The following is a 100,997-nucleotide window of genomic DNA, read 5'->3' on the forward strand; positions in this document are numbered from 1 at the left end:
TGAAGCAGCAATATTTGCAATGTGTTGAAACATGACTTAAACTCTATCATTATTTTAAAACTATGTATGATTCTTCATAAAACCATGATAAACAATTTTTGCTAAAGAGGGTAATTTTGCTTCTCAATATGATATTGATGGCTTCAAATGGTTCCTGATTTCATAAAAAATTATAATTGCACTATTTAAAGATAATCAGGCAGTAAGACTTGATCTTTATTATCCTGAATGGCTGTAACTATTTATTTTGCAGTAACTAAGCTTCATGTACTGCTTTGATTTTATCAAAAACTTATTCCAAGGTTAAGTGGCTGGACCAACCTAATAGAGAAAAGTGAAAAGCAAAAATAGCACAAACGAGCTGTATTTAATCACAAAGCAGGCGAGGCCCACTGCTTCTCTAGAGCTTTTATTATTTCTCTGGAATAAGAGAAATAAAATATAATAATAGTAATTAAGAGGGAAAAAAAGCCACAACCAAAACCCAAGAAGAAAAGAAAAAAAAACCACTAAAACCCAAACAAACTACAACCAAGTGATGTACAATACAATTGCTCAGCACTTGCTGACCAATGCCTGAGCAGCGATCCAGCCCTCCTGGCTATCTCTCAGTTTCTGTACTGGGCATGATGTTCTGTGGTCTGGAATAGCCCTTTGGCTAGTTTGGGTCAGCCATCCTGGCCCACGCTCCCTCCTTTGTGCAGGCGTTGCCTTTGTGTGTTGTTATCCCCCACCCACGCAGCTCACTCACTGGAGGGCAGGGTGAGAAGCTGAAACAGCCTTTTTGCTGTGCAAGGACTGGTCAGCAATAACCAAATCATCCTTGTGTTATCAACATTCTCTCCAGCCTAAACACAGCACCTGTAGCAGTTACTGGAAGGAAATTTAACTCTGTGACAGCCAAAACAAGGGCTTACTTTCTGCCCTAGACCAAGAAAACCTTATATATTATTTGATTACCTACCAAGCAGATTTCTGGACCCTTGGTTACATGTCCTAGATTTAAATGGCTCAAAGTTTTAGCAAGCATACAGAGATAGTATACAGTCACAAAAAATTGTTCCCTCCTCTTTGGGAGTGCTTCTCTTGTCTCTCTCGTGATTGTTGGCACTGATCAGTTTTGACAACACAAAAAATATTTCAGTTATAAGTAACAAAGTACATTGACACATCCTTCCCAAACACACGTGCTAAACCAGAGAACTATTCTGGGAAGCCAAGACTTCATATGGGAGAAAAGCAGCTATGAGATGAGTTCACATCCAACTTGTCCAACAGCCACACAAAGTGCCAGTAGTGATTTGTTTTCAATGTTGTAAGCAAAGAGCTTTTCTGATACCTGAAAAAATATTCCCTTTCTGGTCATTTCTACTTTTATCTGTCTAAAACCTATATGCATTTTACACTATATCACAATCTTATGGCATGAGAAGGGTGTGGTGTTACTGTCATTAACAATTGCTATAATTTCCTCTGGAGAAGAAAAATCTGTAAAACAAGACCATATGCGTGAAGGATTTTGGTGATGCCAAACTTTTAGACTCTCCCTAGCATGGCTTGATGTAGTGTCCCAAATTTCAATTCTCCAGAATCAGAGGGATGCTTCCTGTAATTGTCACATCAATTGTGTCTTAAATTTCTCAGATCTTGACAGCCCTGACTTATGAATATGTCTGCACAGAAACTGAAAGCATTTTGTAAACTCATGTTCAGTTAACAAGGTATTCTGTACTGGTAATATTAGCAAAAGGAGAATGAGAACAATTATATTCAGATACAAGGAAGGAGCATCAGGTCAGGCTATGGAAGGAAGAGCGGAAGACTTAATGAGATAGAGAAGCAAAAGGAAACAGAGAGATTGAATGTAGTAGGAAATTACATGAGAGAAATGAAAAGTCAAAGATGATGAAGCTGCCTGTGTCCATCAGGCCAGGCCAAGAAGACTATATGAACTGAGTCTGCAGATGGTGACAGACTGACAGTTAAAGGGCTGAAAAAATACTGCAGCATCAGTGGTTCTCCAGGTGAAAATTAACAACTTTGAGCTGCTTCTCCTTTTATGCAGCTACATATGAAATGGAAAAAGAGCAAAGTGAAAAGGTACCATAGAAAATGTTGGTTGTTGTAGCTAGTCAAGTTTAAGTCTGGTAATAGGTTCAAGCCATGTTTTTCACAGCTTCTCACAGAATCACTGAACTGTGTTTCCTCTAAGTGTGAAATATATCCTTGTAGTGGAAGACAGAGAAATATCATCTTTTAAGGAGACATAATGTGGGCTCTGGTCAAGCCTTTGAAGCCTTTCATTTCCTGGGACTACTGAGTGCATGCTATGGGTATCATCTGCAACCAGAACAAAGTGGCTAGTATTTTCCCCTTTCTTTTCTTCTGGTTGAGTTTTGCCATAGGAAACGATTTCAGAACAAGTGATGCTTGTAAAGCCACTAAGGAGTTAAAAATGTTCTATGACAAAGATTTTTAGTTGTGGATTTCGGTTTTTTTTTGGTTGGTTGGTTTGGTTTTGGGGGAGTTTTGGTGTTGGGAGATCTTTTTCCTTAAAGTGAATAATGTAAAAGAACTAACACTGTATGAATACTCATAAGTAAATGAAGCAAGAGAATTAATGCAAACTTTGTTTTTTCAGAAGCTAGTGTCTGAGAGCTTTGAAAATAACTTTAGTTCAGAAAACATGGACTATATTAATCATTAGAAAAAGTTGGTCTGAAAACATCAAAGAAGTAGGAGAGGAAAGAATTAAATGCTCTCCCTAGTTTGCAGACCAAAGCATTAAGCCAGCACTGCTGCTACCACCATCAACAGAGAAGGGGAAAAGAAGGTTCTCGAGTGAACATGTATTCTACAGCTCATAAAGTGAAGGAGGACCAGCATAGCAAGCTGTCCCATGGTGCCTAACATGTGAGTACCAATATAGTTCTGCTAGTGCGCACCCAATAGCTGTACCTCTGGTAAAATATTGGTGTTCCCAGTAATGACTGATAGAAGGTGTATCTCCTTCAGACATTCTACTGTTTAGTTCATCTGCATGCTCAATTCAATAGGGGTAAGAAGATCAAACTGTATGTTTCTCAACAGTATTGGTATCACAGCACTGATGCAACCTCATTTTGAAAGAGCGGCAAACAAGTCAAATGTTGAGATATAGCACTCAACCCGTTGTGTCCTCTCAGTTAGGATGACTTGTCTTCATTGTGGCTTCTAATGCATCAAAACAAAATGCAAGTGTCAAACAGTGGTGTTTGGCATACTGAAAAATTCCCTGCAGACCTTAGCTTCAGAGCCTCAAACCATTGATCTGCAAACTCCTGTTCAAAGGTGCAGAAGCCTAGCCTGTGACTGAAATCTTTTTTCCTGAGATTGCCATTAGTCAATGGCTAAAGACAGACATAAATCTCTTCATAATTAAGTAAGCAGATAGAGGGAGAATAGTTCCAGGGACAAGAGACACAAGCTTGCTCTTTTTAGCTTACCTTTGTTAGATTTGATTATTGTGTAAACAAAGGACAGAGAATGTTGGTTAGACTTAGCACCACCACCTTAGAAACTGCCTAATGTGAACTCAACTCCTCAGTTCCAGCTCCATTGCCCTATCCTTCTTTCCTGTATTGCTGTGCTCCTGTGAGTCATGAACCCTGTGCTGCCAAAGTCTTTATCACCACAGACCTCTCCAGACAAGCATAGTCCCATGAGTCTCCCAGCATCCCTTGGCAGAGTGTATGCTCTTTTAGAGCCATTCACATGTTCACATATCTAGCCAGCAAAAACATAAAAAATTAAAAATAGTCTGTTTAATCTTCAGTGATTTAATCTAATCTTCAGATCTGTTCCTGCTAGAGGCACAGCAATTCTGAAGACAGAGGTGCTAATCAAGTACAGCGATCTAAACTATCAGTTCTAAAACAAGAACTGTATGACATACATATTTATGTACTGGTGATTGAAACTAGAAAAGAGGAGGGGAGGTTCTTTTTATGCTAGGAAAGCAAATGAACACACGGGGGGGGGGGATTTGTTTGTTTGTTTTTAACACCATGCAAGCCAAGGATTAAGTTGCACTGCAAAACTAAAGCACTTGGATTGCTTCTTTCTTGATGCTCACAGAGACAACTTAATTGACAAAATCCAAAATCCCCATGTAAAAACTTAGCATCTTAGGGTGATGGTGGTAAACAGATTGATTTAATCAACACACTTCCTATTTTCAGTGCATACTGGAGTGCAGCACAGAAACTGCTGCAGCAGCGTCAGCTCTAGATACCATGTGCATGTACAACAACCCATTATTATATCTTATTTACCTCTGCCTAGAAGTAGTATATTTGTATTTGCTTGTGTCATGGTTTAACCCCAGTAGGCAACTAAGCACCACATAGGCACTGACTCACTTCCCCCAAGTGGGATGGGAGAGAGAATCAGAAGACTAAAAGTAAGAAAACCTGTTGGCTGAGATAAAGACAGTTCAATACATAAAGCAAAGGCTGCACACAGAAGCAAAGCTAAACAAGGAATTAATTCCCCACTTCCCATGGGCACGCAGGTGTTCAGCCATCTCCAGGGAAGCAGGGCTCCATCACGGGTAGTGGTTACTTGGGAAGACAAATGCCATCACTCTGAATGTCTCCCCCTTCCTCCTCCTTTCCCCAGCTTTGGATGCTGAGCATGACATCATATGGTATGGAATATCCCTTTGGTAAGTCAGGATCAGCTGTCCCAGCTTTGGCCCAGGTTCTTGTGTCCCCACAGCTACTCACACAAAAGGCTTTGATCCTGTGTAAACCCTGCTTAGCAATAACCAAAATATTGCTGTGTTATCAACATGCTTTTCCAAGAGAAAAACGAAATGGCCTTGTAGCAGCTACTAAGGAGAAAATGAACTCTATCCCAGGCAAAAAACAGGACAGTATGGTACTGCAGGCCTAACACAAAATGGTTCATGGAGTCAAGCTGACTCACATGAAGCCTAATACAGGCAGTGTTGGAGCACAGAAGTAACGGTCATTACAGCCTAAATGCAAGTAATGGGTTATCTTTTGTGTTATCTTTTTCTAATATGGTTTGCCACATGCTGAAAAAGTTGTGAGCCACAGGCAAGCCTAAATAAAACATTAGTTCAAGAGAGGAATCAAGGCATCAATATGGACAGCTCTGGAGACTTTTCATACTTTACATTCAAAACCAGACTATCACAGAATTGTTTAGGTAGGAAAAGACCTTTAAGATCATAGTGTTCAACTGCTAACCCATATTGCCAAGCCCACCGCTAAACCATGTCCCTCAGTGCCACAGCTACATGGCTTTGGAATCCCTCCAGGCATTGGGACCCCGCCACCTCCCTGGGCAGCCTATGACAGGCCTTAACAACCCCTACAGTGAAAAAGAAAAAACCAAAAATCCTATTATCTAGTCTAAACCTCCTCTGGTGCAACTTGAGGCCATTTCCTCTTGTCTTGTAGTTTGGGATGAGAATCTGACCCCCACCTCGCTACAACCTCCTTTCCTCAGGTAGTTGTAGAGACCAACAAGGTCTTCCCTCAGCCTCCTTTTCTCAATTAAATAATCCCAGTTCCCTCAGCCACTCATAAGACTTGTTCTCTAGTCCCTTCACCAGCTTCCTTGCCTGTCTCTGGACACGCTCCAGCACCTCAATGTCTTTCTCGTAGTGAGGGGTCCAACACTGAATACAGTATTCAAGGTGCAGCCTCACCAGTTCCAAGTACAACGGGGTGATCTGCTAATAGACAGGATCGACACAAAAGACACAAGCAGCAGGTGAAAAGGAAGCAGGCTGATTTCCACGTACGTCTGAAGCACTAAGATAACAAGTGAAACTGCAGCAAATTTAGCAAAGCAGTAGAGAGAAGAAGGCAATGCACTTAACTATTACTACATAAAGTTAGTGATAGTAATTAAGAATACATCACCAATTGCCTTTATTATCACATTCCAAATCTGCAGCCACTGGGGAGCCCCTGTTGCAGTGAGGATTTGAAGAGCCTGTCCCAGCAATTGGGAAGATCCTATGCAGTGCATCCATGCATAGCTGAGGTTTCCCAAGGTGCTGCAAGAGAATCCAGCTTTCTATGTTACTGAATAAACAAGTTACATAACTGCTAATGCAGAACATTTGGTTTCTCACTCCATTGAGATACCACCCAGAGTTTGGCCAGAGCTCAGGGAGGAACCAAGGGAATTTCTTTATCTATTCAGCTTTGATCACGTATTTTCACACATGGCTAGACGACTGGTTTCACAGCCTTAACAGCCTGCCTCTGAACAAGCAGAGGAATACATTCTCATGGCATCTATCTTGACTAGCAACCATATTCTAAGCTACATCTTTCACGAATAATCACACATATTTCACTAATTTTATGTAACGTTTGGCTGGCAGGTTTATCTAGAGGTCAACTTTAGTTTGAGGCCTGTTGTTCAGACTTCAGCACTTCAGGGGGCAATCACTTCACTTAGTCCTGCTGGCCACAGTATTTCTGATACAGGCCAGAATGTCATTGGCCTTCTCGGCCACCTGGGCACACTGCTGGCTCATGTTCAGCCACCTGTTAACCAACACCCTTGGGTCCTTTTCTGCCAGGCACCTTTCCAGCTACTTTGCCCCAAGTCTCTGATGTTGCATGGGGTTGTTGTGACACAAAGGCAGGACCCAGCACTTGGCCTTGTTATACCTTACACAATTGGCTGTGGCTGATTGATACAGCCTGGCCAGGTCCAGAGCCTCATGTAGATCAACATTCCTGCGCAGCTTGGTGTTATCTGCAAACTTACTGAGGGTGCACTCAATCACCTCGCCCAGATCATTGATAAAGATGTTAAACAGAACAGGCCCCAGCACTGAGCCCTGGGGAACACAACTGGTGACTGGCCACCAACTGGATTTAATTCTGTTCAAGTTAGTCAAGCAGGACTTGCCCTTCATAAAACCATGCTGACTGGGCCAGATCACCTGGTTATCTCATATAGGCTGCATGATGACACTGAAGATGATCTATTCTATAACCTTCCCTGGCACTGAGGTCAGGCTGACAGGCCTGTAGTTCCCCAGATCCTCCTTCCTTCCTCTGATTTACCCAGAATGAGATTCACAGTACTGGAGAAGAAAAAATAAGAATGTTTCACATAAATCAATAGCATTCCTCACCTGGTTTCAGTGAACAGTACCAGTTACCTCATCTTTATAAGGAAATTAGAGTTTCCAATAGCTTGCACAGCAGTTCTCACAGCTCAGTAAGGAGGTACCCCAATGCCAAACACCTAGGTAATGCAATCTTTTGATTCCTAATACCACTTTCTTCTTCATACAGTTACAGATCATTTAGGCCATTGAAAGAATACTGATCCCATCACCTTTCCTTACCTTCATGCCCTAAAATCTGTACTGCTGCTACTACCAAACTGAGGTGGGGGGGTTGTCTGCTGGAGATAAGGGTGAAGTTAATTATTAAAATTATCGGCAGTCTGTTGGAGGGAGAAGTCGGGATGCGTTCTTCCCTGGCTGGGAAATCTTGGACCAGCTCTGAGCAAATAAATGCAGTCAGCTCAGCTATACTTTTGGGGTTAGATAGTATGGCGATGTGGAAGTCATCTGTCAATCTGAATTGAACTTGTGTACATGAACTGAGGAAAAGTCTAGAGTTTGTCTATAATAAGGCTGATATTTGTTGCAATCAAAGTTTTCTCTTTGCTGCAATATAGTTGCTTGCATTGAAAACTGTGTATTAAAAATTAATTTATTTAACAAGTGATTTTGCACCTGTACAGTCAGTTACAGAATTGCCGTATGATTCAGAAACTGAAGTGAGAGCACAGCTGGAATACATGTCTCAGTAAAGAGAACTGCAGTGTGCAGTCCGTCTAAAGTGTCATGGCCTGAAGTGCACCAACAGGCTTTAACTGGTCTGACCAGTCTCACCTGGGACTCCCACCCACATCCTCTGCCTAGGGCCTGAAAGTTCCATTTCACCTCCATTCGGGCCTCAGTAACATGACTTGTCTTCAGTTCTGACTCTGTGTCATTTCCTGGATGGCATCTGGACCTGGGTATTAGGTATGTTTTACTTTGGATGGATCCCTTGAGTGAATGCTGTGCCTTGTCTCCAGGCAGCTCTCTGTCCCTGGCTTCTGGATGCACCCTGGACTTATTTTGTAGCCTTGTTTCCAACCCTACCTCCTCCAGAGACCTTGGATCTGTGTTAGATTTTGTCTCCGCACCCCCCATCTCCACATCCCTGCTGCTCCTGGACTCCCTGGGTGGCCTCTGGACCTGGTTCACCACCTCACCTTGTCTGTAGTATTAATGAACCTTGCTAACAGCATGGACAGCAGCCCGCTTTCTCCTAAACCTGCAGCCCTGCTTTTCTAGGGGTGCGGGCATGCCCACGGTGGAGGTCCGCGGACGGGCCTGCCCAGGCTGCGGTCCCCGGCCGCCCCTGCCCCAGGGCCGGCGGCCGCCGAGGCCCCACCGGCGCCCCGGCGTGCAGCGCCGCGTCCCGCAGCATGCCACTGCCCCCTGCTGGAACAGCCCGCTTCCCACAGACTGCCCGCTTTCACAGACTGCCCGCTTCGGAAACCGAGCGCTGGGATGCCGCCAGCGCTTCTGAAATATTGTTGTCGGTCCACACTCATCCAGTAAATTAGTTCTACGTGTTCCTTTAGTTTGGTAATGTAAATGTCAGTCACCAGGCAGGCAGCACAAGTCACAAATCATTCTTGCACTCACGCAGGTGGGGTAAGGGAGGTGCAGTATCACCTCTGAACACTGCAGTAAATTACCCAAGACAACACGTCATTTCCTCTAGGAAAGGAGTCCTTCCTTATACCTGTATTTTTCCTGCAGTACCGTGTCGGGAAAAGAAAAGAAAAGGAAAAGAAAAGAAAAGGAAAAGAAAAGAAAAGAAAAGAAAAGAAAAGGAAAGGAAAGGAAAGGAAAGGAAAGGAAAGGAAAGGAAAGGAAAGGAAAGGAAAGGAAAGGAAAGGAAAGGAAAGGAAAGAAAAGAAAAGAAAAGAAAAGAAAAGAAAAGAAAAGAAAAGAAAAGAAAAGAAAAGAAAAGAAAAGAAAAGAAAAGAAAAGAATCTGGTCAACCGTGTTCAGGAAACTAACAAAGGCTGCAATAGGGACTGGTAGAGAAGAGAGTGCGACTGCTTTTACACACTAGTAAGAAATGTGAAGAGGTAGAGCCACTTCAACAGAATGTCATGTTTAGAAGTTCAGACGTGGTCATTGTGTAAACTTAATCACAAGCCACCATGTGCTAAACCTGCAGTTCAGAAAGATTAGCAGAACATGTCTTCCGTAAATGGATTAGGATCAGAGTCGAAGTAGATGAGTGCTCCTGATCAAACACAGACATTAAGTTCTCAAAACATTTTGTACAAAAGATAGCTGGAGCAAAACATCTAAGCAGCTTCAAAATGTGTATCAGTGTATGAAGGGAATTCTGCCTCCATGTTCATGATTGGGGACCATGGAAATGGGATTTAAATTATTCTTAAAATAGGATCTCTACAGCCAGAGATAGAAAGGGAAAAGTATTTTAGACATATAATTTAATTGTCTAGATTTTACAAGTGCCAAACAGTTCCCTCATGTGTTACTGTTGATGAAAGGTGTCATCAGTTACATCTGCTTTGTGAATTATGTTTATACTACTGCTCTTTGTTCTGTTGATTTCATTTTCCCTCCTTCATTCTGTGTAGAACTACCATCCTATTTTAATTCTCTTTATATAGATTGTTGCACACTTCTTTTTGATTTCCAGATATGTTTCTTTCTTAAAATAAAACTCCATTCAAAAAGTAGTAGCGAGATTATCTATTAACATGAATTTCACAGATTCTACTCTTTGCACTGTGAAATGCAAAACACATGCACCCTATAGCAAAAATGCTATAGCAGAAATTAACTGCAGTTGTAAAACACCAGTTTACTTTTCTGGCAGGAGTAATGGTTTGAGCACACTTAAAAGCAAAGCAAGCTTCTTCCAAGCTGTCTCAATGTAGCGGTTGTGTGACATCAGGTTAGTGCCCAGGACTACAAAGGAATGTATTTGCACCTGAATTTGGTCCTTGAAGGTTTTCGAAGTGATGCTATTGAGGTCATCTAACTTTGCAGAGAGGAAAGATACTTGTAACTTTAGTAGGCAAAAGCATAAAATCCTCAAGAGAGGGTAGGCAGATTCACTGTATTATTTTTAAAATGTTGTAAATAAACTGGGATCATGGAAAATAAGGACTCTGGGAAAACATTAATGCTGAATTACAGTAAGGAAAGCAGGAGAAACTCAGCCTCATAGCAAAAAGCTTTTGTGTAGCTTAGGGCATTAATGTTGTAACAGTGTTAGTGGTTACTGAATGTTTTGTTGCTCTGCTGGTTTTCACATATGTGAAGTCACATAGATACTCCTGACAAAAGGCATATTCTTTTCCATTTGATCTGGCAACATTTTTCTCATCTGTTCACAGTTATGGCTCTATATATAGTCAGTATTGTAATGTTCCACACAGCTGACTCTGTGAGGATTTATGTTTGTTTATGTCCTTGCGTATTTTTATAAGGCTCAAAAACTACCAGGCTCACCACAGAACTAGTAAAAGTTAGGGGTCACACAGAGCAAAGGTTATAGCTATTTCAGATTATACACAGATGAGAGTTGTGAGCACAAAGAAAAAGAAGGAATGAAGAAAGGCAGACTCATAACAACCTTACGTGACTACTCAATTAAGCTGTATGCGTCAAGTCAGTTCTGTTCAGACTCATTTCCTATTCCAGTGGGGCTAACTTACGCAAACGTGATTAATTTGCACCGCTGCTTACCTGGGCTGTGGATCAGCCATACAGCTTATACATGTATCTTACCACGTATGAACCAAGGCAAACACAAATCAGGCAACAGGCAACATCCCTATAGGCAATTTGCTACGCTAACAAAGAATAGTGCCCTCAGAACAGAGGTAGTAAAGCATACAGTAGCACCTAAAGCTGTTTCATGAAATACCACTGTATCATACCAATTAAAGCCTTTCAGCATGCAAAGCAGTCATTGATGCTATGAAGAGACGCTTTGCATCATGGTTACCAGAGCTGCTGGAAAACTTGCTGAGTTGAAAACAAAAGAGAAACTAAAATTAAAAAGACAAGGAGACAAAAAATCTCCAAGTTTATCAGCAGTCTGAGGGAAAAGGGAGAGTAGAAGCACATTACTGAGCAGGAAAGCGAGTGGATAATAGATGATGTATAATGAATTGATAGATACAGCACCCTTTCATTGTTTCGGTCGAACAAACAATATAGTTTAACAATGAAGATGAGTCATTTTAACAAGACATGAGCAGCACATGTACAATTTGAGTAAAAACCCTTAACAGGTGTGTTAAATTCTAAAGGGCCAGATGGAATTCATGCAAAAGTGGTTTTTCACAAAACCAAACAAACAAACAAAGGCAAGCAAACCATAAATAACAGCCTCAAGCAGTCACTGTTGAAAGTTATTTCTGAGAAGCCATGCCAAAAGAGAAACTTAAGAGGACTTTTGAAAGATAAACAGTCTCAACATTAAATGTAGGAAAAATGGGGCCCAAAATAATGACAAACCAACTAACCTAACTTCATTTTTAAAAAAGATTCTGAAATAAATTACAAAAAAAAATATTTTAAAATATCTAGAGGATTGGAAAGAGAGAACAATATAAATCGATTCTTTGATTTCCATTTTTGACAAGAGATTTTACTTGCTGATGACTGGGAAGAAGTAGATGTTGTATCATTTGACTCTGGTAAAATTTTTGACAGAGGTCAATTTTAAAGAATACTAAGGAAGTTGGGTGTCCTAAATGATACTACCCAGACTCCTGAATTATTAGACTTTTTGAAAATGCAGTTGTATAGTATATCCAAGCCTAGGCATGACACCTTTAGGAAGATGTAAATCAGTTGGAAGAAAAGACTGGGGAAGAAAAGACTGCCTATGAGAGAGGCCAAGAATTTGGATACAGTCTGAAAAACAGCAAAGGTATACTGAAAAATCCCCACATCCAACTCTTGCCCAGTCGTTACCAACTGATTACGAACAGTTGTTCTACTTTGATGAAGAAACAGCAGAGAAAATTATCATATGGGAAAGTAAATTTAGGCTGGCTATTGCAAAAGTCTTTAGTCTAAAGGAGGTCAACCCTGGGACACTGCAGCTACCTCAGCCCTCCACTCTGGCTCTAATTTGATGCTGAGTATCTGTAATTGTGGATTCTGATGCAGTTCAGTAATCAGAAGATCTTTTCCTGCGTTATCCTTTTGAGTAATCGCTCACAGTTCACCAGTCCCTCGACAAATTAACACTGTTTGCCGCAAACAGCTGTGCACCAATGCTCCACTCCTCCCTCCCTGTGATCCTGGTGGTGGCTGGCATTGGGTCGTCCTGCAAACGTGAGGAGATGCACTTCAGTACTTGTGCACACAGGCGGACAAGAACCTACTTTCTACATATGCATCTGAGAGAATGCTTATAAGGAGTAAAAACGTTCCCTTTCCAGACTGCAAAGGAAAGCCTTATAGTGAAAACTGCACGCCAGCACCGGTGAGGGGCACAGAGAACGTGTATCTTTCCCAGAGATGGCAGATCTTCAGGAGTGACCATGTGCGTTGAAACTGCGTTTGTGATGCGTTAGAACTGATGGCTGTAACGATGACTGCGGGTTCTGTCGGCGGGACCTCGCGGGGTGAGCCGCGGGACGGCCGCTTCCCCACACAACCCCGCGGCGCCACGCACAGCCCCGGCCCCGCCCGGCCCCTGACGTCACTCAGCCGGCGCTCCCACAGCACCGCTGCGTCGTGGCACGCACCCGCCTCTGGGCGCGTGACGGAGGCCCCGGAGGCCGCGCTGCCCTCTTCCGCCCTCACCCTGCTCGGCCTCTGACGGGAACCGAGACCGGCGGCGTCACTCCCACAACTACGCGTGCGCAGCTCGGCGGCGGACGCTGGGGCTGACGGGGGACGCTCCGTCCGGGCGAGCCCTGAGGGGCAGGTGGCGGCCGCCAATGAGCGGGCGGGCTGTGCGGAAGTCCTGCCCACAACGGGGAGGTATTGTTGTCGGTGACGTCACAGGCGGAGGATGCGGGCGCCCCATTGGCTCGGGCTCGGCGGCCGTGCGCTGGGATCTTAAAGGGCGACCGGAGCGCGGGCCGCGGCGGCCGGGCGGGGCCCATGGCCAGCACCAGCAGCCACCTGGTAAGTCCGGGCCGCCGGGCGAGCGCCGCGGCCGCCACTGGCGACCGCAGCTCCGCGGGGCGCCGGGGGAATGGGTAGGCCCAGGCGCCGGGGCTAGCCTGTGAGGAGGTGGCCGCCCGTGCCCTATACGATGCCGGGCGGCGACCTGGTGGAGTTTCGTGGTTGCCACTTGCCTCGCTCTTGGACGGAGAGTGCGGCCGGGCGAGCGTTGCCCTCCGCGATGCCGACCTCGGCTCTGGCGCTCCCGGTCCGCGTTCCGCTCTCCTAGGTCGCCGCGGGCCTCGCGGGAGGGCCCTGCCGGCCCCCGGGGCGGGAGCGGGGCCCTGAGGCGCACGGCGGGCGCGGTGGCGGGCGCCCCAATCCCGGCCCGTTGATGGGAGGAAGCGCGACCGAGGCGCCCCGCGGCTTCTCGCTGAGCTTCGCTCTCGGTTCCGGGTACGGGGCGTTGGCGTGTCTCTGCTGGGCCGTCTCCCACCGGGAGAGCCGGCGTGGTTGCCCCGCGGGAGCCACTTGTTGCTCTGTAATCGATTTCTTTAGTAGCGGAAGCAAAGGCGTGAGGAAGAGCATGAGGGTCGTCGTAGAGCGCAGTTTCGAACACAGCTGTTCGCATTAGTCTGACAGCGTAAAACTTTAACGTTTTGTGAGTTCAGACTAATATAAGATGGAGTTATAGCTGTTACAAAGAAGTGGCAACGGTAAAACTCAGCTTGCATTTACACGATTTAGTTAGTGTAGAAATCCCCCCAGGAAAAGAGTGTTCTTTACAAAAATAACTGCTAGCTTTCATCGATGTCAGCGTAACTCAGTGACAGTGATACGTTCCTCATCCTTCTGTGTGTGCTGCTCTGCTTTTGGCTCTCATCATCTTTCTGTTGGTTGCAAGCTGCCAAGCTTCACTCTACAGCGCTTAAAACTTTGTCACTGGGTGAAGTGGCTAAGGAGGGTCTTCAGTAGCTGTGTGGATTCCTGAAGTACTGTTTCAGTGTGCTCTCCTCTGTGTGCTCAGTGCTTTTTTTTCATCAGTGTTGTGCATTAATAGTATTTGTTGACTGAAAGTGAGGGTTATTTTGTGGAAGAACCATACAGGGGAGGATGTGAAATATTGCATTGAGAATTATGAAATAAAACAACGTTTGATTGTTGAAGGAATGAATTTTGCTTTCCTGCCTCTTGATAGAGCTGTATATGGCTGCTTCTCAGTATCACAGATGTCTTCTGTTTACTTGAACTCTTCAAAAACAAAGAATATACTTCACTTTGTGCCTCTGTCCTTGCTTGTTGCATGTCTTTTCAGGTTTTTATGTCCAAAATATTTTTATTCTTTTTGCTTTTCTATATGCAGTTTAGGTCTCTATCTGTAAAATACAGAGACAAAATGAAGAACAATGTTGACGGTAATTTTTGTTGAAACTAAAATACTTTTTCAGGGTAACTTTTTTAAAACTTCCTCTTCCATTCTGCCTAATGTTTCTCTGATAAGGTGAATGTACTGACTGGCATAGCAGATAGAAGTGACTTGATTCAGCTAACCTTTTTGTAATTCAGATGGTATCAAACATGAGAAATCTAGTAGTTCTGAGACTCTGAGCAAGTTCTTGTTACTGTCTGTGTGATGGTATTGATGAGTTCAGTCATTATTTTACTGTAAATGCAAAAAAAAAAACCTTGGGGGAGCATAGTTTTGAAAGGAATATTCCAGCATTCCTTTACCAAAATAGTTAATATTTGTGTATGTAGGGACAATTTCTAAAGCATTCTACTATTTTATGAAGATGTGATACCAAGATGAGAACTGCACTTTTAAGAAGGAAGCACCTTGAGTCCTGCTGTAGTTGCAGGTGTCAATATGGTCTTAAGTTATTTGCTGTTAATGCTGTTGTTATAAGTATATTTAGTCCCATTAAGAAGCGCTCTTCCTCTCAAAATTAAGACTCTGGAAGAACAGTTAATTCCATTGTGATTTTCACCAACATCTTAGTGAAAAGTTTAACTGCTGTAGTCATTAGATCCTACTAGTGTTTCAGACAAAGTATAGTCATGGGTTTGTCCAAACAAAACTGCTAGCTTTTTTCCCTCCCGTGCTGTGTAGCTGATATATTCTATACTTTTCAAAGAACCGAGTACTTAGAGTGAGTTCTATGTCTATGCTAGGAATTAGACTACGCTAATATTTGTAGTTATTTGTAGGTACAAAACTTTCAGACAGGCTTGAGAGTTTTTTCCTGCATACCTATCTACTTAATATTCACTTGGGCTTTTAGCATAAGGCTGTGACTAATTTTTATCACTCATGCATAGACTTTTAACTGGCCTGAGTTTTCTGTAAACCTCTTACCAAATCAGGCTGCAGGAATGAAAACAGTAAAAGATATAGATGTTGTAATAGTGTTCAAATGTGGAAAAATAGGAGACGCTTAAGAGGAGCAATTCTATATATGCATTTATATTTCTAACATAAGAAGTACTGGTAGATAGCGGAAAGGAGATGATCCAGAAAATAATCTGGATATAATAGCAGTGTTCAACTGAGCAATGAATCTACTGTTCTGGTAGGCTTTTTTAAAGCAAAATATTCTCTAATTTATTGGTCTGTTACTTACAGTGCTAATGTCTGTTTCATATATCTCTTGAAAAGCTGCAAGTACATTGCTGTATCTAGATGTTTTAAGACACCCTGCAGACTCTGGCTCATTTCGCTTCCTTAAAGCAGCTCAGTTGAGAGGCAACAGTGCAGAAAAAACTTGGAAAGTGATGCTGAGTATTGAAGTACATGCAGGAATTTTGGTATCTAGGACATGAAACCAGGGGTGCAGTCACTTGGTTAGACTGAAAAAAAGTAATAAACTGGTGAAGTAATAAAAATAGGTTTGATCTATGAAGGTGTGAGATATTTTAGTAATCCCTGTTTTTCTAACAATAAACTTTATTTATTTTTTTCCTAGAAGAGCTGTATGGATTGCTGTAGCACTAGCACATTTATGGCATCAGAAAATAGGCAAGTGAGAATTTCTTTTTTAATATGAAAAAAGGATATCTTCTATGATCTTTCAAGCATAGTGATTTCTGAATTAAGTTAAATTCCTTCTCCGAGTTCCTCATATTGGCTTCATATAAATTCTCCAAGGAGTTATTGTGTCTGGTATTTCAAATGGGAAAACTTTTTTTTGCAGGTAACCAAGTTAGTAAAGGAGCAAAAAAGGGGAAGGAGCAGATTTTTTTCTTCCCTCCTCACTTCCCTTTCTGACATTTTGTTTGCAGGTAAAGTTGTGAAAAGTTCCTAAAGTCTGGCTAAAGTGTGAGAAAGGACTGATCACAACAGGCACAAGGTCACCTGTTTGGTCTGGAACGTTATTTTCAATGCCTTACGGATTCTACTCAACAAGTGATGTAGGAAATAACTGGTTTATTGTATGGCTAAATGTTGAAGTTGTGACTTGGTTCCTGCTTTAAAAGGCAAGCTGTAAATACTTCACCTGGCGAACATTCTGTAATTCTCTATGGTGAAAAATTGCAAGGATTAGCTTGCTTAGCACATTCTTGTGAAAAGAAAGTATTAAATTTGATATTCAGTTCTTTAGTAATCCTGTAGGAATTCAATTTACAGTTCTTGACTATGCTGTCCAACTTTTGTACACTCCATCCACATACTGCTACCTCTGTGTGGCTGCTTCTCAGGTATTCACCAAAACTGTTCTCTTTGCCTATTGGAATTGCTAACAAGGAGCCTGGTATTGGAAGTCCTTTTGTGTTTGTTAGCATGAGCCCACATCTATGCTGCACAACACCTCTTAGTACTGGTGTGCTTCATGAGATAAGGGATGGTGTAGAATGTGATCTAGACTATTGCAATTACAGATGGCTTTTGTTTTCGTGTGAGCTGGCTTGGATCTGTTTGTGTGAAATGAATTCTGAATGGCTTGTTTACATAGATAGCTATTTGGGCCATGGGCTGACTTTAGGTTCTTAGAGATTTTTGTGGTTTCCTGTTTCTGATCTGTTTTGAGGCTTGGGGGTGGGGGTGGTGGAAGGAGGCTTTCTCTGCCTCTCCAGGTGTTTTTAACTTCAGTACTTTGCTTAGCAGTTGAGGAGCTTAGAGAGTAACTAGCTGATATGGAGGTTCTTACAAATCCTTTCATTAGCTGTAATCCCTACCTGAATTTGGATTTAGAATTATGGAAATCAGTGGCAGGAAGTTACACTGTATGTATATGCTTGTCACATTTAGAAAAAGGCATTTGCATTAACTAAAATGTTTGGGTCAATATTGCTCTGTGAATGAGAAATTCGTTTCTGTAGATACAAAATTAATCTTGTGGATTATATACCTCTATTCCTTAAATCAAGAGTCAAAACAATCTAGACCTTCTCCATACTTCCAAGTCTTTCAGCATGTTTTTACTGATATAACATGAGTCTGATTTCCTTGTTACTCAGTTATGGAGAAACCGTGCTATGGATTTACTGCAGAAAATAAGGAACTGGTGGTAGAGGATCAGCTATGAAGACAATAGCATGTCAGAGTGGAGTTTTGTTTCTGGTGTTTTCAGGTGGTTTTATACTAACAATACAGTGTGTCTCCCCAGACTCTAAAACACTTCTTTGTATGTCATCAACTTTGTGAGGATGCATATCCAGGAAGCTTAAGAATAAAAAGCAATTAATTTTGATTCTTCCTCAAAGTTATCTTCTTGATTGTGTTTCAAAGATAGGACTTGTTTCTTCTAAAATTGATTTCAAGCATGAGGCAAACAACTGCCAACTAGATACTTGAGTCCTTTTTTTTTTTTTAACAATCTACTTGTGCTTTACAGTAACACTAAGAAAAGTCCCTGAAAAAAACAAATTTTGCTAATCAAATTCTTATAGGTTATTAGAGCATGGCATTATGTCAGGCTTAGCCAAGGCTTTTATATAGTTATTTCAAGGAGATAAATATCTTACAATGATTTATTACAAATATTTTCAACATTGCCTTTGTATCACTGTATTTTTTTCTTTAAATTTAATCAGGGCTGTTAATGTATCAAGCAGACTACATCAACTTGAATTCTTTTTGTACTTCTGTTTGCCACTGTTGCAAAAAGTCTCAGCCAGTTTAGGTAGAACAGTGTCTTTAAAGAATTATCTGTTCCACACTTTTTTCTGTTAATACTTTAAAATCTTTAATCTTGAAATGCATTTTAAGGAAGCCCCCTTTTTTTTTTTTCGGGGGGGGGGGGAACAGTTTTATGCAGTGCTTCAGTGGCTGTATTCATCTAGTATTTGAGAGGTTTCAAATGATATTGCACGTGAAGGTGATCATAGTTACTTTGGTGGCTTAGAGCTTATATTTCTTCAATCAGTTAGCATACCAGTCCGTTAAAACAACAAAAGAATCCTCTTTTTCTACAACTGAGTGCTTTTGAAAATTGCATGGTTTATTCTTAAAATGGTCTATTAAGCAATAGATTTTTCATGTGGCAATTTCTGAGATCAAAAATATTCACTACAGATAGATATATGACTTCTGATTCTTTTGCAAACAAAGATGTGTTAAAATAGCTTTTATAATTGAAGTATGATATTTCAATCTGTTCTTTTAAGTGCTGTCATCAGTAATCGTTTATGGAACTTGATCAAAGTATAGATTTTGACAAATTATTTGGCTTCTGACTGTTTTGCTGGCTGTAATGTTTGGTTTCATCAAGACATACGGAGTTGATGAGTAATTTGTTGGATTATGAGCTAGATCTTAACTTCTTTCCAGTAATCTTTGCATACCATTTGATCATGAGGTTTGAAGGAGTGCTGATGCAGCTCTACACAACATAAATGCAAACCACTCAGCTACAGAAAATTAATGTTTAATGTTAACCATTTTAAAATGTCTACAAATAACTACAAACATCTACAAGTAATACTTGGAGTAGGAATTGTTTACTGTAGTTTGAAGAAAATCACTTGCTGTGATCTTCAAAGAACTTATTTGTAGAAAAACCAGCTTGTTGTCCCAGGAAAATCTTTGACAACTTTGTAACCTATCACAGTTTTTTGGAGAGGGGTGTTTGTTCTTAGAAATGGCTGTTGATTTTATTTGTTACAATTTTGTGTTAGACATTTGAATTATCTGCCTTCAGAAAGGTTGAACAAGAGCTGTTATTTCAATATAAACTTTACTTATCGTGGTATGTTGTAAATTAACAAACTTGTTTAAGTAACTCCCTTGTATAGTGTTGAAAACTCATTTTTTTAAAACAAAAAGCCTTAATAGCACCTCTTTTGATCAAATCCTTTTTAGTTCTCTAGATTTTTTTTTTTATGCTAGTTTGCACTCTACTGCACAGAGAGAAGTCATTTAAGTATGACTTAATGTTTTAATCCCAGAGAAGAATGGGTGTTTGCCAGTGTAGTATTCAGTTACAGGGATTTAAAAAAAAACACATATATTCCTTCTTTTCAATTAATGAATGTGTGGTTCTTTAAAGCCTGCAGTATTTTTTCCCCTCAGACTTCAACATCTAAAAGCATACTTCTAAGTCTGGTTTCCGTGCTGTTCCAGTCTAGTGATATTCCTTCCTGATTAGGGATATACATAATCTTCTATCAAGCTGAAAGTCTGATCAGAGTATGTTTTTTTAAGTATCTCCCAATTACTGTGGTGTGTTAGGTTTTTTTTAACATGACTGTATGTATTTAAGCGTCGGAGTTAACCTGTTAGGTGGACAGTCAGTTCACTAGTTTTGTAGTGCCTTCAAAAGTACTGCTGAGGCTTGACTCATGTCCATTACATGCTCATTTTCTGTTACATTGATGATACAGTCTGACAGCAGCATCTAGTGACATGAATGAATTTTCTCTCTTTTTCTTATGCAAATACTTTAATTCCTTAAAGGTTATAGTAATGTTGGCAAATAGATGTGTTATTCAACTCTTTAATTTTTCTGACAAACTTCTAAGCGTATGCACACATATACTGTTTAATAGGTATGTCTATATACACACATAACTTTAATAGGAAGGGGATGATGTTGGTCATTTAGCATAAAGTCTTGACAGTCTGTTTTTAGACAGAAGTCTAGAGAATGGATATGAATGTATAAGATGTGAGAATTGATATTTGCTGCAGATTCTGAAAGCACACCAAATACTATTGTTCTGGGTTGCCTTCATTCACGGCAGTCACTCTGATGTACCAGCATACAGAGCTTACAAAAGGAAAGCTGGTGTCGAATATTGATAGGGATCACATGATAATCTTTATGCTTCCTGCAAACTACTCCAGGATGGGACTAGTGTGTAATGGAAATTCCACCTGTATTGTTCTCTCTGTTCTGGAAGATGAGACTTAGCTGGATAGTGTTATTCGGAATCAGTGTTTCTTTGTATCTTAACTTGCTGTTTTATAATTGTAACTGCACTACCATGCTTTGCCTGCCTTCTCTTTTTAGGTACTATGAGAAACAGTTTAAGGACATAGATACTAAGTTGAGCCTGAATATTACTTGATGAGTTGTGGTTTTAATTTTGAGATATGCTGGAGCTTCCAGGGTGTGTTGCATTGTAGCCTTTGAAGTGAAGGCTATTACAAATAGGTATTGAAGAATCTGGAGAAGGTAAACATTTTCATTGTAGCATATGAGGAGGGAGGAAACCAGTGGGAAATCTGTGAATAATATCTATTAATTGCCCCTTCTTGTGCTTATGTGTCAGGATGTGTCAGATGCAATTGCTGCATCGTCAACCCTCTGAAATACCCGCATGCCGGGAAAAGAATATAGTAAATAAATCTCCCTAGCTATTCATTTTCCCTTAGTATTTTGCAGATAAATCCTTAGGAGTCCTCAAGTTGTCAATTGTTTAAATTATAAGCAAAAGGAAATAAATTTCAGGACTTTTAGCTTGTATGATAACATCACTGTAATTTACAAAACCTCTTAGGCCAAACTTATCAAGTCTTTATCATAATCTTAGTATTGATAAATAGTAGCAAGTCAGCTTTATCCCTAAAACTACAAAACACCTATCCAAAGAAAGAAATTCCCTTCTCTCGGTGTGAAATAGAGGCCTTTATTCTTCCATAATTGCACAGATAAATAGATGGGTTCCACGTTTTTACTTGAAGACAAGTATATTCATTTGGACATTGAATCAGGTTCGTGGATTCTGGAAGATCTTCCTGTTTCCCTATTAAAAGGCTGTATTTGGCAGAGTTATAAAAGCTGTGATTGGATGCTATGACAGTAAGGAGGGGATCTTATAGTGTGTCTTGTAATATCTGTTTTGAAAGGCTCTCAAATTCAATTTGCAAGTGAAAAGATTAATTTGTAGATATTCTAGAGTGCTGCTATATTGCTTTGAGTTCTATAATTTCTTAAGCAGACTTTGCTGATCACAGAATCTTAAGGGTTGGAAGGGACCTCAAAAGGCCATCTAGTCCAACTCCCCTGCCAGAGCAGGAGCACCTAGAGTAGGTCACACAGTAACTCATCCAAGTGGGTTTTGAATGTCTCTAGAGGAGGAGACTTATCAAGCCACCTGGGCAGCCTGTGCCAGTACTCTGTCACCATCACAGTGAAGAAATTTTTCCTTATGTTTCTTTAGAACCTCTTGTGTTCTGATGTAGGGCATACATGTTTGTATTGATTTATCTTCATGTTAGTCTGTGAACCTCTTATCCTAATTTAATCTAACACTTATGACATACACCACCCAGTAATTCTTGTATTCATTAAGACTTATCTTGAATTGCAGGTGATCCTAATTTTTTGAGTTCTGTGTTCTCTGATGCCACAAAACAGGCATATTCTTTAATAAACATGTCTTTCAGGAGATTGATCCAGTCAGATGATTAGATGTTTTTCCAGAAGTCTTGATTTTCTTCTGAAACTGATTTGTTTTGTTTTTATCCTTAATATTTGCACAGTATTAGTGGCAGTAGGACTGTGCTTCTGATAGATGATGCTTTCTAGTTCTATATATTCAGATATGGACTAGCTTAAGTTCATTATGTACTTGTTTCCCACTGTTATGCCTAAGTTTTTTGGGCCATATGTTATTTTGTATTAATGTTTTTGGTTGAAACAAAAGTAAGGCCTCATTGCTAAATTTACCAAAAGCTGTAGTGATTGCTTTAAGAGACACACTTTTCTCCACATGGTATGTGGTTTGGTTTCCCTCAGTCTTTAAATTTATGCAATTTTTCTTTTTCTCTCAAGCTTTTTGGTTTGAGAGGCAGTCCAGATGTGAACTTGAAGAGATTCTCATTTGGTGATGGCTATTAATTATGAGTTGTTTAAGAATTTAACAAGTTCTACTTAGACTATGTCCTGCATACCTCAATGGTATTCTGTATTTTGACGTTACGTAATGACAAGTCCAATGCTTTATGAATGTCTATCTGCATTGCTTCCGTTTAGTAGACTTGTAATAGTTTACCATAAAAATCATTCATGAAAGGGTTATGCCAATGTTCTAGCTTATAGACCCTCATTGGTGGTGTTTATAATCAAAGCAATGTACCAGTTGAAGTGTAGAGCTCATGTTGCTTTGTGTAAATAATACTTTCTGTTAGTGATCCGCTTCTGAAAAAAAGAAACCTTGTAGGTAAGTGATAGGTTAGGACCCTATTCACACATTCAATTCTTTGACAGAAGTGAGATCCTGCAAGTTCCGGTGGTAGCGGTAGTAGAGTTTGTCATCTTTAGGGTTCAAAGTTATCTCAGGATAGAAGTGCAATGTACTGGAAGCTTCAGAAGGCCAAGTCTCTACAATTATTTTTTACTGCTGTTGGTGCTAATAGAACTATATCAGCAAAGCAGTGTAGCAGATCTTGTGTTTGGGGGGAAAACGCTGGTAGAGATGCATTTGTGCTTCAGAGCAGTGTGATATGTTTGAAGCATACTGTGAGCTTAGGTACGTTAAAAGTTGTAGTGGTAGTGCTGTTGTCAAAATGCTGGGAGCTTTGCCTGTGACTGGATTTTCATTCAAAAGGGACAAGGAAAGTATAAAACGAGTTGTAATGTTTTTTTTCTTCCCATAGTGATACCTGGTGGGCTTTTGCATTGTCTCAGGTTTTATTCTCTGGAGCTTATTTCTACTGTTTACAGGGAAGAGAAGAAAAGAACGAATAAATACTTACTTCATGTGGCATGTAAATAAAAGGAAGTCTGTTTCTAGTGATTTAATGAAAACTAGTTAGTGAAGATTTTGATGTATCTGTTGATCTGTAACTCCATTTACCGTCAGCATATTTGCTATTTTCTTCCTTATTAAGTTTTTTGACTGGTATGTGTCACTAAGAAGGAAACAATTTCTGTATGGAAGTAAATTGGGAGCTATACCCTTAAGAGCCTGGGAAAGTACGTAGTGTTAGAGACTAGTTTTTAAAAGCAGAGAGAATTATTAGATCAGTGCTTATCAGTGTGGTCCTCGCATATGCAATAGGTAAGTCTGTTGTTGACAGTTGCTGGAAGGAGAGCATCCTCAAATGTCTGGGAATTGCAGATGATGTTTAGAAGGTTTTAAAATTATTTTGTGATTGATTTTGTATCTCACTAAAAAAAAAAATCTGTATTTAGCAGAAGCAGAATCTTAAATATTTTTGCGAAAGAGTGACTGTATAAGGTTAGACTGGGTAAGCCAGCCTGTATTTCCTCATCTGGCATATATGAAGACTTGTATGTAGAAACATATGTAGCCTCTGCAGACATGGGTTTTTTTAAATCTTTCAAAATAAAACTGAGAAGGTAAGTAATACAGGATGCAAAATACTAAAGTGTGGAGTGTGGAAAGACTAGTGTAGGAGTGCCGTTTTCTACAAATCTTAAAGTTCAGTATATCTAGTTTTATAGTTCTGTAATTTCTTAGGCAAATTATAAAATCTACGGCATTTTCCTCTGTCCTTTTTGTTCTTAATCTTGACTTTCCTTTGAGAAAGTCAGGGGACTAATTGACGTTATACCTTGGCTGGAAATAGCCCTCTATTTCTACAAAGTCCTTCACTCCTGATTTTTCTTCCCTTAGGACTTTTCTATACTTGATAGTCATTGTGACTTAGTTTCAGATACTGTATAAGGAAATATACTGCATCCAACACCTTTTCCTCTCTTTCTGTGCTGTCTAGTGCTGCTGTGGGATTTTTTTCCTTGTTTGTTTTTTCAAGGTGATCTTCCTAGCTGCAGCATCTAGTTACCTGTATTCTTATTTATCTGTATCTACCCTCAGTTGCTTTAGAGTAGGCTGATGGGAGCCAGTCCATCATTTAAACCCTAATACTTAGTCTGTGTGCAGGTGGTTTTTTCTTACTGTGTTTCAATGAATAGAATGTTTCTCATTGGCATCACTTCAGTTGTTGAGCGGTCATGCTTGTGTCAGCCTTGCTGCTGTTTTGATGGGAGGGGCTACAATCCAGTCCTAATCCTAGCTACTGTGCATCTTTAAACAGGCTGCTCATTGAATAGCTGTCTGAAGGAAAGTGGATTCAACAAGACCATGACAATGTTAGGAATGGTAACTAGTCTGGGGAAGTTGTCAGATAAAATATCTGCATGGAAGGCATAAAAAGAATTGTAACTTACAACACGTACTTTAATGTGTGATGTTTTCGTAATAACAGCATCAATATACTCCGAAGGTAAGAGTGCTGCATAACTGATTCTGAGTAGGGGCATATACTGCTCTCTGGGGAAGCTAGTGAACTTTTAAAGTAGAATTCTCCCATCTGTCTCCAAGTCTTCCCCCAGCCTTGCTGCACTTCTGACATCACAAAGGCTGTACAAAGTGTAACAAATAGCTAACATTATAGGCAGATTCCTCGTCAGTCTCTACTGTATCATAAAGCTTAGACAAAGGTCTGATAAAAAAGGCTGTTACTCATTCTTGGTATGCTGCCCTATCAGTGTAGTCATAGTTCTTGGAAAGAGCCCTAAGGAGGTGTAGAGATTCTGGAACAAGTAGACTGCACTCAGATTGGAAAGGGAATCTTCTCTTGTATTTCTTGGAATATATTGTTTATGGTAGTTGCTTAATAATAGTTAACATTCAGTCTTCTAGGAATGTATCTAGCAATTATGGAGACTGGAGAAAATGGAGACTTTTAGCTGTACTCTTTCTGACCTTGTTACCTTTGTCTCAATTTTGAAAGTGTATGTTTACATACCTAGAAATATGTTTGTGTCTCATTATTCTGTAGTGCCACTAAATGTGTAAGTAAAGTGTGTTTCTGAATTGTATACTATTTTAGCAGTAAGGAAAGGCTGCTTTTCTCTACTGCACAGAGCACAGACAAGGGTGTAGTTGTTGATTTGGGATTTATGTGCCTTAAGCTCATATGTATATTTGAATGCAAGTATGATTCCGTTCTAAAGTGGTTTGTGATAGAAATGCAGGAAATTGTTTTTAATCAAATTGAACATCATGAAATAAACATTACTTCTGACAAAAGCAAATTTTAATATCAACGTGAGGTACAACACAGAGTAGGTCAGGGTTGTATAATACATCTGTTTTGAGGTTAGGAGATTTTTACTAAGTCATAGTTTCATTCTGCTGATGTATGTTACAATACAAGAAAATATAAGAAAACAATGTTCAAACATGGTGTTAATTTTCTTAAATATTCATTTTTTGTATTATTTCAGTTTTTATTGTCAGTAGTAGTTCAACATCTCTCGTATGTGTTTTTCTGTCCAATTTTAAGTAAAATATTTGAGGCAGACATCTGACAGACTAATGGAGTTACGTTATGGACAGGGAGGGACAGCAACTTGTCAAGTTTCCTTGGTCTTTCTTGGGAAAAATTGATTAAAAGATACCAAAGGACGATTTGCTTTGTATATTGCAATAATCAATATTTGGAGTGTATCTTCCTGTACTTTCTGTTTTCTGGGCTATATCTGGTTCTTGGTGTTGGAACTGAGATGTCTTTATGTGACCATATGTACAATTTAACTAGTGTAATCTTCTTTATTTTAAAAGGTCACGGACCAGATCATTCTTCAAAAAAAGTGTTAAGATACTGCTGATTGTTAAAGCCTCCAGCCAACCTGCTTTTTGTATGTTTTTCTCTTTTCTTCCTGTCCTTTCCAACATATATTAAAGAGAAATAGTACTGGAGAAAGTGAGATTTGAAGTAAAAATATAGGCATGTATCCTTTGTCTCCATTAAAGCTTTCATGCTTTGCTTATTCATTTGCATTTTACAGTAACTTGGATCTCTAAACTAATGTTACTCATGAATACAGGTGGTCATTGCAGAAACAGAGAATTCATTCCATTTCAGGAAGGCTACTACTTGTTAAGATTGGATGGATGACTCTGTCTCTAAGCATGAAATAAAGTTTAAAGATCATGTTGTTTGTAGGAGAGTATACCGTGAAATATGATACCTTGGTGTTAGGAAACACTTTTTTCACTTTGAAAAAGCATTCTTGAATTAAAATGTTCATGCTTGTAACTTAAGGCTACATGTATGTAACCTAAACAGAGTTGCTTAACAAATTAAGAGCAGCCATTTCCAAGGTAAATACTAGACATTTTAATGATAACCCTTTCAAAAGGGACTTTATTTCCATATGAGCATCATGTAAAGTGCAGGTGTATGTGGTAATTATTTGAAGGTATAGTAACAACAGTTTCATTTCTCTTTTCAGTATGATGCTGTTCCAATTCAGTCCAGTGTGGTGTTATGCTCCTGTTCATCCCCATCAATGGTGAGGAACCAACCAGATTCCAGTGCTCCATCTGTCATTTCCACCTGTGGCAGCAGACAGGGATCTAACATGGAGAGCACTGCAGCTGAATCAAGATCTAGTTCAAACTCCTTGCAGCAACATACAGGACAGCAGCCTCCACAGCCTCGAAAGAAACGACCTGATGACTTCAAATTTGGGAAAATTCTGGGTGAAGGATCTTTTTCAACGGTAACTTCACTTTTTATAAGAGATTCTAGGTATCTTGGATAGACTTCAAAATTTGTTGTGCAAGTAATATAAGATTTAAGTTTGGGGAGAACGGCTTGAAGACTAAATGAGCAGGACATAGTGTTTTTAACTATTAAAATTAACTGTTGAACTAAATGTGGGTGCTGATTTTTTTTTTTCAAGTACCTGTTAAACTTCCCAGCAGTTCTATTGTATCTTCATGACCCAATGCTTGGATTTTTAGGAGGCATTGCTTTCTAATGTAAGTTTGATAGCATCATAGACTATGTTAAGATTTTTTCATATAAAGGATTGGAACTGGGGTAGGAGTTTGTCATGGTAAGAACTTCTATTCAATGTCCTATGTGTGGCCAGAGCTACTGCCAGATGCTTAGGGAACAAAGTAAGAACAGTGATACTTCTCCAGTGTTCTTTCTTAGCTTCTAGTGTCATGGCCCTCAAGGACTTTGAGCCACAGTTAATATCTTTGTATTCGGTAGCCTTAAATGAGTTGTTTCTCACTTCTCACATCCAGGGCATTGCATGAGAATGAATTACTGAAGTGTTACCTTAACCCCTGAAGCAATTGATACCTTCATTTGGTGTTTTTGTAGCTGTCTCATCATAAGACAATAAGTAATATTTCTGTATCTTTTCCACTTGTTGCATATACCTTTTGGTTATTGACCTCTATTGGATTTTTCTCATTCTTCCTATACAGTCTACTGTGGTGTTCAGGAAGCAGGGCTCTAGTAGTTATCAGGACTAATTGCACTTAAATACGTAGTTTGCAATTTGGAGGTTTCCCTAAAGTGTCCAACAGAGTTCCTGCGTACACCAGAACACACTACTTCAGTGAGAGACTTAATTTCTGCTTGTTGTCCCTGAAAGTTAACACTATGTTCCTTGTAAATATAGAAATTCACAGACCCTAGCCCAGACTCTGAATAAACTTGTATTCCAGCATTCTGCTGCCTGTTCACTGGTAGGTGTAGGGTTTTTTTGATCCAAGTGTAAGTAGCTGAAATGCTTTTAAGTGGGCAACAGGATGGAGACTGAATACCATGAAAATATTAATCCCTGTGTAGCCTTATTCTTCTGAGTTTTGCAAGCAGAATTTCATTACCATAATCATACAGGCCTTGGTGCTAGAGAGTGTGTATTCATGAACTAGTTCTTCCTGTCTGTCCACCTTTGTCAACCTTAGCAGTTTTGGTCTCTTATTGCAGTGCTATGACTTTAGAAACTGATCAATAGTTTCTGGAATGCCTTTCATGATGATCAGACTCCACAGAAGATGCTTGCTTATACTCTTTCCTTTGCCACTGAACAGGTTGTAAACTGTTGCTGGAGGAGACTTAACAGTACTTGCTTATTATTATGTTAAAAAAAGTATTGTCCAGTCCTGTCTTCAGAAACTGGCTTGAGGTTGCAAGAGACCTCTGGAGGTGACCTCGTCCAAGCCCCCTGCTCACACAGGACCACCTAGAGCCAGTTGCCAGGACTGTGTCTGGAAAACTTTAGACTACCTCTAGGAAAGGAAATTCTGTAACCTCTCTGGGCAACCTATGCCAGTACTTGGTCACCATCACAGTAAAAAAAAATTCCTGATGTTCCACTGCTGAAAAGAGCCTAACTCTATCATCTTTATGCTGCTTCTTTCTGTATTTGTATACATGGGTGAGATTTCTTCTCACTTTTAAGTTTTTTCTTCTCTAGGCTGAACAATCTCATTTCTCTTAGCCTTTCCTCAAATGAAAGATTTTTCCCCTGTTGATGATCTTAGTAATCTTTCTCAGCACTCTCTTGTAACTCCATGTCTGTTTTATTGAGGCCAGAACTGGACACAGTACTCCAGATGTGATCTTAACCAGTGCTGAACAGAGGGGAAGGATCACCTACATCAACATACTGGCAACATATCTCCTACTGCAGTCCAGGATACCATTCACCACCTTTGATCGGAGGCACATTGCTGGCCCATCTTTAGATTGGTGTCCTCCAGGACCACAGGGTCCTCTTCTGCAAAGTTGCTTTACAACCTGTCAGCCCCCAGCATATTCATGGGATTATTCTTTCATAGATAGAGCCTGAAGTTCAAAAAGGGAACTGCATGGGATTTCTGCCTACTCAGTTCTTTAATCTGTTGAGGTCCCTCTGGATGGTAGCATAACCCCCTGATGTATCCACACAAGAGCTCCTGATCTGTGGGACATGTATCTTTGTCCTGTGAAAACATCTTGAAAAGTGTACGCTTTCATCTTACAAAACATGGTTGTGGAATCAGAGATAATGATTATACTCCCCAGGTTCTTCACCACTATTCTGCCTGAAAAGTGTTGATCTCAAAAAGCAGGGGCCTTCACAGTACTATACCTCCAATAACAGCTTCAGATTAAAAATAAAATCATTTACTCAAGGTCATAGTGAATATATTCTGTGTTCTTGGGCTTCTATTAAGCTTCTCAAAACTCCACCTGGTGCCAGTGCTGTATTTCAAATTAAGCAGAGATGTACATGATCTGGCTTCAGGGAATTTTTCCTTAGTGTTCTGAAATTTTGTGGGACCTTCTTCTGCAGCTGTAATTGTTCTTGGACCTGTGCTTGATATTACAAATAGGCAAATGCAAAGACTAGAATTCTAATTTTGGCTCTGCTCTTTTAAACTATTTAAAATCTATGTGCTTTTTAGAGCTTCAAGCCTCTCTTGGAATAATATCAGTTATATGGTGGCAGAATTTTAATTCTCATGTTTGGGTAGTCATGTCATCCTGCTCACCTCCATCTCTACTGCTGGTACATATTAATACACCTCCGGCCTTGATTTTGCCTCCATCTATAAATTCGGCCTCTCTTAAAAAGAGGAGGAGTTCTAAGAAAGCATGAATGTCTGACCAAAAAGAGTTTAACAGACATGTAGGTGAACCTGCTTCTGCAGAGGGGTTGGACTGGATGATCTCTGAAGGTCCCTTCCAACCCTACCATTCTATGATTCTATGATCAGACTGAAGAATGCGTTCAGGTTTAAAGTTGGGCTTGGCCATGAGCACGATGTCTGCAATTATGTTGTCAATTATTTCTGCTTTGTAGCCTCTGTTGACGGTTCTCTGTTCCTCTTATCTCGCCTTCCTCCAATTTAAGATGTTTAACTGTTTCTTGCCTTGCTGTTGTCTGAATTTGCAACTTACACATTTACATGTTTTTTGTATGCTTTTGTTTTTGTGTTTGTTTCTTTGGTTTGGTTTTCTTTTTTAAGCTACCTGTCTAAAGTCTAATTCCTTTCTATAGAATTTACATTCCTTACTCATATTCCTTCTTCCCATAGGGTGGATAAGATTCAGGCCCCTGACAGCAGAGACATGGTATTTACATGCACCTCTGTGGGTTTTTCTTTCTTTTTCTTTCTTTTTTTTTTTTTTTTTGTGATTACTGTTTATGTGAATTATTAGTTGGGAGGAAATTAGGATGTATGATGTATTCAGATTTGGTCATTAAGGACTTGAGGGTACTCAAGTACTCTGTCCTGTGAGCTGCTCAATATGAAAGTAAGTATGTGAGTAATGATCTGAAATCTAATGGTAAAAATATTGATACCATGCAGGACTGGAGGAGAGTCAGTCTTTGGACCTACACAGCTTAATTCAATTTTGAGAGTCATTAGCCAGGATATATTTCACCTATGGCAGTTGATCACTTCTGCTTCTCACAGGCAAGATTGCCCATTGGATTTCTGTTTTACTGATAGCACTGAATTTTATGAAAATGTAAAAGTATCAGTTTTCAAAGTGCAGGAAGTTAGCACTGTGTATCTGTGGATATATTTAATAGCTGACTCTGAAAGTGATTTACTCTTGTCAGCTTTAATCAAGTAAGCCCACAATTAATCCTGGCAACAAAAATTAGAAAAGTTAAGAACATTCTTATTTGATTGCACAGCTGTAAATAATGTTACCTGTGTACACAGAAGGGTCTCAAATTCCTTATGCAGTGATGCAGCTTGTAGCAGACTGGTTGTTTCTAGTGGAAATTTTCATTGATCAAATACAGTGAGCTTCAATATGTTTATAGATAATGAATCTCTTTAAGACACATCTTTAATTTTCTGCTGCTGAACTGAGATTTCAGTTTCTTAATACTGAAAGAGTGCAACTGCATACACTTCTTTCACCTGAAAAGATGCCTTGGGTAGAAGCTCTTTTACCTAAATGCCCAGCATTTGGTATCATTATGTAACAATATTTTGGAGTACTCCATTGTAACTGATTTCACAAGGGGTTAGAATATAATGAGAAGTGAATTAGAAGCAAACCTGGTGCTGTGATTTTTTTTTTTTTTTTTTTTTAAAGTATAATGCTGAGATTCTGTCAAGGTATTGCAATGGATATAAACTTAAATTGAGAAAAATGAGAACTGTAGTCATCTACTATTACAAAGTTATTGCTCAGATTCCTGCAAGAGGACTTTTAGATTGTCTTAAAACTTAACTTTTATAGAAGCTCGTTCTTGAAGACAAACTTTAATTTGTGTTCCTCCAAAAGCCTTCTTAAAAAATGTAGAACTGCTTGCCTGAAACTCACTTGATTCTACTAAGTGGAAATCTCCCATTCCCTTTCTTGAAATCTTTTTCCTAACAAGCTGTAAATAGTTAAATGCTCTATCTCACTTCTTTTGATATTTCAGATAAAATTTATTTTTCAATCTTTACCATTTATGTTGAGTACTGTGACAGTGAGATTTTTATCAATGTTCCTCTGCACTTTTTGCCTTTTCTTTTCTCCTTTCAGAAGATTTGGCAATTTACTGTGGCTTATGTTACAATCCTCAGAATACTTCTGGAAAAAAAATGATGTAAATCAGTGATTACCCAGTCAAGTGTATGTATTTTGGCAAAACAAGTGCTGTTACACTGAACTGAAGTTCTGCAGAGGTCTTGCTGAAGCCGGCATAATATGAATGCATGCTTAAATATTTTCCTGATTACAGTTGTGATAGAATACTGATTGTCCAAAATAAGCTAAGTACCTACTGGAAGATGAAAATGGGTGTTAGCGTATTTCTTTAATGAATGGTTACAATATATTTTCTCTCCTCTGGTAACAGGTTGTCTTGGCTCGAGAACTGGCAAGTTCTAGAGAATATGCCAGTAAGTATTGACTCCTTCAACATGAACTTCTAAAAGATACGATATCAGTGTTGTTCTTGTAGAAAACTCCAGTTCAAAAGACAGTTAGTAGTTCTATGTTAATTTTATCTAACAAAGAAAAAAACCACCCAAAATAAAACCACCCCAATGAGTTACCTATGTGGACTTCATTTTGTTGAACCTCTTGCATTTTCACTCTTTCTTTCCTTAAGTTAAAATCCTAGAAAAACGTCATATCATAAAAGAAAACAAGGTGCCATATGTGACACGAGAGAGAGATGTAATGTCCCGCCTGGATCACCCTTTTTTTGTGAAGCTCTACTTCACCTTTCAGGATGATGAAAAGCTATGTATCCTTTGTATGTTAAAACCTGCAGTAATGTTGTCTTAAAAATAAGAATCCCCTGGTTTGGTTCCTTTGAAATGCTGTTCAGCGAGAATGATGAAAATGTTCTGAAATGTTTAAAATGTCTTAATACTTTAAAGTTTTTTGCAGTCATGCTTTTAATAGAAATCAAGCAAATAGAAAGAGTGTGCTCCCTTGAAGAGTGAGTGACGGGAGATGGGAGAGAGGAATAAAACAGTAACTTTTATTGCCCATATACTAAATGCTAAAGGGTAACTTACACTCCCTATTTTATTTTTAATACTTTAATCTTAAAACTGTTGTATGAGAAATGTTTTAGAAATGTTTTGTTTCTGATATATACAGTAAGCCACTGCAATTTCTCTGTTTCAAATAGGATTAGCAGCTATGTTTACTCCTGTTTCTTATTTCAGCTATTAGATCTATTATTTTTTTCTGCATATAAAAGTGCTTTCAGAATAATCTCAATAATAGAAAGCTGAAACTCTTCTATTTGGGCCACTTTCCCCCAAGTTATATCTCTAGCAGTAGTTGCAAAGTACAGTTTAATCTCAAACTCATTAGTTTGCAGTTGGCTGCTTTTTTTGTTTTGAAGAAAATGTTAGTCATGTGAATTTACTCCTAAAAGTCCTGCTTTAGGGGTAAAAAGATCCGTCTATTTCTGTTCTCAGTAAGTAGCTGTCTTCACAGAGGCTGCTAGCAATGCTAACAGCTTCTCTATCATCTATATACATATATGTATACGTACATGCATGCACTAACAGAACTTAGAGGGATTCTCTTTTAATGTGAATATTTGCTTATTGAACACTGGGCTGACTTTGGAACTTTCCAGATGATGGGGCAATTTTAAACTTAGATTGAATGCTCATTATGGCTGGAAGTAGTTTTTTGAGGGCACTTATTCATATAGTTTAAATTAATTTTTCAGATGACTGGGAAAAAACCCTACAAACCTAACCCTTTTTGTAGCCTTTACAACACTAAGAAATTGACCTGTGTCCTAGGTGGTTAATATAATAAAAACATTGTCTTAGATTGCTACCATTGAAGTTTCAAATTAACCAACTTTGCTTTTTCCCTTTTGTTTATGTGTTTTAAGTATAATTCTTTTCTTTGGAATGAAGTGTGGGGATCTTTGTCTTAGAATGGTTTAGTGATGGACCTTAACTATAATTACATTCAGATTTTGGGCTTAGCTATGCCAAAAACGGAGAGCTACTGAAGTATATACGCAAAATTGGCTCATTTGATGAGACCTGTACCAGGTTTTATACTGCTGAAATTGTATCAGCCTTGGAGTATTTGCATGGGAAAGGAATAATTCACAGGTAATACAAAGTGGAGACCAACATGCATTTGGTTATGCACGAGGTATTTTTTCTAGAAATGTTCTTTGTGAAGTCTAAAGCAAACATGGGTTTTGTGGAAAGCTAAGGATGTAATAGTATTTCATTTACATCAGTACTGTTGTTAACACAGGGATCTAAACAAAGGAAAATGTAGGAAGAGAGCCAGTTTCTGTTATTAGACCAACTGTTCTAGTCAGAAAAAGTGGGGAAAACGTTTTGGCCTAGAATTAACATTGCTCAAAGCTTGTATCTTTCAAGCTTGATGATTTGATCTAAAAGTAGGAACTGACTTTTTTGTTTAAGTAATTTTTTTTTTACCTATAGTGTTACGTACCAAAAATAACTAGATTTTTCCTGGTGTGTGATTTTTAGTGTGCAGTGTGCTTTCAAGAAGAGCAAAAGTAATGTATGTTAGCTTTTACTGAGTGAACAGTTTCCACTAGGCTGAAAAAGAACTAGGTGAAATTTAGAGAAGTTCTTAGTATAGGACCTTTGCAGTTGTTCTTCATCTAGTTATAGTGTCTGGATAATTACCTCTTTGATATTCATGTGAATTTAGCAAATTAAAGCTGTAAGTGTGAGAAATCTAAGCTGCAGAACTTTTTTTGGGGTAAAAAATCTACTGTAAATTCTCAAGCAGTTGCTATGGAATGTCAGTTGGCATAAAGATGGTTGATTATAATTCTGATAGTATTGATAGCATTATTACTACTTTCAGTTATATTTAAAAGGTCAAAATGTTTCCTTAATGCTTTTCTGTGAAATAGTTGAATAGAAGGAATCTAAAGGGACTGGATGTGGAGAGTACTATAAAGCATAAAACTTTCTACAGATTAGTTCTAAACTCCCAGATTCAGTTTGATTTATATAGTCCCTGTGTTAGACTGGGAGAATGCTTATAAAATGAATGTAGCGTGATTGTCAGGATTGCTAAGCCTATATAGAAAATCTTGTATTATAAAAGAACCTTGTATTTGTCTTTGTGAAAGCCACTATGAGAAGCTCAACAAAACACAGTGAAATTGTGCAGTTAGAAAACCTAGTATAAAATTTATTTAATCAAAATCCGTATCTCTAGTAGTGCTTGAAAACTCTGGATTTTCTACTGCCTAAAGAAATATAAGATGAGATAAAACCACTTTAAGATGCTAAGTTACTCTGGAAAAGTTACTACAGATATCTAGGTATCTGTAGTCACTAGATATCTACATTCTAGATCCATAATATAATATTAATATAGAATATAGATATATAAACTATGTATATATGTGTATAGAGTACAATGTCTATACATACATGTTAATGCTAAAAAGAAAACCTTATGTAGAACCATAAAAAAACTTTAATTCCGTTTCTGTACTTTCCACTTCTCTCAGAATAGTTACACAAAAATAAATAGAATGGTTATGACTTTTGTGTAATAATTGCTTCTTTCCAATTACTGTCTGTGCTAGTCCACAGTATTTAAAGTGTACCACAGCACAACCCATGCTTTTCAATAAGAGGGCTGTAATATGAGGAGAATAATGCTGCAGAGGAGTTGATGGATGCAGCTTTGAGTTTGCACTGATTTTTCTTAACAGTTAATAAAAACCATTCTCATGTTTCTAGATTTCTTAGAGCACCAAAAGGCACTTTTTAGGGGGGAAGTACGTAGTCTTTTCACCTGAGAAAATTTGGTGCAAAGTAAATAATGTAATGTTAGTTTAACCAAAGCTATTTTTTTATGTTATTGCTAATTAAACCTCTTGATATCTAACTATATTGCTGTATATTGTGCATGCGATACTGTGAGGTCTGGTTTTATTCAGAATTAGAGGCGCACACACACACAACAGTAGACATAAATCCACAGCTATATAGTGGTAAAAGTAAATATGCCATTCTTGAAGAGTGACGATAGTTTATAGTTCTTACCTGTTCTGGACATTTAGCCGGGTGCAGGGCTTGCCATTATTTGACCAACTCAGTATTGTGTGCTGTTTAAATATAAAAATCTGCCTTTTCCAGGGACCTTAAGCCAGAGAACATTTTGCTAAATGAGGATATGCACATTCAAATAACTGACTTTGGAACAGCAAAAGTATTATCTGCAGATAGCAGACAAGGTATGCCATTATGTAATTCATTATGTGACAGATAACTATACCAAGCAGTCCTTTGAAAATGTACATATATTGTAGTTACCAAATTGTAACCTTCAAATGTCATTACCTCTTATCTAACTTAGAGATCTTGAAACAGTTTTGGCTGTCACTGCTTTGATAGTAGAGGCAGTACTTGGTGTAGCCAGCTCGATCAATAAACACAGTGTGAAGATAAACTACTTCAAATTACTTTTTATTTAAAAGACAAGACTATAAATGAGTAGTTACTGTGGCTCAGCTGAAACAGTACATTTGTACTCATGTGTTTAACCCCAGTGACTAGCAGAGTTGCTCAAATGTGAAGGCTATAGAGTTATTGTCTCACTGATTTCTTAGTTTTAACCTGGGAGTCAATGATGCTGCATGCAATGTCTGAAAAAAAGCAACACGCTGAACTTAATCTGAGAAACTTAATTTTTTTACTTGAATGTAGTAAATTTGTATTGGTAGATTTTATACCTTACAAGGTGCCTAGATGCCTAGCTTATTGAATCAACTAGATATCACTGAGATTGATTTGTCTCTTCCAAGCAGGTTTTGTGGATGAGTAATTAAATTCCCATGTTTTCTTTGTGGCATTACATAACTTGCAACAGATTGCCTTTGGTGTGTTGTTTTGTTTCGGGTTTTTTTTATTGACTTGGATAAGGAGTATATTTGCTTCTCTAAGTATGAATTTGCTTATTTCTTTCAATTTTCTTACCAGCACGGGCAAACTCATTTGTAGGGACAGCACAGTATGTTTCTCCAGAACTACTGACGGAGAAATCTGCCTGTAAAAGGTAAGGACTGTATTATGTATTAGAACTTCACTGATTCTTTTAGGATACTGTCAAATAATGAGGAGGAGATACACAAAGCAAGCAAGGTTAGTATTTCAAAGGAAGAAGGTGCTTGGGTATTAAGTGGTTTTTCTTTTAAGAGGGTTTGAAATTTTTTTTTCTTCAAGCTCTGCTTCTTGTCTGAGTGCTGATTTCCTCAGTTCATCAACTTTCTGGAGTTCTACAGACAGGATTAGGTGTTGTCAGAAAGAGGCATGTGTAATATGAATGGATTTCTTACCTGTAATTAAATCAGAAAACTTTTATCTGTTATCCAAACACTATTTAATTTTGTTTTATATAAACTTGCTCTAATTCCTGCTTTAAAAGCAAGAGTTTTGCATTCTGTCAGTTAGGGGAAAGGCTACAGCTTTCTTTGACCTGTATTTATATCAACTCGCAGTTACTTTTGCTACATTCTTCTTGGGGTTTACAATAGTTTAAAGCTCATCTCTATCTGGTATGAGTGACACCCTTAAATTTCTTCTCTTTTAAATTGGTTCTTGATGGTAACCTACAGGCTGAGGTATATCTGATTTTTTTTTTAATGGTGGATGAATAATCAAAGTTATCAGTGACAAATCAGAGAAAAGAGATCTCTTATATGAATAACTGGTAATTTGTGCTTAGCATTTCTTGAAATTACAGAAATACTGTTATACTTTCCACTTTTGCTTCTAGTAAAGAGGTTTTGATGGGTTTATCTTACGATAAGACTTCATCAAGCTATCATCTCAATTTAGAAATTACATAATACTTCATCTTTACTGAAAACTCTTAATTTGGGTAGTTCTGAGTCTTTGTTAGTATTTTAGTGTTCCTTGAGGATTTCTGAGCTTGAATCAAATCAATATATAGTCTATATCAAGGAGAAATAAGTTAAAGACTCTTTCAGGCCAACATGTTAAAACTTTTCCTCGTCCGTGTACTGTACAGCCTGTCTTTTTGGTTGTGCCTTTAAAAAGCTTTAAGTGGAACATCTGTATTGTAACTTTTTTCAAAAAAATATTTAGAGGAATGGGTTTTAAGTTTGAAGGAGCATATGTTGCGTTAAGTTGGATGAATCTTTGAATTGTGGCAGTAGATAAGTATTCTTTTTAGTCTCATTACATACTATTAATTATTTTGACAGAGAATTCATCCATTTTTCACAGATGCTTGTAGTCAATTGTCATGGAATGGCTGCTGTATACTTTTTTTCCCCCTGTCAGCTGCATTGCTACCCTATTCTTCTGTCAACTTCATTTAATGAAATGAAAATAGTGTGAAAAATATGCTAGGGAGGTTTGTCCAATGTGTTCATGCTGTTTTATCTAGCAGAAGCTTAAGAGTTCTTTTTAATTACAGTTTAAAGACTTACAGGAAAACATGCTATATATTTTTTCTTCTTTTTTTAAGCTCTGACCTCTGGGCTCTGGGATGTATAATATATCAACTTGTAGCTGGATTGCCTCCATTTAGAGCTGGGTAAGAGACTAAAGCTAATACTTTATAGATGTATCTTAAATATTTGACTTGGCTTTGGCTTTTATCTTACAATCATTTCTGAAGTACAACTTTTCACGGTGCAGTGTTGGCGTTAATGTCATGCCTGTTTTTGTCCTTTCTGATGTCATAAAAATGTTTGGGCAGCTGTAACTAGAGTTCCTGATAGAGATTTCTTGTTTTATCCAAGGATTTCACATGTAATTTATACCATAAAGGTCATTATATTTACATGAAGAGGGTGTGAGGCATGTCTGTATTGAGATATTTGAGTCCTTCTCATTAGTATTCAAGTATCTGGTGCTTACGGGATCATAGATACTTGAAAGGTTGCACCTCTTTACCCTAGAAAGATGTATGGGAACATGAATTAACTTGTAGCTATCCCGTTTAATATTTGTTCAGGTTAGGCCTTGTTAAGGTGAAAGAACTATGGAGAACTAATAAGAGTTATTTTTTTCTCTTTTGCAGAAATGAGTATCTTATATTCCAGAAGATAATAAAGTTGGAATATGACTTTCCAGAAAAATTTTTTCCCAAGGCAAAAGACCTTGTGGAAAAGCTATTGGTAAATATTTGGTGGTGTGAAATGATTTGGTGATATTTGAATTATTCACCTTATGTAATTCTCTTTTCCCCAAAGTTCCTGTGCACTCTGTTGCAAATCTTATGAGTGACTGCAAGCATTATTGACCATGTAGAGGCGTGTCTTGAAAATCAAAATCTGTTATTGAACAGCACTTAAATTAGTGTTTTTTAAAATCTGAATTCTGAAGTATGAACAAAGAATGTATCTTAGTGAAATGAAAGCAAATGATTCTAAATACTGTGCATTACACACGAGTTAAGATTCAATTACTTCAGTTTGCATAGTACTCAGATGAATTCTTCTTGAGTTGTATGATGAATTGTTTAGTTACCTTGCACTTAATGTGTGTCTCAGAAGTATCAGCCAAAGACTTACTCTGCATGTGAATGTTTGACAGATAGGATAAAAAGTAGTTCTTTCTTATCAGTGAGAGATTTATTGTAGTGTATGTTTTAGTGTAGTGGTGACATGCAGAGAACATTTTGAGTGCTGTAAGCCTTTTGAAGTTTGATAGTCTAGCATGATATTTGCATGGGGCAGGGGAGTGAGGAGCAAACTCTGTCTTATGATTGTGTGTGATCATGAGTGCAACTATTGTAAAGGGCCTAGCAGCATGTTCCTGTCTCCAGGGCAGCTCTATGGTCAATCCAGTGCCTGCTGAATGGTAAGGTCCAGGTTGCATAAACATCCTGAGAACTGAGGTTGATGTTTGACACTTAGCTATAGTGTCCACAGCTTCTTGCACTGTTAGAATATGATGCTGTGCTATACTTAATATTAGAGCAATGCTCCATCAGGCCTTCTCTGTATGTTTACTTTGGTTTGTTTCTGTCTTTATGAAGAAAAAAAGCCAAAATATTGTGTGGACCCAAAGTCCCCTGGATCTGTGAGCTGGTCTAACACAAAATCTTGCTTATAAGACATACTGACAAAAACATCTTGCATTATAAACAGTCTCTTTGTATTCTAGATATGTATATTTAAGGCAGTGAGACTAACAGGTTTTAAGTTTCCACATGCTGCTATGCAAATGTGAATGGCTGCTCTCCTCTTTCTTGTCATTATTTTATGCATGTTAACTTAATTGTAATTTGCTCAGGTTCTAGATGCTACCAACAGATTAGGTTGTGAAGAAATGGGAGGATATGAACCTCTTAAGGCACACCCCTTCTTTGAGTCCATTGTGTGGGAGAACCTCCATCTTCAGACGCCCCCGAAACTTACAGCGTATTTACCTGCTATGTCAGAAGATGATGAAGACTGTTATGGAAATGTATGTCCATTGCTGTATTCAGCTCTGCTGCTGGAGACTTTCATTAAAGCATATTACTGAATATTAAGTATCTTATTGAATTACTGATTACTTGTATTTTAGTGGAGACTCAAATATTAAGAATCTAACATGAAACTACTGGTTAAAATTTTAACTAGCCAGCATTTTTTTCTGATAAAGTAAATGTTTGGAAAAAATACTGGTAGGCTTGATTTTGGCCAAGCATAGAGTTTTTTTGATAAATGCCTGTTAATGTGTGGAGAGTAAGCTGTGTTTTTGCCCAAAAGCATGCTTAAATTAAAAGCTACAGTTTATTGCAAACTAAGCTTTTTTTTTAATCAAAGCAATTACTTCATTTGTTTCCTCCTGTAGTATGACAATCTACTGAGTCAGTTTGGTTGCATGCAAGTTTCTGGTTCAGCCTCGTCCCATTCACTGTCTGCCCTGGAGACAAGTACACCACAGACGTCAGGAGGAAATATTGAACAGTATATTCATGATCTTGACAACAATTCCTTTGAGCTGGACTTACAGTTTTCTGAAGATGAGAAGAGATTACTTCTGGCAAAACAAGCTGGTGGAAATCCCTGGTAAGATCTTTGAGTATAGCTCATCTGTTAGTTGCACAGCAGTAAGGAATCCAAAAAAGTAAGTTATTGAAATTCAGATTAATATTTGTCAGTCTTAATATCTTCAAGCAGTTAGGAACTAGATTTCTTTTTACTTCTATTTTTTCAGCAATAGCAGCAAAATCCTAATACTATGTTTTTAAAATTTACCAGGTATAGATTATGTTGTGGAATATGGTTTTTGTAAGATAGGTAGAAATGATTCTATACTAGGGCTGAGAAGTACTCTAAAGAGTACTTGAACTAGAAGAGGTTCCTTTCTTAGAGTTGCTACAGGTTGAGGGTTTTTTGAATGTTAATATTTTGTTGATAAGTAACCAAAATACCTCCAGGCCATTGCGATTTCCATCAAAGAATCCTCAACAACTTTACTAGATGAGTTTTTGAAAAGGAGATACGTGAAAAATCACATAATAATAATAAAAAGCCCTGTTTCTGTGGAAGTACCTGTGGAGTAATACTTACTTTTCTTTTTTTAAGGCATCAGTTTGTAGAAAATAACTTAATCCTAAAAATGGGTCCAGTGGACAAAAGAAAGGTAAGGCCTATTTTTAATTCCCTTTAACAAGATTCAGCTGTCACATTTTTGCAGTTGCAGCATAGATAAGGAACCTGTTTTAGAGCTTCCTTGTTTAAGTGTTAAATTGGGGGGTTTTGTGTTTTTTAAAATGTAGTATTGTGAATAAGTTGGGGTTTTTTCATAATTTAGTAATGTGTTCTTAAATTTTGGAAAAGACTAAAAGTAAATGTGCCACTGATGCTTTTATTTCAAGACAGTAGTAAATTTTTGTTCCCCCTCCGTCTTGCAGAATACACTGCAATCCCCTTAAAAAGGAGTGAGATCAAAGAAGTAAGGCAAAACGAAAACAAAACAAAGCCTCCCAAGCATCCCATCCTATCACTGAGCTGTTTTAATTCTATCTGTTACTGACTTTAGAGATCTACACGCTTACTCTTTTTTTCCTCATGCTGTTTTTGCATTGTTGCTTCTGCTTTTCTTGTTAGGGATTGTTTGCACGTCGGCGGCAATTGCTGCTCACAGAAGGGCCGCACCTGTATTATGTGGATCCTGTCAACAAAGTTCTAAAAGGAGAAATTCCCTGGTCTTTAGAGTTGCGTCCAGAAGCCAAGAATTTTAAGACATTTTTTGTTCATACAGTAAGTGGCTTTATTTAATGTCTTTGTGAGTTGTATTAAGGTCCTTGGACAGTTAAGTTGTTAACAAATAATGTTTCTGGAGAAAAAGTAGGTCCTTAAATAAAAGTGTTGATAGATTTTTGGGTGGTTTTATAAATTAAAGCTAAACCCCCAAAACAACAAAACAAAAGAGGAGAACACACCCTGACATATACATTTCCCCAAAGAAATACAAGTGTATTTTTTTTTATTGTGCATGTGTAAGTAAGCTATAAGTGAATTTTGGGATTTGAAGGAAGTTCTTAAGAAGGACTTTTAAAATTTAGCCCTCTGTGTGTGTAGTGGAATATGGGGACTGTGACAACAATATGTTGTCAGTCGACCACTTAACAATATGGAGATGACAGTTTTATGGTTATTCAGTAATATATAATGTTATATAACTGTAACTTCAGTTACTTTAACTTTTGGAAAGTTTGAACTGATTCTGAGTAATTATTTTGCTGGTAGGTACAGAATAATTACTGTTTTTTGGTTAAACTGTGCTTGGAGTAATCATTGAAATGTTGTTCACTTGTAGCCAAACAGGACATATTACCTGATGGACCCGAGTGGGAATGCTCATAAATGGTGCAAAAAGATACATGAAGTTTGGCGGCACAGATACCACCAGAATGCTGCTAAATAGTAGAGGTCATCCAAAATTTCCCAGTTTCCCTACTTGCTGCTAGAACTCCGTGTGCAGCCGATCAGAGGAATCTTTTCAACCCACCTGTTACCATCTCAAGGGGAAGCATATGTCTGAAATGTTCAAATTCTTTTTTTAAAGGAAAGAAAAAAAAAGAAAAGCAAAAACCTAATGGAATTCAGGGTCGCTTTGCTCGCTCTTTGTGCTTCTGTTGAGGCTTCCACATGCATATCATTGCAGTGAAGATCTTGCTTTTGTGCACTTCAGCTCAATTTCTGCTGCAGACTAGTGGATAGACCTTGCATTACCAGCTTCACTTATGATGAGTTAAAACCAATCCACACGCACACATGCCGAATCATGCACCAGCCTTGCATTTTATGGGGCTGGAGTTTTCTGTGACTTTCAGATTATCATTAAACTGTATTTCATCAGGGAGCTTTTATATGCCTCTCCTAAGCACCCCCTCTTCGTTTTCTCTTCCTTTCCTCACAGACCCCCAGCTTATTGGTATATGGCGTTTGTAGCCAGGTCAGTTGCACCCTTGTGTAATTCCTAATATAGTTCTGGCTGCAGGATTTATGTGGTACTTTAATAATTATATGAATGAATCAGATGTATGTATCTGGCAGACAGGCTCCAATGATACAGGTTTTGAGAGAGTAAAATGCTGAACATGGCACTGAAAGTTTTCTAAAATTGAAATCTTGGCTTCTGAAGCATATAAGATTTTAATCATTCAATTTCAATTTTAATATGAATCTCATGTGTGTTTAATTAAGGGACAGTAAACTTACCAGCATGCTTTTAACTAATGCTAACTAAGAAAAAATAACTAGTTAGTATGGGGGCAGGGGGAAGTGTTACTATTGAAGTAGTAAAGAGTTTTTCACCTTTTCAGGAAATGAGGTCTAGAAGCTTTCTTTCCAGGGTGTGCATGTATTGTGCATTTTAGTGGGCTAACCTATTTACCTGGGTAGAGAAGGAAGTGTGAAAGCTTTGTTCAATTGATTACTTGACTTTTTTGTCTCATTGTATAATGAGATGTACAAATAATCCTACTTTTAGTCCTTGCTCAAATATTTAGCAACTTAAGCAATTGAAATATTAGATCCATAAAGTAATCTGGTTAAAAGAAATGGAAACATTGATACAAAGGGGAGAATATATGGTACTTAAGGCATATCTATAAAATGAAAATATTTTTCATATCTATCTCCTTTATCCTCTTCAAATTAAGGCTTTTTTGTGGTCAAACATTTCTTGTAACGTTGCAAAGACATACCTTTCTGTGTGCTAAAAACAACTTGCCTAGTAATATTTTTAACATGGCCGTGTTCCCTGAACCTTGCAGAGAGGAATGACTGGGATCTGGACAAAGGCATTCCTTCCTTGTTTTAAAAGCAGTATAAACATCACACCTATTTATTCACCTTCTGTGCATACCATCTCTTTGCATTTTGAGGTCTCATTCTATGATGTGCTTTTCCTTACACCTAAGAAAGAAATATTCTACTGCAATGCTGAAAAAAAATTCATGGATTGCTGTTCTGGAGTCAGTATTTTAAAAGCAGTGGCTTATGAGGATTTCTCAGAAAACACATGAATGTTGGATATTTTTTTACAGGGTGAAAGAAATTTATTATTGATCTCTTAAAAACTGTTATGTGCTTGAACTTGATGACAGTTCAGCTTTTCCAATATCTTTCAGTCTTTAAAGAAGAGAGTGCTGTTGCCTTTTCTTTTGGAGCAACTACATTCTTGTAGTCTTCTGTTATTCCACCATGTAGACAGACTTGACAAAAGTAAATCACTGGTTTATTTGACTTGATGTTAAGGGAGATAAGGTATCCTGTCAATGGCTGAGATGAGAAAGACAACATAATTCCTTTTGCATCGTGATAGTCAACATAGCAGGTACTCTCCATGTCACTAAAATTTGAAAAGCGGAACACACCTTCTACCTGTGCTTGTATTAATCCTATATTTACCATTCTAACCAAGATTATATGTTTTGTGAGTTTGTTGCAGTGCTATCCATCTGTTCTCTGGCTGTCAAATTCCTCCTGTATGTTGAATCTGCTGGAGGCAACCCAGTCTTTGAATTCAGTCTTTGGTGTAGAGATGTAGATGTATTCCCAGTTTTACTCAGGAGAGTTTGGCAGTGATGGAAATTGATGGTGCCACTGATGTTCAGTGTGAAAAAACTTGGCTTCACATAAACAGTCTGGCAAAGTTGTTCTGCTAATAGAGAACATCTTAGCTTCATTGCAAGATGGAATGATTTCCACTGACTTGTTCACTAGGTGGAAATCTAGGAATTCTTAAATACGTTTTCTGTAATACTTAGACTTGTGCTCATTTTGCCATAACAAAGTGATTTTTCACATCTTGAAAAACCTCTCTTGGTAGACTTCCATCCTGTCCACCAAAAGCTTTCAGCCAAAGAAATCTTGATAGCAGTAAGTTATCACAAGAAGGTGTCAGGAAGGCTGATGTCTGAGTTCTAGTATTCCTTTTTTTCTTTTGACAATGTTGTCTTTAGAAGATAACTCTGAGCATCTCTTACAGGCATCTCTCCCCTTAGAACTCCAGTGTTTCAAATCAAGTCTTCCTTAGCTGCTGTGTTTTTTGGGATGGGACTAGAAGTTTTCTGGGAGATTTGTTTGTCTGTCTTGGACTGTAAGTAAAATTGGAAATTTTGAAAAATGACAAAAGAATAGAGTGAGACAAGACAAAACAATCACATGGTTTTAAGTATGTTTCACCAGTTTGTCCACTTAAGTGTGCACTGGCAGGTGCTGCATACTATGAAGGGCTGGTTCCTGTTTTAAATGCTTATACCTGAAGCGGGTAGCTTCAGATATTTGTCCTGAAGTTCCCTCCTGTACTTCATGGGAGTTCATGGAATGAAATGTACAAGAGAGGTTCTTCAGAACTGCAGATAAGCCAGTTTATTTTTCTGCTCTTTATTTGAACTTTTTCAAAGCGTAAAAAGGGTTGTTTGGCACTTAGACTTTCCTTCAGACTCCCTTACTGCAAACCTACTGAAAACCAAACCTTTTGATCCATTCCATCTCTTGCATTTTGAACAATTGCCAGTCATTTATGAAGAATCTGGTTAGTGATTTTGTGATTTTTTTTTTTTTTTTGTTTGGGATTTGAACTTCAGGAAGGTGTTTACTGCATCTGTCTTCTGAGGGGTGGAGCTTAAGAAAAGATGAAATACTACTGCTAGAAAGAATTTTTGAATCACGCTATTACTCAGTGTCCAGCCTAGTCACAGGAAGTTTAAAACTACTTTGATAAACTGGAAAGATGATTTTTATACCAATGGCCTTAAAGTCCACTTTTGAGAAGGATTTATGGTCAAGACTTGCTTCAAATGTGATGTTGAGGCATTGTGACCAGATATTACCTGTTACCTGTGATATTACCTATTAAGATCTCATTTGCGAAGCACTTAGATGCTGAAGACATCAGACTCTCAGACGGTATTGTTCTCCACTTTTCTTTCTGACATGATTTAGCTGTGAAGTATCAGCCCAGAAAAAAACACCCTGTAGGCTGAAACAAAGATGTGATCATTGTAATCCACTTTCATAAGTCAAGATGATTAATGTGCTTGATATCATTACACCTTGTGCTGGGAACTTTGAAGTATCTTGAGGATTTCCCACATGTACATTTAACAGTTTCTTTTGAACAATTTAGTAAAGTCAACACAATTACTTCATTTGGCCTGTGGACAAAACACTTGATTTCAACACCTTGCTGAGGAGAGAACTTGTGCATTAATAGTTGCCTAAGGATGTTGTCTGTGGATTTTGATCATTCTTTCTACTAGTGAATTACTCAAAAAGGTGTGGTATTTATATCTGAAATTTTGCTGAATGCCTGTAATATTTTATGCAAATATTTTATTAATCAAATGGAAGTGCTCCTGCAAAGCTTTATGACATAGATTGTCCATTAGTTGATCAAGTGAGCTTACAGACAAGTAATTCTCTGACCCAAAATGGCAAGCTCTCACTTAAGACTGGCAATTGAAGAATGTTTGCTCTCTCTTAGAAGAAATATGACTTTTATACAGCAAACAATTGCAGAGGTTCTTAAGCACTCAATGATCTAGTCTTGTCTGTTGGCATGATAGTGAAGGTAGATGGTTGCCATTTGACAAAGCTTCCTATGACCATGTACTAACTCTGATTGGATGTGGCAAATGTTCCAAATTGTAGCAGAACTTACAATTACTGTATCTGACAAAAGGTTTTAAAAAAAAATAGGAACCAGGAACCATAATCCGTTTTGATAGTTGTATGCTAGCTGTTTTCAGGTTGGTGGCAGTCAGTTACGTGTGTAATATTCTCTACCTGATTTGTAGCTGTAACTGTGATGTACAGATATAAAAAACAACCCTAAACCAACCAACCAACCAAAAAAACCAACCTACACCAACCAACCCAGCCCTAAACCCCCCCAAACAAACCCCTCATCCCCCTCAACAAATGATTCAAAACAATCTCCCCTTCTCTAAGGACTTGTGAAAACAGAAGCAAATAATGCAATGATATAAGATACACACTTTTGTATTTTTATTCTTATAAGGTTATTTGCTGGCTCTTGTTGGCCTCTAGTTCAGTCTGTGTTATTTAAATTCTAATATATGAATTATTTGGATTGAATTCATGTTCGGGGCCATGGTGTTGTATGTATTGATGTACAGCCTTGAATGTGAATAATTATTGTAAACTATATTTTACACCTTTTTTTCTGGCTTTATTATATAAATTTTCTATTGGTCGATGATTTAATCATATCTCATAATTTAATGACTGTTTATTCTCCTCTCGACAGATCTCTGTGCTCTAGATGTGTAGTTAGTGACTGGATGATGGATTTCACTTATGCTTGGTAGTCTGTAATAAAGGCATGTAGGGTCCTGGCCTGGCCTTCGCCTCTTCCTTCCGCGGTCGGGGCGGGGGAGGCTAGGGGCCGCTGTCGGAGGTGCGAGCGGGCCGCCGGGAGCAGCCTCGGGCGGGCGGCGCTCGGGCGGGCGGCGCTCAGCCGCCGCTGCCGCCATGGGGAAGGCGCAGGCGCCGGGCGAGCCGGGGGAGGGGAGCGGTTCCGAGCGGGACGCTTCCGGTGGGAGGTGCGCCCGGGGACCTGTAGCTGGAGCGGACGCTTCCGGTGGCGCTGAGGATGGCGGCGGAGAACCACTGCGATTTCCCGGTTCCCGCGGTCGGCGGCCTGGGCCTGGGCGGCGCGGGCGGGCCCTGCCGCCGCTGCAGCTCAGCGCCGCCGCCCGGCGCGGTGCCCGGCAAGTGGGTCCGGCTGAACGTAGGGGGCACCTGCTTCCTGACCACTCGGCAGACGCTCTGCAGGGACCCCAAGTCCTTCCTCTTCCGCCTTTGCCAGGCCGACCCTGACCTGGACTCGGACAAGGTGAGCGTGGGTCGCCGTCCGCCCGCTTCCCCCGCCAGCCCGCTCCGCTGGGCCGGGCCTCCTCTCCGCGCCGGCCCCACCCGCCGCCACGGCGCCGCGCAGGAGCCGTCGGTGCCGGGACGCGGTGCGCCGCGTCCTCCCTGCGAGGCGGCTGCCAGCGTTCCCGGGGAAGGCGGAGCAGGAGGGGAGCGCGGGGCTCGGCGCTGCTGCGGCAGCGGCAGGCTCTGCCGTCGTTGGGGGGAGTTTTTGAGGGGTGGCGTTGTTTAACGAGCCTGCGTACTCCCAGCGAGTTTAGTCTTCAAGGTGAGGGTGGGCTGATTTCGTGCGAAGCGATTGGGTTTGTGAATCACACAACTACTTACAAAGGCAACAGAGAGAGTATGTTTAAATTTTTATGTGGTCTGACTGTGTTTAGTTTTAGCCTTGTAATGGAGTATCAGCCTGCATTGATGTCGTGTTATTTCTGCACTGTCATCATCCTCTTGTTCAATTTCAAGAACCATATTACACTACTTTTGATAATAATCTCTCGCTTAGCTATTGCATTCTGTGTTTCAGTAATCCTTTGAGTAAAATATTACTTGTTGTGCATGGGCTGCAAGTGGTGGTTGACACTGAATATTTGGGTACTCGCTCTGAAGTATTTTTAGTAGGGAAAGACGAGTTACCAATTAAGATTTTATTTATGGAGTGGTATGTAGTAATGGGTGTAAAGTATTTGCATATAGTGCCAGCTCTGAAAGAGATTTTAGAGCATAATGAACAAAAATGGACTTCCAGTACAGTGCACTTAGAGAAAAGAAGGGAACAGCTTGTAGTCCTTGAATGTATACTCAACAGGTTGAAAATAAAGAGTTTATTTTTCAATATAGATTACAATTTTTTTTAGTGTCACCAGTAGTGACACTAAAAGTAAGTTTCTTCATTTTCTCATGTATAGCTTGCAGAAAGGCTATTTAAATGCTTAAGAAAGTAGGAAACAGAACCTGAATAGTGTGTCCAGGGTTCAAGAAGAAATACTGTAAAGTAGTGGTGTGGAGACTGTTTTTTGTTGTCTTTAGTTTGGGCTTTTTTTAAATAAGATTAGTGTAAACTTACCTATAAAAATAAACTTTATATTCTGAGTGGCTTGATGATGTCAGAAACTATCATTACTTTACAGGGAGTAGGAAAGCTTTCTTCTAAGGTTTCTTAAATAAAATATAAGGCACACTTAATAATTAAGGTACCTGTTTCCGTTGTCCTGTTGCAAAAAAGATGCTTATTTACTGTCTCTTAATGTCATCAAAGAGAAGACACATTTTTAGAAGAAAGTACAAATTAGTTCTAATTGAGACACTGCCTTTTTTCACCAGTTGACAAAATCAATTGCCCCTCACAAGCACAATCAGTGAGGTGTTGCTGTCTTGCAAAAATGTCATGAGGCTACTACTCTAAACATTTTTACAGTGCTTACATTTTTGGGTTATAACAACAAATTATAAATTTATGGTAAGGTTATGTAGCAATCTGGTAGGTTATGGAGAGACCTGGTGATTTTTTTTTTCATGTTTCTGGACTTACAGAGTTTCAGTTGTTAATACCTGACAACTTAAAGCTGGCTGTAGTCACGGCTGTAGAAAGATGTCCTTTGCTTACAAGTAACATGCCGGTCCTTTTTCTGAGTTGCTTGAGTTACTGTTAAGTGTTGGGTTTTTTTGCCAATGTAGAAGTCTAATGGAAACCACTTTAGCAAGAAACAAATTGCATTGTCCTGTCCTTGTGAGTGGCCCTTTCTATAAAACTGTAGCTGATGTAGTTATCTTGAGTAGATTATTGGGCAAATTAGTGATGTGAAGCAAGCAGCAGATACAGAGAGAACTAGAAGTTGTTTTGGAAAATCTGAATTTAGAGGAAAACCTGTTATTTGGGGATGTGTTCTCTATGTGTACGAACCTGGATGTCTACTTAAACACATAGAGCTTTCCTTGCAAGGATTTGGTTCAGAATCTTTAGATGCTTCGTTTCCTGTAAACAGCAAAATATAATCCAAACAGTTCCTTTTTCTTCCTTTGGGTGTTGAACATATATCATTGATATCCTTTCAAGAGAAAATAATCCTTCTCTCAACATCTCTACCAATTTCTGAATTTCCTTATCAATAGATTGCCCATGTGGTTTAATTCTGAAATATCAAATACTTTTAACTGATGAGCACTGATATTTCAAGGGAACAGTTGGTGACATTTGTGTTATCGTCCTGGACTTTGGTTCTTCTCCTTTGCCATTCATGTGCAAATCAAAATCTGATGGTCACAGATTTGATCTTTCCTCTCATGGTTTTACTTTTCTGAGTCCCTTTATAATCTATAACCTGATTCTAAGATTACATATTTTCTTAATCATATGCTAAAGATATTTACAGTGAATACTGAGCAGAAAAATTTTGTGCTCATGAATCAGTCATTGTTACAAGGTACAGCTAATAACGATACTTTGACCTGTAATACTCTGAGTTTGATTCCATTGTGTTTTCTTCCTAGAAATCACATGGCTTTTAGACGCCTTGTTTTAAACTTTAAAGTGAGAGAGAATGTGCTCATTTGTAGGCTGATGCCTGTTTCACCCATCCCAGGTGTACTTGTCTACCTCCAGATGAAGATGTGGGGGAGGTGAGGCTGGGACAATCCTGAGAGATGAGCCAGCAGATGAGATTAGCCACAGCCCTCTGTTTGAAAGAACTATTAAAAATCTAGCCTTACCAAGGTTTATCATGTATGGGAAATTTGTCTGGGATGCACTTCAGTAACTCACTTTGGGAAGTTTTAGATGTATTTTCAACAGATAATTGTGTTCACAATATAAAACACGTTAATAGTTCATAGGCAAATTTAATATTCCTTTGATTGCTCTGATGTATGTAACTCAGCAAAAATGGAGGAAGAGGTATAGTCTTTCTTTTTTAACTTTAGTGAGTGGAAAGCTCTAATGTTGTCCCAACTGACAGCAGAGAACAGGGCAGGTCACACATCTAGAAGCAAGACCAAGCAGAAGAGCCAATAATCAAATAAGCTTGTACACCAGTACATGTATGTTTCAAAGAAAAACAAATAGTTCACATTCATTCTTGCTTTGCAAGATAGACAAATCAGAATCTTTAGAAAATGAAGACAAAGTAACTGCTTGTTTCAGACGAGAACAGACCTACAAGCAAAACCAGAAATTAATGTCCAAGCTGTTTCTGCCTAAACTCAACAAGTGAGGCATATGAAAATGAGCCATGTTGATACATTAGGAAGTTCTAAAAGAGATTAGCTGTGTGAGTTTTTTAGAAATGATAATAAGAAACTGAAATAGCTTATAGGTTGTACTTTATAAACATTGATTACATACATGGTGATTTTCCTCTACTAGGATTTCTACATGTTGTTTTGGTATTTTACTACACAAATCATAAGACTTCTTTAATGCTTGCTATTAAAAAATAATTGAAAGGCTTCAGGAAAGGTAGCATGTTTGCCTTAAAACTATCTTCAGGTTCTAATGTTGAAAAAGGCCATGCAGCTTGTCTCTTGTTATTGGATATGTTACCAGTTGCAAAAAACCAGAAAGATTAACCTTGGTATATCCTGTTGCAAAACTAGTGTTGAATAGAATGAGATAGTGACGTTGATTATCTGAATTTAATATGTTTCGCAATATGATATGCCTCTTGGTATTTAAGACTCTTGTTTGTGTTTAACTCTATTTGAGAATCATTTCAGCAACTGAATGAGTGGTAGTGATCATACCTCCTGTTCACAGTAGGATTTGTTTTGCAGAGTATTTAAATCTTGCTTTGACGATCAGTAAGGAAAAAATAGACAAGAGTCTGACTCACTTTTTCATCTTTGTTTAGCTTATTTAATACTCCTGCTGTAAGTTGTACTGCCATTCTGTATACCAGCTTTTCTTTGATAAACGGTTCTATCATTCTCTAAACTTTCCCCTAAGCAAGTTTGTGAGCCTTTCTTAATAAGCTTTTTGGCAAGAATATTCATGCTTCATTTTTAGTGCCTTTCTAAACGCAAGTCCAGTTCTAGTGAAGTAGGATCTGTAAGCAAGCAAGCACTGAATGTTTCAGAAAACAAAATCATTCTGACAAAACATCCTTAATTGTCAGTGCTAAAAAGTATCTTAACTGTAGCCATATTCTAAGATATAACTGAGGTAATCTGTATTTCTCCATGAGATTTCTGATCAGTTAGGTGGGTTGTGTTATTAATGCAATTTTGATTAGTATTGGCAGTCTGCTGATGGCTCAAAGTTTTTAGGTCACATAATTTGAGAAATATATGTCCTGGGCATCTAGCTTGAGATTTAAAAAGCATAGAGGGGAGGGGAGACAGTTATTTCTAAATCCAGATTTAGTGCCAAATATTGTTGTATTTCTATGCATATTACTGCCTTCTGTTTGCTCAGTGTATGTAAATTATGTCAGTTTTTTGGATACTTATATTAGAGTGCACAGCTCTGAGCCAAAAGCTTGGCAGCGTGGATTGTGTCTGAGTGTGTCTGTTCTGGAAAAGTATTTGAGAAGTCTTTGGACTAGTCTTGACCTCAGTGGAAATAATTAACTGGAAATACACTTCTGACATTTCAAATAGTGTATTAATATAATTCTTCTGGGGAATCATGAAATGTGATTAGGGAGATGTAGGTATTTCTTCTGACTTCACAGTCCTAGTGGAATTCTGTATTTGATTCTGGTATCCACAGTTTGAGGTCAGGAATCTTGAAGCTTAAAAAATTGGAGAACTTGGAGGGTAGTCACAAAATGCAATATGATTTGCTGGATAAAGAGCAAAACTGGGTTTTTGGCAAGACGTTTAAGGAGCGACTTTCAATCCAGAAGTACATATATGGAGACAAGAAACCTAATAGCCTGTTCAGTCTAACAAAAGGTATTGTGAGATTCAGTTAGTCAAGCATGAAACTGTAGAAAGCACATGTAATTTATGACCCATATTTTGGGAGTTCTAGGTGGAGCAGATGACTACAGTACTATGTCAGCTTTTATTGGATTTGTGTTTAAATATCCATAAAGATCTAATGTAATGAGCTTTTCTTAGCAATTTCAACAAGAAGTGCATAGTGTACATCAGTAATCAGGCAGCTCACTCTACAAGAGGAATGAGAAGGCATTTTCTATAGGAAGATACCTAGGAAGCCAATTTTGTGCATCTTGTGCCAGTGCATTCCTTGCATATTGTTAACAAGACTATTCACTGAATTTTGAGTCTGACACCCTGACACTAGTCTGTAGCATACCTGAGTTGATAGATCAAAGTCCAAGACACACACCTTTATCATTGGAAGAATGTTAATGAATGCATGTTTCTCTGTCTATAATTGGGGTAAGCAAATAGCCAGTTACTCTGAACAGAATTTTTCAACCTGTTCATAATCTTGTGTGGAATTTAAGTACTAAAGTGAATTCTATTGACAGAATTTGGATTGCTTACAGTTACAGTTTAGCTACAGTTCTTAAACTTGTAACTGTTGATATTTACTGATTTTAAAAAGTTACTGTTATACTGTAAATTTTGAGAAATTGGGTTCCTCCTTATTTTTTAATTTTTTTTAGGACACATTGTTGCCTGAAAGGCTTCATAGATGTGATGCTGTTGAGAAGGCACTTTATTTGTATGTGCTATGTTATACGTGTGGTATTTGTATTTGTTAATGTGAAGATGAAGCATTTTTGTAGATTCTAGGTAGTAATTAGATGAGAAAGAAAACTTGATAGGGTTAAAAAAGAAATTAGTATAACAGGTAAATTATGAGATAAGGAACAAAAGCATGGGGAAAAAAGTTTGCATATGGTGAGGGAAATGGTTAAAAATAGATAGAAGACAAAAGCAAGTCCACCTTATGTTTCTCAGAGTGAATGCAGCCAGTATGTGTAAATCATCTTTAGTACAAGTGCTAATAATAAGCTCTGATTGTGCAGGCTAGGCTAATTAATTCAGGGAATGCAGGTTGGTAGTGACCTCTCATTAGGTGGAAGTTGAAAGAGAAGGCCTGGCATAGCTTGTTCCTTTTGTGTTTTTGTTGGAAGCTTTTTTAGTATCAGGTAAGAGCAATTTCAGATACCGTGCTGTTTTGGTGTTTTTTACAAAAAGCCTTTTGTGTAAGGAGTGCAGTAACTGTTGTTACTTGAGAATTCACTTAGAGCTTTTAGTTATTTTGCTTCCAGGACCCACCTGTCTATCTCTGTAATAGTGCAGAGGTGGTGGCCAGTATTGCCTCAGAGGATAATGTGAGAAAACAGTATAGTATAAAAGAATACAATAGTCTTATTCAAGAAGCTTGTTTCTAGAGACTTCTTTCCGTTAACTGGGAGGACTTCCAGTTTTGTAAGCCCATATGTTTCTCAGTTCAGTTTAACTGGTGACCAAAGACTCTGCTTTTATCTTTAAAACAATGTTTCTTTTTATCAATTTTAACTCTTCCTTTCCAATTTCACTGGTTTCTATTCCTATATTAAAGTGTTTTGGTAATGTAAATATATTTAAATGAGAAACTTTAAAAATATACCACTTTATACACTTCATCTATCTACTGGTTTTGGTGGCACAGTTTGACTTCTGTAATACCATGAGTTTAGGTCAGAAGAAACTGTGATTAGACTAGACTTCATCAAGCACTGTCTGTTGTGAGTGTAGGTTAAGCATATTTTAATATATTAGCATTTTCTGGAACAAGTAATGTTATGTAAAATATAACACACCCCCTTACTTCTGAGATGACACTGTATCTAACTGTGTAAAGCGTTTAGCTTGTAGTTATAGAAAGATGTTACAGTTTTGTGGTTCAGGCTGTGATCTTTCTGTAGTCTGCCAACCCTGGGTGGACAAGTGCAGTTATTCAGAAACTAAATCCACGTACCTTAAAAATATATTCATTGTTTTTTTTTTTTTGGGGGGGGGGGTTCAATTAAACGTTTCAGGAATTGTAGATGCTTGTTTGGCCAAGTTTTCAGGTATCGCAGTTCAGTAATCAAACCTTTACATATCAGCATTAATGTCCAAATGCAAAGCATTGGATCGGTGAATGTTTTATTCACGTGGAACAAGTATCACTATCACATGAGGTTTTGGGGGAGGATGATTCAAATTTAGCTAGGATTGTTGGTTGTGATGCTTTTGGAGCATCTCCTGTAAACTACTAGAATATTTAAAATAAATTTAAATTGTAAAAGTACTTGAGATGCTGCCACATCTCTTAAGTATATATCTGTAGGATACCTATTGCACCAAAATTTTAGGTACTAAAGGATTAATACTGTCAGTGATGCACTTGACAGTACAAAGGAGCAACGGATCTGTTAGACATTTGTCTTACTGATCTTCCTTAGACCTCTGCCTTGCACAAGATGTGTCAGTACTGCATTGATTACAAGTGTTCACCCATAGACTCTATTTTGTGTAGGAAATAGCAATTTTGCTCCTGTACCTCTTCATGAAGAATATCAGTTATGCAAGAGAATTTGTTGAACTATGTTTAACATTTCACTGTGCAGTAAACTGAGCATCAGTTAGTTTGATCTGTCCCTTCTTTGTCTACATGAGGTAGGTAGGAACTGCATCTCAGTGTACCACTTTTTTTTTTTTTCCAAGATACATGTACAAACCTTGCTTGATACACAACTGTTCTCAGTACTCTGTGTGTGTTTGTACATCTGAGCTAAGACAAAACCAGAAGCTTTTAGGACAAGATGTTGAGGTTAAAGAGAAGGTAGGTTGGTTCGCCTTTAATTTTAAAAACTCCAAAAAACCTGGTATTTGAACCTCACCAGAATGTAGCCTTTATTTTAATTCTTCATGTTTCCAAACAAAATGATAGTTCCTAGTTTTAAGTATTGTTTTTAACCTTAATTTTTAGTGTTCTCACTGCTTAGATCTTTCATGCTAACAGTGTTGATCATCTTTTGATAAGGAATTGGAGGGAATTGATGAGGTAATAAATTGTGTAGTACATGACTGAGTTGAATGGTCTGTCTGATGCAATTACAACTACACTATTGAATTTTGTTAATATCTGTAAGAAATTTGGGTTTAAGGAGTGGACTATATCTGAATACCTGCTTGCTATTTGAATGCCAAGCTAAATATTACCTTGTACTTCTTGCTTGACTGTTCAAATGTAGTTTACTTGGCTTGTTTGTTTGTTTGGGGGTTTTTGTGTGTTTGGGGGTTTTTGTTTTGCTTTTTTGTTGTTTTTTTCTAATCTAGGATGAAACAGGTGCCTATTTAATAGACAGAGACCCGACTTACTTTGGGCCAGTGCTGAACTATCTCAGACATGGGAAACTGGTTATTAACAAGGACCTAGCTGAGGAAGGTAAGACTTAATTTCTTCTTTCTTGTCACTTGCTTGTTATTTCAACTGCTTTTGAGTCACCAAAAGTAACTTGCAAGTAGATGAAAAATGTTAATCAGTGCAGCATTTGAATCTCTTCAAGCAAAGATGGTAGTTAGTATGCGATTATATGCTGTTATTTGAGTGTTTTGAGTATGATTTATGATTTCACAACCCCCCATCCGCAATTAGAAATATAACTTAAATACTGAAACATGAGAGGAGATGCCTTTCGTAGTATAATCTTGTATCTTTCTTGTATGACTGTGTTAAATATTTCAGTTTAGTCCTCTTTAAGTGAAAGAATAGTTTAGTCCTCTTTAAGTGAAAGAATAGTATTAGCTGTGAAACAAGCTTTAAAGTATATAAAGCAAAGTAAATGTGAAGTTCTGGGATGTCCAGATTTGTGGAATGTGTTCTTCCCACCCTGTCCCCAATTCCTATCAGTTTTACCATAAGGGAGGATGACTGTTTTAAACCATATAGTACTTAAACTGTTGATAGAATATTGAAAAAATTGAACACAGAGAGATACAGTTGAGGAATATTATCAGAAAGTATTGTGAAATATACTTTCCATGTGCATTATTAAACACATAGTATGTGTGGAGAACAGGTGAGACTTGAACATGTGAGTGGGAGCAGTCTGTAGTATGTATCTTTAACCTTTTGATTCCAGGTATAAGATCTCAAATGTCAGGAAGAAATATTTTCTTGCATGCTATCATCTGCAGAATTTTTCAGCAGGACTATATTCATATTCAGCCTGAGGCAGGGCCTGAGCTATGGTGGTCCATCAGCCTACTATGGAATGGCATTTCTACTCCTTTTCATTTTTTGGTTCCTGCCTCTCATTCTGTATGTGAAATGGCAATCTTAGGAACTAGTTGATGATTTTGGCATGGAATCTATGGTTATACTCTCATTCAAAAAAATATTCTCGTACTAGGTGTACTGGAAGAGGCTGAATTCTACAATATCACATCACTAATAAAACTGGTAAAGGACAAAATAAGAGAAAGAGACAGCAAAATCTCACAGGTAGGCTGTTTTCTAGTGTGATTTTGATTGTTTGTTCTATGGCAAGTAGTGGATGTGTTCCTTTGTTTTGGGTTTTTTTTTCCTTAACTGCTCATTTCCCTAGTAAAATACTGAATGACTGCCTTCGGCACTGGTTGAGCTGGAACCATTAGTATGCAAACATCAGTATTCTTCATCAACAGTACCTGCTAGTCTGCTTACAGAGAGCACAGGCAGTATGGCTCCAGTTCTTGTTCAGAAACCAAAAACGTTCTAAAGAATCATTCAAGAAATGTGTGGTAGTAGTGGACTTTTTCGTAATATCATTTCTGGAAATGGTTGTTTTAGAAAATAGATTTTGTAGAATATATTTTTCTCATATACATTTAAATAGTCTGAATATGATGAGATTGCCCAACTATGATACAATTGCTGTTTATACAGTATGTTTGTATAGCATACAAACAGGTGCTGTTTAGTCAAATGCTTTTGTAGCAAAGTTAGTTTCTTTATTTGTGGTGCTCTGTAATTGAGAAGACAGCCTGTTCTCATAGCACCTCATGTATATTTCTTCATGAAAATGAATATGATAGGGAAATTGTTAAGTAAATAAGTTTGTTCTTTAACTCTGCTATTCCATCGTTTCCTGATAACTGAGTTTTGATGGAGATACTATGAGCTAATGTTGCCAGATGAAGCCAAGTTGTGGAGTAGCAAAGTTACTCTGATAGCATTTTCTAAAGGTTTTCAGCTGAAATGGTCCTATGTATTCATTGTTTTGGATGAGAAACTTTGACAGGGAAATAAAGACATTTTTACATATGGTCCAACATTCCTTAAAGTTAGGTAGACTTCTGCAGAACCTCAACCTTGATTTTTAATGATGTGATTTGCTACCACGTGGACCGATAGGTGAATCTTAAGATTATTTTGTTAACAACTGTGAAGTAGCACTTTTAGTCTCTGGAACATTCATGAAACATTGAGTCTTCTTCAAGGTGATTCGAACCAGATGAGATTTCTTAAAAAAAAAAAAATACTGAGCGTCTTGTATTTCTTCTTGAAGGTCCCAGTCAAACATGTGTACAGGGTGCTGCAGTGCCAGGAGGAGGAACTCACTCAAATGGTTTCCACAATGTCCGATGGCTGGAAATTTGAACAGGTAAAATAAAACTGTATGGGATATAATTGCAAAATCTTCTGAAAATTCAGTTATGTGAAAGAGTATAAAATCAGTTGTCTTCATCTTTTTAAGTTCAGTCATTTTCGGAAATTGAAGAGACATATGTAAGTTAAAATGTGGTTTGTGTTCGTATTTGTTAGAGAAGAAAAAACCCCTTAGCTTTCCAGGAGATAAATTGTGCCAACTTACTATAAAAACATCTACATTGTGTTTGAAATGTGATTCTTCAGTGTCTACACATGGACATTTGAAGAGTGAATAAACCAAAATGAACCAATACAAGTTTATAAGAATGTTAGGTCAGATATAAAGAGTTCTGGGTAAAAGAGATCAGCTTGCGAAATAAATGTTTGTTAGGCCAAACTTCATATCTGATACACAAGGAGGCAAGGACTGATACACAAGGACTGAGACACAAAGGAGAGTGAACTTAAAGGTGTGAGCTACATGAATGGGGGTTTTTTTTGCACTACATAAAAATAGCTTTGTGTGTATGTTCAAGAATACATTGTGAATTTGCAAGATCTTTTTGTTACCTTTGCGAATCTCTGTAAATAAGAAACTATGTGGCCTCCTCATCCTTCACTTTCCTAACATACCAGAATGCATGTAACCTGCATTGAAGCAATGATTCTGTTAATTCTGGAGTCAGACACAAGTGCTCAGCTGCTGGCATCTTTCTCAGTGTCTGGTGCCAACTGTAGGAGAGATTGGAATAAGCACATACCTCTTATCCTCTGCAGTCTCACTCTAATAACACAACAAAGAAATGTTTTTAAAAATTACAGCACACAAAGGTAAAAGAGAATGTTTTGTATGTATTGCATGAAATATGTGCTGGTGTCTTGGAGACACCCATGACCAAATAAACTAAAGCAGCATGGAGAAAGCTTCTTGTGCTCTGACTCAAATATTACCAGGCCTTTTTGGCATACCAGATGCTGACTGTTACATCCTTGGAAGTTCTCCCAGTGCACCTGACTCTTTTTTGACCAGTGCAGTGACAAAGTATTTTTTCATGCTCTTTTTTTTGTCATGAGAAACTAGCTTTCATTACAAGTAGAGATTCGTTACTTTTTAACAAAATAACTGAATCTACGGCTTTTACCTGTGCTAAAGCCTTGTATTCTTTGAGGGTATTGTGTTTAGGAGTAACACTGTTTTGACAGTGCAACTGCTGAAAGAACTATTATAATCTCTTTTAGAATTTAGAATCCCTTTTAGATCTGGAAAATACCAGTGGTTTTCTTGAATGTTACATCCTTGTTTCATCCAGCTTTCTCCCTACTTGCTCCCTTCCTCATGTTGCTCTCTCTTGGACACATAGTTTGGAGTAGATACACACAACAGCTGTGTGGTCTCATGATACTTAGTCTTTCATTACCTCAGATGAGGCCATTCTTTCCTTCAGTTATATTGTAGGTGTGCTTTTAGCAGACATCATTCACCTGAAACACGATTAGAATATTCTGAATCATGGAAGTGATTTTATTATTTTTAAGAACATTGTAGCATTTGTTTAATTTTTATCTTCTCTAAACCTATGTTGCTATTTTGCAGAAGATTCTTAGCTTCAATTGTTACCTCTCCAGGCAATTAGAATAGACAGTATTTTTGTAATACTGCAAAACAAGAAGCTTTGGGCAGTACAAAATTGCAAAGTGGCTTTAGACAGCACTGGTGTGTCAGTATGTATATTTAACAATTAATGTAACCTGAGTCTGTGAACATAATGCTGTCTTAAATATCTTCACTTTATGAGGAGGTATAGTATTTAGCTGCTGTTGACAGGCAATGCTTTAAATGGGCTAGAAATTATCATGTATTGCTAAGATAAAGTATTTTTTGTAATAACAAGTTGAGAAATTTAGCTGAGGTGGTTCTGAATTTCTGAATTATTAGATGTTTGGCAAGTGTAAAGAGAGTTCTTGGCATTGATTTTATGGGAAGAAGACAGACATTTTTTTCCACTCCAGTTATTTTCTTCTATCTTTTGTAAATTATCCCCTCTAAAACCAATTTAGAGCACTCAACATTTTTTTTCCTCTAATTGATTTAATATTTCCTTAGCTGTATTTTATTTATCAATATTTGAAACAAGATGAAGCTCTTTCATACCCAGGCTTGATATATTGCTTTACATAACACCTTCCAGTTTTGTATCTGTGTTACCTTCTGCACTTGGCAAGTATGACAGGAAAATAATGCTCACTTTCATAATGCACCAAACTTTGTTTATGTATTTCAAGAGTAGTTGGCTACACCACAGTGATATGGGAAGTTTTATGACTTGCTATTGTTAACTCTTAACTTCCCTTGAAATTGCAAAGGGCTTTGCAACTGCCTCCATAAATTTTACATGTGTTGAAATGAAAGTTGTAGCTTGATAGCAACCTGTTATAGTGGCAAGTAAATGTTACCTGAACGTTTGAGCTCATCTATTATTTGTACAATTTGGATAATGGTATGTGCTTCAGCTTTACAAAGGTTTCTTTTTGTGTTTTGCTTTGATTGGTTATTTCAGCTTGTCAGTATAGGTTCCCAGTACAGCTGTGGCCGGGCCCAGCAGTCAGAGTATCTGCTGATAGTATCACGGGAAGTGAAAGGGGAAGAGAGATGCTTCCAGAAATGCTGCAGTGAGGTGTGTCACACCGTTCTTTTTGCCCTCACAATGATATGCTTGGCCTCCTTGCATTTCTGCTGCTTTCAAATCATTCCACTTTATTCCTGGATGTACAGCACATAGTAATTTGTGTGTATTTGTGACTGGCTTTTATTTATATGCACAGTATCTCATAATACATTATAAATGTTCACATTGTAAAAAGATTTTTAAACAAACAAACCCCTAGTTATTTAGTTAAAAGTTCTTCTTAAGAATTCTTACCTTCATAATAGGTAACTTCATTTCCTTAAATCTTCCTCCAAAGTTAACAGCTTTTGATCCATGTTTGTTAAGTAAAATTGGTACAGTTAAAACATTAGGAACTCTGTAAATAAAGCTTTGAGTTCACTGAGTTCAGAAAGGAACGTTTCCATGTTAGTCATTGTTCTACTTTGAGTGTATTTTATCCACCAGTTTAGCCAGTTAAGTTCTGAGTTCAAATCTTTTATTTCTGGCAGCTCAGTACCTAACTGGTTTTTTTTTTGAGGTGGATGAAGCATATTTAAACTAGAACAACAAATAACAGAATTTTTCAGAAATAAAATATTGAGAAATAAAGGGAGAAAAAACCAGCAGTTTTAAATCTTGTCCAAAGTGAAAAGAACATCTCAGGGGGGTGTTGGTGATTTTGATGTTGCTGTTGTTTTGTGGGTTTTTTCCTTCCCCTTGAGAAATTTTCTTGAAACCCAAATGAAGAATCATAGCTTCACTCATTGGCTGTTCAGCTTGTCTCATCCTTCCTGCTTTTTTAATTGCCGTTACTTCCCAGTGTTCAAGAGTTTGGGAAAGACTTTTTGCTTACCAGTACCACTGGTGACAGTTTCCAATTATTTACATAGCTGTGCTCCATTTTGAAATATCTTACCTGAATTGATTTGGGAACCTGGTGTTCTGTATTTTTCATCGATAATGATGAAATCAATAATTAATAAACATGGAGTGCTTGTTCAACGTACCAAGCGCTTCTTGCAGTTGTATAGATAATATTTTGAATGTGAAAACAATGCACTGGGTTTTCAGATTTTTCTGGAACTGAATAGGAAATGTGTCTGTTAAGGATGTGTAGGGTACAGGTAGCATGATGTTGTTTCTATGTTCATGTCCCAGACAGCTCAAAGTAAAGTTCAACATGATAAAATGGAAGATGGGGGAAGTCAGTGAAAAGATGAAGGCAAGTATAAAATTAAAAAAACCCAAAACAAACAACAAAACAAAGCTAAAAAAAACTAACCAAAACCCCCAAACTGGAAGGGAATGAATTTTGCTTCCTCCTAGATTTGAAGTCTGACAATGGCATTAAGAGACTTGAAATAAATATACTTGTGGTCTTGGTATCAGTCATCAGTGCAGAGTTTAATGGCTGATGGGCATGTATCTTTGTAGGCTTTTGTATATCCTTTGAGAAGGTAATAGAATGAATACATTATAACTCTAGAAGGCATAGAGGCTATTATTACGTTCATACAACTTGATTCTTTAAGAAACAAAACTGAAGGGGAGTACTTTATTTTATTCTGTCAGCTGTTAGTATAATTTTAAAAAACCCAAAAGAAGCATTCCAAGACAAGGACTTTACCATGCTTGAAACAGGAGCAGTAATATTCAAAGTGTAAGAATATTTAAAGAAGAATTTGAGAATAATTGTTATGCAGTTTACTCAGTTTTGAGAATCATACCATCATAGAAAGAGAAGGAAATTTGTGGTCATGAAGTAGGACAGTTAATTCGTATGAGTAATATCAGTGGGAAGCAGAGAACAGCAGGGATGCTGTTTGTAGAAGCTGGAGTGATTATCTGTGGTGGTTACACTATTGCTAATTTTTGCTATAAATGTACTATATAGATTCTGAGTCAATATTGTGAAACCAGTATAGCAAATCTGTATAGGCAAGTTATTGAAATGTGCCTGGTTTCGAGATCTGTGCCAATTCAGTTAGGCATGAGGTTTGTTCGTTTCAAAAATCAGGTTCCTAAAAGTGATATGTAACAACCATTTTTCCTATTCATAGGGGTATTTTTAGGGGTACAGGTATTGATTTAAGGCAGGAAGAGATTAATATATTTTGCTGCCATCAGGTAACTTAATGCAGGAATCATTTGACCTATTCTCTCACCTATACCATTTTTATCATCTGGTTATCCTCTGAGATAACTTTCCTGAGCTGCAGACTCAGGAAAAGTTCTTCAGAAAGTTACTGTGTTATTGTCCCTGAAATCATCCTTAAATCTTTGAAAACAAGCCTGACCATAGCTAAACATAAGGTAGTCTCTGTCCACCTTTACTGATGCCAAACTGTTGGTTTTTTTTAAACTCTGCCATTTCTGATTGTCATCTTTTACCTTACTTGAAAGTTCAGGCTTTATAAGACAGGAACTTCCTTGGTTTTATTTCTTTATCTTTTCTGGAAAATCCTGACTGGTATTGGCACATAAAGCAATAAAATGCAAAGAGCTGTATTTCTGTTGATTAAATAAACAACAACAATAATAATAACAATACTTTCCATTCCTGGTTTTTTTAGTTACAGCTGACAGCGTACTAGTGTCAGCACCCTTACGCCATGCAAACAGTGCATGGATTATGATCTGAAGAACTTTCTGTGATAAGTAACATTGTCATTTTTCTGTGCACTGTTGGGATTCACAGAGGCGCTCAAACGGGATCACACTGCTTTAGGGAGGAGCATAGAATCATAGAATGATGTAATGGAACAAATCATGGAAGGAAAAAAAGCAGCAAAGAAAAATACATACATGTGTGTATACATATGTATATATATATATCTAATCATGCAAATATTTTTGAAGTATTTAAAGACTTCTAAAATATTCTTTTTTTCCTTCCTTAAGCTCCTGATCATAAAAACTGTCTGTACTGGTTAAGCCCAGTGAGTCAAAAAGGGTTTGTCCTTTCAGAAGGTCTGAGAAGCATTACGCAAAGTAACTAGAAATCTTTTGCTTATGCATGGTAACACATATTTTTGTAGACCTCAGATTACTCTGGTTTGTTGTGGATTCTTTTTTTTGAGGGAAGTTGGGGAGTGGAGGGACCTGACACACAGACAAACACAGAGTAGGGGATTTTAATAAATCCTTTCGGTTTATCAGCATCCTTCTTAAAGTATTGCCACCAGCACCTGGAACACTGGAGTGACTTTTAGAGTACTAGTGCTAAAATATTGGTTTATTTTTGATCATCCTTTCTGACACAGTAGTTCAGTTCTAATCTGCAGTCATTTTCCATTGTTTCTTTGCCTGCCATCACCCTTATTGCTGCTGATGCATCTCAAAAAGCTACAATTAAGTTTCTAACATGCTATAAATACTGTGCAAATAATTTAATTGGACACATATGTAACTGCTTACAAGAGTGTTATCTGTTGGAGTTTTGAAGAAATTGTGTTTCATGTTTGAAAAGTGACTTTATCTTCAAATGCACCATCTGATTAATACTGGAAAAAATCATCTATATGTTTCTGACAGTCATCTAAATCAATAGTTCTATCCAACTGGCTAATAAGTAGTCAGTCTGACATATCTCCTGAAAAGACTTATGTGCAAAAAGGTCAACTTATTTGGCTTATGAAGAATTAACTGTGGGATATAAGTAGCTACCAACTGAGATCCTATCAGCCTTGCTGAAATAGGATTGATGATTTGACTAATGTTTGACTCTTGTATTATATTTACTTTCAGAGTGGTTACTTATGTCTTTTGAGTGTCAATAAGTAAAGAAGTATTTTTTTGTCTGATAGTTGTTGTCATAGTTTATCTGACACATTCTTGCCATTTTGCAAGAAGAGAAGTTGATCGTAAACTACATCAAACCATACGCTTGACTCTATTTATAAATGTTATTTATGTGTTTAAGTAGGCCTGCAGTTTACCTCAGTAATTGAAGCAGTTACTGTATTTGCATTATATGGTTTGTAATTGCTATATAATGCATGGGATAAACTTTATACCACTCCAACAGGCTTAGAGCCAGCTTGGCTGTGCTTTTTTTCCTGAAAATTTGGGCATGATGTTTTTGCTGATAGGGAGAGAATCAAAAATCACCCTTATCTGTGAAGTAAGTCTGGATTCCAGCTTTTCAGTGGACTTTCTTAGTCTATTTTGTGCAACTGTGCAACTGGTTACTTTATGAATATGACACAAATATATTATGGTGCAGACTGCAGAGCATCCATTGTGAAATATTGGCAGACTTATTGTTTCAGGATAAGTGGTGCCTTTTTATTCCAATGAGAATGTATTGGTGCTTCTAAAAAAACTATAATTTTGTAACTTCATTACACAAATTTGGTGGAAAAAAATGTCTTTATCATATGTATTTTTGATCAGCCTGTGTGTATTACTGACTATGTATGTATTTTGCAGAATTAGAGTTATGTTAGGAGTGGAGGAGGGAGGGAAGGGTTTCTGGTGATCACACTCAGACAGTATAGCTAAAGTAGGTGGTTTGAGAGTGCTGAATTTTGATTGCCAGTGCTGTTCATTATAGCCTGAGCCTTATGTGCTGTAATACCATTGGGGTCCAAAAACTTTTGACATTTCCTTAGTCTGGCATGAAGTTGGTTCACTGTGCAGATATACTGTCTGCTGCTCTTTGTAGATATTGGCTCGCTCTGTCTGTGGAGATGCTTGCTTGGCTGTCTTACCACAGTGCTGGAACATCTGAGCACCTCTCCCCCCTCCTTAAAAGTACAATAAGGCTTTATTTTCTGCTGATAGTACTATACTGAAGTGGCTTTTAACCTTGGTCTGCCTTCCATTTTTGTTGGGGGAGTAGTCTTACTCCTCAAGTACAGACTCTGGACAAAGATTCCATCTTGGCTGCATGTTCCCTGCTTTACAAAGCTTTTGCTCTCTTTGATGCTCTGCTAGACTAATGGCAGTACACAATTTTTAGACACTTTTTTTGAGGTCACATAAACACCTGAAAATGGTCACGGGAGGTTAAGACTTCTCACCCACAAAAGGTAGCCAGATCTGAAGTGCACCTACACCAGTGTGTGCAGCATGGGCAACAAAGAGGAGATGGAAGCCATTGTGCACCAAGGAAAGTATGACATAGTTGCTATTATGGAAATGTGGTGATATGAGCCACAGCTTCACTGGATGGCTACAAACTCTTCAGAAGGGACAGGCAAGATGGAGGGTAGCCCTCTATGTTCAGGAGTGTCTTGCCTGTTTAGAGGTCGATGATGGTGATGGTAACATCGACTGTTTATAGGTGAGAATCGGGGAAAGACAATAAGGCTGATGCCATAGTAGTAATCTGTTATAGACTGCACAGTGAGGATGAGGAGATAGACAAGATGTTCTATAGCAACTGGGTCTCAACTGGCCCTTATTCTCATGGGAGACTTAAAGTTACCAGATGTCTGCTGGCAATACAACACAGCAGAGAGGAAACAGTCCAGGAGGTTCCTGGAGTGTGTGGAAGATAACTTCCTCACACAGCTGGTGAGCAAGCTGACAAGGGAAGGCACCTTGCTGGACCTGATGTTTGTGAACAGAGGTCTTGTGGGAGATGTGATGGTTGGAGGCTGTCTTGGGCATAGCAGTCATGAAATGACTGAATTCCTGATCTTCAGAGAAGCAAGAAGGGGAGTCATCAGAACTGCTACCTTAGATTTCTGGAGGGCAGACTTTGATATTTGTAAGAAGTTAGTTGCCAGAGTTCCTTGGGAAGCAAGGTTGAAAGGCAGAAGAGTCTGGGAAGGCTGGACATTCTTCAAGAAGGAAACCGTAAAGGTGCAAGGTGAAGCTATCCTCATGTGCAAGGTGGTGTGCTGGCAGGGTAGAAGACCAAACTGGCTGAACAGGGAACTTATGCTAGAGCTCAGGAGGAAAAAAAGAGAATTTATGATCTTCAAAAGAAAGGTCAGGCAGCTCAGGAGGTCTACAAGGATGTTGTGAGGTTGTGCAGGGAGAAAATTAGAAGGGCTAAGGCACAATTAGAATTTAAAGTGGCCCCTGCTGTAACAGACAATAGGAAAAGTTTCTATAAATATATCAGCAACAAAAGGAGGGCTAAGGAGAATCTTTGTCCTTTAATGGACGCAGGGTGAAGCTGAGTGACCAAGGATGAGGAAAAGGCTGAGATACTTAATGGTTTCTTTGGCTCAGTCTTCAATGGTAAAGCCAGCTCTTTTCTGGGACTGGATGGGATCCACCTGAGGGAGCTGGCAGAAATGCTCACCAAGCTACTGTCTGTCATCTACCAGCAGTCCTGTCTGGGGAGGTCCCAGCAGACTGGAGGATGGCAAAGGTGACACTCACCTGCAAGAAAGGCTGGAAGGAAGATCCTGGGAACTACAGGTCTGTGAGCCTGGCTTCAGTGCTGGGAGAAGATCATGGAGCAAATCATCCTGAGCACCATTTTGAGGCACATACAGGACAACCAAGGATTCAGGCCAAGCCAATGTGGCTTTATGAAGGGCAGATCCTGTTTGACCATTCTGATCTCCTTCTACTACAAAATGACCTGCTTGGTGGATGAGGGAAAGGCTGTGGATGTGGTCTTCCTGGAGTTCAGTAAGGTCTTTGACACAATCTTCCACAGCGTCCTACTGGAGAAGCTGGCTGCCCATGGCTTGGATGGACCTACTCTGCTTTGGGTGGAAAACTGAATGTCCAGGCCCACAGAGTGGTGGGGAATGAAGTTAAATCCAGGGGTGTTCCCCAGGGCTCAGTGTTGGGGCCTGTTCTGTTTAACATCTTTATCAGTGATCTGAATGAGAGAATCAAATACATCCCCATTAAGTTTGTTGATCCCCATTAAGTTTGTTGATGACACCAAGATGGGTGAGTGCATTGATGTGCTTGAGTTCAGGAAGGCTCTTCAGAGGGACCTGGACAGACTAGATCAATGGGCTGAGGCCAACTGTATGAGGTTCAACAAGGCAAAGTGCTGGGTCCTGCACTTGAGCCACAGCAATCCTATGCAATGCTTCAGGCTTAGGGTAGAGTGGCAGGAAAGCTCTTCTGCAGAAAAGGGCCTGGGAGTGTTAATCAACAGCCAGTGAACGTGAGCCAGCAGTGTGCCCAGGTGGCCAAGAAGGCCAACAAAATCCTGGCCTGTATCAGAAATAGTGTGGCCAGCAGGACTGGGGAAGTGATTATCCCCTTGTACTTGTGTTCCATTCATCTTCCCCTTGTACTTGCATTCAGTTCTGGGCCTTTCACTACAAGAATGACATTGAGGTACTGTAGTGTGTCCAGAGATGTTCAACAGAGCTGGTGAAGTGTCTGGAGAACAAGTCTGATGAGGAAAGGCTGAGGAAACTGGGGTGGTTTAGTCTGGAGGAGGCTGAGATGAGACATGATCACTTTCTACAACTACCTGAAGGGAGGTTGTAGCAGTGGGAGTCAGTCTCTTCTCCCCTCCCAAGTAATGAGTGATAAGACAAGGGGAAATGGCTTCAAATAGCACCAGGGAGGTTTAGATTGGAAATTGGGAAGAACTTTTTCACTGAGGGGGTTCTTAGACACCAGTACAGGCTGCTCAAAGGAGGTGATGGAGTCCCCATTCCTAGAAATATTTAAAAGATGCAGAGATGAGGTGCTGAGGGACGTGGTTTAGTGATGGGCTTGGCAGCGTGAGGTTAGTGGTTGAATTTAATGGTCTTAAAGGTCTTTTCCAGTCAAAATAATTCTGTGACATAAGTACAGTGTTTCAAGTGCTGTTACTCTAAAAAACAAGCCTTTTCAGTGAGGCCATCATTTTAATGATATATAATAGAGACTGGAGAATAGGACAGCTTTATCACGTGTGTGGTGATTTGGTGGGTAGGTTTAATAGTGTTTTGGTAATGACATTTAGAGTATATCTGTGCAGCAGGTTGATTTTTAGCACTTTGAGCCATGTCAGTAGTAACAGCACCATCCATTATCTTGTCATGCTTTTGAAATAAAACTGTAAAGTAAATGAACCAGCTATCTGAATTGATTCTGGCTTGGAAAGGCAGGCTGTATAAAGCTTCTAGCATTAGATAAGCCTACTGTGTGTAAGATAAGACAAGTTACATGACATTTCTGCCATTTGACAAACATCCTGTGGAGGAGGTATAACTGATGTTGAGTATATCCTTCTTAGTAAATTGTCATTTGTCGTTTGATATTGAGACTTATAGAAGCTTGTAACTATGTCACATTTCATTATACATGGCTTCTGCTTGTAGCGCTTTCTTAACTTCGTTGTAGCAGTACATATGACTTTCAGACGTTAATCTTGGTGTGTTCCCATGCTATGTCATGCTGTTTTTCAATCAAATGCGAATTTTGTCTTTGTCCACTCAAAATATGTTGTAATAGAAGTACTATCATGCTGTAAGTAAAGTGGCGGGAATCCCTTCAGGCTAAAGTTCTTCCTGCATGCAGCCAAAACATGTTAAATCTTGCCACATTAAGATACCACACACAAACTTTATAAACATTAACTTTGGAGGATGAGATATTTTCCAGTAAATAACAGAAACAGGGAACAGGCTTCTTGTCAACTCGCCTACCTCTGCAGCCTTTTCTTTCACTGTATAATCATAGCTGTAAATCATTAATTTGGTGAATGTTTAGAAAGAAAATCCATTAATCGTATCATCGGAGTGTCAAAGTGTTAGTCAACATCAAAATGTACTTGCATTGAAGTGGAGTCATGCTTCAGGCACAAGCAACAGTCTAAAGAGTGAGGAGTGTTTGTACTAATGGTGAGAATTGATGGAATTTGTGGAAATACATTGACTTTTTTTTCTTGTTTTCATCTTTCAGCTGGTCAGTATTGGTTCTTCCTATAACTATGGCAATGAAGATCAGGCTGAATTTCTGTGTGTTGTCTCAAAAGAATTGCATAACACTCCCTATGGCACAACCAGTGAACCCAGTGAAAAAGCAAAGGTAAGTTAGTAGACATTGGACTAAAGAAATGGTGTCAAATTGGGTGGACTTCACTAAGTCATGCTAGGACTACCTCTATTCCAGACTGTTATTTAATTGCCTTTTTTTCCTCCTCACTTATGAGTAATAATGATTATCTGTCCATTGTATGAGAGACTGTAAAAGCCACAGTCAGCATGCATGTGTTCTAAAAAATGGATTCTTTAGATGCAATATTCTGTACTGTTCCTCATACCTGTTCTAGTTTTTTGAGTATTGGCAGGTATGTGCTGTTTACAGTTGAGAATCTAGGTTTTATTTCTTACACGTTCGAATGCTTCCTTATTCTGACACTGGTTCCATTGAAAACTCTTGTTCTTCCGTGAGTTCAAATGAAGAAAACTTACTGTCAAGAATGGAGATTGCAATATGCTTTCTCTGAAAAAGTCATGTGCATTAAGGCATTGTTAGCTTAATGTTTTCAGGTTTCCACCTACTTTCTTTTTACTTTTTGTAACCAGCTTTACAAAAAGATTGTAATGGACACAATATCTTAACCATTTTAGCTACCTGTCTTTCAGAAGTTTGTACAAGGGAAAATGTAAAACCACAGGTGAATAGTAATAAGGCAGACCAGTTATATACATAAGTCTCTTCCCTGTGTGTTGAACAGCTTTTATGATTGTATTGTTGTTTTGCATGAAGAGAAGACTACGGTCAAACTCTGTATTTCTGTAATTAACTAAAAAGCTGTTAAGATAGAATATGGAGATGAGAAACAGTAATAATCAAAGGTTACTTTTTCAAGAATCATCTTCAAATAAACTAATTTTGATGCAATGCTAAGAATTGATCTGAGTCTTGGCACTGAGGCCTCAAATAAAATTTGGCTACCTTCTGTGCCTTGTAACTTGGTTATGTAGCTACATATGGAGACATTTTTGTAAGTTGCACTACAAAAACACTCCTAGCTCTATATTGGATTCTTAGTGAAATTACTAATTTATACTGTTTTGTCACTGTTGAGCTAAAACTTCCAAAGAGGGATAAGTGTAGTCAGGAGTAAACGGTGAACCTGGGTAAGCTACATCTCACTCTTTCCAAACCCCTAGTCAAGGCCTGCTTTTTCCAGGATGCTTCAGGAAAGCTTTAAAAGTTGACAGCTTAAAGAAGTGTGTGGTAATAACCTAGGACTGAGATAACGCACCTGAAATAAACCAGGAAATTTTAGAACCTTATAAACATCTTCATGAGGAATGGTAGTACCTCAAAGTTGCCAGTGTTACATTGCATCCTTAATGCAAGAAAAAACACAGATCAAATTAAACCATTAAACCCTTAATACAAAAGCTAGTTCAGAGCACAGTAAATTTACTTTGTAAATGCATTAGCTCTGAGAAAAGCTAAATCTTAGACCTCTCCATTGAAGTGCTGCTTCATCATTATTTCAAAGAGAACGGAGCATAATTTAACCAGAGTGGTGAATAAGAATTATTATTAATTTTGGTTGGAGATAGACTCATTCATTCCTTTTGTCCTGGGAGAGTTGAACTGTTTCTAGCAACTAATGGCAATAATTGAAAAATAATTTTTAATATATTGTGTTTCTAATAGATCCATTAATTTTTTATAGATATGTGTTGTGCCTGGAAAAAAACCAAAAACAAACTCAAAAACTTCTTTTTAGTTGAGAGGTTTCTGACAGCTGTGTTCAGGAATCTTGACTGGAACTTGGGAGTTGTTGCCTCAATAGTTCCCTCTTAGCCCGCATTAATTCTCTAGTCTGTGATCTGTTCATTAGTGTCTGAGTTGGTCTTCATGAAGTTCATATGTTTTAAATTCTAGTACCCAGTGATAAATACAGAATAACGGATTTGTGTACTGGGACTGACTTCTAGAAGCCATGAGAAAGTCTTCCTATTACTTTTACAACAGGTTAGGTCAGAAAAAACCAAAAAAAAGTTCCAGTATGTAATTTTTATCCAACAAGCACCTAGTTTTTTAGTAAATAGTATTGTATTCTAGACTCTCAGAATAGGAAAAAGCATTTTCTGATAGCCCATCCAATCAAGTTTCATCTTGAGTCCTTCTTAGAGACTTTTTTTTTCTTGTATTTTCTTTTTTTTTTTTTTTTTTTAAACAGTTTGCATGGTAAGTTAGTAGTAGGAGTCCCTGCAACTCTCTAATACAGTCGAGGAAATTAGCAGCATTTGGAATATTCACTTAAATGGTTCAGAAGGCTTTTACTGGTAGCTATGGCACTACCAAAAGATAACCTATATTCCCACAAGCATTCTTCTTTTTCCATACCACTTTATTGACTTTTCACTCTTGAGACAGATGACCAAAACTTGATCATAACATCTGCATCGAAAGTTAAATTCTCCAATGCTATCCTTTCCCATCCATTGCAAAGAGCACACAGACTTAAGGCATCAGCTTTACAGTTTTCTTTACATTTTCACTATACTTATAGTCCCTATCTTTCTATTGCATGGCATTATTCCATCTTTTGACTTTAGAACTTTTGAAACATTTAGAGCATTTGAAAAAGGAAATCTTCATGAAACCCGTAATGTTCCACCATGAAATTGTCTGATTTCATAACTTTCTTACAAAGAATGGGAGTCTCAGATAAAAGTAGATAAATGTCATTCCCAGATGCTTCAAGTGTAAGTGGACTGGACTTTGTTGCAGCTCTGACTCACTTGCAATCTCTTCTTTTCCCTTCCTTTCTCTACACTCGCTGCATGCTGCATGACACTCAGAGTGAGGATGAAGAAACGGATTACGATATGAATGACTCAGATTAAGTGTAAATGTCATGGTGAGCACTAGCTGCCCTAGGATTTTGCTTAGATTCTTTTCTGCCCCATCCAATTCCTACCCCCATTAGTGCTGTCCTTTGGGTAGTCCTGGTCCTGTATGTGTTTGTGATTATAGTTGTGGCATGGGTAGCAAAGATAGAATTCCTGTTCTGGATAGTGTTTCTGTGACAGAATAATTAGTATTGCTGTTACAAGCTGTATTGTGATTGATTCCTTTAAAGCTTTGCTGAGAAGAAGAGTTTTTAATGTAGACTCAAGGGTCAGAATTGCTTATCATTTTTATGTGTCATACACCAGCTTTCTGACTTTTTTTTTTTTTTTTTTGTGTAGGGATATCTGATACAAACTTACAGTGTACATTTTCAGTAAATGTCTGGTTTGGCATTAAATTAACAAACTTGACTGAAGTGCAGCATAGTCAAAAGGTGCTTTTATCTTTTTATTTTGAAACAATAATTTTTTAATCAAGACCTAGCAAATACAAGTAAATAGTGTTATCTTGATGCTAGTTATATTTATCACAGGAAAATAACTCCCTCTGGGAAGGGATCAGGTCTTTTCCTCTGTAGTTTCACATATTTTTGAAGATCAAAGGTATTTGTTACAAGTAGAAGAACACAAAAATTGCATCAGAAAGAACAACTTTTGCAACCTTTTCCTAATATATCTGCAAGCACTGCTCTCATTTATTCTGCTATCCAATTTCTAGAAGATAGCTGATCGTCGAATGTTCAGTGATACAGTGTGTGCAGAGTAGTCACTTGAGCCTGTATAAATTGAAGATATTTACCCTTGCATGAGCACCAGCTTCTCACCAAGGTACTTGAACCTTTTAGATGTAAAGCAACCTTACACTTATCTCTAAAGTGTGGCTTCCACATGGCTGAAGAAGAACTTACGTTATTTTCTTAACTAATGCTAAGAAAAACTACTGCTGAGATAGAATAAGGTCATTTGCCAGGTCTTCACAAGTGGCTGCAAGAAATGGATCAAATTGGAAGCTTTCAAAACAAACTAGTACTTCACAGGATTCTTCTATTCACAGGAGTTGAATACAAGATTCTTAGTGTTCCTGAAAGACAGACAATCCTTAAAATACTGTTCTATCTGCAGTAGGTGTATTTTGAGTGGGAGAAAATAGTTCTCATGTTCTATTTCTGTAAGAAGCAATCACACTCAAGTCCCTAGGATATGAGGGTTCATTTAGCATTGTTTAGAGTTTGTAAGGCAACTTTGGATGTGGTACACCTGGAGAAAAAACAGAACAGAAGAGGATTATCAGGGAAGTCACTTGTTCCAAACATACTCCTATCCTAGCTTTGGGAGAACACCTACCGTAACTGTTTTCAGATTTTAGGCTTCTCATCATTTTTTCCCAGTAAGCCACTAACAATTTTAGGAGTAGTCTTTAAAAAAGGGCTTTGAGTTGCAGAACAGAATCAGTCATCCTTTCAGAATTCAGTAAGTAAGTATAAATTTGACAGAATTCCTGATAACTGAAATTCTACTACTTCTTTGGAGAAAGTCGCTGCCAATGACTACAAAAGATCCTCTTTCACGCAGTTTCTGAACTGAGATGGATGGAACACTTCTCATGAGAGCTTGCTGATCAGAAATAATTTTTCCATTAGTAAAGATAAGGGTTATAGAAGGAGTTCCAAGCAAAGTGTGTTAAAATATTGCCTGATCTGACTCAATTTTCTGCTTAGTGTTGGGCTTACTGGCTCAGGATAATGTGCAAAGTTCAATGTCCAGATCTGGCTTACCTTTATCTTTTTTTATGCGTCCTTGAAACTACAGAAAATACTTCTAAGTCTATTAATCTTAGAAGTACTTTTTATCTTCTAGGAAAGAATAAACTCTTAATGCTTTTCAGTTGGAAAGATTCTGAAAATGAATCGATCCAATATTATGTTATAACTGCACAGGTGCTTGTTTTAGCCATGCTTTGTCTGTTGGAGTTTATTTCAATTACTGACTACATTTGCTGGGTCATCTACTCCAGCACTTTGTTCTCAGCTGTGACCATGAGAAAATACTCAAGGAAAGAGTTTTAAGTGTGAAGCATTTATAAAATTAATTGCTGATAGATTTCTCCACCTTCCAGTAGGATTCAGTTTAGGAATTTTGGCTTCAGGCCAGCATCCAGATTATTGTATGAAAGCTACAATGACACCGTGGTACCACAACTAAGTATCAGTGGTACTATCTTCTGTAAGTCTGTCACGTTCTTTTTGAATATATTATACTAGCAGTTGCTGAGCAATTTTCAGGGCCTGGCTTTTCCACACAGGGTTCACTTTTATCTTTTCTACAGTTTTGTATGAAAGACTTTTTGTAAAGTACACATAGAAAAATATTTTAATAAAATAAGCAATGTTTGAATTAAAAATAGACCCTAAAGCATGTCATGACACAAGGGCAACACCTTTTACGTATTTTGGAAATTTATCGAAGTACCGGCAGTGAAATCTGTCTTCATTACTTCAAAATACTAGTACTGAATTTGAAATGAAAAAGAACTTTGTATGCACAAAGTGACATCCAAGTACTGCAGGAAGTACAGTGAGCAAGTGATAAAGTGGATTTTCATTTTTTTAACTAACATTGAACCATCTTTGAACTGTCCCTGAGGCACATAAATGGTGATGGGTTCTTTATGAACTTCAGTCCTCAAAGCATCCCATGGAGTTGTACAAAGCAGGTGACATACTACTTGAGTACAGTCTCTATGAAAGACACATTAGTCTTGACAACCGATAAAGGCTAATTTGTTAACATATTGATAATTTAACGTTATTAAAAAGAAACCAAATATCTCGACTTCTTATTTTATTTAAAATCATTTATGAAACGGCTGTGCTGTGTTAAGCGGTTGTCAGCCTGTACCCTACAAGCACGAAGACTGAACTGTTTGTGTGTGCTGTCTGATTCTATGGGTCTTCTTGGTTGGAATGTGCTACTTACTAAGTACTAGCATTAGGTGTTTGTCTTACTATCAAGCTACACTAAAATGATCACAGAAGGCAGTTCTATATTGAAGACATCTGTACCATTGCCCAGGAATTGTGCCTTTGCTTGATTTCAGCTTTTGAAATCAAGAGGCCTTCCCAGTGCTAGGAAAATTGTCAAGAAGAAAAAGAAAATGAAGTATCATTAGAGATATGTTTACTTACAGATGACGATTAAGTACTTATGCTCAGTACATTTGAAGTTTTGCCTAGTGGTTTAGAGGCTACTGTCACAATTGGTTCTGCAATTAACTTAAAGGCTTCTCTGCAACACTACACAACCTGAGAGTGGACCTCACTATTGCTGATTGTTCTTCAGTTTAGAGTAGCGTGAGAAATGTTGTTGCTTGGATAGTCGGCACTAAGGCTTGGATCCTTTCATTGCTGAAGGAGATGAAGAGAAATGAGATAGAATAGGAAAAAATAGTCAAATTGGAAGTGGAATAGGTGGTCTCCATTTTGTAAGATGCTATATGCAAGGATTCCTAGGTTTTTCAGAAGTAGGTTATTTTGTTTTCATTAGACTTCAGTCCCTATGTTTGCCTCTTAGCTGCCTGGTGTTGAGCATTTTAAAGGATAATGATGGGCAAGGTAATGAAAAAAAGGTTCAATATTCTGTGTCCTGTGTTGGCAAAAGCAATTTTCCTGTGGACAAGGATGCCTAAAAAACTTGTAAGAATTTGCATAAGCAAATAATATTACTGTAAAAATATTTTAAAACTACTGTTGCTTCCATACAACTGATCAGTCCAGCTGCTAAGCTTTGTATATCTGAACAGCATAGTAAAAATCTGTGAGGAACTGTAGTTGACTTCAGTTCCTAAAACAGAGCAAGCCTGGGCATCTATTTCAGGTTTTAAATCAATCTGTTGATTTAAATCTTGCCAGCTTTTACTCCTGGCTTTTGAAAACTTCCTGTGTTGTCTCACCCAATGTGCCATTGTTGCACATTTGAAATTGCTAGTTCATGTTTCCTGTACCAATTTATGGGACACAATTTGCAGCTGAAACTTCAGAGAGTTGACATTTTACTGGAGCGGGAAAAAGGAAGATAAAATTCAGTTTCTAATGAAGTACCTGAGTTCACTTACCAAACGGGACCTAAGTATCTTCAGAACTAGAATGAGGTGAAATGGCTTAATTTTTACATCTGTCAACCCTTAAGCTTTGGTAATATTAGTCATACTTAATTTCTATTCTGTTTACATCTGTTTTAATTATGTTTGATACTAGATGTTGTATGTATCAACCTATCTTTTTGCAGCTTTAAAGCATAGACTTCAGGAATGTCCTTGAATCAGCTCCCTGACACTTTGTCAATTACTTGAAATAGTCATTATGTTGCTGTTTGACTTCCATCCATACTTTAGGAATGACATTGACTGCATTTTCGTTTATAGAATTTCTATTGGTCTGTTTCAGATTTTGCAAGAACGAGGTTCCAGGATGTGAAGACAGTATTGAATGGTGACATTTTTTTCTCTTTCATTCCAAGATGCAGTGAATTGTCACACTGAAGAGGCTTGGCTGCAAAAGAAAAAATCTGATTTAGACAATTTTCTGTTGATCTGGGTTCAACCATATTTGCCTATAAGCTGGTGTGAACTGGCTGAAAGCATTGCAAGATTACACAATGGGAATAGATGATGTGGGAGTGTGTGTTAAGTTTTGGTTGTAGTGCATGGTTGTACTCTCTTGTGGGCTGACTGACACTGGTCATTTGAAAAGAAATGACCATGCACTCATATTTTTTCCTGAGACATGTAGCACTTAATGTCTGGTGCTGGATGACCCAGTGTTGATCAGTTTGGAGATGTTTTCCTACTTATCATTGTAAACATTTAAAGGACAATGTAATTGGTGCTACACACACACACACACACACACATACACATACATTACAGCCCACAAATGCAAATATTTGGGCCTACATTGTTTCAGACTCAGTGGCAGCCCCACTTGACCCGTGTTATACTGCACATTCCTTATGGCTCTGTGACATACTCTATTACGTAGTAACAGCCTAGGAGATAACTGAAACTAGCATGTAAAAAGTTACACGTCAGACAAAAAGTTTCCCTAAAGGAAGGATGTACATATTGACTGGATTTATGGCATATTTTAATACCCAAACGGAAGACTAAACTCAGAGAAAATGGCCTTCATCTGAGTTATTCTTGATATTTCTTCTGTTAAAACAGTCTCCTCCTGCAGAAGTTATGCTCCAGTCTTAGCCAGATGTTTGGAAGGGGAATCAAAATTCACTTAAAATGAACAACTGAACATACTGTTTCTCTTGAGATGTTTGTATTCATATGTGTGTTTGTGCTTTTATAAAATGCCTGTAAGCATTGAACTCTGTGGATTATGGTAGAATTTTTCAAGAGATGGAGGCTGTGCAGAAATATGGCTGGTTAGTCCTAGATCCCATATCTCTACACCTAGAATTAAAATCAACCTTGAGTTTGTCAAGTGGATGAGCTTGTGCTCAAACTCAATTCCTTCAGACATTCAGGATACCTGTAATCAATCTTTGCCCTTCTATACTGTTTCAATTATGCAGTTAAAGAACACTGTTTGAAAACATCTGGTGTGGCTTTATTAGTTTATCATTGATGAAGGCTAATACACAAGACTGGAGCTTTTTAATACACTATATTTTGAGCTAAATCTTTAGCACATCTTTAAAACACTTAATGAAATTGACAGTATAAAACTTGGCTTCATTGACTTATGAAGGCAGTGGAAGGGAGTTTTAAAAAGATACATGATTGTTTTGAATTCTAAAGACATCGTGGTTTTCATTCTCAGCAGCTTCAGAATTTATGCATATACTCCAGGTAATCCTTTACACAAAAGCCTGATTTTCAAACACCCAGGGTCTACTCTTTTTTTTTCTTTTTTTTTTTTCTCTTTTTGTAAAGGACTTCTTATATACATTGATAAAAGTTTGGCAGAAACAATTTGTAAAAACCGTTTCTACTAAGCAAGTTAAGCAATGGGCTAAATGTTCTGTCCATGCATCTAATGCTTGAAAGGGTTTGTAATGCATTTTGTGACTTGGATGTGGTCTGCACAGGAAGCTGCTGGCCCCTCCACAACAACATATAAAATGTTTGTCTTTTTTTAAGGTGTTAAGACTGAATTGAATTTACTAAAAAAATGTAATTGTGTAGGGGGAAATGTTTATACTTTTTATACTTTTTTAGGCACCCATATTTTATCGGCTTAAATTTAGCACCCAAATTTCCCATAAATAGTAGCAGATTCTCTTGTGTATCTGAAAATAAGAATAACAGTTGTCTGTGTTAACTGCATATTAAAAAATTTCCTCTGCTGCAGTAGTCACTGTGTTTTTAAACAGTATGACTCCACAGAATTCTCTGAGCTCCCCAGCTCATGGAATTGCAGCCAATCATGTTTCTTGTTTTCTTGATGTGCTGTACAGAGTAATTTGGCATTGGCCTAAGCATATTTTATTGCCTAAAATACCTGTTTTGCAGTGATCCTTCTGAATCAGAATTTCTGTTATCTCTGTTATTTAACCCCAAAAAGACAGAATATTGTATTTCACAAAGGAAATTTTCAAGAATGACAGCAGCAAAGCATGAGTAACAAACTGAGCAAAGTGAACAAATTTAGAATATGTAAAAGCATGGGTTTTTCTAAGTGTGTTCTTTTCACTGGAGTATTTTCAGTTTAAAAACCATTATTTTATAATGAGATTACCTGCAATCTAGTTTACATTGTATCCCTGTTGTAGCAAATTTGGGGGAAATGAGTCCTTAATCATTTTGCACTTTGTTTCCAATACCTCACAAAGATTTTAAGAAAGAAAAAAAAAGAGCTAATATTAATAGGCAGGTACCTTGTAAATGATTTTAAATATGCTGTTGTTTGAATCCACCTGAACTAACTGCTTTCCTGTTCTTGCTAATGACATTATTGCTTTAATTTTTGTGAACATGTGAGACTTCCAGATAGATGGAAGTGCTACAATATACCTTTTTCAAGGCATTCAGAATTGATCCCTAAATCAATTTGATTTCTTTTTATTTGACTCTTGTAATTTCAAATAAAGTTAGCTACTTTAACAAGGTAATTAAAGTCCAGTCTACATCACTAGGTTTTGCAAACATTGTTTCATCTGTTAAGATGTTGCAGTATGAGGTAATGTACCTATAGAGCTAAAACTGGAGTCCTTTGTTTCTTTTCTGTAATTTGGAGAGTATTTACCTCAAGAGAACTCCCTGTGATTAAGTCAGGTGGGTTTGCTAAGGGGCTGTAGTTGAAAAGCTTTTTTTACTGCAAAAGCCTTTGACATGAACCCTGGATTTATACAGCACCTCTATTCTTCAATCAAAACAGTATTCCAGTTCAGAATTTAAGATCCTGAGCACAAAGAGATCATAGCAGAAGGAAATAAAGCAGGAAGAGAGAGATAGCAAAACATAAGTTAATCAAGGTGACCTCTCATGAAAATGTAAAGTCCATGAAAGGTTTAACTTTCTGCTCTTTTGTTATATGAATATTCAGTGAAGTTGTTAGGTGCGTTGTCCATGGAACAGAAGGTTACTTCAGCAGATGATTAGTGGATTTTCAGTTATATTGTTTAAAGGCTTTTAACGTGACAAACTTCTTGCAAAACATGTTTAAAAACTGAGAAGTTGAAATTTATCATAGCAATTTCTTGCTTTGAGTTAGGAAATAGCATACTTTGGCTTTAAGTTGGCTTTAAATGTCATCAGAGGCTAATTTTCTGTATTGGAGTTGACATTTTCATGTTAATTGTTTCTGACTTTTTCAGGCAGTGCTTAAATTTCAGTTTACCTGCAACGAACACAAGTCATTTTGAGGCCTCTAAGACATGATTGCTTCCTGGTCCATAATAACTGTCCAAAAGTATAATCTGACTCTGCAGTTCCCACAGTAAATGTTTGGTTTGTTTATTTTTGTTTACAAAAGACAGCAGTTTACTGGGAATTTTCTCCCACTTCCTGTGGGGTTTTCATTAATTATGGCAAATTGTCATTTGTTATTCCACAGTAATTAATTTTATGTTAAAGGACTGATGGTATTTAGAAGCTTATATTGACTCTCTACTAAACTTTCAGTCCTCAGAATCATATACTTAGAATATTTAGAAAATGTACTGTTTTTTCAAACTCATATAGTTTCTTGTAGAGATAAAAGTTCTTTTCCATCCAATTTTTTTGTCTTCAGATTTTCTTTAGATGATAGCCATGTTGCTCCATTTCTAGCTCTGTGAATGCACACTACTGAATTATTAGAAACAGGAGTATTGAATCAATCTCCTTTTTCTCTTGAGAGGCTGGGTTTTTTTCAGGTGAAAAAAATATAAACTTCTAGCAGGTTAAACAAAAGAAAACGTGATTGCTAACATGCTTAGGGAACAGGTCTGTTGTGTAGGATGATAGTGTTTCCAGAAAACTGGTTCTGAGAACAGAACACTATTCTGTGAACATCTGTTGAGATTGTTGAGAGTTGTCAGTCTTTTTTCCAAGTGGTAGAGAGCTACCACCAGCAAATTAACACACATTGATTACAAGTGGCTATTTTTATTAATGTTACAAAAATTAACTTCTAATGAAAAAAATGCAATAATATCTGAATGAAATGAACTAGAAACTGGATTATAATGTGTATTGTCCAATCATTCAGATATACTGGAATACATTCTTCGAGAGTACTGAGGAAACCAAGACTGGTATTTTCATGGAGATCAAAGTCAAGTGAAAGAGAGTCTGGAGATGAAGCGTGGGATTTTGTTCACTTGAGATGTGATAAAATCAGGAAGCGTTATTCTCCTATTTTATTCTCTCTCTCACCACATTAAAAGCATCTTTCAGGTTTTTCAAAGTAATCAATCATCCCTGAAAGGTAGGGCCCTTGAAAAGAGATGAGGTTTTGTTATTAATTGAACAGTACCCATTAGCTCATGATGGTAGGATTAAAACTTCCAGTTCTCATTGGAAAAGTGTATTTTGTAACATAGCAATTTTGAAATACATGTGGTCTGAGGATGCTGCCTGTTACTCCATTGTAGTTTAGACTGCAGTTGTCTCCAGCTTGAAGGGCAATCTCAGGATTTTATCTGGGTTTGTGTGTAGAGTTATTAATTCTTAAAATAGTAGAGATATTCAGTTTTTAAAAAAAAGAAAGTAGAAAGTTCTCTGAACTCAGTGTCATATAACTTTTCTTTCTTTTGGCTCACAACAATCAGGAGCTGTGTTTAGAGGCTTCTTACTTAGGCTTTAAAGGGCTAAATAGAGCTTATTGTTCAGTTTGCTTAAATGAGTGGCTGACAAAAGGAACTCTTTCCATTTTCAGTGCAGAAGTTCTAAGGGCTAAAATGTTTTCCAGGGCTAATTTGAAGTTCCAGAGACATAAAACATTTAAAAAGCAGCTGGTCTATTTTTGTTTCAATTCACGGACTCTAAAATAGTTTTTACAAATGACTGAACTAATTGCAGGTATAAGTATTCATATATGGCTTGGAATTTCAGTACCCCGCTTGGTAAGGAATACAGTAGAGAAGACAGTACAGTTGCTTACCACTTTATTGTTGCCTATGCTGAAGTCTAACAACTTTTATGAACAGCACTGGCAATAGAGAGACTTTGTGGAAGATTCTGCTCCAAGAAATGGTTGTTAAATACTTCATTGCAAGTGGATGGAAGGTGGCAGTATGCTTTCCTTGCCTTAGAAAGCTAAGCCTGAATTTTGACCTGACTTAACACCTGTTGAGATTTCCAGGCCTGGTCATCTGAAATGTAACGAGTTGATGCATTTATATACATGCTTCTTGCTCCTTTCGAAGATTTTTCCAAAAGCTTATGCACAACTTTACTCGAACTTAACTTGGCTCATGTGTACTTGCTAGGATGAAGCAAGTGCGAAGGCACTGTAAGGGAAATGTTGCCAACCTGTCTACCTGGGACTGAAACAAGATCACCAAACTGAAGGAGTATCAAATGGCAACTATTTCCACCTGCTTCTGTGCTGAGCCTCATCTGAGCCTAGCTATGAAAAATGTATTTCCGATGGACTCTCTAGGCTAACCTACCCAATCTGAGATGTTCTTTTATTTTCCTTATCCCACAATTAATGGGTCTCAAAATTAGTTGTGCATCAGATGTTTCTGTTAATATCCAAGTGGCCATACTTGCAACATGTTATTTCCTGGATAGTGGATTAGCAATAACACTTTATTTTGTGCCAATTCATTATCTCTAAAGTGTTCTTACTGCAGCAAAGTTTGAGTTTTGATCTGGTTTTAATGCTTTTGCATTAGCCAAAACTCTTAGCACAGACATAGACAAGAAACTGAATCCATGGAATTTCCCTGGATAAAAATATGTTAGGGCTTCCCAAATAATTTGAAGATGGTTACAATTAACCATCATTTTTAAAACAAACATGCAAATAAAATGTGTGTGGGTATTTTTTTAACCTCCTTTTCATAACACTAGCGTATTGTAAACTGCATGAAATAAACCTGTTTTTTCCCCTTTTAAAGTGTGATGTCTTCAATCTTTCCTTTCTAAATCCATTAATGTTGAAATTAACAATGTAATATACTCTTTAGTTTGGCACGTCAGATGTAAAATGTAGTTGCATTTTTGTGCAGTGATTCAAAGCAGTAATACTTTTCTCTGGTATGGCTATATTTCTCTGGTATGGCTATATAATTACACATGTACCAAAGAAAACATGTACCAAGCTTTAACTAATCACTTTGCATACATTTGCTTTCATGAAACTCAAAAATCACCCTGCCTGGCCTCATAGATTTAGTTTAGAATCCAGTACTTTTTAATATAAAAGCTTCTTTTGTCTGAAAAATTAAGATAACCAAAATTGACACTTTTTAATAAGGCCAACATACAGTATAAGAAATATATATAAGAAGCCACATAAGACATGTGTGTTGCAAAAGTTTTAAAGATAGAAATGGCTGAAGGAAGAAAATTTAAGTACCAAGTACAAGTTGCTGAAATTATTCAGGCAGTTTGACAGGTGTGCCCTCTTGACAGAAAAGTTCATGATTCAGTATTGAGAAGACCACTGGACTACTCTTATTTTCCAAACTGCTAGTTTGAATATGAGAAACTAAGACCTGTGAGTCCTAAAATTTTAGAGCTTGTACACTGACAATTAGGTGAATTTCATCTTAACTGTTTAAATCTGTTTTAAATGCAAAGCACATCATAATCTCTCCTAATATATCCATCACCTCCAGCAAAATGGTGCCATTTTACTAAACTGATTTCCTGTGTTTTAGTTGCATTTGAATTTACTAAAATCAGTCCTAAGTACAAACATTGCTTTAGTAGAAATTACCCAATGAACGTGTGCATCTGTATTTTATCAGACTGTCTTACTGAAATTATTTGCACTTTACAGTCAACTAGCACTACTTTTAATCCACATTCCTACTATACCTGTCTGTAGCTTCAAGTGTTTTCACCAGTTAGACAAAGTCAGAGTATAAAAGGGACAACTGTGTACCCTGAACCAGAAACCAGTTAATAAAGGAGACATGAGTCAGTCATTAACATCCTGTTTGGACTTGTATAGCATTTATAGTTTCTTTGGAGCTAGCTTTCCTTTCAGGGGGAAGTTTCACTTGAGAAAGATGAACGTGATCCTGCAAATTCATCTTTCAATATGCTGAAGTTTTGCCTGACAGTTGTAAACACATAGTCCATATTTACATGACATTCTATGAGACTGCAGTCTGCACAACTTCATGAGATAAATCCTGTTAACAGTTTCCCCTAAAAATCACTGATTTTGGTAATGTCAGTGGAATCACTGGGAAAGATATACAGGGAGTACATGTTCTACTATGGTCCTTTGTTACAGGTGAGTGATCTTGTAGTCTGGTTTGGCATAGCCACTATTGCAGTTTGACTGCCCTGCTGAAAGCCTCTTCCATATTCATGCAAAGACACCACTAGACATTCCAAATATATTTTCACCAAGTAACATGCTGCTGAGATGGCATCCAGTAACTACTCAGCCTGCAAATGGAGTTTTCATTGAGATATTTGAAACTCCCCTCTTCCCCAAGTAGTTTTTGACTGTCGTTTTCTGTATGCACAGCTCGGAACTGTCTTCCATCTCTTCTCCAGCACTTACTAGTTAAAAGGAATAAAGAAATTAAGGCAGATGCTGCCATAGATAGACCAAGGGCCTACAGGAGAACAGGTATCCTGTTTAACCTCCTTCTGATGTGTAATTGGCCAAAGCACAGAAACTATTCATTCCAAGAGAATGCGATAAGTGTTATTTATGGAGAGAAGCTAAATGAGGACTTTATGAGAATAGGGCAGGTGATCCAAGGATTTGGCTTGTTTATATGAAAGTGCAGTCATTATTTTGCATTCTTACATACTTCTGTGAATCCGCCCACCCACACAGGAGGAATTCAAGCCTAAGGCCAGCCTTTACCAGTGGAGGTGAATCCAAAGACTGAAAAGTCAATTTCATCTTCTTTTTCTAAATCTGGCAGATGTGTGATTCCAAGTACAAACTCAGACCCATCTTGGAATGGGAGGTTTCTTGTATTGCTGTTTCAAATATGTCTCTGGAATCTTTGGATCCAGTTAGTCTTTTCTATCTTGACTGGCAATGAAGTATCTTACAGCTTGTTGACATGCTTTTGAGATTTAAAACAAAAGATCTTGCTATGTCAAGCAAAACCCATTGCTTTAATAAATCACTGCGGTTTTCTTGACATCAGCCTAGAAAGGTAAAACCCAGAAAGAATACTCACCCTCACCAGCATCAAAACCAAAATAAATAAGTTTATTAATTCTTGGGAGGGGAGAACCTGAAAAGTCCTGTAACAGACCATTTAGCTTGTCCCCTTGGCTAAAAGCAGAAGCAGCTGCAAGTAGAACATGTGTTGTCTAGGTTGCCTTTAAATCCCCAAATGATGAGGACTCCATACCCACGGTCTTGTTGGGCAGCCTGGTGGTGTGTCTTTGCCAGTAGAAGGATTTTTTTTTTCCAACTGTGGTTTAAACTGATATCTTGCCACCTCCATAAATGGACACAAATCACAGATTATTGCCATACCCTGTGTCACAGCCTTTCAGTTTCTTAAGGACATTTTAAAGCTCCATATTTTGTACATAATGCACATAATGTGGTACAAAAAGTAAAAAAAAACCCACCAAATTTTAAGTGGGAATTTTAAAAGCCAAGTAGAACAAAGTATAAACGAAAATCCCAAGCAATGCCTAGCTTCATTCTGCCAACTTGAGGTGCCAGTTGTAACTGAATCCTAGCTGCCTGGGGTTAAGAAGAAACAGGCTTCCTCCCATGGGTGTTTTAATGTGCCCAAGATAAATCGTTCTTGCTCACTAGGTGGGATGCTGGGCAGCAATGTTCCTAACTTCAGCATGTATTTTGATTAGGGCTGATTCAAATCCACATGATTATTTATTCAAATAGTTAATTCTAAAGTTCCCCAAAAGAGAAAATACTGCAAAAAGCATAGTTCAAGAAACGTTAACAAACACAGGCCAGTGCAAGGCATGTCTAAGTGGAGGTTTCACGACTGAAATTTCTTATGTTTTATTTAAATTAGAAAAATAAGTCAGAGAACAAAAATTTGCACCCTATATGCCACTAATAATGCACTTTTAGAAACCAAACCAACTCTACCCACCAACCTTCCCCAAAACCCCGCAACGGGAAACACAAGCAGAGAGCATAACGCACGCTGTCTCTCAGACATCAGGTGAAACACAAGCAGATTTGGGCCAAACGAACAGCCAAAGACCGCACTGGGGGAAGCCACAGTGACTCTCTGCGCTCCCCAGGCCCGAGGACAGCCCCAGGCCGACGCTCGGGAGGCACGGTCCGTGGCGGCTCTGCCGGAGCGCGCCGCGCCAGCTCCTGCGCCGGCCCCTGATCCAGCCCCGGCCTTCCGAGCCCCGAGCACCGAGCTGCCGCGCCTGCGCTACCGCGGGACGCGCCGCGCCCCGCCCCTGCTGGCTCTGCTGGGCTCTCCCGCCCGCCCAATCGCCGCCGAGAGCCCCGCTGGGGGCGGCGCCCCCGCCCTCTAATCTGGAGCCCAATCAGGGCGCAGGGGGTGTGTCTCGGCCAGGCTCGAGCGCGGCCCGGGGCAGGCGCGGCCTAGCAGACCCGCGAGCGCCCTGCGAGGGACGAGGCCGTTGCGGGGCGCCCGAGGTAAAGATTCGTCCGGCTGTTCGCCGGGGGCCGGTGGTGTACGGGGAGGCGGTGGTACCGGGCAGAGCCCCGCGGGGATCCGTGCCCGCGCGGTGCGCTCAGGCGTCGGCTTGGTCGCCTCTGGGTCCCGTGTGGCGAGGACGCGCAGAGCGTGCGGACGGGTCGTGCTCAGGGCCAGGCCGCGCCGGCGCAGCGACACGGACGGGTCGGGCCGAGGGACATCCCGCACTGCTGCGCTGCGCGCCGAGGAGAGAGGGAGGGAAACTCTGGACCAGAGACAAAGGGGGGGGAGCCGAGTCGGGAACATCCGGGTCATTCACCGCCGCTTCAATCCGGGACACGCGCGGGTGCTGCGGCCGAGCACGGTGAGGCCTGGACGGGTGAAGGGCCTGGGCCGGTGGGGCCCTGCGCGGCGCGCAGGGGTCCTGGGCGCCGGCCGAGGCGGTGCCTGGGCTGGCGCTCGCCGCCCGGGGCGCGCGGGGGCGGGCGGTCGCAGACCGTGCTGGCCTGGCGGCAGCTGCCGCGCGGCTCGGCCGGCCGGCGCGTCGCTGCCCGCCTCAGGCAGGCTCCGCGGCGTCCCCCGCGGCCCAGCCCCGGAGGGCTCGGTCGCCGCGGGCCGAGTTCGCCGAGGAGGTCTGTGTGCTACAGGGCCTGCGCGCACCGGTCCCCGCCCCGACCAGCGCTTGCCCAGGAACCAGCGAGCGGCTGCCGGGGCGCACTGTGCAGGCCTCGGGCGCCGGCCCCGGCCCCTGCGCAGGGCTCGCGGGAGCAGCGGCCTTCGGCGGAGGCGGGCAGCGTTCGGCCCTGCACAGTGGCTGCTCCAGGGCAGGTTCCTTGGCCGGTCAGGCACCGAGACCTATTGTCGCGCGGCTCCTTTTGTTATTCTCGTGACTCTGGTAGCCGTTCAGCTCGTACCGCCTCTTCTACCTTTTTCATACCGCAGGCAGGAGGAGACGTGATTGCAGTCCGGAGTTCACATGCTTTGACTAAACCTCATCGCCTGTCTTTCTCCACTTTTCTGAAAACTAAAGTTTGTAAGGTTTTGGGGCAAACTACTCCAACTGATGCTCCCTTCCTGTGTCAATATTTAACCTGCAAAGTAAAAAATGTGAGGCTAGCAGTCTTAATGATTTTTTTTTTCTTGGTGCTTAAAGTTAATAAGACCTATTGAAAAATCTTGAGACTTAAATAGCGTGTTGTTGATGTATTTGGAGACTTGTCACAGGTTTGAGTCGTGGGTGTGATTGCTGTTCCTGTGGTATGGGAACACTGCTTTTTGAGACTTTATGTTTGGAAGTAGGTTTCTTCCTCCACCCCATTAGAGGATATTAGATGAGTAAGATGGTCTGTAATGGAACACAAAGTTTTTGCCTATGGTGAGCATTTTGATTTAGTTTTGTCGATTTTTTTTCCAAAATAGGTACTAGTAGCAGGAGCAGAGGCAAGCTACTGAGTAAACTTGGAAGCTTCTGTTATTTTTTCAATGAATTGATAGCAGTAAAAGGGGCCTTGCTACCTCGTAATGCCAAGACATGTTTGAGGGGATTAAAACCAAACAAAACGTAGGCTGGTCTGTTAGGCTGTGTGGCCTTTGCTGTGTGGGGTTCACATACTTCCTCTGATACAAAAGTTTGTGTTCTTTACAGTGATGTTGCACATAAATATGTTGGGATTTCAGATCTGTTTAGTAGCAATAAATTTCTCAGGTGAAGAAAACAAATTATATGTGATCATTTTAAAGAAGTCAAGACCTTAAGAACTGCAGCATTTAGGGGCAGATGTTGTTTCTTTGTGCGGTTTTTGGTGGGGTGTGTGGTGTTCATGGGTTTGCTTTTGTTTTGTCTTCTAGTTAACTGTTTCAGTGTAATAGAGATGCATTGCCTTTGCAGTGTATTTCAAAAGCTTAGAAGAACTAAAGCTAACATACAGATATTTGGGCAAACTGCTGTTCCAAAGAAGAAAAAAATTAAACAGTGCAAACAAACCAGGCACGTAAATTATTGGAGAGGTAGCAATGAGACTATAATATCTTCAAGTTTAATACCCACTTAGTGTCTTACTTCTTCCTGCTGCTCCATAATTTCTGAGCCCATATATATACACCAACATGATCAATCTCTGTCTTGTCTCAAGCTCCAGCACAACTGAAGTTAAATTCTTTCACTGAAAAGCTGCTAGAGAATATACATTGGCCATTTGTTAATAGATCCATTTGTTCATAAGTGGATGCTTACTGGACGGGATCTTAATTTTTGAAGCAGACTTCCAATCTTCTTTGTCTCTAATCTTCAGTTAGTAGTGCTTTATGATGTTTCAGATGCTTGTCTGCCTTTGTCAGGATAACTGAAGCCTTTGGAGGCCAAATATTTGAAAGACTGGGGTCTCTACACTGAAATTTTGGATGTAGTCTGTCAGTGCCTAAGTCAGTCAAATGCTTCAAGATTTGAAAAAGTGATTATAAGACATAAAAACTTTGAAGTTACTAAGGCACAGTATAGTGCATAAACAATTGCAAAGCAAGCAGGATACAGAGCCTGAAAACTTGGGGCTGTTATTCCTGATGAAAAATTACTTGATTGGCAGTGTCCTATAGGACATAGGTTGTTTAAATGCCAACTCGAGAAGTTAATGTTTCCCTTGAGGTGCGTGTAATTAATTAACAGCCACAGGAAATATAATTCATGTATCTGAAAGTATCTTGTAATATGTTTCTTGGCAGAAAAGGTAGCTGAGTTACTAAACTATCCAAGAATATTTGGGTGGTTTATGAGCACAAATAATTCTGTCTGATGGTTATATGAAGGTTACTATTATTACACTAGGCCACCAGATGCTAACAACACAGCTGAAATCCTGCTGTATGGTCAGTAGTTCATTTACATCTGCTGCAAATGTATAGGCTCATAAAACATTTTCATGACTACCTCTATAATTTGGTTAAGGAAGAGGTATTTTGTTCTGACAATATCTTTTCAATGGCTCCCTGGCTCCTCTGTGCAAATAGACTAAAATGTGAAGCGGTATGTACAGTTTGTGGTGACCAAGTCCTTCAAGTCTTCTGACATGAGCAAGGTATAGACACATATGTTAGGAATGCTAGAGAGATATTAGACTAAATACAGGATTTTTTTGGGACTACATGTTTACAGAATGTTACTAGTCCATTTTTTGAGACAGCAATGTGCCCTCGTGGCCAAGAAGGCCAATGGCATGCATCAAGAAGAGTGTGGCCAGCAGGTCAAGGGAGGTTCTGCTCCCCCTCTACTCTGCCCTGATGAGGCCTCATCTGGAGTCCTGTGTCCATTTCTGGGCTCCTCAGCTCAAGAGGGACAGAGAACTTCTGGAGAGAGTCCAGCACAGGGCCACCAAGATGATCAGGGGACTGGAACATCTTTCATACGAGGAAGGGCTGCAGGAACTGGGGCTGTTTAGTCTGGAGAAGAGGAGACTGAGGGGAGATATTATTAACATTTACAAATATCTAAATGGTGGTTGTCAGGAGGTTGGGACATCCCTTTTTTCTGTAGTAGCTAGTAACAGGACAAGGGGTAATGGGATGAAGCTGGAACAAAAAAATTCCGCTTAAATATAAGAAAAAACTATTTCAGTGTTCAGATGAGGGAGCCCTGCCACAGGCTGCCCAGGGGGGTTGTGGAGTCTCCTTCCTTGGAGGTCTCCAAGACCTAGACAAAGTCCTGTGCGACCTGCTCTAGGTGAAGCTGCTTTAGCAGGGGAGTTGGACTAGATGATCTCTAAAGGTCCCTTCCAACCCCTACCATTCTGTGATTCTATGACTTCAAAAAGTTTTGTCTGACATTAATTTAATAGATAGTTTGAAGGTGGAATTATGGATTATGGCCATCCATGCAAAACTGACTTAGAAAAAAGCTAGGAGGGATTTGAAATATCATTCCTAGGAATTGCCTAAAGTTCTTAATCTGGTGCTTTTAGAGACTTGTAGTTAATATGTCTGCACTGCTGAGCTGCATCACCAAAAGGTGATGTGTAAATACTTAAATTGGAAGCATGCCGTATAGCAGGTGAAGGCAAGATGAAAATACCTAGATATCTTACACGGAACAGGGTGAGTGCCTGGTAAATCTTTCCAGCATGAACATTATGCTGAAGGGCAGAGCATGAAGTGTGAGATTTTTAAAACAAGGGTCTTTGAGCTAAAATTCAAATGGTTGTAATATTAGACTGCAATACTTCTACAAGTATTCTGTATATTAATAGAATGTGAATTTTGTGTAATTCTTCACCAACGTTGAACAGAATGGCAACTTCCATTTCATTAACTCTGTGAGCTTGTTAGTAGAATTTTACTCTCCTGACTGCCGTAAAGGCTTGTTAGTTACGTTTGTAGTTGAGAACAAATTGGTATGACTTCTCTCGCTGCCAAGTCTCAGCTCTTATTTAAAATAGGTAGAAGTACAGCAGAAAGGAAGATTGAAAACCTTTCTTGGAGTTTGTTTTGAGTATGTGGCTAATGAAACCCAGAGTTTGGGTACAGTTTGACAATGAAAAATAAACTGTCACTTTGACTGCTGTTCTGAGTGAATGGAGAATCATCCCCTGAGTTTGAAAGTACTGCTCTCTTGCAACTGTATTGTCTAGAACTGTTCTTGCATCATATTCAGTAGTAACCTGCACTCTACATGTTTCTTCTGCAGCCTTAGTCACCGTGCTTGGCTGTTACTGAGGCAGTGAGGGTGCAGAAAGGTCGTTCAGTTTATACTGGAATTGAAAACCTGCCTTGTGGAACGGGTAGGCCACTGTCTCTTCCTGAGCTCAGTTCTCTGTTGCTTTCTGTTCCTTCTGTCTAGAAGTTATGTAGTAGCATCACTGCAAAACTGAGGTAATTTTGTTAAGTTCTGTGCCTGTGTTGCTTTTGTGTAGAATACTGGCTTTTGAGGGGAATTTGCAGTCTGAAAATGACATTTCTTATTCCCCTTGGCCAGAAACAGGAACAATGCAGGCATTTGCCTCTAGAAGGAAGCTCTGTCTTTTGTGGTGCAGTACGGAGATAGATACGTGTTTTTTCAGTGACACAAGTAGGAAGTCTGAGCACTTTTCCTGTTACTGTTTCTGTTGTCAGGTGTCAATTTCTAAAATGTGGTTCAAATATAAAACACAAGGTGCAAGATAGTATTTTTTAGGTCAAGTCCAGAAACTAAGAAGTTGTTACATGAAGAAACTTGATGTTATTCCTGAACTTAATTTCTACAGGGTGTGCAAAAATCTCTGTTTTGGCTATAGTGAAAATCAGAGGCTGAAGTACTTCCTGAGTGAGCAGGCATATAAACAGAAAATATGTCTTTTTTCACCATAAAGACATGTTTATACTAAAAGCAAATATTTTTGTTTTAGAGGGACTCTGAATATGTCTGGCATAGCTCTTAGCAGACTTGCACAGGAGAGAAAAGCCTGGAGAAAAGATCATCCATTTGTAAGTAGTAGACCAGTCAAATTTCTAACTTTGCAATTTTGGTATTCTGATGATGACATTTTTCTGTTTGATGCATGGTTTTGGGTTTGGGTTGTTGTGGATGTTTTTTAATTCTTTTTTTAAGTAAAAAAAAAACCCACATAAAACTATGCAGTGAAAAAAAAAAGAAAGAAAGAACTTTGTAAAGATAAGATACATCTTGAAGTATTGTAAGTACATTTTCTGACATCCTTACTCTTTGGCTTTTTGCCTTAATTCAGGGATTTGTAGCAGTACCTACAAAAAATCCAGATGGCACAATGAATCTAATGAACTGGGAGTGTGCTATTCCAGGAAAGAAAGGGGTAAGACTTACTGTCATCCTAACATCTCACTTTGGTGAAAAGTAACATAAGCCTGCTCCCACATGACACTGACAACTGAGAGTAGAACTTACATGTAGTTTAATAGAGATGCTTGCATCCTGCTGCTACTTTAGAATCTAGGTGGAGTGGGGTAAGAATGATACTGCGCAAAATAAACCGTGAGCCTATTCAACTGTTGATGCCAACCACGTTAAGAATGAAATTTTTCAGAGGAGTGTCTTAAGAGTCCTGCTTTGAGCAAATATGAGATTCTTCTGCTTCATGCTAGGCTTTATTGAGACTTCTCTTGCAATTACACTAGTTTAAGTGTTTTACAGTGTTTTCCTTAAACACTGGTTTAAGCCCTAAAACTTTCCCTGTGCCTGAAGGCAAACAAATTAGGAAAAGTTTATGGTATCAAAAGGCTCAGCTCTTCTAAAAATGTACAAATTTGTCTCTTCTGAAAAGGTATGGAGAGCAGATACTCCTAGTTGTTGACCACTGACTGCAGCTGTTCCAAATGTGTTCTTTAAATACACTGTAGCAAATCAAACTAATTTGCTTTTTAAAACACATATCTTGATATTTTGTAGCATGTTTTTTTTTTCTTGTTGTAGCTTCAGACTTTGCACAAAGAATACTGATGGCAATGGAGTGCTTTTTCTTTTTTGGAGTGTGATGTGTTTTGTTTTGTTTTTTTCCTTCTTCTGCAAAAGATGACATAATTGAGGTAGGAAAGAATTAGGAATTTCATCTAAGGTGGTCTTCAAACATACCTGTCTGTCCCTGAGGAAAAGATATGAGAACATCTTTACTCCAGTTTCTTTTAAAGAGTGAACCCAAAACTTATTTCATTGCAGTGTTTCTGTAGCAAGGCTAAGTTACAGAAAAGTAGTCTGAATTTTACATATATAATAAACTTTTCTGTATTTCTGCACTTCTTACCAGAAGTCAGTTTGGCAGAAGATGAGCTTTTTTTTTTTCTTGCTTCTAAGTAAGATGACATGGAAGCATATATTTGAGGGAGGCTTTTTGTCCTTGGCTAGATGTTTTCCTATGTTTGTGTGATCCTTTTGAGCGGTGCTGTCAAATTTAGTCTGCTCTGTAGCATGGGAACTGCTCCTGTCAATGCTCTTCATAGTTTCTGATTGGGGATAAAAAGCTTCCTAAAATTTGTGTTACATAAAAAGATGGAATTGCAGAGTCCCAGAAAGGTAGGGGTTGGAAGGCACCAATAGAGCTCATCTAGTCCAGCCACCTGCTAAAGCAGGTTCACTGTGACCAGGTAAAGCAGGAACACATCCAGGTTGGTTTGGAAATCTCCAGTAAAGGTGACTCCACAACCTTCTTGGGCAGCCTCATGTTTTCCATCACGTTCAAGTGGTACTTCCTGTGTTCCACGTGTGATGGTGAATCTGTGAGACTCCTTGCTACCAAATGCAGACAGAGTTAGTTTAGACTAATGAACCTCATATTAACTGTAGCAGTGCTACAGTGTTATTCTTTTTTTTTTTTTTCCCCCCCGTTTGTGGTTTTCTGAGCCACATTCTCACAAGGCAAATTAGAAGCCATTTACATCGATGTGCTTAAGGGCTGCATCCGTGTCTTCTCAAACTTAACTTTTAAGTGGAGGTACAATGACCCCTTCCTTATGGCATATGTGTCATGTAAGACTTCGAAAGTATTCTGTTCTTCTACATACTATAAACATTTTACTTGTGTATGAAGTTACTAGCCATGATCCTGACTGTCTTGATGCCTTGGCAACACTTACTAGGTGTAATGATGTAGAAAAGCAGGGTTTTTGTTCTTCAGCTTCTTATGTAGGTAGGATAACTTGTCTAAGTCTAGGCAGTATACTACAATGTAGCACAGCTATTTACTATTCTGTAGCAGGAGGTAATGTGCTTTGCCTGAGAAACTGTATTCTCTATAAGTTTTTTTTTTTTCACAAGTCTGACTTTCCTTTAAAGTAACTCTGCCTTAACTTTTCATAGACACCGTGGGAAGGAGGCTTATTTAAACTACGGATGCTTTTTAAGGATGACTACCCTTCGTCACCCCCAAAATGTAAGTAGAAGGACTAAAAACCCACAAATTTATTACAACAATGTTGAACTAGTCCACGAGGTTCTATCAATGGTCATTGCTTTCTGACAGATAGTTGGGGTTTTTTTAAGGACAGGTGATTTTTCTGTTTGTTTTTCTTTTTTTTTCTTTCTTTTCTTTTTTTTTTTTTTTCCCCAGCCACCTCTTTGCACTTAGAAAGTTGTGATGGAGTGAAGTACTCAACGTAACATGACTGGGGAGAGGGATTGCTGTGTGGGTTTTCTCAAAGTTTTACAAAAACACAGCTTAAAGTGTTCACTACTAGGTCCAGCACTCTGGAAACTCTTAGGTAGATACGGTTAGACCAAATTCCTTTGCATATTTGTACTGTTAAGTTCTTCTAAGTCAAAAACTCGGGAGGCAAAAACTTAGAAAAAGTAGTTGCACTATTTTAGGGTTTCAGCTGTATCAGTTGTGTGTGCTACTCCTTTTGTTTGTTACCACCTAAATACATGTGATACGAGAGGAAGTATCTTTTAACTAGGAAATACTTAACACTAATGAATATATTGAGAAATGCCAACTTGCAATTCCTGCAAATATTAAATGAACTTTCATGCCTTAAAATATGATGTTTTTGTGACTGGTAAGACTTTTTACCAATGCATCTTCTGAATTGATACTGAACTTCATTGTGCAGCTCATAAGCAGGACTTATTTGTGATGTTAGATGCATTAGAAAAGTATACTAACACACAGACATTTCAAACATTGCTGAACAGATGTTCCTTATGTTACTAAAGATGGTGGCTATTGCATTTAAGTCCTGCAAAGATTAAAGCAATTCCAGAATATAGATTGAGTGGCATAAGGAGAGCTGCATAAGCCCATTCCTTCAGTCACTCTTGCAATTTCAACTTAGTTCTTTTTATTCAGTGCATTTTAATTACATGTAAAGGAAAAGTGGAACTGAAAAAAAAATGCTGGAAATATCATCTTTATGTGGAACTTTCAATATTTTATAGTGAAATGAGTGAAGGCTGGACCAACTCTCAGAACCAACTCTTCTGATCTTAGTCTTGGCACTGCATGCAAGTAATTCTCTCTTCTTCTTCAGGTAAATTTGAACCACCGTTATTCCATCCAAATGTGTATCCTTCAGGGACAGTGTGTCTCTCCATCTTAGAGGAGGATAAAGACTGGAGGCCAGCAATCACAATTAAACAGGTCATTTATTGTACTTAGACATATTCTTTGCTTTGCTTTCTTGTTTGGTGTTTCTACAGTTGGTTTCTAAGTTCTTTTTTTTGATTGTCTGTCTCTTAGTAATATTCATGCCTATGTTACTTTACTACTTTTTCCACAGATCTTGTTAGGAATACAAGAACTTCTAAATGAACCAAATATTCAAGACCCAGCTCAAGCAGAAGCTTACACAATTTACTGGTAAGTATCTTTGCTATAAGCTTGAAATATTTGTGACAGCTGTCTGCCACTTCTGCTATAACATGCAAATGGTTTTAGGAATGTCCTTACCTTCATGGCTGTATCCTCTGAAGATGTCTAGCTTGTGCTAAACTTGAACAGAGCAGTAACTTCACAGTTAATAGGCTAGTGGAGCTTTTAATTGGATCGCAACAGCAATAAAGTCTGAAGGCTCCTTCAGTTAGACTGTAATTCTCATCCTGGTTCTAGCCCAACACAGAATCCTTTCCCCTAAAGGCTAATTGAGCAGTAGTGGTGAGGTGTAATGATGCCATGAGACCAGTCATAGAGGAGATTAGTGAGTTAGGTGACAAGTCTCTTAACATTTTCCCACCATTGAAAATGGATGGCTGATGTATAATCTTTAGGGGAGCAAAACACTAAATAAATGTTTTTGGCACCGACAACTAGCTACTGAGAGAATGACCAAGTTGGCAATGTAAAGTTAGAGAAGAACAAGTCTTCAGGAGAGTGCCAAGTTTAAAAAATGGCATTTTGAGACTTCCAATGCAAGCTATGACAAAAGTGTCTGTTGCTGACTCCTAGTGAAAAGGAAACATAGGGATGGGTAGTGCATCTTGGACTTACATAACACTGACTGAAGCTTTTAATTAAGTATATAAATACCGCAGACTCAATAGAACTGAGTGTATACAGAGAACAATTGGGGGGCCACCATTGTGGGACAGCATTTTTGGGAGCCAGTAACAGAGGCAGGCCACCCCACCTTTTTCTTCCTTATTGTTTTTTTTTTTTTAAAGCCAGTCTGAATACATTAGTCCTATACTTTTATACACTTATATATATACAGAGTAATATACTGTTATACACGTATAAATTGTGATTTGCTTTTTATCACTTCTCGTACACATGTATATACAAAACCAGTCTTTGCTTATCTTGTTTCTGCTTTATTGTAAGTGCTTCTAAAAAATCTATTAAGAATAAACTATTACACATGGTTTGGGTTATTTCAGATACATGTACAATCTCCCATTTGTCCTCTTCATGTCTTTTAGACATGCATAGTATTTCACATGGGCTACTACATTTCTGCAGTCGGAAAACGTCTCTCTACTTGAGTAACTGGTAGAAGCTCAACAGAGCACAATTGTGTATGCATGTAATTTGGCATGGTTGTTATATACTGGGGAAGATGCAGTGTTGTTTAAATAATGTCTTTTAGGTCAAGTTGTTAAAACTTAAAGAATAAAGGGGAACAAGTGTTCTTACTTTGAATGTGTTCTCGTTCTCAGGACTACTTTAGTACAGTCGCTCTAACTTCAGCACTTCCAATGTGCTAACCTACTTCTTCGTCTCTGCTGTAGGCATGCAGGGTCTACAGTGGCAGGCCTTCTTCTCTGTGGGTTCTGAAGGTGTGAGATTTAACTTCTAGGTTGTATTCAATAGTCTATTTTTTTTTTTTAAGTTTTGAACTTTGTAGATTTGTTTATGAGAAGAAACTAGAGTATTTTCAGTCTATTTGCTGGTAATGGTTCATTGTATGTGATCAAAATCGGCTTCATTTCTTCTTCCCCCTCAAACTCTCAACTTCTGAGGATATAATTTGCTGCTTTTTTTTTTTTTTTTTTTACTGTAGCAAGCATTAATAGCTGAAAGTAAATTAAGTTTACTGCAAAGCTGTCTGCAAAATCTAGTCGCTGCAAAGTACCTTTGGCACAAAAGTAATGGTAACAATTTCTTGTTTAGCTTTTCACTGACTGACACTTCTGACAGCTAATACAGAATATGGTGTTAAATGTAAATAGATGCTCTACTAAGCTACTACCATCCCTTGTTGGCCCAAGAATAGAAAACAAAGAATTTGTTCTTTTGTCCTGTTAAGTCTGAGACTTAATGACTAGTCACAGTTCCTTGAAGTAGTACTTGCTTGTTTAATCCTCCTGCAGCAAGTATGCTAGACTTGGTGAACTATATAGTGTTTTTTCAAAATCTTGAGCTAGTGTTTATTCAACTGCAGGTTAGGATAAACCAAACGCTGAGAGAGTCTGCAGAGATGGGCTGGAACTGCCATACCATTGTTTTCTTGTTTGTTACAGAGCACTTCCCCTTTCTCTCCTCGGCAGTAAAGATGAAGTCCACCAACTGTTAGTGAACTGCTTTCATCAACCACTTTGTGCTGTTAGGATACTGGAATTTGTTAATGACCTCAGGTCTTGACATTGAGAGTGGGAGACATATTCAGATGAATAAGAACATTCCTATGTAAGGTAGAATTGGCGTTCAGAAAGAGCAGGCACAAACCTCTTTATAGACCAGTACGGTAAGAAGTCAGTACATTCATTTGACAATAGGTGAAGTTTGGTAAGTGGCTAGCTAAGCCATACCTTATATCGCAACAAAGGAAATTATCAGAGTAATGGTCCAGAAAAGCCTTTACTATATTGTAGTGTTCAGTGAATTCCCATCTAATGGTTTTGTCTTGAGCAATAACTAAGTTTCATATTGAAGAGAAATAGAAGAACAGTAACTCTATAATGTGGCCTCTGATTTCTCAAGCTCTAATTACCCTTTCTCTGTCTTCTGTTCAGCCAAAACAGAGTGGAATATGAAAAGAGGGTTCGAGCACAAGCCAAGAAGTTTGCACCATCATAAGCATCTGTCATGCAGCATCTTAAAAAGGAAGGGATTGGTTTGGCAAGAACTTGTTTACAAAACTTTTGCAAAATCTAATGTTGCTCTGTACAATTAATATCCACTTAGGGGAGGGGGTTGTATGTGTGCCATTTTCCATATTCGCCACTTGTATACAGTTCTAAATTTGCTGAATTGCCCCCAGTTTTTTCATACAGGGTCTCTTCCTTCAGTCTTTTGTATTTTTGATTGTTATGTAAAACTTGCTTTTATTTTAATATTGATGTCAGTATTTCAACTGCTGTAAAATTATAAACTTTTATACTTCTATAAATTCACTAGTATCTCTAGTTACTTTGCTATCTGATGCAGGCATGCTTTAAAATGTTAGAACTATATTTAGCCTCTAGCTGGCTGTATGAAAAAAATCATGCCCTCCACCCCCTTCCCTCCCTGAATTTGTTTTTCTATCTTTCAGAAACTAGGTTGTTATTGCTTAAGAGCCTCTGAGATCCAAAGTCAGCCAGCATCCTTACTCTGCATCACTTCCTTTGTGTTTATATGGCGTTCTGTCTGTGTTGCTGTTTAGAGTAAATAAACTGTTTATATAAAGGGTTTTGTTTCATTTATCTTCATTAAAATAATTAAAAGACTGCCATTTAAATGGCTCTGAACACAATCCAGTGCAAGTCCTGTTTTTAAGGCCTGTGATGCTGAACCTACCTTTGTTTAGATGTTGCCTTCCTTTCTTCTCCCTGCGCCCTTCATGGTTAATTGCAACTATTCAACTTTGATCACTTCCTTAAACAGCTTAAAGAATTCTGACTAGCTAGAGACCAACTGCATACTGTGCATAATGAGTTAACATAAAATAACACAACCATTAGACTGATAAGAAACATAACAGAAACTGTCCAAGGAATGCAAGGGGGGACCTACAGCAGTTGGGGATTTTGAATGGTACTTATTTATCAGAAATACTTCTGTGCCTTCTTCCAGATGTCAATGTATATAGCTTTTAGGAAAAGGACATGCTCTATGCAATTACAGTTTCCTTCTGTAAAGGAAATAGTTAAATTATGTAAGTTATTTTCATGTATGTCAAGCTGATGTGCCCTCTATTAAACTTTCACTGCTTTTTTAATTGTATTTTTCAGTCAAAATCATTCTGCAAAACACATGAAGTGTGAAAAGATTTGTTCCATCTGAGCTATAGATTCTTCAGTGCTTTTGTTATTAAAATATGGCTAGTGCTAGAGACTAAAGTTATTCTAAGTGTGATACAGCTCTGTTCTCAGATCTGTTCTGCTTGTCTGCATTGGATTATGATAGCTTTATAACATAAAAGCATTCCCCCAAATTAGAATAGATAACACCCTCCCATTACTCTGTCCTTCAAAAATTATTTGTGTAGGGTTGGTTCCTTGTCATTATCTAGGAATCCTTGTTACAAATTGATTTGGGAAAGTCTTCAGGTGCATGAGTTGGGAAAGTAATTGAGAAACTGAGTTAAAGGAAAAGATTCCCTGACAAATTAATTTACCTGTACTTTTTTTTTTTCAAGGAAAATTGAATATCTGTACCAATAGAACTACTGCTGTGACTCCCAATTCTAGCTCTAGCATTTAATCTCTAGTAGAAGAGGGTTGAGGTGAAAAAT

General features: G+C 38.4%; 3 protein-coding genes across 13 annotated transcripts; all 3 read left to right on the plus strand.

The window, feature by feature from the left end:
• The first annotated feature begins 12,971 nt into the window (after positions 1-12,971).
• On the plus strand, positions 12,972-47,724 carry PDPK1 (3-phosphoinositide dependent protein kinase 1). 2 transcript variants are annotated; one of them, XM_061992989.1, is made up of 15 exons: positions 12,972-13,249; positions 16,192-16,244; positions 26,878-27,147; positions 32,248-32,290; positions 32,503-32,640; positions 33,844-33,988; positions 36,020-36,117; positions 36,863-36,938; positions 38,376-38,444; positions 38,934-39,030; positions 40,151-40,324; positions 40,697-40,914; positions 41,434-41,491; positions 41,959-42,111; positions 42,671-47,724. In XM_061992989.1, exons 3-15 carry the CDS (start codon positions 26,935-26,937, stop codon positions 42,776-42,778), a joined length of 1,590 nt encoding a protein of 529 aa, XP_061848973.1. In that variant the 5' UTR covers positions 12,972-13,249; positions 16,192-16,244; positions 26,878-26,934; the 3' UTR covers positions 42,779-47,724. The 2 variants fall into 2 exon arrangements, with proteins under 2 accessions (XP_061848973.1, XP_061848972.1); XM_061992988.1 differs by lacking the exon at positions 16,192-16,244.
• Positions 47,725-47,927: 203 nt separating this feature from the next.
• On the plus strand, positions 47,928-83,728 carry KCTD5 (potassium channel tetramerization domain containing 5). 5 transcript variants are annotated; one of them, XM_061992078.1, is made up of 8 exons: positions 47,928-48,223; positions 56,479-56,587; positions 57,555-57,646; positions 58,692-58,787; positions 61,333-61,449; positions 70,246-70,371; positions 73,119-73,177; positions 77,612-83,728. In XM_061992078.1, exons 1-7 carry the CDS (start codon positions 47,981-47,983, stop codon positions 73,161-73,163), a joined length of 828 nt encoding a protein of 275 aa, XP_061848062.1. In that variant the 5' UTR covers positions 47,928-47,980; the 3' UTR covers positions 73,164-73,177; positions 77,612-83,728. The 5 variants fall into 5 exon arrangements, with proteins under 5 accessions (XP_061848062.1, XP_061848063.1, XP_061848064.1 ...); XM_061992079.1 differs by lacking the exon at positions 77,612-83,728 and adding an exon at positions 77,590-77,604; XM_061992080.1 differs by lacking the exon at positions 73,119-73,177 and having other exon boundaries at positions 47,930-48,223.
• A 3,579-nt stretch (positions 83,729-87,307) lies between these two features.
• On the plus strand, positions 87,308-99,952 carry UBE2I (ubiquitin conjugating enzyme E2 I). 6 transcript variants are annotated; one of them, XM_061992296.1, is made up of 8 exons: positions 87,320-87,415; positions 92,089-92,182; positions 92,786-92,864; positions 93,125-93,208; positions 95,206-95,278; positions 96,375-96,484; positions 96,624-96,703; positions 99,295-99,952. In XM_061992296.1, exons 3-8 carry the CDS (start codon positions 92,799-92,801, stop codon positions 99,356-99,358), a joined length of 477 nt encoding a protein of 158 aa, XP_061848280.1. In that variant the 5' UTR covers positions 87,320-87,415; positions 92,089-92,182; positions 92,786-92,798; the 3' UTR covers positions 99,359-99,952. The 6 variants fall into 6 exon arrangements, with proteins under 6 accessions (XP_061848284.1, XP_061848279.1, XP_061848283.1 ...); XM_061992298.1 differs by lacking the exon at positions 87,320-87,415 and adding an exon at positions 87,766-87,780; XM_061992295.1 differs by lacking the exon at positions 92,089-92,182 and having other exon boundaries at positions 87,309-87,415.
• Positions 99,953-100,997: the final 1,045 nt, after the last annotated feature.

Source organism: Colius striatus, chromosome 3 (assembly GCF_028858725.1).
Source record: "Colius striatus isolate bColStr4 chromosome 3, bColStr4.1.hap1, whole genome shotgun sequence".
NCBI classification, from domain to species: Eukaryota; Metazoa; Chordata; class Aves; order Coliiformes; family Coliidae; genus Colius; species Colius striatus.

Coding starts and splice junctions, on each gene's coding strand:
- PDPK1 (XM_061992988.1), top strand. CDS start 13,226: ATGGCCAGCACCAGCAGCCACCTG. Junction 27,148..32,247: donor GTGAAGGATCTTTTTCAACG/GTAACTTCACTT, acceptor CTCTGGTAACAG/GTTGTCTTGGCTCGAGAACT. Junction 38,445..38,933: donor TTGCCTCCATTTAGAGCTGG/GTAAGAGACTAA, acceptor TCTCTTTTGCAG/AAATGAGTATCTTATATTCC.
- UBE2I (XM_061992295.1), top strand. CDS start 92,799: ATGTCTGGCATAGCTCTTAGCAGACTTGCACAGGAGAGAAAAGCCTGG. Junction 92,865..93,124: donor GGAGAAAAGATCATCCATTT/GTAAGTAGTAGA, acceptor GCCTTAATTCAG/GGATTTGTAGCAGTACCTAC. Junction 96,704..99,294: donor GAAGCTTACACAATTTACTG/GTAAGTATCTTT, acceptor TCTTCTGTTCAG/CCAAAACAGAGTGGAATATG.
- KCTD5 (XM_061992078.1), top strand. CDS start 47,981: ATGGCGGCGGAGAACCACTGCGATTTCCCGGTTCCCGCGGTCGGCGGC. Junction 48,224..56,478: donor CTGACCTGGACTCGGACAAG/GTGAGCGTGGGT, acceptor TTTCTAATCTAG/GATGAAACAGGTGCCTATTT. Junction 61,450..70,245: donor TCCAGAAATGCTGCAGTGAG/GTGTGTCACACC, acceptor TTCATCTTTCAG/CTGGTCAGTATTGGTTCTTC.